At 38.2% G+C, this 144179-nt stretch overlaps 1 protein-coding gene across 1 annotated transcript; it reads left to right on the top strand.

Moving 5' to 3' along the window:
• Positions 1–47099: 47099 nt before the first annotated feature.
• galnt18b (UDP-N-acetyl-alpha-D-galactosamine:polypeptide N-acetylgalactosaminyltransferase 18b) lies at positions 47100–143845 on the top strand. Its single transcript, XM_062422943.1, has 11 exons — positions 47100–47340; positions 100365–100560; positions 103229–103395; positions 110393–110576; positions 111446–111643; positions 111892–112006; positions 129698–129883; positions 132290–132427; positions 137121–137216; positions 139868–140032; positions 143699–143845. The coding sequence occupies exons 1-11, from the start codon at positions 47103–47105 to the stop codon at positions 143843–143845; spliced, it is 1830 nt and encodes a 609-aa protein (XP_062278927.1). The 5' UTR covers positions 47100–47102.
• The last annotated feature ends 334 nt before the right edge of the window (positions 143846–144179 follow it).

The following is a 144179-nucleotide window of genomic DNA, read 5'->3' as shown; positions in this document are numbered from 1 at the left end:
CCTCCTCCTCCTTCTCCTCTTCCTGTTCCACCTTCTCCTCCTCCTCCTCCTCCTCTTCCTGTCCCTCCACATCTGTTTCTTTGTCCTGACACTGGTACTGACTTATACTGGCTTTGTTTGCTAATAATAACAATAACAGCAACAATGATAAATGTTAAAGCACTGTTGTAAAGAATTCACAGTGTTAGAGCACATAGATTCAACATACACACTCACTCTTTTGTTTTGATTTTGATAATCTGCTCATAGTTTTTTTTGTAAAATAATTACTCACTTTAATGTAATTCTCTTGAGCTGGTAAAATGGCAATACATTAATGTAGAAACAGAGCAGGAAAACATAATGCACAGCCTGAATTTAAATAGGCTTAAATCTTTTTAACTTTGAACACAGAGACTCTCCTGAAATATGTTTGTTGAGTAATTTAAAATATATACTTGCAATAAAGAAATGTATCTATGTTCTTTTAATTGATAAAGCAGATTAGTGATGCATATGGTGTAACATTGATAGCTACTACCTTTAAAGTTATCTTAACACATCCAAAAACACAAGCACGTTACATGCCAAGTCTGTGATGATAGGGTCATGTCGGCTGCACTTGCTAACCTACTGTGGCCGTGCTACTCGGACCCGTGTCGTCAGCGGCCTGGCTGACTGCAGCCCCTCCACGGAAAAGATCCGTTATTTTCGCACATTTGGCTGCATCCTGTACTAACAACTTTTTCTTTTTAGCCCTTACTTTCTCCGCCCCACCCATTTCTTTTTCTTGTCTCTTTCTTTTCGCCATGCTTGCTGAATGCTCATACCATCCGGACCTTCTCTCTCTTTTTTTCAAACAAAACAGGAAAATACTTTAATGACTGACTGAGCAGCCGAGCCAATCATATTTTGCCTCTGACAGAAACATGCATAGGTCTGGAAACATGGATCAGTTCAATTTAGGAGGGGCCGCTCGTTTCCCCCCCTTAATTTGCAAAACATTAGATTGATCCGGTCTGACGTCCTACCGACTTTGTGTTACCTGCGGCTGGGGCTGTGAGGGCAGGCTGCTGTGGCTCCGCTTTATTAACATCATTAATTTAAAAAACAAACAAACAAAAAAACGCTCCGACCACCGGCCGGTTAGGGCCTGGAATAGACCGGCCATTCGGGAAAAGTCCCGAATTTCCCGATGGCCAGTCCGCCCCTGGGACCACCAATCAGTCGTAGCTCATGGTTTGACAACCACACACCTACAAAATAAAATTTACTATGCACATCCTTGTTTTCTTTAAAGGTGTAAGTGAATAATTTCCTTTAGAGGGAACCCTGGCTTCTGAGATTAGGCTCCTGTAAAGCTCCAAAATCATTTTAAATTTGAGAAACCTGCATGCACAAAGTGACTGCAGTCTCTCCTACGCAATGTTAATATACCTTTGTTCTCACAGGTGTCAGAGATTATAGGCCACAGCTTTCCTCCAGGCCTGAATTCAACAAATACATGATTTAGAGTTGTGTTCAAAGCTGATGTGTGCAGAAGTCGTATACTTGAGAAAATGAGAAATAAAAAAAACTATACAGTATGTGCAGTGTTTACATATCATGATGCACTCCTTGATGCAGATGTATTTAATCATATATATATTTTGTGTGGCTTATGCAACATTTAATACAAACAATACAATTTACATTCAAACTATTAATCTCAAATCTCTGAGAGTGATCAACTTGGTGTTCAGTGTTGTGAATCATTGACACTTCTCTCACAGATTTCAGTCTCTTCTCATGAAAATCATTATTTCTACCTCAGAGCAGCAAAATAATGCACAGCATTGACATATATCGATCTGAGGGTATGGCACGCAGTTATACTGAAACTAAAAGGTGTATCAGAGCATAGCAATTCATTAAACTGACTTTAGTGTCTATCATGGTGGAAGTTTGACATTGACTTTTTTTGCATACAAGTAATGTTAAAAAGCAAGGTTTCATATACAAAACATTACAATTAGAAAATGTACAAAAAACATATATACAAAACATGTACCCACATATAGTTAGTAAAAGGACAAAACAGCTATAATATATAATACTACTTATTTAGAAGCACGTCTGTATAATCTAGTCTTATAAGGGACAAGTGTAACACAATATGCAATAAAGGAACAATCCATCAAATTAAGTATACAACATAAAATTGCATAGTTCTTATTAAGAGACATATCATAGTGCATATATATGTATATATATATATATAGTGTTACCTTATTTCTAATAGTACTTCAGTGTTCAACAATACAGGTTTTTAAAGGCCTTATGCTCTTACCAGTATATACAAGTCCACATGAGCATTTGAGCATGTATATGACATTTGATGTACAGCAGGAAATTCTACCTTTTATATAATATTGACACCGAATCCAAATTTGAAAAGATAATTGCATGTTCAAAAAGTAAGAGCTTTCTTTAAATGTCAGATTATGTTGACTGTTGAAATATAAGAACTTATTTCAAGTATCTCTACATGCAATTTCTTATCATAATCAGTGTTTTGAGGGCTAGACATTTTTATAGAGGACAGCTGCTTTGTGTCGTTCGGATGTGGCACACTGACCAGGCTACAACAGTAATTGTAGAATTTCTGCCTCCATACCTGTTTCCCATTTGGGACGAAGTAAATGTTATTAACATTTTGCTCTGCTGCAGAGGCAAATTGAACCACAACATTATTGTTCTCAGCTGTCGTGACCTAACTGCACCTCAACAAAAACGTTTTTCACTGCAGAAATAATGTAAGATGGAGAGACTTTCAAAACAACTACTGCATCACATTCAAATGGGGATTTTATTAGCCTGGTATCACATTTTCAATGCAAACATAAACACTTAAATCAGTTTGATCACTTAGATGTTGATTCATAATGATTAAAGTCCTAATAAATGTAATTATGTTAAATTGCAAGTCAAGAGTTGAGTCTCTTTACTGCAATAAATGAGGAACGTTTTGATTAAAAGAATCTCTGCCAACATCAGTTAAGCATGACTAGTAACATAATTGTGGAGGATATGGATGCAAGGCCCAGGAGGATATACATAATTATGCACACTAAGTGTGTCAAACAGTTGGATTGGCCTTTTCTTTATTACTGCATGTGCATTCGAATTTTCGCTGGAATATAATTGGGCTTAAGTCATGAAAAATATACAGATTTCAGCTATTTTTAGTGAAATGTACAGATATGAAGGCATCAATTATAATCTTTAGCATTTAGATTATAATCATCAGTAACTGAAAGTAGCAACTCTCTCATGAATAATGTTGTGTGCCACAATGAGTTATATTATTAGTATTAACACTCTTTAACACAACCTTCCCAGTTTTTTTCTGTTTATAGTAAAACTAAACAAGCCCTTCCAAGTGCTGTCTTTTTATTCATATAAATCTTTGTAATTATATAAGTCTGTGGTTCTGAATAAGACCAGTCATGTTCAACATAACTTTCAACTTTCATAACTAAAATCCCACACACACAAAAATCAAAATAAGAAAAACATTGCTTTGATTTTGTTTATTGAATGGGAATCTTTACTGAATAAAACCATAATTTACAGAACGTGTTATTTTCCAGGTTTTCTGTTCAGCAGTTTAACTGGACGAGCTTCTCACTCTTAAAAGGTTTTTTGTAATCTTTTTCACACCTTGTTAACATTTGGAAATCTATAGTAAAGTAATGTAACACTCCCAGTTCCTCATAGTCGGTGCTATTTTTCATCCTTGACTATCTCTAAATGAAAAATCACTAAAATTATAATAGCAAAGATTTGTGAAAATTGAAGGGGTCTTTTAAGAGCCTTGTTCACCTCTTCATTCATTTAATTAAAAAAATAAACTATATTGAAGGTTGAAAATTACTCTATTCAGTAGGAGCCCACAATTTTTTTGGCTTATTAGACACCCCTAGTAGAAAATCACATTTTAATTCTGTGGACCCACCGTTGCCAACAATAAATGCATGGAAAGATTTGCCTTACTGCAGAATTGTAATAATATAATTACAAGAATGGTCCTTTTATCCCTTCCAATCTCAAAAATTCACACGTGTCTATAATGTGTCTCTGATTAGCACCAGCGGGAGGGCAGAGAACAGGAAAGATTTGTAGCTTGGGGAAGTAAGGTGGACTTCTCTTATAATATGAGCTCTTACTGAACATCTAGTGGTCAACAAATGTTACATGATTTTGAAGACTACCATTACATTGCATCTGTTTTGAGCTTTGGAGCATTAAATAAAAAAGTGCTCCTTTGAAAAGAAGCATTCAGCACTGTAAAAGTCACGGCAGAGCAGCTATAAAAGCAGGGAATTTAAGACAGGATGGTTTCACTGATTTGGAACAAGAGGAACGAAGAGCAGAAAGGAACGGCTCAAGAGCTTAGAAAGGACGTCCTTATTAAAGAAAATTTAATGCATGGAGCAACATACCATAAAGGAAACGTTTTTAGTCACTGCCAGACAGAAATATGCTTGCAGGTAACCACTGCTTGACTCCATATAATGAGAGCTAAAGATGACAGCTGTATAATTGAGAAAAATTATGTACAAGCTTAAATCACTGCAGCCATAGTGACTGGGCTCTTCAACATGGATTTTCCCCCAGTAATTGTTCATCTGTGTATAGCTTTGTATAGTGTATAGCTGACAATCACATCTAAAGAGGGTGGACACAAAAACATGAACATGTGACAGTGATATACACACAATAGCTTTGTTATACAGGAAATGGTACTTTTGTTAAGCCTTTTCTGTTTCTTGCTGTCAGAGCTGCTGATTAATGTTTGAGCTGGTTGCTTTGTGTTGTTGTTGTTGTCATTGTATGCATGTGTTATTCTGTCCAACTCTGATGAGATGCGTCTGAGTGAAACCATGTCACAGTCTAACAAAAAAAAAAAAAGATTAAGCTCGTCTCAGAAAATTACAACTTCCTCTAGCGGTCCTCTAGCGGCTCTGGGTGAAATACACAGAGCCGCGGGCAGAAATACAAACACACAGAAGAAAAAAACACACACACACATGCTTTCATCTTTCTATGTGCCTTGCAGACATGACAACTGTGGTCAAAACAAGGAGGGGTTACAGGTTTTCATCTGTCCTCAGGCCTTCTGCTCCAGTTGAAAAAGAAGAGCTTCATCTTTGAATCAAACAGACTTGGTAGGTCAGACTGCACAGCCAGAAGATTTCTCTTGGTATCTACAAACTTAAATATAAAAATATAGCATACACTAAGAGACAAAATTACAGCTTTTTTTGTCATCGAATTTATCAATGTCATCTTCTCATGAAATGCTTAATCGAAGCAAAACCACAAACAACAGTTTATCTTGGACTTTGTGGCTGATCTTGAATGTATTTCAATGTTCCTGCATTAAAAAGTGTGTTTCATATAACATCAGACCTAATACTCTCATTATTGTGCCTATATTCAATGTGTGTGCTAACTTTTCAGACAGAACCATAGCTAATATACAAATCCATTCAGATCAAAGAGTACAGATTTTTGAACAACAGAACAAAATTTCCCACTTAAGTTTTCTTTTACCTTAAAACTGCATCTTACGGTCTTCATTGGCAAATTGTGTTTGCAAAGTTGTCATGAAATTGGTTTAATTGTCATCACATGACTTCAGTACGGATTGCCATGTCGGATGAATGGGATGGATTGTAAAGATTCCCACTCACATCATCTGAGTTGGTCGAATGATTGTTTAAAATATTGACACCGACAAAATTGCATTAAATCCAACTAATTAAAGTTGGGTTTAATTACACTGAATGATGGACTGTTGATGAAATGATGTTTGCTCGGTTTCAGGCACTTCTGTATTATTAAGTGCCACATTGGATATGATGGAGCTTTCCAAATAGTCCCACTTTCCCAGTTGTAATTACATCTTGGAAGTTGATGTGGACACTTTTTACATGTCAGAAATTCATAATCACGGTAACTCTGATGTGACGTGAATGTGGCATCAGTCACCTGATAACAGTTGGCGGCACAAAAGGGGAGACTGTAACTACTGTCTCTTGCTCTCAAGGACCATCTTTAATACCAGCTGAACCATCTCTATGACAACTTAACAAATTCAACTTGCAAATGAAGACTGTAAGATGGTTGAAGCCCCAGAAAAAGCTAGCAAGTGGACTTTGAGTTGGGATTATTTTGTGTGCTTCAAGTTCAAGAATTAAATTTCATGCTCAACAGCAACCAGTTATCATCACCCACAGAGATCCGGCACAGGTTAACGTTGAAAGGGCTCTGGGGAAGTTATTACGTTTCTGCTGGATCAGACTTAACCAGCATTTTAATTGAAAGGCATAGAAAGCTGATCTTGCACCTAATCCATAACAGATTCTGACAAGCTAAGCTTTTTACTTTTTGCACTCTTTCAGACTTCAGTAATGCACACAAAGGAGTGTTGTGTGTACATCTATTACTGTCTTTTTTGATACTGTTGGCAACACTTCTTATATTCAAATAGTGGCTTAAAAAGTAACACTGATCAATATTTTGTATTCTCAAAGAAAAAATGACTAATGACCCTGTGGTTCACGTCAGCTCTACCAAGTGTTTTAGCTCCTTTCAGCTAATTGTTTTCATTTCCTATAATTTCTACTTTTTTAATGAAAGCTCTGATAAAACCCCGCTGTATACTGCCTGCCCGGCACTCAACAGCTGACTGCAAACTTAGTGACCAGCTATTGGACATAGCAGAGCATTTAGTAACTAAGATATTACAAACATGCACATTTTCTCATGAGTTGGTGGAGAACATATCAGAACAAGAAGGAGAGTAAATAATGGAATTACATTTGCCAGGGGGTCAGAAGCACAACTTCAAATCAGTTCTTATGGTACCCCTTCTCTTCATGATGTGTAAATAAAGCAATGGTGTGTCAATATTAGGTATAGGCTACAGCTTGTTGTGCTGCCCCCAGGTGGCCAAGAAATCGAAATAATGCTGCTTAAATAACCTTAATGTTTTGTAAAGTTAGATATAGTATGCTGTGAAAGAGGCCCGCAAAAAGGCTCACCACAGATGGGATCACTCGGTTGGTGCAGACTGAGCCCTTTGTGTTCAGCGGCGTGCCTGAGGACATGAATACAACAACAAGGATGCAGTACAGACCAGCAAAACACCAGGGTGAATACAGGGAAGAGATAATGAGCATAACCCCAGATGAACAGTGTTATTGTGCTGCGTGGAAGACACCACAGAGTACATCCGATACTGACTACAGATAAGTGAGGCCTGCGGGAGGAGGAACTGCCTACAAACAAGTGGTACTCATTGGGGAGATGAACACTACAGAATGTGTGGAGGCAAAACTATCTAGATGACTGAAAGAGGGAATTAAAACAATGGTTGATGTTCTTATTTACTGGAGGTGGACCCAGAGGAACTCACCAGACACATCATTACAGCAGTGGCAGCAGAAAAGTAATTAGAAATTCCCCTGAGAGCATTTCCATTAATTGGAATTATTCAAGGGTGTCATTTAAGTCAGAGGTCAAAGGGAAGGCAAAAAATAACCAAACAAAAGACGTAACAGATGAAGTTCTTTTTTTCAAGTGTTTTTGGTAAACAAATCCCTGCATGATATAATAGACTATCTCATTTTTTATCTATTTAATGAAAATTGCCTCGTTTAGACACTCTCCTTCCTGTCATTTAGTATGACAGTTTTATGCTTGATGTGTTTTCACTATCAAATCTCATGCAATTACAGCTTTCCATTTCTATAAATGCAATAATACATAGTTGCTATTTAACCACAGAGCTAGCATACATTTTAAACAAAAGCTAATTTAAGCCAGTGTTAGCTAAAATAACAATCACTTCTCTAACTTAATACATCTTGTAATGAAACGCTTCTTTGACTCTCCTACCATATAAGACTGTCAGTATTGTTTTCCTCCTCAGTGTTTGTTGGCAGACAGCCTCAGTCATACAGCTGTCATTTTACCAGCCAAGGTCCCAGAATGCAATGTATTGTTTACTCCATGACGTCATAGCAAAACAGGGCAATTTCAGGTTAATCTTTATTTGATTTTGACAAAAACAAGTTAGCATGTGTCTGAAAGACAAACTTTACACAAAACCTCCAACTTTCTACTCAAGTCAAACTCTACGATGTCACGTTTTCTCAGCTTTCTGATGAGTAGTCTCCTTATTGAAATCTCAAATGAAGGCAGTGAAGTGCTCCTGTACATGAGGTGCTGAGCCTCTGAGCCACAATCATGCTCCTGTGTAAATGCCACTGATTCACACCGGGTATGAGACTAATCATTTCAAATAAGTTATGTGTTCCCTGTGCAGGTTCAAATGGCCTCATCACTCATTCTTAGTCCCAGTCCAGACCTTCCTCTCTTACATCACTTCCAAAGTATAAAACCTAATCAGAGACAGTCATTTATCCTGCTGAAGGAATATGACTGCCATTACTGGACTGGAAGTGCTGTGTGTGTAGGTACACCACACACTCATATATAAAGCCTATCAAACTGCTCATTAATATTGTGAAGCTATTTCCAGCTTCCCTCATGGGTTCTTATGCTAACGTGCACAGTGGAGCACCACATGCTTTATATGAACAAACTGGCATATGGAGTTGGAGATGGTGACCCAAGGCAGTAAATGCACCACGTATTTGAACAAAGTTTTGGATTTCCATGCCAGGTTATAAGAACAGGAAATAATGTGGAAGCCCACAGACAGTGGTGTGTGCCTCATCGAAGTGAATCGTGCAGTAATACATCACTATTACTCAACGATCACTTTCATTTTCTCACATGGTTTTCATGTAAAGGCCACTGATCAAGCTGTCAAGAAAAAGATCAATTACTTAATGAAGAAACTACATGTTGGCTATCCTGAATAACGAAAATCATCACTATTTCCTGCACACTCAGTTGTCGTTGGAGGTTAACGAGATGGAAAACAACTGCACTGAAAAAAGATCCAATTTCACATTTTGTATTTCTTGGCTCGATGCCCTATTACCCAACCACTGTGGCAGACGGTGTCTTCCTTATAATACAGGTACACAGGAGGATAAAACTGCAGACAAAAAGAAATAAGCACACTAGATGCACCCATCCAAGCAACATACAAATGCATTCCTGTGTTTAGCAAAGCAGCCAGAAAACATGATAACCCTGATTATAAGACAACCATCTCTTTGGCATCATCTGTTCTGTGCTTTAAGCCTGTTTGCAGATAAGAAAACACAGAATAAAGGATGTACCATATAATATGTTTTAAATGTATTGCTGCATTTACCTACAATAATTAAGTTAACATCCTGCTGTTTATATACTTTTCAAAGATGTGATGACAGAAAAGCATGTGTATTTTTGCTAGTGAAAAGATTCTTCATTAAAATTTCAGTGATAAATAGAAATGCTGCACTAATTATCATTTATCATTTCCAAGAGAATCAACACTAACCAGATTTCAACTGTTTGGCCATTATCAAAGCTTTCAGCATAATAGTCCTGTTTCTGAAATTTCCCAAAGATGCATTCACCTAATTCTTCACTTTGTCTTCATCCTTGAAAGATTCTCTCCGTTTGAAAATAATCTATAATCATCTATCTATGTTCCAAATCTCACAAGAGCAGAAGACTAAGCAAGGTAGCGCAGACATCGTCTTCCCCCGCCACCTGCTCCAGCATTTTTCTGGAGGATCCTGCAGCTTTCCAAGGCCAGATGGGATATATAATCCTTCCAGTGTGTTCAGGGTCTGCCTCAAAGTCTCTTCCCAGATAGACTCAGAAAATCTCTAATCATTAATCAGTAATCATTCCTCCATGTCAAGATCTCTTACAAATACCCTTGTGTGAATGTAGGTGATAGGGGACAAACTCCGTTATCTGAAGCTGATATGATGCTTCAATTGTCCAGAATAGTCAAATCAAGCACATATTTCCCAAAGTTGTTTGTGTGTGTCTGTCTGCTTTGTTTTTTTCTTCTCACCTGTGTCTCTCCCCAGGCAACGCCATGCTGCTCCTTAGCATTGTGTGAGTAATTGAGCACACCTGTGGTCTATTGCTCATTAGGACGTGGTGGATTAGGTCCCGGAGAGACAAACAGACTATGCCAGTGGGCCAGTCGGCCGCTTACTGGTTGTTTGTTGGTTGTAAATGTATCTATACTTGAGGTGTTGTGTAGTACTGGGGTCCATGACTTTGACTCCCTTTCGGAGTGTTAGTGTTGTGTTGTAGAGTTTGTTTGATTTAACAGTAATCTGGTTTATACTTAACTACTGTGACTTTTTTCTTTTTTAGAATGTAGTTGTTGTATTTCTCTTCTGTAAGCCTTTATTTAGATTGCAAATAAATTCTTGGTTTGTGCATATACTTCCATTTCATGACTTCTTTGTCCCCAGGTCAGATATTTTTTATTTGTTACTCTCCTCATCCTTTGGGTCAATTTTGGGGAAATAATCTTTTTTAGCACTAAATCGTATCTTTTTGTTATTGCACCTACTGCAGCCCAGTGGTGAAACACTGGACTGCTGAGAGAATGTTGTACTAAAAAGACTAGGCTACACTTTATTTGTCTATTTGTCAGACGACTGAATCCTCACATTAGCTTCAGATAAACTTCAAAATATATTTTTGGATTTTGTTCCCACTTATCACTTATATTGAAAGCACATCTGGAGGGGATCTTCTAATGGTCAGTATTAGCAGGCAGAATGATTACGGCAAGGAAAGCCCATTATAGTTTTATAGGGGCACCTAATTGTTGTTTTAAGACAAACTAGAAAAAAGTGTAAACATATCCTTTTAAGAAAGGCACTGAGAAGATATCCTTTCAGAATCATGTGGAGGGTTCATGAACAGAAAAGGTTCTTTCTCTTAACCTTAACTAAGGTCTAAAGTTGTTTAGATGCCTTACCTTAAAATACTTTACCCAGATGAGCCTCCAGCCTCTGACAGTTGCTATGACAAAAACAAAGTAGATACTGACAATGAGGGAAGAAAACAAATAAGACACTAATAAACAATGATTAGGTAGAAGGTAAGACTTGAGCCATCATGGGCTGCCACTGCGACATTAAATCTGTGGATGCAGCAGGTGTCTAAAAGGGAGGACAGGCAAACAGACAGCTGAGTAAACAAACTAGGATCCACAGACTCAAAGGAGACTTATGTAAGCAACACACTGTCATGCAGACAGCAGGCAGGAAGAGACTATAATGATGCGGCCGCCGACTCGGTTCCCAACAGTCACTTGCTATATTAATGCTGTTAGTAAAGGCAGGTAAAGAAAGACACTGTTATACTCAGTCTGAAACAGACAGGGATAGGGTTGGTTATATGACAGTAAAAATAGGATGCTTTCAGTCTTGATTTTTGAAGACTTTTAGTTTTGAAGAATTAGTTAGAGGGAGTTTGGCAGGAGAAAAGCTTTACTGCCTGCTTTTTTTCTCCTTGAGACAGCAAGAGAAATGAAATGAGGGGACAGACAGGTCAGGTTAATAAGATGGTGAGCCCTTGAAACAATGTAAACGTTCAAAGAAGCACTTAAAACTAGACACTTAAAAGAGGTTAATGTGGGAGCCAGTTGAGGAAGGTTAAAATGGATCGTCAAATTCTGTAGCTTTAATTAATATTCTAGTGGCAGTATTTTTACGTTGAAGTTTTTAATAATGGAGTTTGGTCGGTTAGATAAGAGGATATTACAGCAATCTAGACTGTATGAAATAAAGCCATGTTTCAGCATTGCTGACATGCAGCAAAGATTTATTTTTTTTGTCATCTTAGAAAGGTAGAAAAACATTTCTTTGAGAATCTTAATGTAGCAAATATCTGGATTTGCAACTGTGGGATTTTGGGTAATTAAACTGTACAATTTCAGTATAACTGTAATGTGACATCTGTGAATATAAATTTGGCAAGATTTACTTTTAAACTCTACTTTCTTTAAAACCCTTTTCAGTCTTTGAATCTTTGGATCTACATTTTAACTCCTCCACATCTCTGGGGTGAAGAGACTCAGCTGGCTGCCTGCTGACAGTATTTGGTTGTAACTAGGTATCACTGCGCTGGATAAAGAAAAGCAGGAGGAGGAACAATGCAGGAGAAAGAGACCATTTCTGACGTGGGAGGTAAAGCAATTTCCAAAGCAATTATCTGTACAACTTTTTATTCTTGTTTCTTTGAATACATTTTTTTATCTTAAAGAAAAGTTTTGCCTAAGACTTAGTATACACAGTACATCCATGGACTGAAAGAATTCAAGAGGAGATACATTATGTCACACAACCCATTCATGTGTGACAAGTAATATTGTGACTACACGGAATAAACCACTGTCAAAGCAAACTGAGACTTGATCTGTAAATAATATGTCAAATGCACTGATGGACCACAAAATTATATGAAACAGCATTCATCTTTATGAATCCATTATTATTCCCCATGAAAGAGAGTGCGTTTCCCTCCATAATAATTCATTTCCATCAAAAGAAGCTGCTGACTAACATTGCCTTTCTGTTTTGTATTTAGAAGGAGAAAATTACAGAGGAAATTACAATAAGAAGAGAGTGTACACAAAGGCAAAATACCTGCTGTAGCAAAATGGAAACATGCAAAGAAGATGTGTTTGGATTAGATGAATGAACATATGGGCTTTACTGGACCCACGAAGCAAAGGACGGATGGATATGACAAATGATACAAAAAGTCTGTATGAAGACAAAAACATGCTAATGCTGCTAACGCTAAAACTGTAATCTGTTGAAATGATACACAGTCGCTTTATGGAAGAGAACAGACAAACATACGGGTTCATTGTGTGAAAGCAAGTTCAACAAAGTCGGGGTATTTCTGTGATAGTAGGCAACTCAAAACTGTTAAGCAGGCAGTAAAAGTGGGTCACATGGGAGAGAAGTGGATCAGTGACACTGTGTTTGTCTGTAAAGGAGAGCAAATAATCACAATGAATAAATATGAATAATACAAAACTGCAACATTAAAAAGCAACAGCGGCTGCTGCCAAGCTCCGAAAAAGATAGCTGGAGGAAAACTGCATGTGTAAGTAAACAGGCTTATCTGCCAGGTCATTAAATCACTGTGGGGATTTTTTTCCATTACTACAGTATGATGTCTTCACACTAAGGCTGTGGAAGGATTTACAATTCACAAAGTTTGTTTTGTGTCCCTAAAGGCTGCGCTGATGTGAATATGAACACAATCTATTGCTTCAGTCACTCTTTGGTTTCCAATGGAAAATTTTATGCACACTTAATATGCAATAATACACTTCATTCAATAAATAAAGTAACTAGTATGACTATCTCTTTACTCTGAAAAAAAACATTTAGATGTGTGACAACAAATCATCAGGCTTCCTCCTCCATCCACAGGACTCTGGTGCTGTTGACGTTCCATTTTTCCACAGAGTTCATGACATTTATACATATTTTGATCCCTCCAGCCTGAGCAGGTTATCTTGACTTCAAACCGAGTCATTGTTGTGAGACAGAAAAGCCAAAGCTAAGCCCAACTTTAGCTTGGTAACCCACTAATCTTGCTTCGTGAGAGATGCCCTTAAAAACAAAATCTTAATGTCACATCTAATCCTAGACGCCTCCGTCCCACAAAGTTCTTTTCAGCTATGCCTCCACAAGTACGCACTTGCAGTACAAAGTTGAACTTGTGAATGGAAAACATGCTCTTTTCATCTTTCCTAGCTGTCACTTCTACTCATGTATGGTTTAGGTTCATGTTTGCAACCCCTGTTGTAACTAGAGGTTCAATTAATATTAAATAGCTTCTACTTTATATACTTATTATTTACAAGACAAAACACTAGTAGAAGGATATAAATAAATGGATATACTTGAAAAACAAACAAACCTTGGAATAGGATTCATATAGTACAACACTAAAATAAGAACAATGAATAGCAAAACAGCTCGGAAGCAACATCCTGCATTTACCTTTGATACAAGGAAAGACGTGGCACATAAGGATGAATAAAAATGAGAGAGAAGTTATTTGATCGACTTTCTGTCAAACTTGGAAAAATTGTCACACACAGGGTATTTTAGGTTTGGCTTTCGTATGTCAGATTCAATAATATTCCCCTCCAGTGATGGAGAAACCACCTGTGAAGCTGTCACAATAAACAATGGCTCCTAGTGGAATCACCTACCCACTGACCCCTAACTCAACTTTCTCTAAACTGCACACAAAGTCTTCTCTGTTTCTTTATCTACCCACACAGACTTGTACTCTCCCCTTATTAACATACCAAAACGCCTGAGACATGTGAGATACACCTGCTCTCCTCTAATCTTACTCAGTGCAGGTGTAGAAACATGATGCAGATCAGATTAGTCTTGTTTCCGTGTTGTGTGGGTTCCTTTCTAACACAGGTGTGTGGTTCATAGATGTAATGTCTTAATGGAAGTCATTTATAAACAATTAAGACAATAATTTTGTAAAGCTCCATACATTACCTACCCAATTTTGGGGGCTATTATGAACAGAAGGTGTCTGACACTCATTACTGGAAGGTTAAAAAGACTCAATCCCGAAGCTGCATGATTACTAAACACTGAAAATGACAATTGAATTCATACACTGATGAGTGTGACAATTTACTTCGGGCTGCAATCTCTACTTTTTTTTGTAAATCCCAGATGCAAGGTGACAATCGAAACATGGTAAAAGGTCTCAGTCATCGATCCACAGTTGTGGCACTATAATAGATCCACAGTGGGACAGACAAGGCAAACAGGGACAGCTAGTTTTAAAACAGTCAGTATTTGGGATGATAATGTGACCGCTGCTTCCACCCGTCCCCACAAACCAACAAATCTGAACACAGTTTGAAATGACACAGAATGTAGTGGACATAAAGGTGTAAGCATAGATTTGGCACTTTGACAGCATGTTGCCATGTAAATATCTAATGTAAGTAGTATTTTTAAATCAGGTTTTAATATAGCACTCTTGCTATGGCCAAAGCTTGTTTTTACTATTTTTTTGCTACAAACATGAAACCAGCACAGAGCGGGGATGCAGAGAGATCACGTGTCTCTTCAGAATGTTAGTGTTGATCGCTTTGCTCACCACTATGCTCCACACTGAAATGTCTGAACTCCTGGATGCAGGGCCATTAATCTTGTACTGACATTCATGGTCCCCAAAGGATGAAGCACCTTGATCATCTAACTTTTCCTCTAGAACCCTCATGACATGTGATTTTAGAGAAAGTGTACAACTAGATGTTCAAAGGATTGCTATACAACTTGTTACAGACATTCAAGATCACCAGCAAATAAGTCCTAATGATCCTCTGACTTTATGCAACCAGCAAGTCAGAATTTCAAAATCAGGTACTCGGGTACAATACATCAAACAGTTACAGTTATGTTCAAAGGATATGCGCTGCCAATATATTTCTTTATTATCAATGAATCTGGTGTGAAGAGGCAAATCAACAATGAATCAATCTTATATATTACGTTTTAAGTACTTTGTGTCTAGCCAAAGCATGATATATATTATTCCTCTGTGCTGTAAATACGCACACAGTACTTGTAAATAGGATGAGTTTATTGTTGGTTTGGCTCTGCACATTGTTGAATACAAGTATAGAAAATCGCCAGCCATTTTCTTTAACATAATAGATGGTCCCTGACAAAAAAGATCCAATCTTGTGGTTTATGACCGAATAACTGCAAAAAACCTTACAACATTCCTATCAACCTCAGCAATACTTTGTGTTTGGTGCTAATCAGCAAATTTTAGCATGCTAACATACTATATGGCGCTAAATACGTAAAACACATTAAAGTTTTTAATAGCAGTGTCAGTGTGAGCAGTTAAGATGTCAGCTCAATGCTTTACTGAGGCTCTAATATGGCTATACATTTTGTGGTTTGGTTTCTGGTTTTCATCATATTGCTGCTATTGACCAGGTACTCATCACAGAGTCTGTTATGCCTCAAAATGAATATCTTACAGTCTGATTGTGACCAAGATATTAATAGACTCATCTAGCATAGTATGACATGCTGTGAACCTGTGAGATTGCCCACACAGTGAATAAGGGCCTTGAGCGGGGAAAAGCTGAGACCCATGTACATTCAATCAGCATGCATATGCTTTTCATATTTTAAACCGACAGACAGGGTTTGAAAATGTACCAACTTTACATCAATAAGGTAATTCTACACTACCACTTCAAAGCAAGATGATGTTTTTTTCCTCGTCATCTTACTGGTGGGATTTGGGATTTTTTCTATTCAAGTGGTGCGTCTGTGAGAGTTTGCGCTCAAAGCCCCTCTCCACTTATCTCCATCCTGAGCCCGGGATAAGACAGGACAGGACTTGCTGTCTTAAGTTGGCCCTTTTTAGGCAGTTTGGCTCTTTGCCTATATCCTACGCTGACCTGGAAATAAAAAGCATGGAGTGAGGGCTCTGGAGAGATGACAGAGATGTGTCCCCTTCTTTCTGCAGAGCTGATCTTTAATGCCGTTTTGCCTCTCCTTAGCTGTCAATCTGCTCTCCCTCCAACCGATAACTGGCTGCTCTTGCCTCCTCCTAATTGTGTCTCTTAAGCTTAAGTTTGTCATAACATATTGGTGCATGGCATCGTGGCGGTTATGAGCATGGACAGTCTTGACTGCTCTGACAGCTCAGTGCTTGCCAAGCTTATGTCTCAGATGCCCTGTAGTGAAATAGAAGAGTTTTTTTTCTCTTGATCCTTGTCCATATTTCAGCAACATATTTTGCAGTGTAGAAGACAGAAGACTAAGACCACCTACTCCATCATCCTGGGGTGTCCAGCATGTACTGATTGCACAGCATGGCTGCACACTCCTGTGGTCACTGGCATTTAGAAATCAGTTTTCCCTGGGCCATTTTTACATTAGCAAGAATTTAATATCACATTATGCTACAAAGGAAATGGTTGTCATTAGTGTGCAGGGGATGATGGCAAAAACCTGCTGTCACTTTGCTTATTAGATATAGGTAGGTAAGAAAATAGATAGGCGACTAGGGTGTACCATATGAAAACTTTGTGTCAGTGGCACTTTTTTGTAGCTCATACACTCCTAAATTACTGTGAAAATACTGTAATATGGATACTGCTTCTCTCCACCTGCCAGAAATTAGAAATCCAGAGTAAAATAATTAATTAAGCCAGACAGAATCTGTTGCTCTGAATTGACAGTGTACCCAACAGATTGCATACAGATTACACTGTATGCATTTACCAAATAATGACTTGCTGAAATATGAGATTATTTTCCAGTGCCAGGAGAGATGAGGAAAAACTCAAATAATATCCCAAATAATAATGATACAATGACTCAGATCCACAAGGATATATTTTAAAGCTGTAGATACATTTTTTTTAAGAAAATCCACTCTTAATTTTAATGTTTAGGCAGGTTCATGCAACTTGCAACTTGCAGTACTGAACTTAAATCATAACTGTATTTTACCCAAGTAAGTAAGTTTAGTCTTTTAGGTCAGTTTCAGTCACCGGTATCAGGAGCACCAGCCAGGAGTGGTTCCATTTTCCACTCTTTGGCATTTAGTCTGAAGTGCTTGCCAAACTTCTCATGTGCCACTTCCTCCCCTCGGTGAACTTAACTTTCCCCAATGATTCAGATCTTTGACACCCTTTTGGTCACCTTCTGGTCCTCCTTCCTCTTATTGTTGGTGGACATGGTGTTTAGGTTTCTGGTGCCTCTTGAAGCCACTTTCATCTTAATCTGAGATATGACCTCGACCACAGTGCATGAAGACTCTTTAGACGTGTTTGGAAGCTCTGTGTCTCTCTTTTCACAGTGCATGGTCATCCTCCTCCTCTTGCTTTCTGAGGAGGAGATCTCTGCAATTCTGTGGCTGCTCTTTGACATTTCACCATATGGCCTTTGTACAACAGATATTTCTCTACAGATCTTCTTGCTACTCCTTTCAGTGGAGGTCCTATTTGAGCTCTGGTTGTTTATTTGTGAAATTTGAGCATATGCTCTTTTTCTTTTTTCCAGAGGATGATAATTCTTTATACATCTGGCGACAGCTGCAAATGCTCCTTTCCCAGTGATGTGCTGGACTATGTAGTCTGAGTTGGCTTCCTCTGAAGACTTGCAGGTCCATGTCAGAAGAGACAAAGAGAGGTTTTTAAAACTATTTCAGTTAAGATGGTAGACTCATTAACAAAGTTGAACTGACACACGGTCGCCAATAAAGTTGGAATAATTTTGTTGTCAGACACATTCCTCTTTTTATTTTCTATTTATACACATCAGTAATCACCTTTGACCAGGTGCAATGAGATTGATCAATACAATTTTGAGAATATATACACTTTATCTATCAAGAATAAATCCCATTTTTACAATCATTTCATGGAAAGAGGTCATAAATATTTTATTCCAACTTAATGGGCGACCGTGTAGTATAACATTTTTTAACATTTCCAAAGGCTTTCACAAAGAGAAAAGAAGATGAGATTTAAAAGAAGCTAGAGACTTAGTGTGTCTCTAATAGCAAACGCCTGATCACCCTTAGTCACAAACCGTGACCTGGGAATATCCAGAAGAGCTCCTTCCACGGATCTTAATGGTTGAGAGGGTACATAAATCAGAGATGTATTTAGGTGCAAGGTCATTTAAGGCCCCAAAAGTGAGCAATAAGATTTTAAAATCAATGTGAAATTTAACAGGGAGCAAGTGTACAGAGGCAAGTACAAGGGTATTGTGATCATACCGCTATGTTCCAGTTGAGCAGCAGTGTTACTCCCAATTGGAGATTGTGGAAGAAGTCCTGGTTGATATCCAAGTAAAGTGTGTTGAAATAATCAAGCTGAGAATAAAAAAATAATTATTTACACATTATTTATCTTTTTGTAAATCAGCAACTGATAAAACATTTCCTAACTTTAGACATCATCTTGAGTTGAAAGAAACAGATTTAACAGAATTTTTGACATGATCATCAAAATAGAGGTTAGTATCAAATCTTACCCGTAGATTCCTAGCAGCCTGCTTAATATCATTTGACAGATGGTCAAGATTAGCACCAAATGAGCTGATGGAATTTGGGGGACTGAACAGAATGACCTCATAATCATTAAATTTAAGAAAGTTTTGGTACATCCCAGATTTGATGTTAGAGAGGAAAGTTAATAGAATATAAACAGTTAATAAATTATTTATAACACAGTATAATAATGTAATGTAGTTTTAAACAGATATAAGTGTAAATTAATGTATTTATCAACAATATCTTCTGTTTGTACCAACATGTAGAAGCTGCTGTACAAACAGCATACTTTAGAAAGTAAACTTTCCCAAGCCCTATGGAACCACTGGACAAAACTAGCTATCTGTAATTTAACAATTCATTTAATTTAAACTAGAGGGCGTTTTATTCCCTATTGATATAAACTTACTATTGAATTTATTGGCCTTTTAAGTATGCCATCTTAAATTATTGAAGTAAAATAAAATCACAATTCAGTCAAATTATCAGTTCAGATGATTTTAAATATTTATGAACATTCTCTGTTTTTAGAGAAATACGTATCTGAGGTATTGAGGAATGAAAATACAACACAACCTACACGAACAACCAGATTCCTCACATTACAGTAAAGATCATACCAAATAAAATCTAAACCAGGATACTAATGTGCAAACTCATACATATGGAACTCTAAATTCCCCAAAGATCTGTGTTTGTGCCCTTATTGATTTGTTTAGGGTATTATTCTGCTCTCCACCTAGTTTGTACTGGTTGCCTGCCAATTTGTGTTTCAACCACATGTAATCCTAAATCAGAATCTGTTTATTCTTACTCCTTGCTTAGTTTCCTCACTGGGGCATATTAGTCATTAAAATGTGGGAAAACAATCTCTGCTTCAGTCTGTTTATTTATTTTATTTTACTTTTATCTACAGTGTGCTTGGTAATGCATGTAGTCATGTGATGAACCTCAAGAGTCCATACACAAATATTATTCTCAGTACCTCTCTGTATGTATGCTATGCCCTTGAGGCACAGTTACATACAGACATAATATTGGATGCCATTGCTGCAAGGATGACACACTTAGTTGTAGCTCCCTATTGACCTTAATATCAAAATCAATGTGACTCTCTCCACACGAAATAAATCTTGGCATAGAGTAACTGCTGCAGATGCCTGAACTACACAAATAAAAAAAATAGACCAAATTGCCATGCTATTTTGTGTGGCCATTCAGGGCCTCAGAAATATGATTTGTAATTTGTTGACCCCCATGACCTGGCACATAGTACCACTGTCAGGTCTAAATGTCCCCTTTACAAACATTTGATATTTTATTTCATAAAATACAGGCTGGATTTCCATGACATTTCTTTTGTATATTCATGTTCCGCTGACCTTTCCTGTAGTGCTTCTACTGTCAAATTTCCACATGCTCATGAAACCAAATGGGTGGATTGCCCTGAAATTTACGGAGCACATTTATACTTCCCAGAAGATTAACTATTTTCAATTTGAAGACTTACAAAAGCTTTCTTCTTGCAGCATCCTTGGGTTAAACCTACAACATTTGTTGTATGTTTGACACTCTCTGTGAGAATAAACAGGTTTGATTTTTATGAACCTGTGGCCTTTTTCAAGCTCTGCCCTCGGAGCAACATTTACATTCTCTGCCATTTGGGGTTGTTACAAGGAACAATGATTATTGCATCTTTGCAGGACAGTGGACTTTGATTCCTTTTTAATTTTTACTGTAATAGTGCTTTAACCACTGTGCTCTATTATATAAAAAGGATACATCTATTGTAAATGTCCTACATGTTGAAGTCCAATTGTTTATGTCTTTGTCTTACTCCACAGTACATTAAGCTAGGAGAAAGTGGGGGACATTTCTGGCAATATATCATACATAGAAATGCTGTTGTGCTTGCCTAACTGCCCAACTACCCACCTGTTTGTTTATCAAATATATGTTTCTATTTTTTTATGCTATCTATATATGTATTGGCTCAATTTAATGTAACAGACTGTTTGGTGGCATTACCCAATTTGACATGGTTGACATACATTTTCTGAGCCAAACTCTACAGAGCTCTGCAATGTCTTCATAATGTTGCTGTAAAACAAGTCAAAAATTGATAGTCTGCTAAGCAGCGAGTAGGTGTCTCTGGCTTTTGGTCAAGAGTGATTAAACTCAGTGTGAGATCTACCTGCAGATTTTGAGGAAAACGTACTGACGTAGACTCAATGGAAGTGACTCTCAGGAATATGTTCCTCCACAGTGGGGTGCACAGCTCAGATGAAAAAGTAAACACCAACACATCTTCCTGAATTATGAATACAGTAGGTCAGAAAAGGTGGAATTGGATGTTGTTGGTTCGTGCACAGAAAATTCAAGTTCTTCTGCACTAATCATAAGTAAGACATGAGCCAAGATTTGACAAAACCACTTTGTATTTTGCAAACCCTGCAGGTGGTGCATACATTTTTTCATACAGCATCCACAACAGTTTGTGCAACACTGTACTAGATGAGATCTAAGTTCAACCCTGTACCCTACAAATTATGTTTGTATACTCCTGTTTACCAAAATACATTTTGAGGAAAATGTAATTGGTGCCTGGATTGAGTTCAATGATGATATATTTTCAAATGTTGTTATACCGCACTGATTTCTCTATGGTGTGTGTACAAAGTGAAGGATTTTTATAACTGGAGATTTTGACAAACAAACAAAAGAGATTTAGTTAAGATTATGGAAAGATAATGATTTTGGTTAAATTATAGAACAGTAAAGAGTATCAATACTGTACTGTACTGTCTATATAGATGGAGACCTTGATTCCAAACAGCAAATCAGATCTGGAATAAAATGATAACACATCGATTGATCATAGACACAGCAGACATCCACACTGAGCCTGATAGCATCCTGCTACACAATGTAAGAGCCACAGACTCTGAACAACAAGTCGCATTAGCTTTCCTTCTGAAGTCTCCTCCTTCTCTAACTAACAAACATGAACATGAACCTTAGTTTGTTGAACAAACCGCAAACAAACATTCACCAGGTAAAAGTGTACTGCTTACGTATGTTTGCAGGCTGGATAGCTAATAAGTTGCTCTTATGCATACTCTTCAATACCACTACTACTACTACTACTACTAATAATAATAATAATAATAATAATAATACATAATAATATAACACTTTTCACAGAAATGAAATTCACAAAGTGCTTCACAGAATACAATTTTAAAAGACCATAAAAACTAGCAAACATTTTTTTTAAAGGCAACAAAAACATACAATCAATGAGGCAGAAGCAAGAAAAGCAATAAAAACTAAATTGAAACATAAAAGACCATAAAAATATAAAAGCAAAAACACAGGCAAACAGAGGACATACAAGAGAAACAAGCACTTACACAATTTAGGGTGAGTGAAAGGCCAATTCTAACAGGAGAGTCTTCAGTTGCTTTTTAAAAACCTCTACAGAGGCTGCAGATCGTAACCCTAAAGGTAGAGAGTTCCATAGTGTTGGAGCCACTACTTCAAAGGCACAATCACCATGGGTGCCTGATAATGCAGGGTTCTGTAAGTGATTACAAGAACCTTAAATAAATTCTAAACCTGGTGGGGAGGCAGTGTAAAGAATATAAAATGGGTGTAATGTGTGACCTACGGCTCGACCTTAACAGCTGAGCAGAAGTATTCTGGACCATTTGTAGGTGGTTCAGAGATGTTTGGCTGAGACAGGAGAAGAGGTCATTACAATAGTCAAGCCAGGATGACACAGAGGCATGGATGATCATGTCCAGCTCAGGTCGAGACACCACATATCTGAGCTTTGCAATGTTTCTTAATTGGAAGAAACATGCATGAGTCAGTTATATTATAGAATATATTATATTATAGTATCAAAAATAACACCAAGGGTTTTTTAAGTTGGAATGCATAGCATAAGAAAGAAAGAGATCTAATGCTATGAGCAACCTTGGAAGTTTAACTATGAGGGGCAGTAATGAGGACCTCTGTCCTGTCTGTGTTTAGTTGTAATAAGTTGTTGGACATCCAATCTTTAACGACCATCAGACAGTTGTGCAACATGGATACTATGTCAGTTTCAGGCTTAAGGAGATATATCATCAGTGTAACAGTGGTAGGAAATTCTCTTGAAATTGTTAATAATGTGACCTTATGGCAGCATATATTAAGCAAATAATAAAGGGCCAAAGACAGAACCCTGGGGCACACCACATGAAAGGGCAGCTGTTTCTGACATATGTCAACAATATATCTAAAACATGTTGTCATTGGGGTTTTTTTGTACTGCAAAACAGGATTTAAATGAAAATTGCTGTTGTAATGCATACTCATTTTCCTGCCCAAATCTAGGAAAATTACACAGTACTGTACATTAGTGAAGCTGCATCACTGAAACTGTACAGTCGTGTGGTAAAGTGAAATGGGTTTTTCCAGATGATTGCAAATATCACTAATTTTCACACTATTTCTTACCCGGCCATTTGTTTCCCCAAATTAATTAGCTTTATTGAGGTAGATTGCCCAGACTCAGACACTGTGTTGTCTGTTAGGGAACCATGGGTGAATAGGAAATGGTTTGGAAGGGAAAAGCTGGCAGATAAAAACTGAACAATAGAATCCCTGAATGCAATTAAGCAAAAGAATTAGAAGTCTCTGCTGTGAAAAAGAAATGTCCTGCCTCAGTAGATCCTCTCATTCATGCAGGGAAAAATAACTTTGGTGTACTACTGATAAAGTAAAGCCTTTCATTCCTGTGTGCTGCTCGTGGTGTCCAAGAATTGAAGAGAATTTCAGACATGCCAGAGCTGTGAATTCAGCGTGCAGGATATTAAGAACACCTTCTTTACTCAGTTACACTGTATTTTCCTTTCAAACCAGCAGGCACGCTCTGAAAAAAATGGACTTCACACCATGTTCCACATGAATGCTGGCAAATACTGACCTTTGTCCCTTTTTATGTTTCTGCTAAATTTGCAGATGGTGGGACTCCACCTCTACTCAATCTGATATAAATGTAAATCACTTTCATGTTTATTGAACCATTCCTGGAAATCCTTGAGGAAAGGGTAATGATCAGATATACACATACATACACACACATACACAACAGCTGTCAAGTTTGAATGTGCCTAATTAGTGATGATATTAAGATATGATGTGACATTTTAATATCTCTCCATTGTAATCAGACAGTCCTGTATGTGCAGTGAAGACAAGCTATCATTTTCAGTATATCTGACACATATCATGATTAATTTACATACAGCATTTAATATTCCTTCCGATTTCCTCTACAAACTAGGATTTACGATGATTGCATCTGGTTGTTTGTTTTTAGATAGATATGCTGAAAAAAAGGTGTAACAATCAGCTAAGACGCCAAAAGGGAAAGTTTTGTATGCACAAATTTCAAGGCAACATGTTCAACAGTCACATCAAAGTATCCCATGGTTTGGAGTTATAGCAGAATTGCTCCATGGGACCTAAACAGCATGTGTATGTGCTTTAGATGATATTTATACTGTTTTGAGGGTAACACATATCATGTATCAAATATTACGTTACGGTTTAGCTATTATCACAAAGACTGTAAAAACAGTCTTTTGAGTGTATATCTGGAAAAAAGTTGTGATTCCAAACTTAAATTCTGCTTTTCTCCTTGCACAGTTGTAGGTTATTGCATCCAAGACATTTATTTTCTATTTCATTTATGTTTCTTCACAATGACTATAAACAGTCGTCCAGAATGTCCTATGTGTGTGTGTGTGTGTGTGTATGTGTGTGGGTGTGCACGTGTGTGCATGTATGATTTTGTTTTATTTTTTGTTTTAAGGTAATGAAAACAAGAATACATCAAGCCAACACCATCAATACAGCAGCCAAATGACTGTATAGTGTTGTGTGGGTGATGGGGTATAAATGAGGTGCTTTAGGGGACACAGGTTTCCAAATAAAGAGCAGTCCAAAAATGTCCTGGGAGAGAAAATTACTTTAAATAAAAAGAAGCTCACACAGCAATCAAGATCTGCTGCTTACAGCATAAGCTTGCTGACAAGGCTGATTCATTTATAAATTATATAGTTGAAAGTAATTCTTAAGCTCTTCACAAAGCATTATTAATAATTCAGTGTCCCAAAAATATTGTTTTGTTCTAGGATGCTCATCAATATTCGCTGAAAATCGATTTGTATTTTATTCAGTAACAGCATAAATAAAAAGTTTAGGCACATCTTTTAAACCCTTTCACACTTTGTGAAGTTGTGAGTAAATCACAATGAGGAGCCCCTCATTTGGCTGTCACGGTTGTGCATCCTAATTCATTTATCTTACTTTCTTTCTCACTTAGCAGATGACACATTTCAAGCAGAGAAGCAGATGTAAATGGTGTAAGATAGATGTTGTCAGGAAGCAGATGATGACTTGACTTTTAATTTATCTGTTCTTGCTTCCCTTCCTGGTTCTACTTTGGAAATAATGTTGGTTTCATTTACAAAGTTTGATTCCTTCTTAGCATGAAAAAAGGTGATTCAGGTGAATTTTCGACTGCAGCACTGAACGCAAGCATTCTCAAGTCGCTGAACTTTATTATATTTTACCACTAAAAGGAAAGGGAGAACTCATTCAAACTAAAATCTAATGTACAGAATAACTTTTTGAAAAATGGTAACACTTGTGAGTAGAGATTAAGAATTCTTTTTAGTATTTTAAATTAAAATAATTACTAATTTTATGTGTTTCTATTATTCAGTAATCTTTGGTTCTGGTTGTTTTGAAGCAAGTAACACATGGTCAAACTGCAAAAATCCAAAAAAAAACAGCTTAGTTCTGCAGAAAGAAGTTTTTCTGAGATGATGGAAATTAAAAGCTACTCCAGTTCATGACAACAAAACATAATTATCAACCCTAAATTGATTGACAATCCTGATGAGAACATATGTTTGCACTTCACAGATCTATGAACACATTAACACCTTGAGGAAATGTTTTCTGTGTGTTTGTGTGTGTGTTTGTGTGTGTGTGTGTGTTTGTGTGTGTGTGTGTGTGTGTGTGTGTGTGTGTGTGTGTGTGCTCGCAACTCTGCTTTGTTAGAGACTTGATGTATAATCAGAGTTGCATAATAGAATAGCCAAGATATCATTCACTCACACTTTGTTTGCTTTTACACTTTGTTGTAAAAGAGCATGTTTACAGCAATAGAAGGCTGTGATGTAAATTAGTGTAGTTTTCATGAATAGTTATTAGAAAGCTTTCAGTATTTCTCTTTCTTTAGTTAGTGTAGGAATAAAGTACTCCATTTATTTTAGCCCTAATTTGTGAGAAAGATACACATGCAAAGACCTGTTTTAAAAGCCCTTTCCAATATGCTGTGATCAGTGCCGTTCATATTCAGAATAATATTGTTGAGAATAAAGCATATAAAGCAACATTTGACATCAGCAAATTCTCCAAATAAACCACCAATCGGCAGTAATCTGCAGGACAAAGTAATTTCTCTGTGCTTTCCAAAGTTGTTGAACTATAATGCTTTATGATGTGAAAACACTAGGGGTAAGGTCTAGTTAGGTTTGGGCAAAAAAAACATTTGGTTATGTTTATTGTTGGCAAGGACATTTTTGACATAGACTTTATATACATCATCTGAACAGCTTCACTGCTCTAGGTCATAATTACTAAGGCCATCAGATCTGTTACTCACACATAACTTAATGTCATTTTTGCGCAACACACTACTACCAATTCTGTCGTTTTTGTTGTTTTGAGGACAGTCTTTGCTGTAACCAGTCCATAAATCCAAAATAAAGGTGTACATGTATGAATTTGTTGATTTGGCAAGTGTAGCTGCAAACCAAATGAACTGCAAAGTGGTGCACACATTCTCTATCGCTCTCATGTCATAACAACAATTAATGGATGAAGAAGAAAGTTGGAGAATTTGTGTTTGTTGCATCTGTGGCTGACTGAGCACATTAAATTAAGAGTAGCCAGCTGGTACAGCTGTCATTACAAGTGTAGACTGATAACAACTGTGCTTCCTCTACTGTTGGATCCAGTGTTCTTGTCTGTACTCTTGTTTTTTTTTGTTCTTTTTAATCAAATACAAACAATTTGAGACTTCTGTGCTACTGATTTATAGTTAGAGTACATGCAGGAGGGAAGAGGGGATGTTTGAATATTTGAATTACAATATTTGAAAATGATATGAAAAGCCAAACCCTGAAGATAAACATGTTTAACTTATCATTCAATGTGAGAGCTATTCCAGGTGCCCGAAGGCAAGTATTTAACATGGATCCCACAGGTTTTTGTATCCCCGGTTTTCTAGGTGTGAGTTATTTGTTTGTCTGGGGTTTTCAGCACTGTATGACTTCTCCAATAACCGATATGTTTTAAAAATCACATCCTAAACACAGTCATCCGGCTCAAAGCTTAAAGGACATTCTTTGTTAAGGTGCTGAGCTTTAATACCCTACACTTAGGGGATTAATAGGGGTGTGTGTGGTGGGGAGCAGTCAGGTAAGTGAGACTGTGTGAGTTCAGAGAGGTCCACACCTGAACAAAACTCTGGTCGGTCAGACACAGGGTACTGGGTGGTAACATACTGCATGAAGGGCCCTTGAGGAGTATCGGAGCGCACTGGAACACTGGTAACATAAGATGCAATAAGATGTTGTTTGATAGTAAAGTCAGCCTGAGATGCAGCTAAAGAACAACTGTTTTGTTTTTTAAAAATTCAATATTCGTTCATAAGTCAAACCTTTTTATTTTGAGTTTGAATAGCCTGAAATTCAATGACATCCTTTCAAATTTTATTGGTGACGTAGGCACACAGTGTTTGCTTGAATCACATAGAAGATAAGGTCAAATATGTTCTGAGAAAGAAAAGACAAACAAGCAACAATCTTTACTTGACCTTGGGTTAGATGTGTGTGTGTGTGTGTGTGTGTGTGTGTGTGTGTGTGTGTGTGTGTGTGTGTGTGTGTGTGTGTGTGTGTGTGTGTGTGTGTGTGTGTGTGTGTGTGTGTGTGTGTGTGTGTGTGTGTGTGTGTGTGACTTCTCTCTATTTGCATATGTGAGATTTACCAAGGTTTGTTCTGTTACTGATAAGTTCTGCCACATTACTACCTTCAGATGTTTTTCTTACCTAAAATGTTTCTCGCATTAAGTAATGGCTGGATTAATGCATTTTTATTTTCCTGTCAAACCATTAAAAATGGTCCCCACATGTGATTACATGACACACAATAATACAACATATTTATCAATTCCAGTGATTGACATTCTACTTTCTACCATTCATGAATCAGATATTTTCTTCATTGCCTGTCATTACTTTGCTATTACTTATTACAATCATTACTTTGTTGTTACAGATAATTATTGTTTTTGAATAGCTTGAAAGATTAAATATATTTTATGATTTTAGTATTAAAAGACTGCGAAAAATGTTTCACTTGCATCTTTTTGCAAATAAAATACATTTTCAATACTATCTATATTCAGTTCATGTATATGCAATACATTGACTTCAGGGGAAGTGTGTGACTGACTGCCTGTACTTTGGAAATATATTGTGAGAATGCAGGTTTTCCCTAGAAGCAACTTTATGACATTGTGGATAGTGAAATTTAGATTTATTTTTTTTCATGTGTGTGGTAAAGTACAAAAGTATTTATCCTTTTTATAATAAGGTGAAAATTTGTTTTAGCAACTTCCTTAAGGGATAGTTTTTATAAGTTGATCTATTTTATATTAAATTTAAGAGACGGTATGAATCAATTTTTGATTATCTCTCAATAAATAATGTTGCTGAAAGTAACTGAAAATCCTTCTGCTTATTAGGCTCCTGTGTCCTTCCACCCACAGCAACATGACTGTGTTTTGTATCAACAGTTATACAGTACATGAACATAATAGAGTGTACTGTTCTCTACATCTGTTCCCAGTTGGAGACTGACAAGTTGATTTATGGGATTTGGAGGAAAAGTAATTAATTAATTAGGTTGATAAGATGCAGTGCTCAAGTTCACTGTCCAGTGATTCCGAAGCATCCCCTCGCTGACAGTAAATCTGATTAACACATGCAGAGTGAGAGATAACAATCAGCAAATAACCAATCAAAGATTATCAACATCATGTGTCATGTTTGTTTATAATTTATTTCTGGTCTTTAAAATCATCTGCCAGCAAACTAGGAACTTAAAAGGTTGTCTTAATACACATAGGAGATGATATTAAAAGTCATCATTTAAGAGAAACATCCACTTTATTGTACAATACCAGTCAAAAGTTTGTACAAGCTTGAGAAGGGGTGTCTGAAATTTTGACTGATACAATACATTAAATGTAAACGTTATCATTTTTAATGGTGCATTCACTTCGAATTCACATCACACATTAGCATTAGTTTCAACAAATGTGTATTCAAAGTTAATGGGTCTGAACCTGATGGAGGGTGATTATGATTATAAATGTTTGGGAACATAATCAAATAAAAGCATGAATGAAAATATGAAGTATTAACTGAAAGATTGTAGTGTCAGATTATATTAAAGTTCTGTGATTAATACACCTTCTTAATCACAGCTGGTACACAAAGTGTTTTTACACTGCTGAATGGTTTGGGTCTTGCAGTAGTTTCCCAGCAGACAAAACCACATTTCATTTTTCGCTTATAAAATGCAAATAACAGTGTTTGCATGCTTGACCTGTAAGAACTTGTTTTAGAGCCCTTACCGTCTGACTAGATATAATACAAAGATTTTCAGAAATTTGAACATGTGGACTGGAGCAACTGGGAATCGCTCCGCCAATCTTCCGATTAGTGGGCGACCAGCTCTAGCTCCTGAGCCACGGCCAAAAAACACCAACAAAACAAAAACATTCAAATAGAGTTATAATACCACAATGCTTGTGGGATACATGACATCTCATATGCGACATCCTGTTGCGTCACTCAACATCCTGTAGAGTTTAACTGGAGAACAGGAATGCAACACAGTCTTGAATTTGCCCTTCAAATTTGCGTATTATCTCAGTTGACAAAGCAGCCCTTTGTGTGTTTAGGAAGTCTCAAAATGAATCTGTCACATGTATTCACCACCTATTTCTTCAGTTTAACTGAGGCACCAGCGACTGTAGACATTCCATTTATTGGTCACAGGAAACTAAGAACTTCCACTTTGCTCAACAAAATGCCTCTGACTCCTTCCTGCAAGAAGCTATTACTGTAGCTCGCCGATTGGAGGGAGTAGGGACTGACAGTCTTAACTAAGGCTGAGGCTTTGAAGCAGACCTGGCCTGTGGGTTGTAGGTTTCATTGATGATGCTACTGAACATGCTGAAGCTGTGGAAAACACCCGCAGCGACCCTGCAGGGAGTTCAGGGGAGAAATTATTTAGCTAGCTCAGCGTGTATACCAAGCAGGCACCATTACATCCCATTTGCAAACATGGTCATTTGGGATTTGATGCTGTTGTTGGAAGGAGCCAATTTATTTTTACTGCCCAGTATGCCTCAAGGATGGTATCAGTTAGTTTGTCTACATTAATGCCTTTGTGGAAGTCCTGCATCCCTGTTTCTGTAATATCATGGGTTTTTTCCCCTTTATTTGATTGTCTTTAGCCATAACAAGCTAACAATATCTACAGCAATTGCTCCAAGCCCTAAAGAAAAAGTCTGTAATTCAGGAAAGTAGCAATCTGATGCTGCAGCATGTTGGCATGTGAATCATTTCAAAGCTTGTTTCTTCTCGTAAAGTCTTTCATACAGGAATGGCCAATTATGGATTATTCTTGACATTGTAAGGTGAAATATTAATAATAACCTTGATAGCGATACTGTAGATGGGTCATACATGCGACAATCAGATATAAATGCGTAACACCTCTTAGACGGAACAATTTGTTTTGCAAAAGCAAAACATACAAAATCAAAAAAACAGAAGAGCAAGAGGAAGTAAAACTGGTTAAAACACACCAGTAGTTTAAACAATAATCCCTCCTAATGCGTCATATAATTGTCTTATTATTTATCTAGTTCAATTACCCCAGCAGAATATCAGTTTGGTTGGTTTGTACTTGAAGTGCTGTAGGTATGTGACCACTGACAGATTTTCAGGTGAACAGATGTTTGCGCTTCACAGATCTATGAACACATTAACACCTTGAGGAAATGTTTTCTGTGTGTTTGTGTGTGTGTGTGTGTGTGTGTGTGTGTGTGTGTGTGTGTGTATGTGTGTGTGTGTCATTTGTGCTTTGTGGCTGTGACACAAAAGAAGGCTGTTTTGAAACTGCTGATGTTGTACCTACATAACAAAAAGCTGTGAATCATGTGAGCCCATAGGTTCAGGCAGCAACGTTAGATGTCCCTGAAAACATGTTTCTGAAGCTTGCAGCAGCCTCCTTTGTCAGGTCCTTGCACAAGAAAAAAACCCTCCTCAGTCAACATAGAATCTAAATATGATGCTTTTTCTCTTAAGGGTTGTACTAAACACCAGTAAAGTTATTCCCATTTCCTCCCACGATAGCTATAATGCAACTTCTCATTTGTCTGAATTATAAAGCAGTGACTCCTCAACAACAGTTTGCAACTGACCTCATTACAAAAAGATTCCATTGATGTTCCCATTGAGTTACATATGAGAGTTTTTGTGGCATGATGAAATCAAAATATACTGCAGTGGATATTTTACAGTGCATATTCACAACAGCCCATGTAAAATTTATTGATTATTGCCTCTGTTGGCATCTGCTACAAGTTGTTTGAAGAAAGTTTAAAGGTACCCTGAGTACATTCATTGTTTATTACCAGTATGTTTTGTGCGTATCCTTTAGGCCTGATAAACATGTTGAATGCATTTCCTTGAGCTGATTTTTGTAAGAACGTGAAACGTACAGTAAATTTTTTGCATCCACACGCTTTTCTGTCCTTAACTCTGCTGGTACTTTGTTAGATTTCTTGGCAGATTATTGGCACCAAATGTTGATCATTGGAATAGCATGAGGCAATTGATAAGGCTTTATTTTGCATCCTCATGCATGTGTATGAGATACAAACGAGACATGGACCAACTTTTGAAAACATTGCTCCATAGAGTTTCAAAACTCTACAGGGTAAATACATTTTTATTATGTAACATAAATGCTTATATTTTGAGTTGTTTGTAATGCTCAAGTATAAACTGATTTACACAGAAAACGCACCCAATGCAAGTTCCAATGACTTTCAATGCAATGAATTATGAACTATGAACTAAATGCATAGTTCTGACCTTTCTCTATGTGTAATAACATATACATTTATTACATTGTTGTCATAATATGTCTATATGTAGATAATCTGCCGAATGACCCTCAAGGCTCTTTGTCGTGGCAATAGTCATTGTTCATAAAATGCCATGCCATCAGGCAAAGATTGTATAATTCCTACTAGAGAACCAGTGGCTATGAAATGTATAAACCTGAATATTAAATTCATTTAATTCATGCTTCAGCACACCGTAACAACTCACCTTTGTTGGAAGACCCATCTTTTTTTCTTATTAGACCTCATAATTGTGATAAATGAAGAGCCAGGCTTGTTATTTAGTGTTCTCACTGAGTTACTATTACAACCTCTTGGGTCATGAATTCAAAACTGAACACTAATTGAAATTAATGGTTTGATTAATGGTTTGTTATTCCTATAAATAGCTCTCTGTTAGCATAATCCCTCTGATGGTAGTCTTTGGTCAGTAAAATGTTTCTTCCAAATCACACTTCGCAGAAATGAGCTCTTTTGTCTTCTCCATCTCATTTCTGTAGACTGCCCAAACATCTGCACGACTGTGCGCTCAAAGAATCAAGTAACATATCGTCCCATAATGTTTGTCAAGCATGAATGGTTTACCCAATGTTTGAGGCTGTTGCTGAATTAGCAATATAAAAGAGCAAAGTCTGTGTCTGACTATAAAGCCTCTTCCAAGGCCTTCTCAAGAGTCTGTCTTTGCGTCTGCTGTGATTTATGGAGTAATGCTGTATTCTGCTGCCTCTATGGCTTGCTGGGGAAACTTTTTTTGGTCAGATGTGAAATCAAAAAAATATAATAACTAGACTTTTTTCATCACACTGATCATCAATGTGTTGTTAAAAAAAACGAAAAAAATAATATGTAATTACATTATTTATGTAGATTTTACCCTGCAACCATGCAAAATCAGGATCTCCAGAGACAGTGGTGTATGTACATTGAAGGCTGTTCATGATCCACTTTAGTATAAAGAAAATGATGCCTGCTATTTTAATCTATCAGAATAAGGTCAGAGCTATTTTAAGTGTGCTAAGCAGCACCTTATCATCTCTGAACCAAGCTGTGTTTTATATCGACAAAACATGCAGCTCACAGTCCTGACTTCATAGATGTGCCTAATAAAAGGAAGCAGTGCATTCTCAGTTTACAGCACCAGCAGAGGCAAAGGTTAGCTGCTTGTGCCCCCCCTACCCCCAGCCCCCCACCCCTCAAGCAACAAAGGAAACGAAGGAAAGCAACAAAAGAAGCTGTGTGATCGGAGGCATGAGATCGGGATGCTAATCAAAGCTATGTCTGGATCTGTAACTCTACCAGCTGGGTGTGGAGAGCTCTTCCCTGCTCGTCCTGATGGCAGAGACTCACTAACCTGCAGTGACCAGAGGGGAACAAAGATTCACACTTTAATTGATTTTGCTTTTATGTTCTCTTGCTTAATGAAAATCAAATCAAAACTAAGCCAGGGGCCTCTCAGTCTCTGTTTCTTTCTTTCTTTCTTTCTTTCTTTCTTTCTTTCTTTCTTTCTTTCTTTCTCTCCCTCTTCCTTTCTCAGTCCCCATCACCACCACCTTCCCCCTCCGTCCCATGCTACATTGCTTTGAAGTGTAAATCAGATTCTACTGATGTATGAAAGTAAAGTGCAGACAGTACACTAGAGACTATTTTACAGCACTGAGGGCATGCAGGGTGTAACTAGATGTAAGTGTGTCTTTTTCACCAAATGTATAGGTCAATAATGCTTACAGTATATGCTGTGTGTTTATGTGTGTGTGTGTGTGTGTGTGTGTGTGTGTGTGTGTGTGTGTGTGTGTGTGTGTGTGTGTGTGTGTGTGTGTGTGTGTGTGTGTGTGTGTGTGTGTGTGTGTGTGTGTGTCTGTCTTGGATGTATCATCACTTAACAAAGGAACCACCTATAAAAATGTATACGGCTGCATAGACATTATTATAGACATGTTTACCCCACTAGAGAATTGCACTCCCAGAATGCAGGTTTACTTGTGGTTCCTAGAGTCTCCAAAAGTAGAATGGGAGGCAGAGCCTTCAACTATCAGGCCCCTCTCCTGTGGAGCCATCTACCAGTTTAAGTCTGGGAGGCAGACATCTTTTCTATGTTTCCATTTTGATAAAGCTTATAATTACGCAAGTTTGCCTTGGACCAGCCCCTTGTTATATTACTATAGGCTTAGACTGCCGAGGGATACACTGGGCTCCTCTCTCATCCTCCTCCTCTCCATCTGTACACATTCATGTATCATTAATGCATATTATTAACTTGGCTTCTTCCCCAGAGTTTTTGTGCTTTCTTGTGTCGCAGGTTTCTATGGATTATGGTCACGGACCACCTGATTACAGATTGCAGGCTTCTGTGGATCGTGGTTGCGGACCCCCTCCTACCATGGTCCTACTTGACGCCCACGCCTATTATTCTTAGTCATATTTCTATTATTATTATAGTTCTTATTTGTATTATTGTTGTTGCTGTGCTTCTCTTTCTCGACACCCAACAGGTCAACGCAGATGACCGCCCACTTAGAGGCTTAGAAGGTTTCTTCCTCTTAAAGGGTTTTTTTTCTGTCACTTAGAGCTTGCTCATGGGAATGTTGAGTCTCTGTAAATTAGATAATATGGTCTTCACCTTGTCAATATGAAAAGTGTCATGAGATAACTTTTGTTGTTGGTGCACAGTGTATATGTGTAACGCGTAACTTGCTACAGTGTCTACAGTCAGTAATCACATTACAGTTACTAAACAAATAAATTAGTTAATTGTGCGTTACTTGCGTTACATTCGTTTTTCAATTACTATGTATAAATTCAGCGTTTTCTTTTTTTTAAACACTTGCAACACAACTGCTTGACCTCTCATGCTAACACAAAGCTAATAGCGAAACACTGACGGACCCACAGTGAAGCCCAGGTTCGTTTCAGACCCCAACCAAGCAGCCAAAGCTAGTGCGTTGCTTTTAATCTCCGTCTTTCAGAAACAAACTCAGTAAAGTATGGATAATAGTGAACGGACGGCCGTCAATAGAGAGGAAAACTTTGGTGAGCTATCTGGACCGGTGTTATGTTGGGATGGAGTCTAGTGCTGACTCCGAGGAGAAACAGGTTGTCTCTATATTATTTTGAGGCCGTTATTATTTGTGCAACATAGTGTTATGAGTGGCAAGACCCATATTATTTAATCTGTTGATATATTATTTTTACATAACATCACCATTGTTGCTAAGGAAAAGTAATGTAACTAGTAGTGGAATTACTTTCCACAGGGAGTAATTAAGTAACGTAAAACATTACTTTTTAATAAAGTAACGAGTAATGTGTAATATATTACATTTTTTTAATAACTTCCCCAACACTGTTGGTGCAATATAAATAAAATTGACTTCACTTCACTGCATGCACCCCCTGTTTGTCCTCTTGTAACTCTGGATCAATTGTTGTGGGGAAAAAACACAAGAATGCTTATTTTTTCTGACTTTAACTGGTTTAACCTCCCGCCATGATGCATAAGTGTACTCTATTGCTGCAGGGTGTGAAACAGACCAGACATGGTTTTTCAGCCTGATAGTATGTTAATAGATAATAGTTATAGATAGATAGATGTTGTGCAATTTCAGATTTCTTGTAAAGCATCACATGAGTAGAGTTACATTGGCAAACTAAAGCATGTGGTATTGTTGCTATAATCATGTGTAGGGTATCAGTGAGAAGCAACACAAGGGCAGTATAAGACATTATTTGTGTTATTTTTGTCTTTATTTTTTCTCTATTGTTGTCTGTGGTTGTATTTGAGAAGTTTCCATTTCAAGAAGGAAAAAAAAGCTAAATCCGACTACTACCATGGATGTATTGAGAGAACTGTATACAGCATTGGAGGCAGGACCCTGCACATTCTGAAGAAAGTTGCTCAGTGGCACATGAAGCCAAAAAAGTTCAACGTCATGAATGATATAAAATTACCCAGACCTTCCGTATGGCTCACAGAGCAAGCACACTAGCCCCTCCTTTAACCCCACCTCCCAAACGCATCACAAACCTCCACCGGCTAAGCCAGCTAACTTTTGGTTTAGCCGTCCACTAACATGAAAACGATAAAATAATTAAATCTGTGTTTTTTTTAGACTTTCCAAATGCTATTGGACCAAATGGATCAAACTTTGTTTGTGAAATGAGTGACATACAAAAAATGTATCCACTATTTCACAGCCACTCCTTTTCCCATAATTGTGGGAAAAATACTTTTTGGGCATGTGTGCATCAAAATAGATCCCAAAGTTGTAATTACACAGTTTGGCCACTATTTCAAATTGACTTCAAAGCCTAGCACTCTTTCTGGGGACTTGAATACTCTTTGTTTATGTAGCCTGTGGTTCTGGGACAGTTTCCAGTAACTGACCAATCAGGGAAGAGTGGGCCTCTTGGGAGGGGGGCCTTGGAGACACAAGAGCTAAAATGGCCTGTTTAAGACAGAGGCTGAACTGAGGGGCTGCATAAGGTCAGTATAAGACAAAGAAGTTTTTTGGTACTGTAAATCATGGAACAATATTCCAGTAGAGCATCAGATTAATAATATTTACCTGAAGAGTAATATAAATATCAATATAAATATCAATATCAAGTAGAACATATATACATATATATATATATATATATATATATATATATATATATATATATATACATACATATATAAAACATATTATGTCCTCTTTTAACTATTAAGCAAGCTGTTTTACTGCACTTCATTACACCATACAACTATTACATGTTAATAAAAACTCACATTTGCACATGAATCTCATCATAAAGATGAAAAGTCAGAGTTTATAGATGACCAAGTTTTGTTTCTACAGTAACTGTTTAACATGGATCAGAAATAGTCAGACGCTTTTTTTATGAAAAACTTTTAAAGATGTGCAGTCAGCAGTACAGTATGTGCTGGAAGGTCAGCTCTGCATTTGATAATTCATTCATCACTCAGTCCATATATGAGTGCATTTTGTATCTTTGCTTTTTCTGTGATTCAAAAGACTTGAGAAACACTTAAGTGTTAAGTTGGTAAATAGTCACATTACAGTTTAATGCAATACAAGATCAATAGATGATAGAGGATCATGATGGATTCTTAATATGAAAAACACTATGGCCAAATTAATTATATTTGTTCAACATATTGTTTTACTGTTTGTGGCTTCGTCACTTCAGCTATGATAGATATTATTAAATCCTCTCCTCAAAGATATAATCTAATTTATTTTTTTTTCTTTTATGCAGTACTCACAGTCAATTAAAGCCCCACAAACACACATAACCACTTACATGTTGGGTCACAACTACTCCAAGAATCTTTCTTAACATACTGGCCACCAAAGTGTTGAACTCATTACCAAGTCAGTCACCCACAGCAAACAGATTCACTCAATCATTTTATTACCACTTACCCTCTAGACTCAAGAGGGTTGCGGGGGAGGTTGAGCCAATCTCAGCTGACGTTGGGCAAAAGGCTAAGTACACCCTGGACAGATCACCAGTCAATCACAGGGCTGATATATAGTTCACAGACAGACAACCATTCACAATGAAGTTCACACAGGGACTTTAGAGTCACCAGTATGTTTTCGGTCTGTGGGTGGAAACCAGAGAACCTGGAGAGAACCCACGCAGGCATGGGGAGAACATGCAAACTCCTCACAGAAAGGCCCCAGTTGGCTGGCAGATTCGAACCTAGAACCCTCCTACCATGAGGCAACAGTGCGCCACTGTGCCAGGAGATGGCAATTAGATGTCATCTTTAATATGGTTTAACTGTTTTTGCTGAATGGTTTTCTGCTCATTACACCTTATATTGTTGGGGGTTTTTTTTAGACAAATTGGAGCTCAGCATGAATGTTTAGTCTTGTTAGGAATAGTGATTTACTCCTGGCTTAAAGGCTTACAAAGAAAGGGATTTAAAACAGATTAATTTTTCTACGAAGCTCGTATTATCAGGATTAAACTTAAAGTGCCCAAGGGTGAATATAATAAAGTGAGGACACACACAATTTTAAGAAAAATAAGTGTTCAGGGATAAAGACAGTTAATTTACTGTATTAATGACAAAAGGCAACCATATTACATATTATATCATTGAAAGCAAATATCCAATGAACTTCAGAGGGTGACAGGATGTAAAACAAGATTAAAAGAAACACTGAGAGTGATCAGTTTAAAGATAGATCTCTACATGACTTTTATTAAAAACTTCTGCTATGCTATTAATGTAAATTCTTTGAATTTGAAATTGCATAGTCACAACTACAACACAGTTCTTCCCAATGATCAATTGTAAGTAGAAATGTAAAATTATTTCCTTTACCTCGAACTGAAATAAAAATTCATGTTTGCTAAGAAGTCTGTATATATACTCTTCTTTGTTATGTTTGCATTTAGTGATGTTCTTATTGGTCATAATTATGATTTCAAGAGAGAAGAAAGGGCCTGTGTGTAGGATTAATGGGATCTAATGGCAGAAATTGAATATAATGTTCATAAGTATATTTTAATTAGTGTACAGTCGCCTGAAACTAAGAATCATGCTTTTGTTACCAATAAATGAGCCCTTATATACACAAATTGAGTAGGTCCTATTCCACCATGTTGCACAGCCCTGTTTCTACAGGACGGAGAAACCAAATGCTCTAGAGACAACCTTTACCTTTTTCTGCAGCCGCCGCAGGTTGTCTTACACATTTGGAGGAGGTGATTTCAGCCCTCCTTACATTATCCCGCGAGTCTGGACGTCAGTCACCCCATCCTATAATTCAAGTCACGTGTTACCACATAGTATCCTGAGGTTACAGAACCACATGTTGCTGTGAGTAATGACCAGTGTTGGGCAGTAAGACTTTACTTTGTAATGCATTACAGTAATGTTATTACTATTGTCAGTAACGAGTGGTATAAATTCAGTAAATACATTAAAGTCACTTCTCCCAATAACACCCTGTTACTTTTAGACTTGGGGGGTCAGCGTGCTTGCCATCTTACCAGGACTAATGCACGGTTGATAACAGTATGGTCTCTGCAATCAGCTGACAGACTGCTCCGGAGGAGAAGAAATGTGACTCACCATAAGTAGTCTTATTCACATATTGTGTGTTTTTAGCTGGCTTGCTGACCTTAACCACCAGTACACCTACACCCAGGAGTCACCTGATTCAGCTGAGGTCAGGACTTCTGGTGTGCTGTGTGCAGTCACTGAGGCTTCTTATGCTAGTTGTTGGATGGTCAGTAAAAATTCATCCAACTGTATCCTGCCTGCTCTTTATACCACGATGTCTCATTTTCTATGAGTATGGACAGAAAAGATGCAGTATGTGGGTGTGGAGGATTTTGAGTTGTTTAAAGGCAACTTTGAGAAAGCTGATGATAGAGTAATGAAAGTAATGAGTAATTCAATGCATAACTTTTGCTGGGAAAGGTAATGTAATTACTTTCACAATGAGTGTTGTATAAACAGTAACAGATTAAAGGACTATTCTGGTTACTTTCTGTTACCACGACTGAACTTAAAACAAAGACTGTTAACGCTAGCTAGAGCCCCTTTTCTCTATAATGCAGGATGAACACAAAACTTAGCGTGCAGGAGTTGCTGACTCTCCTAATGTTGAAATAACATTAATGAAACGTAGAGTGGGAATTAATGCTAACATTAGCAAATTAGGCTAAATGGCCCCCACGTTCAGTAGCTTCCATGAGTGAATTACGATTAAGTCTTCCACAGTGTTATAAATTGTCATACATCTTAATAAGGGAGGAAAACATCTTGTATCAACATTCAGAGGCTATACAGGTCTATGTCGTGTTTGAGAACAACATGGAAGCTGATAGTGTGTCTCATAGCAACGGCAACCCTAAAATGTCAGTCAACAGTTACCATGGGAAAACGCCCACTCAGAGGCCTGAAGCCTAGATGCTTCAAATACATCCAAAACCTGTTTCATCCTCTTTTGAATAATGTAAAAATGCACTAAAATAGCTGCATTATCATTATAGTTTGTGTTTCTTTAGACACAAAGTGAGAAATTTCAGTTGCACTATAAACCTTCCACAGGCTTCCCAAGCAATTACTTCATCTTCACCTACATGCCACACTGTACAATGTAGAGCCTTTGAAACGCTCATTTGTGATATATCTATATGCACTCTGTCTAATACTGGATGCTGCTTCTACTGTGCTGAGTTTGGCCAATTCACTTCATCCCTGCATGAGGGATGAAAATAATATGAAGCTAAATGGAGAAAGTAGGGCAAAGAAAAGAGATTTTATGCTGGGCATTACTATTATAATGGTCAGTGATGATGAGTTCATTTCAGCTCCTTAGAGGCCACCAGGCTTTGAAAAGCTTATCTGAATGCAGGTTAGAAATATCTAAATTCTGCAGTGTGATCACAAATGCATCTAACTGCAATAGTACCCTGACTTCTTATGCATGAAATATGAATAGAAATCGAAATCACAAGCAGCATTGATCTCAATACCAAATTTATTGCGGAAGTTGTTCATTATGAATGCATACATGTATACAGTATGTGATGCTGATTTTGGTTTTGCCTATTTCCCATCTCCATTCACCTTGAAAAATTCCCTTTTCTAGTTTGACAGATGTATTATTTATAAGAATATAACAATTAGATCATTAATTCTATAAGGCTTCAATAATGCATTTTTTTAACTGAAGAAATAATTGTTAAAATGCATAGTTTTGTTTGCATGATACACATGATAGACTGTATGAAATGTTTTCTCTTCATTTTGATATTTGATATTTTTCATTTCTTGTAGAGGTATTTGTTGTCCAACATGCCAAATTAAGTGTCAGAAAGGTTTTTAAAAAATGTAAATAGCAGCAGATATCTGTACCTCATATTCTGTTCAGCTTGTCACAAAGGTGTCTTGATGTTTTTAAAGGTTCAGGATGAGATTCAGTCGTGTCAGCATAATTTGACATTTTTTCAATTTTGCTCAGCCAAAAGGTTAAATACCAAGGAGTGTAGCTGCAGTAACAGTGTATTTGTAAGCCAATATTTTTTACATTTGCCTGCCATCATGTCAGGGCCCCCAGTTTCTGGACCAATTTGGGATCTCTCCTTGTTCTCCTCTCTGTTTACTCCTTTTTTCATGTTTAAAATTTGATCAGCTTCAGCTCCACAAATCTCTCAACTTATGCTTCCTGCTTGCATAAACAAAGACCCTCTTCCTTTTGTTTCAGGGCACCAAACTGAGCTTGCAAACACTATTTCCTCACAAAACCCAAGTAAGCTCATCTAACACTCTCCTTCACTATTTTGCCAAACCTGACTGCTGATTGTCCTTAACCCCCCCTGTCGTCACTTTCTGATACATCTGTTAATTTTTCTACATCAAATCAAAAAACGCTTTCATGTCCCAGATTTGTTTCTTCCCTGCTGAGAGATTTAACACCAGTCCCCTCATTGGTTACCCTCTGGATTTGGCTTTCTGGTTTCAACCATTTTCTGAGCTAATTTACTCTGTAAATATGTTCCAAAATTAAAGAGACACATGTCCTCCTTTTTTGGTCTGTTATTGTTGTGTGCCCTAAGACTTGTGGCTTTTCATTTCTGTTGGTTTCAGTTGAAAAGATGGCAGCCTACAGAGCGCAACACTCAGAGTACTGACCTTAAAATGCACTGAGAGAAGAGGCTATTAAAATAATTTTTCGTGAAATGCTGTTTCAAATGATTTCACCAAGCACACAGGACTTCACAGCCTCAACTGACAGAGCAAAGCAGGATGTTTTTCCAGGCTGTCTCTGCAATTTCAAGGCAGGCTGTGTTGCTAGAGTACTGTATGTACAGACGCTGGACACAGTATCATGAATCACCTGTGCAACCCTAATGCAATCTTGTACAACAGCCCTGCAGCAATAACTGCCTGCCAATGTATTAAATTATAAGTTGTTCACTGTATTTTGTCCCCACCACCTCCACTCTCAGCATATAATTCAATATATAAACAACACAAAATATAAATTACTGCAGTCAGATCCTCTTTCACACTCTCAAACAAAGTGTCATTATAGTTTTGCAAAATTAGAATTTATTGCAGGATTATTAAAGTGGATTGTACTACATCTAACAGGTACCTGTGAAATCCCGTAGATTAAATAGATGTGTGAAGCTATTCTGTGTCTTGTGCTTTATTTGCTTCCTTGCATTTCACTTGTTTCATCATGTATTACAGCACTTCATTCTGTCATGTGATTGATTATGATTAGAGAGATGAAGGTTCTCACTTTCTCTCCGTGAAGTCCTCTGAGATGTACTTGTGATGAAGGGCTCTATAAATAAATGAGCTTGAACTTAATGTGATTCTGATCTCACCATCCCTAAGTCCACATCAGGAAATACAGTTTTGCAGCTTTTTCTTGTTTAAAAGTACAAATATTCCAAAACACTTCAGTGTAGTAGTAAAAAACCCTGACTGTTTTTCATTATAGGCAGATGTTTTTTAAACTTGCAGATGATAAAAAATGCATCATATTCTTGATCTTTAAATCTTGTCTGTATGTGTGTGTATTGTAAACTGTAATGAGAACACAGTACATGAACAGAAATGCTATTTTCTTTGATGTGAGGGTAAACATACAACTTTCTTATATTCAACCACGTTTTGAACTGCAGATAAGTTGTTAACACAGCAAGAAAAAGATTTCATTCATAATGCTTAAATGTAAAACGTGAAAGGATGTGTAAAAATATGCTTTAAATTTCAATTAATTTACTTTTTCAGGCCCCTTGTACAACAATCAACATGCAGCAGTTAAACATGAATTAATTGAAAGTGTCTCGGGGGAAATTTCCTTTTCCTTGTCGGCCCCCCCGCCCACAGAGAGTTCAGAGTAGAGGGTCAGATCACTGCACTGTATGAGGGGATGGATTTGTGCCAACCATTTCTACCATTTAATGGGGGATTGTAGGACAATCAGAGGGTCGGCCTCACAATAGCATCTTTTGAAAGCTAGAGGGGATTCAGAGCCTTTTCCAAACTCAATGTTTCATTGTGGACAAAATTGCTCTTTTTTAAAGTTTAAAAAAATATCTTCCCTATAATTTATATCTTTAAATGAAAGAGGGAGGGATTAAAAAAGACAATTATAGCCCTTTTGCATTGAGTGTGTATTTTGTTGATTAATGGTTGCTGTCTCCACAGCTGAAGAACTTACAGTGGTTGTGTCTTTGTCTCCCAGTCCTCACACTGATGATTATAGGATAACCTCTCGCACACAGTAATTTATCAGCCCAGAAGAAGACCATTCGCTCAGACTAAATGTGGCAGCTGCTTGGCCGCATGGATCACTCAGTGGGAGGATCATAAGTCCCTAATACCAACCTCAAAGTGTCCCTTTGGCTGGCTCCAGTTCAAAAGAAATCGATGGAAGTTGCCAGTCTGACACCTGCAGGTGTTTATGGCTTGTCAGTGAAATGTGTAGATGGCTTTGAGGTCATCTTCATGACAACACTTTGTATTAGTGAGACACCCTGTGATTGTACTCACAAGCTATGTTTTTCAGTGCCGCCCTTCACAGGAGACAACAGAGGTGAGGTTCAAAACAACAATGTGAAACCAGAGCTGGGACCACTCATACATCACTGTGTACCACCCTGTTAGTTAGAAAACAAGCTAATCTTTAAATAGGCCCTTCAATGTGACCGGCTGGTCTGGCGATATGATTTGCTCATTATAATTTCAATCCTCTTTAATTGTACCCATCTCCACACTGTGCACAGTTTGCAGTCTGATGAGCTTACTGTATCACACAGACTATTTGAAGTCAGAAGAAGGAATTACCCCAGGATTTGATTAGAACAGTTAAATGTTTCTCAGGTTTCAATGAAATATTTCTCTATCACACATTTCGAAAGAAGAAGTATGGTCCACAGAAACTCCCCTTTGAGATGAAAGCTTGAAAAGTTTGGCCGAATAAACATTTGATATATCATGGTACTAATATGCTAGAATGTAGATGTAAAATTATAAAATATGAATGATGAATCAGTAGAATGAAAACCATACAAACTTCAAGGCTGAAACCTTGAATTCACTTTACAATTACATAAAACAGAGATAAGCAGCAGAGAACAGCTGTAACTGGGGACTATTTGGCATTTTTATGAGTTAATTACTCAAATGAATGACCAATTATCAGACTGGTTGCCGTTTAATTTTCAGTCCATCAGCTAATCAATTCATTGTTAAATAATTTCAACTATATCAAAGTGTATCCAAAGTGTAACAAACTTTATCTAAGTGTAAATAACATCTTTCATGGTCAGCATCCTGAGCTTCTATAATAGAGCGTCAGTAGAGGACAGTTTATACCACTAACTCAAACTGGAGGCCACAAAACAGTTTATCGACTTTCAGCAGAATCTCATGAGTTAAGTAAGTGATTGAACGAGCAAGAAAATATACAAAACTGCTTTTTCATCACATCCATGTCACTAGCAAATAGAAAAACCCCTTCTCATATTGCAAACTAAAAAAAACACCTTTGTGGACCATGGCAGGTCTGTTAGCTGAGATGAATGGGCAGCATGCTCCTGCATTGATCTCGTGGCCATAAATGGCTGCTGCTGAGCAGAGAGGACAGAGGAGGTGGACTGTCATTAGATCTGGATCACAGAGGACAGGGTAAATCGGGTAACACTTGTGATCATTGACTAGCAAAATAAATTAGAGGCAATTATTGAAGTGATTGCATATGTTTAGTGTGAAGCGTTATGCATTGGAGTTGAAAATGATTAGGTTTTAAGCCCCTCTTTTCAAATGGCAGTGTATTCCTGCCTCGCTGTCAGTTTAGTTTACTGATTTTTTTTCTCTCTCTACTGTTCTCTATCATTGAGGTATGTGATAGCAGCAGACCACAAAGAAGCATTATGCTCTAAATTTGAAGAGATAGTGGGTATTACTGAAAAATTAGAAGTTTGTTTGTGTTGATTTCTTCTCTTATACTTCACATGCTACAATCACCCAGGAAAACTATGTCACAACAATGCTTTTTAATCCATTTAAAAAATAATTCATGTATTGCATTGAATGTGTATTTTTACATCCCCAAATGTAATGCTTTCACTCTGACAGCCTGCTGTGTTGTCGCTGTCTGGCTGATTGGATGACAAAGGCTGTTATTAGCAAATAATCATTTGGTAAAGATTATACTGGAACACACTGTCAAAACACAATCAAAAATGTTGGTAAAATTATAGTCAAGAATTGACGTTTGGCTGCAGTTTCCATTTTCATTTGAAGGAGCTTCAGTGAAATGTGGCTCCTTTAGCTACCAAGTCTAACCCTCAAAAATAAGAAAAACATTTGATGTTCTTAAAGAGTGGGATGATAAAAAAAGACAAGTTAACTAGCCTCAAAATTATAAATTAAAAAATAAATTAAACCCAAGATAAAAATCCAAGACACCCAAAAAAAAGGAGAAACAACTGGCAGACAAACAGAATTCTGCTGCACACAGCACATTACACTCCTGCAAAAATGAGAATTGCATGGCATTTGAGAGGGAACATGAGCAAAAGCCTCTACACAATGGCTACATTTTAAGCTTTTTCTTTTTTGCTGTGCCATTTAATGAGCTTCTATTCTCCTCCTTGGCTGCAGAAATAACAAGAACTGAGAAAACCATTCATAAAAAAGAGAGAAAAAAGCTTATAGTCTGGGTGGTGCCTAAACACCTCAAAACAAAAAATGCCACAATCTGAAATCCAACAAGCACCTCCTGCTTACAAAGAGTGAAATAACAAAAAAATTTGCACTTTTAAAATATTAAATTAATAATTAACTAAAAATGACAGTTTGGTAGAAAATTAGTACTGTCCCAGCAGGTAAAGTGCACCTGGTGCTTAGCTGTTCTGCAGTGTTGTCTTTGAACAGATCCGTGGTAATTAGACTGTATCACTGTTCTGGTTTCCAGCAGCCTCCTCTGCATCCTGTGCATCTCATGGTGAGCTGGACCAGAGCCAGACCTACAACATGACCCCACCTCACCTTGTTTCTCGTGGAGTCCCGTCATTTCTATCACGCGGCTAGATTAAGGATTGCAGCAGGAAACTGGCTGTATGCATTTTGCGTTCGTGCGTCACATCAAAGTAATTCAAACAGCGTTTTGCACAGTAATGAATGATAAATGACGTCCAATGAACCAAAAAAGTATCAGATTCTGTAGCTCAGGTGGAAACGAATCACACATCAATGTCCAGAGTTAAGGTCAAGGAGGCGCAAATGTCGCGCTGTTTGGACAGAAATGGGTTACCATAGTTTGTATCTTGGTACGTGGAAATAGTCCAGTCAGATCAGTGCGCAGCGCAGCGGGGACGCGTACAGCTAGGAGGCTGTCAGTCCTCCTATTGGCTGCGGCTGGATGCTCGGCGTCTCTCCTTTTTCCTGGATCCTCACATGCAACTGGAGCCGACGGAGGTTTGCGATGGGGCGGAGGAGGGATCCTTCACCTGTAGATATATAACATTCACCTGCTTTTCACCATCGCGCCCCCTCACACAAAATAAACACCGCACTTTTGAAGTTAGGGCTGAGCGCTTCGGATTTTGCATCGCTGGAGATAACTTCATTCATCTCGGTTTTTGCGGGCGGCTGTCGCCCTGTCGTCCGGTTTAACGGGAAACTGCAGGCTGTATGGAGGGATGTCGGCATGGCTTGCACCAGGAGAACAAAAACTTTGGTGTCCACATGCGTGATCCTGAGCGGCATGACCAACATTGTTTGCCTGCTCTATGTCGGATGGGTTACTAATTACATCGCCAATATTTACATCAAAGTCCCCATGCCTTTACCGGAGAGAAAGTTAGAGGGTGACAAAAGGGGAGACACACTCCGGATCATGGAGAGGCTGGATCGCCTGGAGAATGTGGTCAATCAGCATATTCAAGGTAAGTTCAAGCCTGCATCAGTTTGACTGTGCATGACTTTACCTGCACCTACATGTGCAGTGCTCCAGCATAAGAAAGTTTTAGTAGGTTAACAGCTTTACATTAAGATTGAGCACATATCAAGGTGTGTTTGCATTATCAGTGAGTGGAAATTGATACAACAGGAACTCTTTTTATCTATTACGGATCAGCTTGCTTGGAGGGTGTGATAGAGGACAAGGGACTGAGAGAAAAGCTGCATGTCCTGATGAAAAGGATTAGTACAGTGATGCTCTAACCTAACACATTTGAGTCATAGTCATAAGTAGGCTACAGTAGAAGAAAGAATATCTCATTATAGACTCAAAAATATCATTAAGCCTGATAATATCACTGTAAACTGACTCATATTTCTCCTCTTAGTGAAATGAAGAGCGAGAAAGAACCCTTGTCTCGTTCTTGACTCATGCTTGTGCCTTTATTAAAGTCAATGTGACTGATGTTTATACTGAAACAGCTGCTTCTTCTTTTATAAAAGTGCACAGTATGTTAAGCTACTCATATCTTGAACTGCACTCTCCTTGTGTGACACAACATTATGCATCCTTATTGAGAGCCAAAATCCAATAGAGTGTTTAGTGCTGGCTGTAGAAAAAGTCTGCATTAAAATACAGTTATATCACAGTATATTCTTTAGATGCCATACTGCAGTAAGTGGGATTATGTGTGCGGACATCCTGCAAAGAGATTTTTCTGATCCTTTCATCTGTTCTTCCTGAAATCACATGTTACCTCATCAAAGTATATTAGGTTCTTTAATGGAACTGTTCACATCTAATGCTCTGCTCCTTGATCATCAATTGGACTTAGACTTCCTTACTTTTAGGAATGTCTGGAATCCTTTGTTCTCAAATTCCTTCAAGCCTTTCCTCCATTACGGGTGTACAGTTACTTTACGCTTGATCACACACAGTTAATTTCTCTCCACTCTGTGTCTTTAAAAGAGCTATTCTTGTCATCGCAGGGGGGCTCGTTTTGGGCAGGTCTCAATTTGAAATGGCACAGAGGTAATGCAGAAGTGAAACGCAGACAGAAAAATCTACTCATGCTGGTTCGAGCAATAAGGCTCGGTGCTAAGCTTGGATAAACATTCCTCCTGGAGGCAGGTCTCCATTTCAGTTTGGCACCAATAAGCGTCTGCGGGGTGGAGCTTTCTTCAGGTGTCCCCAGTGACTTTCCCCCAAAGTACAAGTTTCAACTATTAATGTTGCTCTGACTGAAAAGATCAATTCATGCTGGGTTTGTGCTGAAAAAAAAATGCATGGTGATTTTCCACTTAAGGCAAGGCAAGGCAGTTTTATTTATATAGCGCATTTCATACACAATGGCAACTCAATGTGCTTTACATAAAACAAACATTCAACAGAAAAAATTGAAAAAAAACATGGAATTTGAGAAATCAAAATACAACCCAATCATAGTAAACACGTACATAATTTCAGAAAAGTGTCGCTGTCTAGCTTTGAGTAACTCATAGTTAAAATGACAAAGACTTTGTTTGTAGAGGTCAAGATGAATTTGAAGTTTACTTTTTCTCCACTTACGCTCTGCTTTTCTGCATTCTGTTTTCAAAGCCTTTACCATCATAGTGTTCCTCCACGGTGTTTTCTTTCTGATCAAGGTCATCTTAGTTTTAGTTTTAATAGGTGCAACAGCATCCATGACATTTGAGATTTTCCAGTTAAAATTATCCAGGAGTTCATCTACTGACTCTGCACTCACAGTTGATGACATAGCTATAGCCTCCATAAACTTTGCACTGGTATTCTCATTTATGTACCTTCTCCTAACAGACACAGAGGTTAACTGAACATTTGGAATGATCTGTAAGTCAAAGAACACACAGAAATGATCAGAAAGAGCCAAGTCCTTAACATCAACAGAAGAAATGTCAACACCTTTAGAGATAACCAGATCCAGAGTGTGGCCTCAAGTGTGTGTGGGCCCTTTCACATGTTGCAAGAGGCCAAAAGTGTCAAGTAGGTCAGAGAGTTCTTTGGCATTACTGTCCATGTTATTGTCTACGTGAACGTTAAAATCCCCTGTTATGATAAAAAAGTTGTAGTCAGTGCAGATAACTGACAGCAGTTCAGCAAACTCATCAATGAATTTTCCTGAGTATCTTGGAGGTCTATAACTGATTAAAAAAAGAACTTTTGGATCACCTTTTAATAAAAAACAGAGATATTCAAAAGAGCTAAAATCACCTAATGTAATTTCCCTGCATTGAAATACAGATTTAAAGATGGCAGCAACTCCCCCGCCTTTCTTACCAGTTCGGCACTTGTTCATAAAACTAAAATTTGTTGGTGCTGCCTCATTGAGAATAGCACAACAGCTAGATTCAGTCAGCCATGTTTCACTAAGAAGTAAAAAATCTAGATCATAGGTCATAATGACGTCATTAACTAACAGTGATTTGTTGACTAGTGATCTGATATTGAGTAGAGCTAATCTTGTGGAGATAGCAGGAGACACTGGTATATTTCGAGGTTGACATGCTTAAGCATTCCTTTACCTAAAATAAAAAAATAATTATAGATAGATTATAATAATTATTAAGATTATAAACATAACTCAGTAAGCTTAAGTAGAAAATCCCAAATATTGTTTTTTCCATGCTCTTATAACTTAACTGAATTTTATAACATATTTTTGACTGCTAATGTTTTAACAGTCCACAATATCAAAATCTCACGACTTGGACTATTTGGCACTTTAGTATGATTCATTGTTCTTGTATGCCATGTATATCAGTAAAACTAGGACAGCTGTCCTGCAATTTAATTTAAAAGTTCTCCCTGTATATCAAACATTTTCTCCTTTTTTGTACACATGCATGAGTCCTGCACACTCAGCGAGCCTCATTATTGGTTGCTTTGTGTATTTGCACTGATTTCACTTTGAGAACCTGTTTCCAGGCACCACACATAAACTGCAGGGACATGACAGAGGTCACATGAATACCAACAGTGAGTCTTCATGCTTGTCATTTTGTTGTTGACAACGGAATCTGTAGGGGCTAATACTGGAGACATATCGGTGCACATTTGCAACATAAAAAAAACTGGTAGCAAAATGACCTGTCACTTTAAGTGCGAGCCATATTGTCTGCATTTCCCCGATAATTGCTCTGAATGCATCCGCTGCAAATATAGACCCATAATCTGAGTCTGTAAGTGGCCGCCGGCATCAACAGTCAGTGAGCTGCGGGCAGAGCCTGAGTCATTAATGCACTTTCCACATCTCTAAAATTACATTTTCCTCCCATATTACATTGTGAGGCAAGTGCAGAAAGAGTATATTCCTGTTTTTATATATTCTGACTTTTGCTTTCTTTAGCTCAACACTTCGACTTACACACTTAAGGAGTCCTGCTGCTGTTTTCACACAGCCTCCAACTGTACATACATTTAGTTTTTGTGCACTGGAGGCCAACACGAGCTGTCTCACCACAGAGCCTCGCTGCATGAGAAAGTGGAACATTTACTGCAGCTGACTCACTGCAGACAGTGAAGAGAAATGTGTCTCTGGTGTCAACTGCACACTAAGGAATGAGACAGAAATATTCCACCACTGTAACTTTAATATGTGGTGAAGTTAGGAGGCCTGTTATCCAGGACAAATCAACGTGGCAACAGCACATAAACAGGCTGAACTCTTTCTTGTATTAAAGAGTCAGCCAAGGAGAATTTATTGGCTAGTTGGACAGAGCAGGTTCACACACGCCCATCATGAGGGCTGCTGCTGCACTCTTTGCCTCATGCTACCAAAACCAAAAATCACAGAAAAAATGTATCAGCTGCATGTTAGTGCATAGCTGGAGTTCTAGAAAAGACAGCGTCCTCTTAAAATGTTTTAGGAAACCATATAAAATGTTAGAAGACTTCATACTTGTTGCACTTAATTCATGCATATTGTTGCATTCATGTATGAAAGTTGATTTCCTCCAGTGTTTAAAGTATTAATACAAGTATTAATAATGATGATGGTAATGCAGAGTTTATATGTTCATGGGGGCTGCAACTAATGATTATTTTCATCATTGATTAATAAGTTGATTATTTTCCAGATTAATCGTTTGTGTCTGTAAACAATTGGTCAGAGCCTGTGGTGATGTCTTCAAATTGCTTGTTTTGCCTGACCAATAGTCTAGCACCTGTTTTAATATTCACTGTCACATATGACAAAGAATAGCAGCATTGCATTTGAGAAGCTGAAACAAGAGAATATTTGGCCGTTTTGTTTGAAAAATGACAGAAACAATTACTCGATTATCAAAACAGCTGAAGATTCATTTTCTGTTGAAATGAAATCTAAAATGTTAGCAAACAGTGAGATGCCTGCGTATGATAGTTTGACCTCTGAGGATGTGTATTGCTATTGTGTTGTCTGATTGAAAGGCCACAAGGCTTGCTAATCATTAACACAATGCTGATTTAGCTGCAAATGATAGTGACAGTTCCCAAGATGGCTTCAAGCAAATCCACCCGTCAAATCAGCTGAGAAGCTCAGTAAATCAGCGTTTCTGTTGATGCTCAGAGGACAGTTATATTTGGATATTTATCTGATATGATTTTCCGGAGTGACTGTGAATGCAGCAGTAGAATAAATGAGCAAGGAAGAGAAATCAGAGAAGAGGGGATGCGTGTTTCTGTGTGTGTGTGTGTGTGTGTGTGTGTGTGTGTGTGTGTGTGTGTGTGTGTGTGTGTGTGTGTGTGTGTGTGTGTGTGTGTGTGTGTGTGTGTGTGTGTGTGTGTGTGTGTGTGTGTGTGTGTGTGTGTGTGTGTGTGTGCATGTATTGTACAGTATATGTGTACATGCTTGTGCATGCAGTTATACAGGCTTTGGTATGCAGCTTGGAGAAAGTACAAGTTACACTCAAACATACTCCCGGCTCCTTTAAAGTGCTGAGTCCAACGGGAGGAAGAACAGTCAAAAGGCTCATTTGATACATTTTTAGAAGAAGGAACCCTTGTGTCTTACAAAATATTTAGTTTTTCATATATTCCTCTTTCACTTAACTAAAATATTGATTGACAACACTTAATTGGATATAAGATGGCTGAATGGGTATAGTAATGGCATTATATTAAAGACAATACAAGTTATCAAGACTAAATGGTTACTCGAATGTCTCCACTGCTGACAGAAAGAGATAGAAATTTCAGGGGCAAAGTCACAAAAGGATTGCATGGCTTTTTAGACTAAAGGAATCTTTGTAATACACAAAGCACCTGCAACGGGTGAAATCCACCCTGGACTGAACTGCTCCTTTGTTATTTGCATATATTTAAATTGGGTAATATACATACATTTTGTGCAAAATTGGGCTCTTTCCATGCAAATGAGCACTGCAAAATCTGTCCTATTCACAAAGACTAGTGCTAATAGCCGCACACAGTGAGTGAAATTATTAGCGTCTTCAGAGAGTTGGTGGTAAATGAAGCGCATTTATAAGGGGTGTCCCGGCCAGACTTTCCAGTGATCATTGCACCGCCTGTTTGAGAAGCTTGTGAGGCATTAAATATTTTTTCTTTTGTCCTCCTCTTCAAATCATGCCATCTTCTTTTGCAGTCTAAATGTGTGTTTGGACAGACTGGGATATTAAATCCCAAATACAGTTTCTCTCTGTCACATTTTAATTCCTTGCCTGAAGTTTAGAGGAATGCCTCTGCACCTTGTTGGTCAGGACTTGTAGCTCAAGGCCTGAAATTTAAATTTTTCACTTTCTCTCTGTTATTGTCCTGCCTGTAATATCATTAGCACAGTATCTTTTGTGAATTGGAGCTTGAGTTGGGGCAGATAGCAGTTGCAAGTGATGCACAATTCACAGTGTTATTAGTGGCCACAATCTTTTCTTAGTGAATTCACCCCTCAGTTTGTAAAATGGGCTTCCTCAGCAGAAAGCCACTTGAGTTCAGTGTTTGATAATGATTTTAATTATGCAGCCCATACATCAATGGAGAGAGTAGACAGGAGTCCAGGATGTCTTGCATTGAAAAGGTTTATTTACTTGTACAAGGAGAAATGAGCGAATGATCAGTACAAGTTATGTTCTGATGCTCCCTTCAATTCTGAAGTTTCTCTCCTCCGGGGATAGACTTTAAACAACACACGTAATGCCCAAGGTTGAGCCATGCCCAAATATGGGCAGACCAACACATCTACAATATACAGAATGTAGTCTACTGGTCTATAGCCAAAACATTGCTTAGACCTCACTCAGGACCTTTGTCCTACATCCAACACTATATCAAACCTCTGACTCCAGTTACCTTTACCCCATTCAGGGAAAACAGTCAAAGACATATCTGACCTCGGCTGCTATAGCAACACTATCAGAATGCCTCCTGTTTTCCCCAAAAGGAGCAGACTCACTGCTTACCACTATCTCAAGGGGAGACAGTGTCACCAATATTTGGTGTGGCCTTGCTATGACCGCAAAGCCTAGTTTGACCCAGTGCATATTAGTTATGGAAAATTCCCTAACAGTGTTGATACATCTATTTTGATATAACTTCTTCTGCAACAAACTTCCATTTGGCAACTCCAAGAGCTCATTAAATCAGCAGGTAGGATATTGGTGCAAGAAAGCACAGAAGTGTTGCTGCCATGGTGAAGGAATAAAATGCAGCATTTTTTCTTTTATAATTGGAGCATAATGGACTGGTCCATGATCATGTTATGCTTTTATCATACTTTTTTTCAAAAGTAAAAGGGGACCATTTTGTAAACCTGTTAATTTGCTCTGTTGATGGGGATATTAACCAAAACAAAAAATTAAATTAGGGTTGCCTCCTCTTAGCAGTTGATTTATTGGGTCTTACAACTATAGCGGCACAACAGATGATCTGGCAGAGTGTAAGTGTGTAATAATGAAAAAGAAAGACTAGGACAGCAGTCCAAATTGACTTTTTTTAATTGCCACATAGACGTTTCTGGCAAGACGCCCCTTTGGGTTACACCTGTTGTGCCAGGTGTGGACATCTATAATTAACTGCACCTGAGTCTGTTGATCGTGGAATTGCCTGTGCACACACAGAAGAAGGGTGCCTTGCCCGAAATGTCTGTGTATCAATTAAAAAAGTAAATTTGGAGTGCCGTCCTAGTTTTTCTTTTTCATTATTAACCACTTTAAGGATCCAGCACCCAGTTTTTATGTTATTATCGTTAGTTGAGCACGTTGCATATTATTTTCCACAGTTTTACTGGGCTCACATATAAACTGAGTGGCTGGTCTAGGTGAATAAGGGGCAGGTGTGTTGGCAAGTGACGATCAGGTGAGTGGGGACATGGTAGGAACAGCTGAGGGCTACTGCTGAGAGAATGGTCTGAAACGATAGGACAGGTCAAATCTGGAAGGCAGCAAAAATAGTTATAAAGTGTTTTAAGATGAGGAAGTCATTATAAGTAATGTAGTTAAGCTGTGGACAGTCGAAAAAAGACTTGTCTTGTATCAATTTCCAGGAAGAAAAAAAATTGCTTTGGACTCGACTTAGATTGCACTTTCTGACAAATACATTTTTTAAAAACTTAAGTCAAGAGTTGAGCTGTGGAGTCTAGTAAGAAGGTACGTTAACAACTACCTGAGAGCTATTTTTAATTTCAGCCACTAGAAGGATATGTAAGGTTTTGTAAACCACGTCCACCTTGTGTTGAAGTTGAACCTGTGAATTTTTATTCCAGCCCCCAGCTATTTTGACTCAGTTGTACGTTAGCCTGCTGCAGATGAAGCCGCACAAAAGTCCAACATGGAAAAACTAAGAAAGTAAAGGATAATCTTCTCAGATGTGGAATATGTGGAACAAACTGTAAATTGACTGTACTGAAAGAGTGCTTTTCTGTTCTTTTTGACCCCTCAAAGCACTTTTACACTACATGTCACATTCACTCATTCACACACATTCATACACTGATGGCAGGAGCTACCACTCAGGGTGCCAATGTGCTCATCAAGGGGGAGCTAACCATTCACACAAACAGAGTTGAGCTATAATGGTTTCACATCGATAATGCTGACCCATGCACATCACTTATGTGTATTTGTATATGTGAGGGTTATAAATCAGATAACAAAATGGCAGCCAAAGTTCTATTTTGTTTGTTTTGCTTTTAGAAAAATAAATAATGTAAATAAACATTTTGATAAGGATCCCTTAAATTTGGTCATGGGTGAATAGTGACTAGGAATGCAAGTTATGATTATTTTCATTATTGATTAATTGTTTCGTCTGCTTTCAGAAAATAGTGAAAAATTCCTGTTATAATCTCTTAGAGCTCACGGTGACATCTTCAAATGTCTTGTTTTATCTGGGGAACAGTCTAAAAAACTAAAGATATTCAGTTTACCATTTTGTATGACCCAGAAAAGCTTCAAATCTTCACGTTCAAGAACCAACCAACTTTTTTTTTTGTTGCAATTTTGCATAAAAAATGAGTAAAACCATTATTCAATTGCTGAAATAGTTGCAGACAGTGTTGTTTTCGTCAACGATGACGATGACGAAATCATTTCGTTGACGCCACTTTTTTTCATGACGATAACGAGACGGTGACAAGATAAACATAGCTTTCTGATGACGAAAACATGACGAGACGTGTGTTAATTTTCCTTGACGAGACGAGAATGGACGAAAATGTTAGTGGGTGATCTGTCAGACGTTTAAAATGCATGACATTTCTCCTTATTGTGTGTGTCAATTAAAACCTAAAAAGTATCTGCTGCTGCCTACAGTCTATCCTTGTTTGGTCACGCCCACCACCTGGCGTGCAGCGCACAACGTGCTCAACACGTCACACTGTTGTTACTCATCAGACAATGGACCATGATGGCGGCGGCAGTTTCAACACAGGGGCTCGGTGGTCGCAAACGTAGAGACGACATATGGGTGTATTTTAAATATAACCCAGCAGATAATAAAACAGAGTGTATTGTGAAGGAAGGCGGTGACAAATGTGGCCACAAAGTAGGCGGAAAAAATACGACCAACTTTAAGCGGCACCTTAAGGCTCGCCACAAGGATATTTTTTAATATATTTTTAATACACAATCCTTAGATCAGAAATTTGCCGTTGGGTGGAAACCTTATATGTCTAAAACCATTCCTTTATTATTGTTATTATTTGTGAAAATAGCAGATCTGCAAGCTTACAATGTGTTGAACTTATAGATCTGCTGCTATTTTCACAACTTATGTGTGACACTGCCCAACAGCAATCTCCAATACTTATTGACCTAAATTAATTTGTTAAAAGACTATACTTATTTTTTCTTTTTTTTTTTGACTAAAACTAGACTAAAACCCTTTTGAGTTTTCGTCGACTAAAACTGGACTAAAACTATCACATATAGAAGTGACTAAATGTGACTAAAACTAATAAGCATTTTAGTCCAAAAGACTAAGACTAAGACTAAATCTAAGATGCTTGTCAAAAACAACACTGGTTGCAGAATAATTTTATTCCACCAATTAATCACTGCAGCTCTATGTGACAAAGAGGTGCTGAACAAGGCATTTTACAGTTGAAAAATAAACTTGTCAGTGCTCATTAGTGGTCAAACTATTTATTAACATCACGGTGTCTAAATTGCTGCTAATATATCTTTGGCATTTGTTTGAGCCATTTTCACACAACATATTGACATGTGTCAATACTATATATCTGTGATAAGATAATAATAATAGTATTGCCTGGCTGATTTAGCAGTCAAGCTTAATACATCATATCATATGATAAAGAAGATATCTGTTGAGTGAAAATGTTGGTCTTGCTATGGTTGGCAAAATGTCATGACAGGACCCAGTCAGGTAGGACATTGGACACATTAGAGAGACAGAGCTGCATGCAAATCTGAGCACTTTTAATAGCCCCGTCTATGTAATTAATCACTGTATAGTGATGTTTCTCATGTTAATGAATGTAGCCAAAATTAATTTAAGCAACTGAAATAGATTGAAGAGAAGAAGTGTTACTGTTCTTTATAATTAATAAATATGAAATTAATGTAAGTTTCTATAAACATTCTGCTGTTAGATTTATCACAAGTCTGAATCATCTGTTAACACTTGCTGTTTGCTGTCAGGCACAGCTGAAGACAGCGTGAGAAGACCGCGTGTCTGGTGGTGAAGAGTGTAAAACAGCAGGAAATTCTGGGTGGTAATTTCATTCAATCGAGAAGTTATTGAAATATGAGGATATGAATGCGCTGGAGAATATTTGTTAATGAAAACAATTAATTATTCTAACTCCAGAGGGCAAAACCATCAAGAAGAGAATAAATTAGTCATGTAAAAGCCTCTTACAGCACTGTCGATTTTAAAGGTTGTCCCTTGACAATGTGTACTAAATAGATGAGTTCACCATTACTAATATTCTGTGTTGTTTATCCCCACTAATTTTTGTGCAACAAAAATATGAATACTGCCCTTGTAAGGCAGATGGAGATCTCATTTATCTACCACTGTATGATATTTACATTATAGCTTAAGATGACAACAAGCCATTTATCTGTATACAGCGATGTACACTGATGTATTGATAAGAACGTCATTGTTTGATACGATAACTATTCTCAGGAGAGACTTACAGCTGCATGAAATGATTTTTGACCAGTAGGGAACAGAAATCTCACAGGAACATTGCTGATAAAGTATCAGCTTATCAAATGCTCTTGGCTGACATCTTAAAGCAAATAACGGCGCTGTGTGTCTCAACAGACATAGACCTACACAAGCATCCCACTGCAGTTCTCTGTCTTGCCTTTTTTTGTTCAGCCCAACCCCCAGGAAAACATCTGAATCATTATTCATTCAAATTCACTTCATTTACGGTTAATTTTTATTATTAGGTGCAGGATGTTTTGAAGGAAATACTAATGCTAGGGTTGCAGGCAATGAGCAGACACTCCAGGAAGTTACTGCATCTGGCTATGAAATAGTAATTACCTACCCCACCTCCTAAAAAAGAAAATTATCACTTTTACACTTCGATTTTCGTGCAAATTAAACAAGGGAGATATAACATGTTAATTAGTAAGCTTTAGAGGTGCTGTGAGGTTTTTTTTGTCACCTTTGACAAAGACAGCCTAGCTGTTTTTGCCACGTTTTCAGGCTTAAAGCTAAGCTAACTGGCTGCTGGCGTTAGCTTCATATTCACAGTACAAACATGACAGGTAACGTTTGTTGCAGAAGAAGTTAGATCAAAATAGATGTATCAACACTGTTAGGGAATTTTCCATAACTAATATGCACTGGGTCAAGACAGGTAAACCATTTGTAAGAAAATAAACCAGCCAGTTTTCTTCATGAGACTTTACTGTATCTCCATGCTGCATAATCATGGAGCTTTAGTAAAGACAAACTGAAGTGCCTAGTTGTTACATCATTTCTAGATTCGTCAGCAGTTGTTTTAGTTCTCACGCCTCTTCTGCACTTTAATTGTTTTCATAATTAATGGCACTAAGTGAGGAAGTGTGCCCTGGTTCAAACACGTTCCATGCCATGATGTAAAAAGTGTTTTAAGCTACTGTATGAACAAGTGTAGACTGTTGTGACCTCATGCAGTAGGCTACAGCACTGAGACTTCTCGTTTAATCAGTGCATTTTTAAATCCATGAAATTGTTTGATAAAAGTTTTTCACCTCTTTTGTGGTGAAGATGCAAATAGACCATACTTCTTGAACTCCCAGAATATGTAACTTTAATGCCAAGAAACGAAGGAACAAACTTTAAATGATGATATTGTTTTGCCTCTCTCAGATTTGCGTTTGTTATTGTAGAAGAGCTATAAAACAACATTTAATTAATTGGACATTTCCATATATTAACAAAGCAGTTGAATTAATGAACAATTGACTTACAAAACAATTAAACTATATGATTTATATTTTAAAGTTATCCTAGGATAACCTGTTAAAGTGAAAACATTTATTTCCAATATGGTCTCAAGATGGTAAAAGACAAACACAATGAAAAAAGAAATGGCTGCACACTTACTCCGAGCCACAACACTGAATCAGTTATGATATTTTATCCTACTCATATCAGGATTAGGTCAAAATCTTTGTGAATATGGATAACAAACTCATATTTATACATATGCACAACAATATGCTGACAAGCTCTATGATGACAGGAATACAAAGTCCATACCTAAAAAACAATACATCAATAAACACAAGGCATAAAACATGAATCTAATCAATTAAGTTGTGAAGTGGGAGTGTTGGCCAGAAGTGTGGAAAAATAAATTTAAATTTAAAAGTGAATGAATTTTAGCTGCAGATTTTCTCAACATTGTCATCTTTAGTTTCCGCCTGCTGTTAGAGTTGCACATCACAGAATTTTAAGCTCAGTGATCAGGTGTTTCTTGCACCTTGAGGGTCATGGTTAGCTGCTTTGTCAATGTGTTTCTGTACACAGCCTTGTACCTTCTCCTTTTTTTATCAAACCAGATATTTTCTAACACAGTTGTTTATCTCTTCTACTGATGATTAAACCAAAAGAGTTTTATGCTGGTCCAAGCTGTGCTTAAACTGTGAGTCACGTAACATTGTCTACGTGATGCTGCCAGCTGCTTGAATTTGTCTTTGTGTACCCTGTGGGCCTACATGACAGGTTTATAATGTGCAGTTCATGTATAGTGAGTGTACAAAGCTAATCTATGCAGACCAACCAAAAATGTCAATAGATTCAACAGAGTTCTGTTTTCTAACCTCTTCAACTTGACTACATGTGTTGCCTTAACATTTTTCATGCTTCAGGAAACTGAAGCTGCATTTCTTCCACTCAGCAGATCATGCTATCTACAGTATAAGACAGTCAGGCTTTAGCTGTCATTTTCTATTTCCCTTCATTGACTCAGCCGTTACTGATGTGAGGTTATGATGGGGGAGGGTTGAGATGGATTAGAGGGTGAGACTACACGAGACAGAAGTGAATTACCGCAGCTTGCAAACGAGATTCATCAAAGCTAACTATAATTGAGATCTTATAACAAAATACATGATCCCGACCTTCACTCATTATTAATCAGTCACTCATATCGACCAAACTGGAACTGGAGTTATCTGCCACATAGCAATGCACTGATCAGCTGCAGTTCAAATCCAGTAACGGAAATGGGGATCAAAGTGATGGTTTGAATTTTATTTTTTTCTGTTAAAAAGGTTTCTGTTTACCAACTCTTAAACCTCAATGTCAGAGCATCCTTGATCACAGCACCAATGTAAATATTCCAACTCTACGGCTTATCACACTGTTCTCTCGGGACCAGTGTTACTTAGGGTCCTCTTGTGATTTGTTGTAATTGCAGAAGTTGTCTGTATTATCAAATCTGCCAGGGTTGTAATCTGTATGGACAGAATTTATTTCACTAGGGAAGGTTGGGTGACCTTAATATTACATACGCCAAACAGTAATTTAAAGTGCCTCCACAGTGCATATGTGTGATATTTCTCTCTCTACCACACTAATTATTATAGTCCTAATCACCCACTTTTTTCTTCCCATGGTCGACCAACAGCCATGGGAGGTCCAACCCTTCTGGAAAACCAAGCTGTTTGTGGACCTGAGATATACGTAGATTTCAGTTTTGTTTTCATCACAAGCATTTTCTTCATAGGCAGAGAAATGTTTCACACAAATTAAGAGAAAATCAGATTTATTGTACAGTATCTTGTCCCTTTGTTTGCAGGATCCTCTCTTCTATGTATATGACATTAATACAGAAGTAAACTTCACTGCCGACCAGTAAAGTGAACTTCCGAACACAGATAAAGGCTGCTGTGACTGTTGAATAAATTAACATGAAGGAGTCCAGGTGGAAATTTTTATCACAAAAAGGTGCAAAAGACTTCTTAAATCTGTTTGTTAATCACATGAGGCTCCCAGTTTATTGAAGTTATTTGAATTGGCAGATAATCATTATCAGTGTTTTATTTTCTTCATTTCATCTGTGCTGCTATGCACCATTAAAGTTGTGATATACAGTGATTTGTGAGTGCTGACATGTCTGTTTGTTTACTTTGATTTTTTTGGGGGTCGGCACCCAATACTCTGAAAAGACTGTAAGTCAAGCAACAAATATTGGTTTAGAAAAATAAGAGAAACACAAGAATTATTTCACATATGTTGTGATGATAATTTGTATTTGACATGGATTACAGACAGAATTAAAGAGGCAAAATAAGATCAATATTATGTCACTTTTATAAACAAAATGTCACTCTATCAAGTGGCTAAAGTATCATGTTAGTGAAAGAAAAGCCACCTGGGTCTTTTCCTGTTTCCTTTTACCTTCTTCAGGATGAGATTCACCTAACGGCTCCTTATGTCAACAGCCTGATGCAATCTGGAAGTAACCAACTGCCTCACCATTCAGTGAGGCTCTTATTTGTTTCCAAATCTCTGTATTTTCAGAATGAACTCTTGTGTATCACATAAATCACAGTGGCTACCCACGAGCATGTGCGCGTTTTGACCAACAGAACAACAATTACCTGGTTAAATATAGGAACACAGTTTGAGACAAATCCACACAGACAGTTTTCCAAAGGAAAGTGCCTGGATGAAACTCTGATCATCCACAAGACTGTTACACTGAAACACATCGTCAAGATTAATCAACAAGAGCGGTAATCTAACATCCTCAAATCTATAGCTGGTTTGGTCTGGTCTGAATCAGTAGATAAGTTAGTAAAATTGTTGTTGTTTCCCCCTTGGTTCATCAATGAGTCAGAGTGAATCAGCAATGCATCACCACAGGCCATGTGACAACGTTCACTCCACTTATTGGTTTATTGGGTTGCAACCCTCTTTCCCATGGATGTATTATAAGAACTGGACACCAGACTCAAAAATGGTACTTGTTCAATCACATGAGAAGAATTCCTCCATGCGTTTTTGCGGCCTACTGAGTATTTCTTCTGCCCACCCCCCCAAAGTTCCAACTCAGCCGCTAGACGTTAAATAGTGAACCATTTACTTTATTTGGAGTTCAAGGCGTCCTGTCAAATGTCCTCGAAAATGTTTTTTGGACTGCAGGGGATTTTTTTCCCCCTGCAATACCGCAAGTAGCTACAAGGAAAAAATGGGCAGTAAGGCTGAGCGGCAACGCTGTTTACAGTTCTCCTGTTTTCTTAATATATCCATGTTCTTCCCCCAGTGGCTAAATGTTTCCCCTTGTGACCAGTCTTTGTGCAAAGCTAACCAGCTACTGACAATCACTCCATATTGAACTGAGACACAGTGAAGTGGTAGCAATCGTTTCATCTAACTCTCAAGAAGTAAGAGCATGTGTTTGTACTATTTATTTTAGTTAGGCAGACTTTTTCTTCATCAAAGGACAAATTCATGCATTTTTTCCCCTGACACCACAAAAAGAATTACCTTGTCCTAATTAACCACCAACATCTTATGACATATTTAGGTGTGTTCAAAATCTCTGGGGTTTGAACCAATACAACTATTTGTGTTGTTTCTGAACCTCAGGTTGCTTTAAATGAACAATAATCTGAGCACATGACTGATTTTGCTCACATTATGGAAGCAGTTGATGCCTGAAGCACTGCACCAACATCCCCTGCCTGTCGGTACCTCCTCCTGGTGTAAGTGCAAGCCATCAAATATTCACAAATGCCTCTAGAATGCAAATGCTTTGCATAAAAATAGAATAAAAATCCAATCCATTTTTAAGAGGTGATATGGTACAAAAAATGAAGTCATTACACATTCTTCCCAAAAATAATACTCTGAATTTGTTTTTGTATTTGTTCGGAAATGTCTCAGCTGAGTTGTACAGAGAGGAAAACAGCAGTTGGTGAATCATGGCTCCAGAAGTATTTCTTTACAACTTTTTCACTTACCATCTGTAGCGCTCTGAAGGTTGTTGTACTGCATTTATTACTGACAGAAACACTGAACATAAGGTGTGTACTGTATGGTGTGTACTCTGTATGGTCCTGGTTGTCACAGGTTAAATTGCCTATACACATTTTTAAGTTTTAGTGCTTTCATTCACAAATCCATGACAATAGCAAAAGTTAAAAAACTTCATGAACACAAAATGCAAAAATATTGCCATAATTGTTTTCCTTCTTTTTTGGAAAACATACAGTTCTACCTCACAAAGCGCATTGATCTTGAATTGCATGTTCACAGGATGTTTACTATATCTCTGATGCTGATATCAAAACCATAACTATGCTCCTCTGTTTTCACAAGACTGCACTCTAAAAGCTTTTGGAAAGCTTTTGAATCTCCTGACAGAACATGATAGGGGGATACAACAGTCAGGCAGTGCTTTGTTAGCCCAGTACAGAGGGCAGTAGCTGCCATCAGCAACCAGCCAGCAGCCATGCAGTCGTCCTGGCCTGAGTTGCAAACCAACACTGCAAAAACTCCCCTGTCGCATGCTTTTGTGGGGCATCTGCTATGCAGTGATAAGGACTGGGCTACTTCACTTCTTTGCAACACAGCACAGAGTTTTTGAGCTAATTATGCATCTCATTGTATTGTTGTAGGAATTAATGTTGGATAAAATTCTCCCTCTGAACCTGTAAATTATTTAACAGGAGTCAAGACTCGTGATAGTGAGAGTGTCGAGCAGGATGTAAAACAAGACTTTTTTTTTCCAAAGTGATGTGTGAAACATAAGAGCAAATGTGCTTTGTTCTGATTACAGAGCTGAAAAACAGAGCAACTCATATTCCTGCGGTGTGAGATCTGCCAGTTCCTCAGGTTCAAAACATGGACTTGGTGACTCCTGGGAAGTACATGTACTGTTGGTTGGTGGGTTCATTTTGGGTGGTGCGCTAAAGCAACTCATCCACGCCTTGCCTGAGGCAAAACATTTAGCTACCTTGTCTTTTATGGTGAAGACAATACAAGTATTGGCTTGTTTGTGGTGTATTTGAGGAAGAAACAAATATATATGAATTTAACATGGTTGGCACACTTTTAATGCTGTAAGACAAAGTGTGTTGTAACAAACTCACAACCCATGTGATATTCCTAGTGTTTTACTTGTTTGTTTATTACTGGCAGGTGTTATTTCTTCACAAGAGGTTTGTTAAGCCTCATTAGTGCCCTTTAGCTTGCTTCTTCACTCTGGGTTTGTGCCAGTTGGTTTTGCAAAGGGAAAGCTTTAGGCTATTTTCCCCCCATTTACTCATGAATGAACACCTAATAACACATCAGATAAATGCAGTATGCAGTTTGTTACTATGTTTAGGCTCCAATGTTCTGTTTTGTTTTTCTACTATATATAATATGTGTTTTATGCCTTGTTTGCACTCTTCAGATTGTTTTTGCAGTGTTTAGTTATTGATGTTTTAAAGTCAAAAACATAATGACTAAATTATAGCTGGCCATCCCACTGTAAAACTATTTCAAAATGACTGCATTTCTCAGGTTTGTACATCTTGTAAACAATGTTGTATTTTTCAACCACACCTGCGTCAACATTTTTTCTTTTCTTTATCCCACAACAAATCAGCCATGCATTGTTATACAGCGGTTGGCATATCCATTGACAGTGTAGCATTTTTGTAAAGTTTGTTTTCAACCATGTGTCATCACGTCCAAACACATCTGAGATTTTCTTTTCAGCCAATAACTGCACCGTCTGATTTATTGATGTGTGCACCTTCAGTCAAAGAAAGAGAAAAAGTGAAAAGAGTAACAGACAATGAATAAAAACCTGCTTAATGTTGAGCCTTCAGAAAAGGAACACTGCATTACACCCATGTAGTATACAAACACTGGTGCCCTTAAATATTTCTTTTAAATATTGCAATTCCATGTCTAAACCTTATATCTGTGATGTTATCTTTGAATTCCACAGATTGAACTTACGGGATGTCATATTCATTTTTACATGGAGGTGATAACAGAGGGGAAGGAAAAATAAAGTCCTTAGTTGAAATAAAGAAACCTCAAGGGACTCATTAAAAAAATCTCTCCAATAAAAGCAAAAGCAAACAACAAATAAGGACACTGAAAACCGAGTATGACGGATGTCTATGTTTTGTCTTCACCAGCTGTAAAATAACACAAAGAGTAAATATAATGTAAGCAAAATATATAAAAACAGACTTGATGTCAGAACTGCATTAAAAGTTATTGGAAATGGACAAGAAAGAAGTTAAAGAACTCTGATAGATGTTATTGTATTCGTTTTTTTTAGTGTTTAGTTGTTGTTTTTGTTTGTTTGTTTGTCCTGGGGTAAAATATCGAGGGGCATCATGTGCCATGCAGGGCCATGAGCAGTCACAATAAGACAGCACTAGTTGATGTAGTGCATTGTTTCCCACGTAATTAGAAAATATCCGTGGCAGTAGCTGTTGCAATTGTAATTGTCCCGATTAATTGATTAATTTACCATTACATACATAATTACTTAATTAATTTAACATTAAATCCTCCCCTGGACGATGGGTGGTCAGCTCAAGCCCTGCAGGCCTGTAACTTATTTTAACAGTTAGGTCTTTGAGTTTGTGTTAAGAACTTAAACAGACTAACTTTTAAGAGTTAACTTAAATCCATACGTTCTGGACAAATTTGTGCGGAGGAGTTGCATGGTACTAACCATCTTGATCTCTGGATTGATTCAGACAGCTGTTTTCTCTGCAGAGAGAAGCTAACAACAATGGGTGCTTTTCAGTAAGCTAATTTATGCTTCATCGCATCCTCTCTCCTCTGCCCACCAGCGTTGACCCGGAAATTGTTCTCCCTCAGCCATCATTGAGGATCATTCAATCCTTTAAATGGGACTCATGGAGACAAGGAGAGAGGAGTGAGGAGGAGTGAGGAACTACAGAAAAAAAAACAACCCAAAACTCCTCTTGTGTTGTCATGCGGTACTGATTGGTCAGCTCATCTGATGGGTCAGTAAACAGTCATGCTGCTGTTGTAATACAGCAGATCAGAAAAAAGGAATGACCGTATCAACAGCAGCTTTTATTCATCAAATAAAAATCAATGAATCATGAATCAGTCATTAAAAAAAACACTCCTGTAACTTTATTTTCTTCATAAGCCAAAAGGCTTCTGCGTTCTTCTTTTCTGTTTCAGTAGATCTCAGCTCGTTCAGCAAAATATGACGTGCTTCAAGTCTCCTATAAAAATCAATTTTTAGACATATTCTTCAGGCTACAGCTGTTTTTATTACTGCTTTATGTAAGTTCTGTTCTTTCAGTAATTAACAGGTTTAAATTGTATTCTGTGACAGTGAGATGCTGCTGTTTATCTATAATCAAATAATGAAACATTGGAGCAGTTAGATGTTTTATTCCAGCTATCACTATTTAGCCTAGAAATGATATAAGTAACAGTTTGAAGTGTTAATTAATTGCATATTAATTTTAAGTAAATCTTTACAGTTTAAACTGTTACTTGATCATTTCTACATATTGATAGCTGACTTATATTTGACATATAAGGTGCTATGCATCATGAGTAGTTGTCATCTTCTAAAAAGTATACTGGAATGAGCAAGGACATCCCATTTGATGAATTAAATTCCTCTGTCCTCATGTCTCTCTCTCACATCCTCCGACGAGGGAAGCGAGGAAACACATTGACTTAATGAAAAGCACATAGACTATACCACTCCTATTCTTCTTTGGTTTTACTTCTTATTCTAGTTAGTTTAACCATTGTCCAAATGTGCATGTTGCAACCTCCTATACCAGAGTGCACCATCGTGCTATTCACAGATGGGTTTGTGAGCGAGAGCAGGGTGCGCACCTCAAAAAATAGAAAATCAATATGTGGTGGGCAATGTTGATATTGTGCTGGGCTGCTACACATAAATGAATGTAAGGGAAACCCTGTTTTGTTTGGTTGGACTATACATATTCATAAAATTGGTCCTGGCTATAAAACAAATGAAACGTCCAGGTGATTTCAATGATCTGCTCTTTCATAATCACAGCTGACACTTTCAATTTCAGTAATACATCAATGCTGTGATGTGGAAAATGAGGCATAATCTTAGTCAAATATACAATCAATTAAGTCAATGTGTGAGTAAATTAGAGCAGATTAACATTATTAAAATATGAGACTGACAATTTCAAATACGTATTTTTGATAGAATTTTGTAGCCCCGGGTTTGGCAACAACTTTATCACATTTCAGGCTGTGTTTTATCCCTCCTTCTCTTCAGGCAGCTCTCAATTTGACCCGCAGGACATTTCTTCTCTTTTGAACAGAAATGGAGGAATCTTGACAGATCAGTGTCCAGGCCTTCGGCTTACTTGCAGATGTTGAGAATGGATAGTCGGTTATCACACCTTAAGAGCTCAACTATTATTTTTCTGAGGCTATCAACTCCATGAGCTCATTTCTACTTCACAGCATTTGTCTCACTTGCTTTGACTTCACTTTCTTGTCAGTATTTCCAGCCACAATAAGGTTATGATTGTTTTTATTACGGAAGTGTCTTCCTTCATCTTTGACTTCCCAGAAATGCCCAATCACTCTGTCCACTCTGCTTTTTATACTTGATCAAAAACAAGCGGTTTCATGTGTATTGAGGTTTTTGAGGGTGTGTCAACTAAAGTCCTATACTTCTGCTGCAGGTGAGACAGTAAGCTAGGGTTTCATCCACTAGTAGACATTGTTTTGAGAGAAATTGGGCAATCCTACCTTTGTCACAGGCAACTAGCAAGCATGAAAATGCAGCAGATTCAGGACAAACAATACCCTGAACTTTCTTCCTAACCAAGATCAATAAAATGTCACCTTACTTTAGTCTAGACACTGATGTGAGTGGTGCACAGTTAAAGTTTTAGCTCCTGCATTCAATTTGAGGTAATTAACCACAGAAGTATGTGTCCATGGATTAATTTACCCAGATTTATGCTTTCATCTAATTGTTTCTCAAGAATATTTTACCCAAAACAATCAGCATGTTAGTAACCTGGTTACTCAGAATATCAAACAATGTGTTTCTATTCACTGGTTACTGTAAATCTGCTTTTACATGCAGCAGCTTTGTAATCACATTTTTTCCATACCCCCAGCCTCGTTTTAAAAGAATTGGTCAGATATATTAACTGTTATGTAAAACGCTTTCTTCTGATTTGTGTTGGTCTGAAACAATGTTGCAGACACATTTTTTCTACTATATCCTACTAATTTGTTTTCCCAATTTTCTGTGGCAGTGATTTTTCAAATGAAAAAGGTGCTGTGATTCTGGGGCTTGTTTCACCAAATTTAACTTTAACTAATGAAAACAAACACGTTGATTACCACTGATACATGAACATGTGAGAGGACTGCAGGACTCACAAATGTGTCTGCTATTTGTGACTGACAATCATTTATGAAACAGGACACTGGCATCATGTGCAATCTGCATGTAAGCAGTAGTCACAAATCTCCTTTGTGGTTTTTTGAGATGAGCCCCTGTACCAGACAACACGTTATAGGGAGGTGGTTGAGTTGTATTGCAGGTGAACAGAGTGCAGGACTTTCACATTGGATACCAGGATACACATTCTGTTGAGTCCCACACGTGGTTAGAGTAGTCATCAAAATCATTAAAGGAAAGATTGTGGTTTTGGGTAAATATTAATAGAGAAGCGTTTTGCTTCTTTTAAAATGTATTGCTGTTGCAGATTACTTCTAGTGCAGTGCCCATACAAAACATACCTGTTACCGTTGTCCAGAAAATCGAAGAACAGACATACATACAAAGATACAGACCGAGATTCTTTATATTTTAGTTAGATTTGTTTGATTTAAGTGAAATTATCCTTGAATAAGTGTGATTCTTATTTCTGTCATGTGTTTTCTGTATCGGTCACTGTGTTTCGCTTCAGACAGATTTGTGTTCTCTGTAGTTTCCAGTCCCTCTCTTTAGCCCTGATTTCCTACAGTACTACCTGCTGCTTACAGCTTCTTTCTCAAGATATGCTCAACCAAACAACTTCACACTAGACACTGCACTTCCTTGGGTCCTCAGCAATACACCTGCCAAGTGTGAAGTCGATCGGATGAACGGTTGTCGAGAAAATCGAAGGACGGACAGACAGAGACTCCTTCCATTTTAGTCGGATAAATGTGATTTCTAGGAGACAGGGTTGGGGTGTGTGTTGGTGCATGAAGAGGACAGACTCTGTAGTGAGAGCACACAGCTTTTCCTTACAGCATGAATGTGTCTGCATTATACAAACAGTAAACTGTTCAGCAGTGGAAACTGACTTGTTTACAGATGTGGCTGAAAATATTGGTACATTTCCACAATTAAAAAAAAAACGAAATGTTTTTTTGTATTAAGTTGGGTGCGGCACGGTGGTGAGGTGGTTAGTACTGTCGCCTCACAGGGTTCTGGGTTCGAACCCGCTGGCCGGCTGGGGCCCTTCTATGTAGAGTTTGCATGTTCTTCCTGGTCCTGCATGGGTTCTCTCCGGGTACTCTGACTTCCTCCCACAGACCAAAAACATGCAGGTTAGGTTAAGTGGTAACTCTAAATAGCCCATAGGTGTTAATATGAGTGTGACTGGTTGTCTGTCTACTCTATTAGCCCTGTGTTGGACTGGCGACCTGTCTAGGATGTACCCTACCTCTCGCCCAATGACAGCTGGGATTGGCTCCAGTCCCCCCACGACTGTCTGTAGGATAAACAGTATGGAAAATGAATGGATGTCTTAAGTTGACTCTGACATACAGATGAAGCCCCTTGAAAGTTCCCATTCAAGCTGAAAGCCAGCTGAATGGCAGCTGACTCCCAGCCGGCTGCCAGCCGACTCAGCAACCCCCTCCTTCTCCTGGGCGTGTCTATCTTTTCCTGTAAACCCACCTATTCATTGTAATACAGGGTATGACCAGGTGATGGCGCTTCTGTCACAGAATAGCCCACATATTCTATGAATTTTTACTGGTCATCCGAACCAGTAAACGTAACTTACTACCTAACATAACCTACTGACTTTGTATATGCACGCACCACAACTTAGAAAAAATATTTAAAATTTCAAGGAAGACCATGACTGAGCAAACAATTTGCAGACACAGATACATGACTATCTTGAATAAAAAATGCGGAGTGTCTATTTGCACCCTAGACGTAGCCTATAACAACGTGAAAACATGGCGGATATTCATCTTCCACGCCAACAGAAAAGGGCGAATTTAGAAAGGTTTCATATCCTATGTTTGTTCTAAAGACATTTCTGGCGGGAAAGTTGTATTATATTTTCATAATCTTTCCTCAGTGAATGCATACAAGCGTAAGTTTTTCAGTTAGACACTTTACAACGTAGGACCGGAGCGGTGGCGTAACGGGCAGCGTGTCCGTCATTAGTGCGGGAGACTTGGGTTCGAGTCTTTGCAGTAGCAGTTACTTATTGATAATGTTTTCCGCGGAAAAACTCTGCTGCATTTTCATAACTTTGTTAAGTAAATGCATACAACCCGAAAATAACTGAATTTAAAACCTTCAGGTTGTTATATGATGGAAATCAAATCTTGACCGATAATTCTATGGTTCTCTGCTATGTGCCATGAGTTTAATATGTTCCCTTGTTCTCTTGGTTAATAGGAAGTGTGTTTACCTGTAGAGTATGTGTTTTTTATTGTTTAGCAGTGAAGAAAGGAAAATGAATGGGATGTTTGTGCTAGAAAGAGAAACAAAGTGTGCATGACAGGATTTGGCAAGAGTTCATACTGCAAAAAATCGGAACACATTTTCAAATCAAAAAATTAAATAGCCTACTGACTGATTATTTTGTTATTTGTTTTGAATCTAACACAAAAAGAAAGAAAAAATGCTTTTCATATTTCAATTTTAGGCTCAGATCAATTATACGAAATGGAAAAACGTAAACGACTGTATTTGATTTTAGGCAAGGCAAGACAAGGCAACGCAGCTTTATTTCTATTAAAATAAACATTTGACAGTGAGAAATTAGAAACAAACGTAAAAACAAGGAATTTAAAGGATGATTAAACTTTCATTTGATGCTGGTTTGAATATTCTCACACACATTATGCCAGAGTGCTAAAGCTGAGAATGAGTAGTGGGTAGTTCAGCGTCTGCTAACTTGTGAATTGTAGAATTGTTGAAAAATGTGCAAGCCAACCCCGGTCTATTCAGTGCATGCTGTAAGTCAGGTAAGCCCATCCACTTTATTAGCATTATCATTGCTTAACTTTTTGTTTGGGCTTAATGGGCTATTTGGTTCCATTGTCACACAAATCACGCAAGAGTGTTCATGGCCGTTGCAACTACAGTACTTTCTGAGAAGGGGTGCAGATTTTGCGGGGTGATGATGGGTTTTGGGGGGATGGTTGGGAGCCTGTTCCATTGTCTTTCAAAGCGAATGCCCCCCAACCCCCACACCTGTGCATGTCTCATGGCAAACTGTGAATCCTTTGAATTTTTCCTCCCACGGCTCTATTACGCCTGCTCTCATTAGGATCAAATTATTTTAACATATTGCCAATAAAATAAAAGTAAATGAATCCCATATTCCTGCATTGAACAGACTCACTGGAGCTGAGGTTAATGTTAGCTGCACGGACAGAGACAGCGTGTTTTCTCAAGCGAGTTCAAAGTTTTATCTATTTTACTTTCTTTTGACAATGACACGCTGGATGATGACTTTGGAGGTAATCCGACAGGAGAAGGATTGTGTAAACCAGTCGGTCTCAACAGGGCTTACGATTGGCTACGAGAAAGTGACGTTTCAGGGGGTGCCCCGAGAGGAAGATCCCCCTCCATTCATAACCCGTTGTGCTCCACCGTCATTCATTTCATTTCATTTCATTTTGACTTTTGACTTTGTAATTACCGGATAAAGGAAACCCAGTATCAGTGTATCAGAATATAATAGCAGCAATAAGAAAAGAATAAAGAACAATAAATAATAAATACAAAAAACAAACGAACAAACAAAAAACTATAAGAACAATAATAGTAAGAAATATGTAGTAAAATAGTCGTGACATTATTTACATTATTTACACCGTCCATTGAAATAATATGTATTACAGTAAATAGCGCGTCCTGTTTTGAATCACTAGACGGGGTATGTCACATGGGCTATTTCTTGGTTTGACAGTGACAATGATTAGTCAGAGGTCCTGTAAAATGTACGGTATCTTCAATTGCATCCTTCTAATGAATTAACTCAATTTATGTCCATGGACATTATAATGAAAAGGCTAAAGGCTTAATATTAGTTTGCATCCAGCATGCTGCGTGGACTTCATTACATCTGCTGCACCGCTGCTACCACAATTATGAAATGCTAAGTTTATTGTCTGTGACCCTCATAAAAGTAATATTTTACAAATCTGCATTATATAAACTAACGAAATTCGTTAAAGTAAGTCATTTGGCGACTTCTAAATCATTAAACTAAGTCTTCCTTTTCTGGCGTAAAGAGTTGAATCAGTACGTCTGCTTTTACTGCATTTTTTACACAAGTATCTAGTACTGCATACTACACAGGCATGACACAGAATAACAAGCTTGCACTTTTTAATCATAGTGCGTTTTGTTAATTGATCGGCTGTGTTGTGTTTTACCGGCGCACAGCAGCTTCAATTGCATCCTTCTAATGGATTAAACTATATTGCACCCTTCATTAGATAGATAGATAGATAGATAGATAGATAGATAGATAGATAGATAGATAGATAGATAGATAGATAGATAGATAGATAGATAGATATACTTTATTGATCCCAAGCTGGGAAATTACAGTGTAGCAGCAGCATTACACAGACACTAGTGACGATACAGTGACAATAACAACAACATATAGTATAAGGCTACTTTATGAAGAAGAATAGAAGTAAATACAAGTAATATTAAAGCCGCAAGCGGCGATGGCGGGCCCTCGCTCACCCATGCCACCGCGGGGCCTGAGGCATGGCGGGGCTGTGGCGTGAAGCAGAAAGTGAGAAAAAACCTGGAAGGAGGCCAAAAATGCAATGTTTTGTTCATCCAGTAGGGGGAAGTCACAGGTAGTTACACATGTGGTCTGGTGTGTTCAGGGCGGCCACTCATCAGTCATGTGAAGTTTGGAGTGAATTGGACAAAGCATGAAGGAGTTATGAGAGGTTGATGGTTCATCCACCAGGGGGCAGTAGAGTGTAACAAAACACAAGCGGTTGCGTTCAGGGTGGGACAGTGATTACACATGTGAAGTTTTGTGGAAATCGTACAATGATGATGTAAAATATGGCACTTCCTGTTTCCACTAGGGGGCGACACGAGTGAGATCGCCTATGAGCGAATGGAGACGTTGAGGTCGGCACCCTGGACCTGTGTACCAATTTTCATGATGATACGAGATCAATAAAGCCATCAAAAAACCAAACGTATTTTCATGGCGAGGAATTGATGGTCGCCGCGTCGCCACACGGACACCATTACTCGTAGCTTCACAGTCTTCATAATGTAGCTTCACCAACTGGTTCTGAATGAAGTTGATGGGGCAAAGTATGTAATTTTAATGAATCTTAGTTAACTTCCTGTTACCACCGGGGGGCGCTATGAGTTACGTGGGAAGTTAATATATCGGGACGTTCAGGGCGGAGCCATCATCATGTCCAGCAAGTTTGAAGCTGATTGGATGAAGTATGTGGGCGTGAGAGCCACTCGTATGTACATGGCGAGCACGCCAAAGTTAGTTGAGCCCTGGCAGACACGCCCTTTGACCTACGGATGCGCAGAACACAACTTAAGCTCAGCTAGGTCTGGAGATGTTGCGTACCTAATTTGAACTTGATCGGGCGAACGCTGTGGGAGGAGTTAATTTTAGGCGGGAAAAATCAAAACCAAAATGGCCGACTTCCTGTTGGGTTGAGGTCATGAGGTCAAGAGGCTTTTTGCATATGTGGGTATAATACATATGTGTACCGAATTTTGTGAGCATAGGACAAAGTTAGCAAAATTCCCTATGGGCATTTTTGGACTTTGTAGGGGGCGCTATTCCGCCATTCTGCGTCGACCATGTGCGACCACCCAAAAATATCGAATTTTGGATGAGGCCGGACGTCCGTGCAAAAGTATGAGCATTTTCGCATTTGGGAAAGGGGCGAAATTGGGGCACGAAATGTCGGAATAATAATAATAATAATAATAATAATAATAATAAACATTACAATTTCAATAGGGCTTTCGCCAGGCGACTTGCAGTCGCCGCTCGGGCCCTAATTAGTGTATAAAACTAACTCGGGTCTCCTGCACTAATACTTGCGCCTCCCCGTGGACAAATGAAGCATTGCAACTGGTTTTCACTCAGGCAGTTTAGGGGCGTTTTTCCAGTCGGGGCCTCATTGACACGTCATCGCATTTCCCCCCTGCTTCCATTATCGGCCAGTCAAGGACCTATCAAGGGGCGGCCAAGGAGCCATCACGGAAACAGGGGAAATTTTTAGTGGCTTCATCTGTAAGTATATGGTATCTATCATTATTTATTTCACATTGAATATAACTGAAACTTTGCCTTTGATTTACAATTTAACATATTATTCATTACAATAAAACAAACAAAATTGCTATGGCCAAAAATATTGGTACCCTTACCATAATATTTTTTAGCACAGCCTTTGCAGGTAATAACTTCAGTCAGTGCTTTCTGTAACTCTGAATAAGGTTTTTACACTTCTTCTTGAGCAAACTGTTCAAGTTCTCTCAGGTTTGATAGGTGCTGTCTTCCAGCTGCAAGTTTCAACCACAGATCCACCAATGTTCAATGGGAATCAGATCAGGACTATTTCAGAATGGTCCACCGTTTTCCTGTCATCCACTCTTGAGTGCTTTTTGATGTACAGTTGAAACCAGAAGTTTACATACACTGTATAAAAAGACATAACCTTTTTTTTCTCACTGTCTGACATTATATCAGACACAACTTTTCCTGTTTTAGGTCAGTTAGGATTACAAAAAATATTTATATTTGTTAAATGCCAGAATAATGAGAGGGATAATTTTTTAGACAATTTTTTATTACTTTCTTCAAAGTCAGAAGTTTACATACACTAAGATTACTATGCCTTTAAACAATTTGGGAAAGCCCAGATGATGATGTGATGGGTTTGGAAGCTTCTGATTGATCTTAATTGACAACATTTGAGTTAATTAGAGGCACACCTGTGGATGCATTTTAATGCACACCTCAAACACACTGCTTCCTGTGCGTGTGACATCCTGGGGAAATCAAAAGAAATCAGCCAAGATATCAGGAAGAGAATTGTGGAATTCCACAAGTATGGTTCATCCTTGGGTACAATTTCCAGATGCCTGAAGGAGCCACGTTCATCTGTTCAAACAATTATACGCAAGTATAAACACCATGGGAATGTCCAGCCATCATACCGCTCAGGAAGGAGACAGGTTCTGTGTCCCAGAGACGAACGTGCAACCCCAGAACAAAAGCAAAAGACCTTGTGAAGATGCTGGCTGAAACTGGTAAGAGAGTGTCATCATCCACTCAGTGAGGAAGAAGCCATAATGACCATTGTTACATTTGGAGGAAAAAGGGGGAAGCTTGAAAAGCCTGAGAACACCATCCCAACTGTGAAGTACGGGGGTGGCAGCATCATGTTGTGGGTGTGTTTTGCTGCAGGAGGGACTGGTGCACTTCACAAAATAGATGGCATCATGAGGAAAGAACATTATCTAGAAATATTGAAGTAACATCTCAAGACATCAGCCAGGAAGTTAAAGCTTGGGTGCAAATGGGTCTTCGAAATGGACAATGACCCTAAGCATACCGCCAAATTAGTTACAAAGTGGCTTAATGACAACAGAGCCAATGTTTTGGAGTGGCCATCACAAAGCCCTGATCTCAATCCTATAGAAAATTTGTGGGCAGAGCTGAAAAGGGTGAGCAAGGCGGCTTACAAACCTGACTCAGTTACACCAGTTCTGTCAGGAGGGATGGGCCACAATTCCAGCAAACTATTGTGAGAAGCTTGTGTAAGGATACCCAAAACGTTTGACCCAAGTCATACAGTTTAAAGGCAATGCTAACAAATACTAATGAAATGTACGTAAACTTCTTACTTTGAAGAAAGTAATAAAAAATAGTCTAAAAAATTATCTTTCCTATTATTCTGGCATTTAGCAAATATAAATAATTTTGGTAATCCTAACTGACTCAAAACAGGAAAAGTTTCGTCTGATATAAAAGTCAGACAGTGAGAAAAAAAGTTTATGTGTCTTTTTATACAGTGTATGTAAACTTCTGGTTTCAACTGTATGTTTTGGGTCATTATCCTGCTACAAGAACCTTGACCTGTGTTGCGGTTTGAGTGTCACATTAACCTGTCACCTTCAGTACCCTGGACAGTGCCGCGGAGAGGCCGCACGCTGAGTGCGTCTGCGCTCAGAGCTTATTAGGACCTGATGTGCGTCACCTGGGAGACGCCACTGAGAGAAAGCCACTCTCGCCACACAGAACTTTTCCCCCTACCCTTTCCCCTGATTTTATAGTTGTTAAAGTATAGAAAATAAAGTAACGAATTTTTTACCTGCAACTTCGACTCCTCCTATATCCGCACCTTACATTTTGGTGCCGAAAACCCGGGAGAAGAAACAAAAAGAACGCATGACAGCTGAAGACGCGGACAATAGGACAAAGCAACAATTTCGAACCTGCTAAGACAAAAGAAACTAAGGGGAGCAGTACGGGCCGCTACGACACGACTCTTGGACAAGATTGATCGGGAGGTTGGAAAAGAAGATCCCAGCATAGATTTGCTGGATGAATACTTGGAACATCTGACGGCGAGAGAAAGAGCTTTGTTGGATAGTGACCATGACATTGAAGCGGAGACAGCAGTGGATGATTTGGAAGATGAGGTCAATTCAACCTTTGAATACATGGATCGAATCATATCAAGAAAGACCAGGATAAAACTCATCCTGAGAAATACGGACGACAATCAGAGCGCAGCTTCAGTGGCTTCCCAATATTCAAACAATGAGGTGAGAAGATTTCCAGCAGTCAAGTTGCCAAAATTGGTCATGGAGAAGTTTTCCGGAGATGTCAGTAAGTGGCAAAGTTTTTGGAGCCAGTTTGAGACAGCAGTTGACAATAATGCAAGTCTAACCAAGTCTGATAAATTTACCTATTTGAAAACGTTTTTATATGGCACAGCAGCTAATGTAGTTATGGGACTTTCTTTATCAGACGAAAATTATGACAATGCAAAGAAAATGCTTATCAGCCGATTTGGGCGTAAAGATCTCATCATAAATGCACATATGAATAAGCTATTAAATCTGGCACCAGTAAAAAAGGCCTGGGATGTCGCAGCTTTACGCAGGCTATATGATGACATCGAGATACAAGTGCGCAGTTTAGGCTCAATGGGAGTAGTCTCTGACAGTTATGGCAACTTGCTCTGCCCTATTCTCATGAAGATGATACCAGAAGAAATGGCTTTGCAGTTCACCCGTCAAAACGGTAGTGAAAGAGATGATGCAAATAATGACAACACGTTCAGTGTCCAAAGCCTGATGACGTTCTTCCAAAAAGAGGTTGAAAGTCGTGAAAGAACAGCTAATCTCACCCAGAATGTGCAACAACCAGATAAAGAGAAACAATGGGAAAGGCCCTATGCGGAGAAGAGAATACCGGAAAAAAGGAGATCTTACACAGCCTCTACAGCCTCGTTCCACGCTGTCAGCGTCAGAGATGAGCCAAGGTGCGTATTCTGTGGAGGAAGCAATCATAGATCTAAGAACTGTACAGAACTGACTCTTGAACTGAGGAGAGAAAAATTGAGAAAAGAAGGAAAGTGTTTTGTGTGTTTAGGTAGCAGACATATAGCGCATAATTGTAAGATGCAGGGAATTACCTGTGAAGAATGTGGACGAAGACACCACAAAGTAGTCTGCCCTCAATTATCCAATCAACAAGAAAAACACACAGAAGAGAGACAAGAAAACACACAGCAACTTGCCCGAAATCTTACAACAGATGCAGTGATAGCAAGTGCAGCTCCCAGTAGTTCTATGAGTAGTACAGTTTTACTCCAAACAGCTACCGTTTGGATAGACGCACCCACTCAAAGTCAGGTGGCTAGATGTCTTTTGGATGGAGGTGGCTCACGTAGTTTTATTCGAGAAGACATATCCAGAGCACTTAACCTGCCAGTAATAGGTAAAGAAACACTGAATGTTTTTGTATTTGGCTCCAAAACACCTCAAAGACTGATGTGCAAGAAGGTGAAGGTGCGTTTAAGGAACATCAGAAATAATCAGAATATCGAAGTTCAGCTCCTGGAGACGCCCAAGGTGAGCTCTTCAATTATTAAAATGGCAAGTGAAACGATAAGAAATGATTTGGAGTCAAAAGGAATGCCTATGGCGGATGTTCCCGTGAGAGGAATGGAATCAGAAGAACTGGGAGTCCTAATTGGAGGAGACCAGTACTGGAGAATTGTCACTGGCAAAATGGAAAAGCTGGAAGACGGACTTGTTGCGCTGGAGAGTGTGTTTGGATGGCTTGTGCAAGGAGAAGTCACCACACTGAATGTTGTCACCGAAGCTGTTGACGTTGAACTGCTGCATGTCTGTGTGGAGCAAGACCAAGCGCTCTCCAACCAGTTGCGCAGTTTTTGGGAACTGGAGTCACTCGGAATAGGTAAGGAAAAGTTACATTCCGAGACAGATGAAACAGTTCTGAAAAGATTTGAAGAAACTGTAAAGTTTGTTGACGGCAGATACGAAGTCCGACTGCCCTGGAAAAATGAGCATGTAACTATGTCCTCAAATTATGTTACAGCTAAAAGCAGATTTGATAATCTAATGAGAAGGCTTAAAATTAATCCAACTCTTTTTGAAAGATATGACGCTGTTATTCAAAACTATTTAAAAGAAGATATAATGGAAATAATCAATGATAATGTGACAAATGACCCAGTGTACTATTTACCACATCATCCAGTCATAAAAGAAGACAGAGCTACGACAAAATTAAGAGTTGTATTCGATGCCTCCTCTCATGAGAAATTTAGCTGCTCATTAAACGAAGGTCTGCTTATAGGTCCAAATTTAAATCCTGACCTTTTGAACATTCTGATCAAATTCAGACAATATCCAGTAGCTGTAATGGCAGATATTAAGTCAGCCTTTCTGCAAATCTCCCTCGACAAAAGAGACAGAGACACACTGCGATTTCTCTGGACAGATGACAAGCTGATGTCGCAAAGGGAGATAAAGGTGAAAACACTCAGGATGACCAGAGTCCCGTTTGGAGTGTCATCGAGTCCTTTTCTGTTGGCAGCTACTGTACGACACCATCTGAAACAACATGAAGAAGAAAATCCTGAAGTGGCAGGCACAATAAAAGAATGTCTTTATGTGGATGATTTCATAAGTGGAACCGACAACAGTGACGCAGCGGAAGAGCTGTGTGTAAACGCCAGAGAAATCATGGCAAGTGCGGGGATGGATCTTTGTAAGTGGAAAACAAACAGTCCTGAACTTCAACAAAAATGGTCACAGGAACAACAGGAACAAGGGAACGATTCCACTCCATTAAAGGTCCTGGGCCTCGTCTGGAAAAGTGAAACGGATGAATTCGTCTTTGAAATGGCGGAGCCTGTCCAGGTCACAGACAACAGGAAGGTGGATGGAGAACAGCTGACGAAGCGCTGGAGTTACCGCCGCAAACTGGTGGGTGAGTTTTGGAACAGATGGAAAACAGAATATCTGATGGAGTTGCGTTCCGCTCACTGTACCAGAAGTGTGAAATCAACTTTATTCAAGGTTGGAGATTTTGTTCTTGTTCATGATGAAAGGCTGCCACGTCACATGTGGAGGAATGGTCGAGTGGAGGAAGTGTTTCAAGGCCGTGATGGAAAAGTAAGATCATGTTCTATTCGTTTACCTTTCAACATTATTCTAAGAAGACCTATTCAACTGCTTTATCATCTGGAAGTGGAGGGATGAACGTGTTAAACGTCCATCGGCCCGGAGTTTGTTGCGGTTTGAGTGTCACATTAACCTGTCACCTTCAGTACCCTGGACAGTGCCGCGGAGAGGCCGCACGCTGAGTGCGTCTGCGCTCAGAGCTTATTAGGACCTGATGTGCGTCACCTGGGAGACGCCACTGAGAGAAAGCCACTCTCGCCACACAGAACTTTTCCCCCTACCCTTTCCCCTGATTTTATAGTTGTTAAAGTATAGAAAATAAAGTAACGAATTTTTTACCTGCAACTGCGACTAAGACACAGCTTTCTGACACTGTCTCCTCCAAAATGCCTTGATAGTCTTCTTATTTCAGAAGTCCTGTCTGGCATTTTTGTGTTTCCCTCTCAGAAGTGAGTTCTTCCTTGGTCTTCTACCATGGATCCCATTTTCATATAGACAATACAGGTGTTGTGACTTGAGACAATTGTACTTGAAGATCAGCTGGAATCTGTATTGAAGTTTTATTTCTCAACCATTCAAACAATCCATCTATTCAATCAATCAGTTTCAATCCATTTTCCTCTTGCGACCACATCCAGAGATGTTGGCTACAGTTCCATGGTCCTTCAACTTCTTAATAATATTTGCAACAGTGGTCACAGGAGATGGTCTTGTAACCCTCACATTGATCATGCTTGGCTATTACCTTTTTTCTAATGTCTTCAAACCACTGTCTAGTTATCCTTCTGTTTTCCATGTTCAATGTGATGCACACAGTGGCACAAAACAGCAGAGTGAGTTGAGTGAGTATTTTCTGCTTTTAAACTGGCTGCATGAGTGATTATGAGATTGAAAACAACCGTGATACTAAATAAAACACGATATTCTGCTTAAAGTATCACTACAAATCAATTATTTCTTACAACTTCTAAAGGGTACCAATAAATTTGCCGAGGCTATTTTAGAATGTGTTTGTAGAATAAGCATGAATTCAGTTTTTTGTTTGGGCAGGTTTTCATCCTGCCACACTGACGCAAGTAACACTCAATGTAAATATAACCATTGTTTGTTTACAAGAAATCTCCACACTCACCTTTTTAAGTACTGAGTGAGAGTTGTTCAGTAGTTGGAGACTAACATAGCAAATATGTAACAACAAAAAGCTCAATCAAATGCTTTCTTGTTCAGTTTTTATTCATGCTGGTGTGCAGAGTGTGAATGATACATTTTTGTATGCTGTGCTGTTTGTCAGCTCAAACATCAGGGGAGACTCAAAACCACAAACCACAGGAGACAAGAAGGTTTTCGAAGAGAGACTCACAATAGCTCTGCTTGTTAAGTGACCTGTGCCTTATTTCCCTCAAAACTCCTCGAACAAAAAATCAAGAAGCTCTCCACCTGAATAATTGATATATACCCCATACCAGCGATCATCAGAGGCCACGATCAAAAATAAAACAAAACTAAAATAAAATACTGGATGTCTATGTCTGCCATCCAAATCCATGTAGACTTCATTAATATAAGCAAAGATCTCTGTTTCTACAAGCAGTGCGTAAGGAAAAGACAAGCTCAACAGTGTTTTAAAGACTTTGTCACTACTTGTCAGTGAAATATTAGACACAATATTTTAGAAACCTTCACACATCTTAAGATCTTTTCCTATTCATTAAAACAATCTCTGTGTGGAGTGGTGCCATTGTACGTGAACATTTTTGTATAGCTCAACTGGAATGATTTTCATTGTTAGAATTGCATCAGATGATGAAGCAAAGAAATTCTTTGAAAACTCAGTGGGTTCTCTGTTGAATATAACCCTAGTGTAATACCAAAGGTGAAATGTGAAACGTGGTAATATGAAAGTCCTTGAGGACTTAGTGCTCTGTGAAGACAGTGATAAAAATTGAGATACTTTGAGGAAAATCTTTTTTCTAATTAGATAAATAGACTTTCATGCCTGTTTTGATTTAGTTTCATATACTGCCCCTCAGTTAAGTGTGGTGTTATCTGATTAATTAAAATCTTATCACCCTTCTTAGGAAAAATTCAAAAGAAGCAGAGACACAAAATATGCTAGTTTGATTGTTTTCATTTTCTCTTTGCCTCACACAAATTTACGGTCGGGACTAATTTCTTGTATAAGTTTATCTGCAGACAGTTTTTCAGTATATTGAATCATCTATAAATTGTCAGAAAATTATGAAAAAATGCCCAATTTCCTATAGCCCAAATTGAGTTTGTGCCCAAAGGTATTCAGTCTACTATCACATGAAACAAACTAAAAAATCGACTGAATTTTTTTTTTAAATCAAACTTCTTTGCAGTCAAAAATAATAGCAACATGTTTGTTAATGTATTGTTAGTTATGTATTGTGACAATTGAGAAAAAGATCTTTGGAAAATATCACAAATGCTCCTTTTTGTCTCACCCATTGTCTGAGGTTTGTTTGATTGACAGCAACTTGCAGGCTATCAGTGTAAAAGAATAGAGACAAAGTAAGCAAACTGCTGTAGCCACAAGTCATGGACAGACAGTGTGTTGCTAACAGGGATTTCAAAGAGCAAGCAAGCATCTAACAAGACCAAAGTGACATTTTCAGGTGTGTCAAAGAATATTTATTTGTTGGTCTGTTCAACAAGCTGAGTTGAAAGACAAGATGTGTGTTAATGTTTGTAAGTAAGATAAGAAGGAGACTGTTATTCAGATGTTGTTCAGAGATGTTGTGTTGAGTAACAGGATGCTATGTGGCTCAGTGTGACCATCTGCTCTGCCTAGGATTCTTTATTCAAGGTTTTCCTCATTGAAATATACAGTATGAATGTATTCATGGAAAGAGCATGAGAGTGATTTAACAGAAAGTTTTGAATAGACTTACAGCAGATCTTAGACACACTGAAACACTAGAGTACATGCTCACAATAAACCTACCTCTATGCACACAAGAACTTTTTTTTTTTTTTTTTAAATATCACCTGATTTAGTTTAAAATCTTGTAGTCATTTTTGGCCACTGGGTTTTTTTTTCTCATAAGCTGCAGCCTGAGTTTGAAGATGCTTGATTCATGGAGGATGCTGAAATATTTGAACGCCTCTGTTTTCATTCTCCTTCATGCATTCTTCTGAAGGTTCTTGTTTTGTGACTTTTTTGAACTATTTAAAAAAACTCAAAAGGGATCACAAGTCAAACATTGCTATTAGAGCTGCTATCTGGTATTGAGTACGTATTTATTCTGTATTTAATATCTTTTTGCATTGTATTTATTATGTACTATCTTTTGTATTGCTTAATGAGTATTATGGCCTTCATGGTTGTTTTTATTTATTTATTTTTTCAATGAAAGCAGGGTGGTTAGCCCAAGACAAATTTTCCACCTGGTGGGACAATAAAGTTTATCTTGACCTTGATCTGGATTTTTGAGTAGAATCAAATCAATCTATCCACATCCACAATGAAACATTTTTTTAATGTAGTCGTAAAGCTCCAAAAATCAGTCCCAAAAGTATGATGAGATTGATGGATTATACGAAAAATAGGTCTAGATTGAAAAATTCCTGCGGCCATATTTTCAAATATCATTGCCAATGAATAATTGGTATTGGCTCAGAAAGATGGATATCCTAAGTGATAGACTAATGGCATTCCTTCAATGCCTTAGGCCACATCAGTTTATTTTTCTGCTCTCAGGCAAACACTGAAATAATTTTGATTCACATCCAATGTTGATGAGTGCTCTTCTGAGAGATGGCAATGCCCCAGACTCTGGTTTATAAAGAAAATGAACCCCCTATAAAGGACAAATGATGTTTATCGAAGGGCACAGATATTATTTTCAAAATAAAAAGTGAAAAGATACAGCAAGACATGGTCCTGAAAAAGTCAGATCTCATACCAGGCTATAGAAAAAGCATCCTAGATGACTGAAACTAATGGGATGACAAATCCGGTTTTTCAAGTTGAACAGTTAAAATCAGAAATATGGCACAGGAGCAAAATGTCCAGAACTTGATATCAAATAATGCTGGCACTGTCTCATAACATCTCTTGTTCTTCAAAAGAAGGAAAATGTTGCAGCTAGTTACTCAGGAATTGTTGGTGTTAATGACATTGAATTTCTAGAGGAGAGTCTTTCTCCTGAAGGATGAAAAAGCACAAAGAAAGCTTTGTACCCTTCTGAAGGGCACAAGTGATTTTGGGCTTTAATGAGGAGAAATGAACAAAAGGGGTAGAGATGACAAAGGCTGCTGCAAGTAAACATGACCCTCCAACAAGACAAAGCGGTGCACCCTCCTTCTCTTTCAAGAGGGAAATGTCAGTGTGACGTGCCAGCTCCTGATGCATCCTAATGAGAGAATTTCCCCCTCCTCCAGTGCCACAGAGGCCCATACTGCACCTATACAGTGGTGGACTCAAACCCAGTAAACATGCTAATTGCTGATTAGCTGCATTTACTGTCAGGAATGAAACGATGTTTAGTAAGGGAGGAGTAATAATAAGTAATGTAACTTTGCTGTATGAGCATGCACAACAGTCAGTGTGTGAGAGCTGCTGTGTTCACACACAAGTATCTTCTTTGTGATACACTTTTACATAAATGCATAGCAAGCTGCAAGCTGTAAATACAACATATTATCTTCCCATAGAGTTACAAAGTGGGAGGGGCCACTGGCTTTCCCCCTGTATTCCATTTTCAAAATTTTCTTTAAATGATGCACTCAATATTACTTAACATAGAAACACAGGATTCTTCCAGATAATGATCCTATAAGATTATATTATGATAATGGGACAATACCCATAAGCATCAGCTGCTGTTGCTATGGAGAAGAAACCATGGGTGCACATCATATCGTAATGAATTCAAAGCGCTTTGTTGCTAAAATTGTAAATAATAGACATAGTCACTGAATTTACCCAAAAGTGACCCAGAAAGAAAAAACTGAACCGACTCATGCTGAACAAGTTTTTTCACCATTGTAATCATTAGCTTCCACCCATTAGACAGGCCCTCCAGGATTTTGCGGGCCTTTTTTGTGATTTTTACAGCCTAAAATGCCTGCAGCTTTTCAAAAAAATTGCGATGAAAGTTGCAGTGATTTTAGGCATTTGTTGCAATTAAATTGCGGAAGTGGACATTTTTAAAAGAGAGTAAGTTAACAACCTCTAGAAAGTAGTGCAGTTGGATAAATCTGTCACAGTAGCACAATTCAACCACTAGGTGGAGACAAAGACTGTTCACGGCAGGCTAACTGCAATTCATCCCCCATGCCATATAAATAAATGGAAAATGGCTTGAATCGACTCAAAATAATCCAATATTATGTGACCAGACACAACTTTTAACCACAAGGTAAGACATCCTTTGTAGTTGCAAATTTACAATGGGAAGTTTGTTTCGATTTATTTTTGACAGTTTATTCAGTGAGTTTTGGTCGGACAGTAATGGGAGTTACACTGCTGGAATCTGTGAAATCTCATGATTTATTTAACGTGTAGTTGTGTGGATATCATGAAATCAAAGATACGAGGACCTCTGTGACTGTGGGCATGCACCATACTGAGATGGAGGGCGCTTGTTGCTACTAGACACTGTAAATGGTTGTGCTAGCTTACTACCTGAGCTTCTTCTCAACAAAATGGTGTGTCTTATGACTATGTTCTTGTGTATTTAACTGCCCTGAGACCAGTTACTTACGCAGGGGCGGTCTTGCCCCCGTCGGCGGGGGCTGTCGCGACTAAGACATATGCACACGCACACACACACACACACAGATCAGATTGGCATGCAAACCGCACACCTGTCATTTCCTCTTATGTTCAATGACAATATTATATTATAAGGAAGGAATATTATATTTTAAGGAAGCTAGTTTATGGCTTCACACCTTGCAGGGAAACGACGACGATTGGTCAAATAAAAGTAGAAAAGTTGCAGAGATTGGTTAACATTGCAAGATAGCACAGAGATTCCTTGAATTTGCGTTAATAGTTGCGATCGCAACATCACGAAATCCTGGAGGGTTTGATTAGAGACAGACGCGACAGGTGATTGGGTGTTTCTTGTCAAAATACAACTTCAGAGCTGCAGTTAACTTATACCCGGAAATTTTTATGTATCTTCATCTTATTTATCAAAAAACTAGATATTTTCTAACGCAGTTGTTAGTCTTTTGTGCTGATAATGTAAATTAATGAGAATTTTGAACCAGGGGTGCCTGAAATACTTTCACTTCCCAACTATGTAAAGCTGTTGAGGCGAAAGTGTAGCAAACAGTGCAATTACACTTCCAGCAGACATGGAGCAACGTAAGAATCCTCAAGTTGGGTTTTATCTGACCACCTAATGAATAAGTGTTCTCCCCCATTAGTTCTGTTTTGGTCTAGTGTGGCATATATCCGGCCCTTAAGCTGCTAAATGCTTCAGTATGTTCAATACCTAGTCACTAACTCTCTTTACTGTTTGGTGTTGGGCATGTATAGGGAACAGTCAGTTTATCAGAACTCGTTTGTTAAAACAGCTGCCCGCTGCAAGGTTGATGAGAACAGTGAGCGTGAACTATGCAGAAGATGCAGAACTGAAAGGAACTAAAATGCTCCACAGAGTCAGATAATAATTCAATGTGGGTTTATTCACTACAAGCAACAGCTTATGCACTACACATACTGTTTCAATTGTTAATAGAAAATATAGATAAATGCAGCTTGAAACTTAATATAATATGCTTACCAATTAAAGAAGATGGGTCAGGAAGACTGGTATCATTTCATTAAATATTATGGCACTTGGTTCACTCTGTAATACCTTTTAAAAGCACTACTAGTATATTTAACAAAAAACCTATCTTTATGTGGAAATTAAAACCAATTGTGTTTGTTGAATACTGTTGACATTGTGTTATCATTTCAAATATATATAAACTGACCTTAAACTCTACACTACAGGAGAAAACAACTGTAGTAAATACTCTCAACACCAGTACAGCAGTGTTGATTTTATAACTGACTGACTCACTGATTGATTGAATCACTGAGGTAGGCTGCATCATTTTGTGATTTTTTTTTTCTGGTTTGTTGAAGGAATCACCAATCAGTACAATGTGTCATTGTCCATCTGCAATAACAAAAAAATAGTTACATCATAAACACAAAAAAGTTGTTATATAAATGTCTGTTTATGAAAAACAGTTTTCAATGAAGGCCCAGTTCCCCTTAGTTTCTAGACTATACTCGACCAGCCGGGAGGTTTTTTCCCAAAGATAAGATCTTTATGGGTGTGACTCTAAGGGGGCCTAATTAGATTGTGATCAATCAAATCTTTAAATTGATTCCAAACATGAGAGGCAGCCAGTGCAAGGTGATACAAGTAGATTAATATGATTGTATCTAATATTGCTTTAATACTATTGCACAAGATGGTGCCAACCGTTGGAGATGTGCTACAAAGCCTCTCTCTTCCTTGTAATAGTTTTGGCGTTAATTGTTAGCTTTCTTGCACCTACTATGTCTACAATAATCATCTATAACAGACCTTATTGGGCAAAGGACATTTTTTACAATCCTTCGGTATTTTGGAGGACCAGCCATTGACGCAAATGCAGGTGAAAGTGTGGAGGAGAAGTTAAGGTCCTGGCTAGGACTCCCATCCATAGCATTTTGCCAGCCAATGTACACTCAGTTGGCAACAAGCTAGAATAAATCCATAAGCCATATTAGCTCCCAACGGGAGGAGGGATTGATGTGTGTTGTGTTTTTCTGAGACTTCGCTGACTAGAAACATCCTAGACAGGCGGCAAGTGTGAGACCACCAGCAAAGTGTAAGGTGGGGGAGTATGTTTTCTGGTTAACAACTCGTTTTGCACCAATGTGGAAGTAATCTCTCAGTCCTGTCCCCCATTGGAACACCTTACAATCAAGTGTCCCTTTTCCCTGCTACTGCTGTTTCAACCACAAACCAACTCTACAGTAGCTATGAAAGAGCTCTACAGCCTAATAATCACTGCTACTCCACTACCATGAGAGTGTACAGGGCTATTCCACAGCCTCATTTTTTGGGAAATAAAACCAATCATTGTTATCTGTTTATAAGCAAAAAGTTAAGAATGAGAAGCCTACCTTGAGGACAGTATAGTGCTGGTCAGCAGAAAACAAGCTCAAACTCCAGGGTTGTTTGATTCAACGGACTGGTCAGTTTTTGGGAACCATCTGAACATGAACAAGTACATGGTAACAGTTACTATTTTAAATTCTGTGAAATTCTGTGACCACTCGCACCATCCAAACCAGACACCTTGGATGAATAGTGACTTTTGGCTGAGATTGAAAGAAAGTACTACCACTTTTAAAGCAGGGAATAAATAAAATAAAATATATAAGTAAAATAGAATAGTATTACCATTGAGGGGGACTCTGGGCGCATGTGGCAAGGACTACAGGCAAAGACAGCCTTCAAACCCAAGCCAGGCAGCTTTACCAACACCCCTGCTTCACTCCAAAATGACCTGAACAGGTTCTATGCCCGCTTTGAGTGTGACTCAGGACCACCTGACAATGCACAGGTCCTTGTTGAGCACTAAGACAAAGGGACAGCACATCAAGTGACAGTAGCTGATATGAGCAGAATTTTTAAATCTGTCAAAGCACACACAACTGCTGGCCCAGACGATATCCCATTGTGTGTCCTTAAGGACTGCCCTTGTCAGCTTGCATGTTTTTATGGACATTTTTACTCAGTCATTGTGATAGTGTGGTTCCTGCATGCTTTAAGAAAACCCTTATTGTGCCTGTACCCAAAAAACACCTGTATCCTGTCTTAATGACTACAGACCTGTTGCTTTAACCTTAATAATAATGAAATGCGTTGAAAAATAAGTTAGGACGTACATACATCTTAAATTCAGTCTTGATCCCATACAGTCTGCTTTTTGGTCAAATAGATCTGTGTATGATGCTGTTTCACTTGTTCTGCCGTAAGAACGGCTTTAAAAATCATAGGAACATCACTGCCACAGATTCAGGACATTTACACCTCTCACTGCAGAAGGAAGGCCCTCAGTATTTTGAGGACAACTGCCACCTAGCACATGGTCTGTTCTCATTCATTCCTTCAGGAAAACGCCTACAGAGCATCAGAGCTCGGACCAGCCACCTCAAAGACAGTTTTACCCCCAGGCAGTCAGATTACTGAACAGTAAGCACTTACATAACTGACAGTGATTTATTATTTGTGGTATTTCTGACTTATTGTTTTATTTTTTTATGCATGTCTTATTTATATATAGTTTTAAAGGCTGAGAGAGCCAGGGGAGATGCATTTCATTGTGTTTGAATGCACAACTGGCCATTTTAAATGTATATGACAATATACTTGAACTTAATTGTGTCATTTAGCTTCTGTTAGGAGCCGACTAGCAATATTATCTACTACATGCACAGGGTCTCCCCCAGGTTGAGAATTTACTTGGTGGTGGGTGGAGTGATGTGTGACTAATGTGCATGCAGATACTCATGCAGTTTAGTGGGAGAGTGTAACCCAGGTTATTTTTTGTAGTTACAATTTACAGATGTCCCCTAAACGCCTCACATGCAGAAAATTTATAGATGCTACAATCTACTGATGTTCTCTAGGTGCCTCACATGCAGGCTGTAGGCAAACGTTACTGAAGCACACAACTCAGAGAGACAGATTGTATGTACCTTGATGGCTGTTAATCTATGTGGGCAGTCTGCAATCTGGCTGTGCAGTGTTTTGGTGTGGGCTCCCTTTAAAGAGAACATATCACTATGTTTGTGTTATTCTTATACTGTTATAATGTCATGTCTATGTTAAATATTGTCTAAGTTCCAAAGTTTGAGGTGAACATATGTAAAAATGCTCCTTTCAAGTCAGAAGCCAGGGTTTAGGCTTGCTCTGACCGCTTCATTTGCTATTTAACCTCAGGGGCTAACCAATCAGAAGAGAGTGTGCTCATCATGAGGGACTGGACTCCCTGAATTATATTTTATCTATACTTAAAACAACATCAATACAGCCTTTTTCTAAACACAGGGCTCTTTTTCCATAGCACTTTTGCAATATTAAGACTTTTTTCCTTGCTTACTTTAATATCCATTCAGGTCTCAAAGTATACATGGAACCAGTTTGATGAAAATTCTCTCAATGATACTATTTATGTCCACTGTATTGCAGCCATTCACACCTCTGTTCACTGGAGGTTCAGGTGTTAAATGAATGAAATCAAGACCTTTCTATCCTGTGTTTAAGCCTCCTCAAGTGTGGTTTGGAGTGACAGTTATCTCTATTAGGAGTTGTTCAGCCTTTGTGTCAGAAATATTGTTTTTCCTCCACTCAGTAATTCTTGTGTATTTTGAGTAAGAGGTGAAATACCCTCAAAACATAGCAGGAAAACCTGTTGCCCTTGATTTACTTAACTAGATATCCCATGACCAGACAACACCTCTCAAATTTCAGTTAGTTTTCATATTTGCAGACATATTATATATTAATCAATCAATCAATCAATCAAATTGTATTTATAAAGCGCATTTCATACACAAGGTAAACTCAATGTGCTTCACAACAGCACAGTGCAACACAGTGCAAATGTAAAACAAGATAAACAAGTCCAATCAAACACACACAAACACACATGTGCACACACCTATACACACACACACACACACACACACACCCCTAACCAAACACTGTCATAAAAAGAAAAGTTTTTAACCTGCTTTTAAAAATGGCCACTGATGTGGCGCCTCTGACTGTTTCAGGCAGGGTATTCCACCTGCGTGGGGCATAAACACAAAAATCTGCCTCCCCTTCCTTAGTTTTTGTGCGTGGTATAACTTGATTTCTGATGCTGGTGGATCTGAGGGTTCTTGCTGGTGTGTAACTGATGAGCATGTCTGTTATGTACTGAGGTGCGAGGCCATTTAAAGCTTTGTAAACCAGGAAGAGGACTTTGAAATCAATTCTGGCCCTGACGGGCAACCAGTGCAAAGATTTAAGAACGGGAGTGATGTGTTGATTTGTTCCAGTGAGAATACGTGCTGCTGCATTTTGAATTAGTTGTAACCTGTGAATACTGGATTTTGGAAGGCCGGTGAAAAGGCCATTACAGTAATCTAATCTGCTTGTTATGAATGCATGGATAATTTTTTCAGAATCGGATTTTGACAGGAAACTTTTTAATTTGGAAATATTTTTGAGATGATAGAATGCTGTTTTTGTAATGTGGTTGATATGAGTTTTGAAATCTAAATTACTGTCCATTATTATTCCCAGATTTCTTGCTGTAGATTTGCTCTCTAGAGACAGACAATGGATATGTGCTGCAATTGTCAAAACTTTCAATAGTATTGTTATTGATTATGCGTTTTTTGATTGTCAGAGAGCCATTTTGTTGTACAGAAAAAACAGACACATCAAAATAAATGCAACAGTGGTCAGAGAAAGCCACGTCCATGACACAGGGTTCAGTAATATCAAGTCCTTTTGAGATTACAAGGTCTAGAGTATGACCTTTATTGTGGGTGGGTCCATGGACATGTTTGGAGAGGTCAAATGCTTCCAATAAACTCATAAAGTTAATGGCATCAGAATCTGTCTCAATGTCAATATGAATATTAAAGTCACCAGATATAATAAAACAGTCATAGTCAATAGTGACCTTGGATAATAGCTGAGAGAATTCTTCCAGAAAGCCACATTTGGATTTTGGTGGACGATAGACTGTGATTATTAGGATTGTGGTTTTGCAATGTACAGATATAGGAAGGTATTCGAAGGACATGTATTCACCAAGGGAGATTTTCTTACAACCATATATGTCAGAGAATACCGTAGCAATTTCCCCACCTCTCCTACCAGTTCTAGTAGTATGGATGAATTTAAAATTGGGAGGTGCAGTTTCAATAAGTGCAGCTGCACCATTTTCATCCAGCCAAGTTTCAGTTAGTAGGGTGAAATCTAGACTATTGGTGCAACTAAGATCATTTATTAAAAATGATTTATTTGTAAGTGACCTGACCTTTAAAAGGGCCATTTTTATTTTTTGAGGTGCATAGTAGTGTGGCTGGGTGATAACTGGAGTGATGAAGAGAATATTGTGATGAAGAAGGTAGAAGGTTACTGAGGCGAGCTGAATTTATGTCAGAAATGCATTTCTTAGGCCTAAAGTTTGTTATGACAGGGATTGATGAATCTGGGCTACTATAATGTATAGAGTGTGGATTTACTGATAGTCAACCAGAAAAAGCCTTGCAGGAGCGCAGGGTGAGTTCAATGTTCAAGGATAAAAGGCGAGATCCGAGGAGGTTTGGGTGGAGGCCGATATATATGTGTATAGTAAACTGATGGCATTAAGTTGACCAAAAAAGCCAGTTGAGCTTTGACACATTTCTTCTTCTTGCTTCAACACTAAACTACATTTGTAAATACTATTTCTGGATTATGTGAGGGACAGTATCCAAAATTGAAAGAACTGAACTGATGACAGAACCTTATTATGTAAAATTTGCTGTAGAGCATGTTTCATGCTTATAGGTGCAGTGTTAGCCATGTACTGTGTATCTACTCAAGCATGGAGATATTTCAACAAGGGAGGTTCGAGCTGGGCGATATGGTTGAAATCAATATGACAATGTTAATGTGTTTTAGTCTATGTATTGTAATATGACAAATGTATGCAAAATAACAGACAAATCTAATTGATGTTCAATGCAATGAACTCTGTTCCACTTTTAGGATTAGGAAAGATTAGGATTATATCTTCACATGTAAAACAGGAATTTAAATGATTCTTTTCTTTATAGTTTATCATAAAAGTTTGCTTAGAATCATTCATTTCATCATCATTATAATTGTTCAGTAAATAGAAAGTGACTTAAAAAAAATAAATCTTTCTCTAATATCGGAAGACAGGAAAGGCAGCTGAAGTTGTTGTTATGATGTGTGTCATCTTCGTCTGGAGCTGCTCAGCCAGAGAAGCATTTGGAAAGAAAAGTGACTGTAGTAAGCGTGCAGGGGATTTACTGTGCTATTGTCAAATCCACCTTCACGTGAAAAGTTTTTAAAACACTTGGATCTCTTTCAGCTGACAGCTGCTTTGATATCAAGTTGCAGAAACACCGGGTGTCCTGAAATTTTCATGTCGATGATGAGACCTGTTCTTAACAGACATTAGTCTACGTCAAGGTCTTCTCCTCCCTCTCAGTTGGTGTCAAAATGAATATACAATGAATGTGTTGACTGCGCCACAGTGTTTGATGTTTCGGCTTCACACTTTGCTCTCACAATGACTGAGGAAACAAAACTGTCTGATTTAATTGGAAGGTGTTTACAACAGAGTGAAGTCAGTGGAACAGATGCAGTACAGATTCATCTTTTAATGGTTGTCTGTTCTCAAGGTCAAACAAGATTAAAACAATATTCTCTTGTCATTTTTAATTTGTATTTAAATACTTGTGATTTCTACAGAGGATGCCTACAGGAATGTCTTTGTATCTCTCCATGTAATTGTGATGATCTTGTTGGTTTGTATTTTATAAGAGTTGAGTCAGGATCCATGTATTTCTCTAAATTATTGAATCAAAATACAGAAGTAAAGTGTAATTTGGTTTATCCATCAAAAGTAATGATAACAATCGAGCCTAATGCTGGATGTCTACTTGATGCAGCTACATTGCACTTTGGTTAAGCCACTTCACAGCAGTTATACTGTCTATAAAGTGTTTCAGAAATGGAACATCTGCTCTTTAGTAGCCACATTTCCTATATTGTTTATATGCTGTATATTTGTTATGACAAAGCTAGTCAAAAATGAAAAGTGCCATATACATTTTATTTTAAACCAACTGTTAATAAACATAGGAATGTATATATAAAAGTGAATTTCACACTTCAAAGATGCACACTGCTCTGGCAAAAATAGTTCCAGTATGTAAAGATAGCAGTTCGTCAGACTAAAGGACTGCCTCTCTGACACTGTGGTATGCAGCACCGGAGCACCACAGGGAATAGTGCTCTCTCCTGTCCTGTTCACTCTGTACACGTCTGACTTCGGCTACAACAAAGATTCATGCCACATGCAAGTTTTCGGACGATACTGCAATTGTGGGGTGTATCAGAGAGGGGCAGGAGGGGGAGTACAGGAGCCTGGTGGAGGACTTTGTGCAATGGTGCAAACTCAACCACCTACAACTTAACACTGTTAAGACCAAGGAGATGGTGGTGGATTTCCGTAGGTCTAAGCCCGCGCTGCTACCAGTCTCCATTGAGGGAGTCAATTGGAGGTGGTAAGCACTTATAAGTATCTGGGGGTACATCTGGACAATAAACTTGACTGGTCAGCCAATACTGACGCCATCTACAAAAAAGGACAGAGCCGGCTGTACTTCCTGAGGAGGCTACGGTCCTTCAACGTCTGCAGCAAACTCCTCTGGATGTTTTACCATTCTGTGGTCGCCAGCGTCCTCTTCTATGCGGTGGTGTGCTGGGGAGGAAGCACTAAGAAGAGGGATGCCGGGCGACTGGATAGGCTGGTAAAGAAAGCTGGCTCTGTTGTGGGAGCTGAACTGGAGAGCATCACTTCAGTAACAGACAAAAGGACCCTGAGCAAACTGCTCACCATCATGGACAATGAAGGTCATCCACTTCACAACACCATCATCCAGCAGAAGAGCATGATCAGCTGGAGACTACGCTCACTGTCATGCAAAACTGACAGACATCATTCATTTGTCCCGAGAGCCATACAACTGTACAATCTGGCAATAAAAGGGAAAGAGATAGACTTCTCTGCTTAATCTCTACCCTCTGTACCACTGTTCTGTACCTCACTGTTTTACCTCACTTGTTTACCTGGACTAAATTCACTTTAAACTGTATATTGCACTATATTTTTATTTTTGCACGTTATCACACAGCCTCAGCCTCAGCCTCAGACCTTGGTTTTATTTATGTGTATTAAGCTGCTGGACCCTAAATTTCCCCTAGGGGATCAATAAAATGTACATCTACAGTATCTATCTATCTATCTATCTATCTATCTATCTATCTATCTATCTATCTATCTATCTATCTATCTATCTATCTATCTATCTATCTATCTATCTATCTATCTATCTATCTATCTATCTATCTATCTATCTATCTATCTATCTATCTATCTATCTATCTATCTATCTATCTATCTATCTATCTATCTATCTATCTATCTATCTATCTATCTATCTATCTATCTAGAGTAAAAAAAAGAGGTGTGAATGAGCCACAGGGGCGCTCCGGTCATGGGGGTGGTGAACATTAACACACAAGCCAATTTGGATATTGGGGGTCATATAAAACTGCTCTGAAAATGTGTGACACTAATAAGGACGTTCCTCCTCCACAGTACTTGAAATCTAATTTGTTTGTTTGACCTATATTTATTGTGTTTAAATGCTCATAGCAGTTAGAAAAAAATGAATGTACAAATGTAGTTGCAGGGATAAAACAAAAACAAGTAATAAGTAAAACAATGATTCTGGCTACCATTTAACAGTTAACAGTGCCTGAAATGGATCACAGAACTTGGGACAGTGATTTACACCTTTTCTTGAGTTGAGTTGTTGAAACAGCCAGATGCTTCCATATCTCCTCCCCCTGTACAATAGAGCTCAGAATATGAAGAAGCAGGTAAAAATTCAGGCCTACAGCATTTTTATCAAAATTCTATGTCCGCACCACCATGAGTTAGCATTTCACAGAAGAGAGTTTCATCTTCGAGTTGTCAAAAATGATAATGATTTGCGTTTGACATTAAAAACATTTTCTTCTCCACAGGCAGGAATGGGATGAATAAATATAATTTGATAAAATATCTGCGCGTTGTGCTTCAGTTTCATCACGATAAACTACCTTTTATGGGATCAAATAAACATCTAAGTCTTAGTTCATGTACGACCTGGAGGTTTATTGTTACTTTTCAGTGACTTCTTATTAGGGTTTGTTCATCAGCTTATGTGTTAATAATAAGGAATGTGTATGAATTCACAGTGTGTATATGTCGTGTTTGCATATCTTTTCCTCTGCCTCTCTCCTCCTCCTCCTGAGAGCTCTCAGTTGCCTTGCTGTGCACGCAGTGGAAGCAGACTAAGTGCTGCACTCCACACCCGCCTGGAGTGCTGCTGGGAAGCTTTGGGAATAATTCCCCTATCTACACACATACACACACACATGCACATGCCCTAATATTTGCCTCAGGTATTTGGGTGTGCTTTACTTGAGTTAGCACCAAGGTTAGTCGACTGAATGTGTACTCAGGAGGAAACCACTCTCCACACACCAAAGTTACAGTATGTCACATGACCAGCCTGATGGAAAACAAGCCGTGATATAATCATACATTTTTTTGTTCATTTGATTTATTTAGTGATTTATTCAAACCAAAAGGTAAGGTTGTCCAATTATGCTTATCATCATGACGCACATCTATTGTATGTGCGTCAGTGCAATAACACATTACACAGAATAAGTTACCAAGGTTAGCCTGTCCAAACACAACCAACCTGCCCCAACCACCACTTTAGGGATTCATCACTGCGGAAACTGTCTCTGTAGACTTAATTAATCACCACCCCAAGCAGTCAAATGAATGGGCCTTCAGGCATACTCACTGGGATTGAAAGACACAGAACTTTCATCCAGTTCTTAGTCTAATCACTGTGTTGTTTTATCAAGGAGCTGAGGAGCCTTCTCTCTGCTTCACATCAGTGAAACTTCAGCAACTGTGTGTTGAATTTAAGAAGTTGAAGTCACTGCGCCTCAGGCTCACACCGATCACTGAGCACTGTTCTCTCAACTTGGATGTTGGTTGACTTTTTGATTTGTTAATGTTAACTGAATATTTTTAAATTGCAAGTATGTCATTGTGTAAAAGAGGGATAACTCCCGAGTTTTCACATTTGATGATGCAGCTATTTCTTAAGCAGCCTTATGTGCGACTATAGCTTTAAAAAGTTAAAATACATACATTATCATTGGAATAAAAGCATCTTGTTTTGTGGCAAGGAATCCGTCTTTTTTCCATTATTCAGCCTCTGAATAATTGTAACATTTCAAATTTAGAACGGACAAAATACACCAACATCTACTGTATGATGTTCCCAACGGTATCAATGGAAAGTAATATTTGCTTTATATTTGTTGAACACTGAACTGCTTGTTTTATCAAAAGCTTGCTGTTTTGGGAAACATACTTATTCACATTCTGATATAGACTTAAACCACTGTCATATCTGTATATCTTTAAAAATGATACGACAACCAACCGCTAGCTCAAGCCATGAAAAAAACAACACAACTTATTGTTTTTACTGTTGCATTTTTGCACAGATTTAACAAACAAGGTACCATGTGTTAATCAGTGAGCTTTAAAGGTCCTGGTATGCGCACTTTAAAAAAAAAAAAAAAAAAATTGCACGTGGGGGCAGCGAAAACAACTTGTGAAAACAACACTCATATATCTTAACCATTTATGTTGACATAGTGAAATTGTTAGCACACAGTTGTCTATTTATACATACAGCTCTTACAGAGCAACATTATCATTCATATGGAGTTGTGTTTGTGTACCTGATAAACATAACTCCAATATTTATTCTTGTTTAGGTCTATTTTTAGTCTCTACCAGCTCCTGAGGGAAATTTCAGCTGCTAAATACTTCACCTTGTTCATCAGCTAGTTGATAACTGTTTGTGCTTGCTGTTTGGTGTTGAGCAGGTAGTGTACAGTGGGTTTTTAGAAATTTTCTATGAAAACAGCTCCCTGCTGCGGCCAAAAATGATGATGAGACTGGTGAGCGACGCAAAACTGTAAAATTGCTTTCAGCCACCTGAACAATGAGCTGAAACTTGACCTTGCAAAGCTGAGAGAAGCTTCAAAGTCAGATGATTTTTCTGTATGTTCATTCTTTACTTAGCATTCAGGTAAATATAAGTACCATATGTTTTCACTTTACAGCATTCAAACTCTGTAACTAATGGTACAATCATTTTGTTCACCTTCCAAAGACATTTACTGTAAGCTCCTGCCTTCTCAGGAACAGTTCTGGTTTTGTTTTTATCATGTAATCCCTTCACACCTGCCTCCATAGTGTTGTCTTAGTTCTAACGTGGCTGACACGGTTTGTCACTCGTATGTTCAACAATCTGCTCATGAATATTAACCTTTCCCAATCTGCTTAAAACACACACACACACACACACACACACACACACACACACACACACACACACACACACATACATGCTTAACCTTGTCCATTGCTCAGTCTCACCAGGGGCTCAAAGCCTTTTCCCTTCTTATTTCACTTAATTAAAAAAATAATCATCTCAGTCTTGTTTTATTTGCCTAAACTCATTATTTTTCTGTAGTCCTATAGTGCTTTTCTGAAGCTTGAAAGACACAAATTAATTCAACTGCTTCAACAAAAACAACAGAAAAACACAATGCTAAATAATAATTAAAGGTAGAAATCACTTGTATCAATTTACTTCTAGCTTGCATTTCCATTTACTCTGAACAAGAAAGCAAAACAGTTTAATGTCTGGTCGGTTGTGAATTATTCTTGATAAACTCAGTTTGTTCGAAGTAACCAATAATGTAATAAGTATTTTATTATTGTTGTAAGGCCTCAACATGCTGCAGGGGACTGATGCCTCTTTTAATGAAATTAGTAACAGATGACACCATTTTCATTGGATTTCATTTCCTGCTGATTACGACATTTAATTAACAATATGCCATTATTATCCATGACATGGAATTCAGTTTCATGGGAGTCATTTTCACTTTCAAGTATATTATTATGAGGTTAATCATTTTCTGAGACACTTTGTTTGCAGTAGTATAGGGTTTTACTAAAGCAGCTCAACAATAAAGCTTTTAGTTTTTTATCACCAGTCCCCCTTCTCAGCTGAAATGCACATGAAATCAATATTTTCTCAACTTCATCAGGTTACCACCAACCTCCCACCTGCACCCCCATGTTTTAACAGATCATAAATATCTCTGTGCTGTTCAATAATACGAAAGCACTGCAATATTCAGACCTGATTGTGGAACACCATTGAATTTCTGCATAATGTCCCAACAGGTACTATCATAGAATATTAAATGAAAACTGGGATTTTTAACATGTTTTTATTCATAGTGCAAACATATGGCTATAGATGATGCTAGGACTTAGATTTCAAAGATACACACTGTAACCATGCATGTGCAGCTGGAAAACCTTCATTCTGTATTCTTCAAGATGATATCCCTTCATTTTTATCTCCTTTATATACTGTATGTATTGAATTGAATACCCTTGCCGGTGGGAAAGCTCCCTGACTGTGCAACTCCTCTAAAGTGCATTAAAACCTCTTGGAAGCAGCACAGAATTTTGAGCAGATGCCACAGATGTTTTATGGAGTCTGGGCATGAACTGAGTCCATCAACAAGGGCCATACGCTGTGGTATACTGTTTGTCACAGTAAACGTGTGATTGTTAAATGTCCCTCCGCTTTCAGTGCTGTCAGTGCTGCTCTGCTATAAAATGAGTCAGAACTGTGCTCATTTTCAACCCTTCAGTGTTCATTTCAAGAAACACAAGGACAGTCTTCTCAAAGTGTTATTACCCAAACAAAAATTCATCAAACCATGTCTCTTGATTGATTATTAAAGGAAGTCTGTGTGGGGGGGGGGGGGGGGGGGGGGGGGGGGGGGGATTAGTTTTCTTCTCTCCTCTCTGTAGAGGTGAAAGAGCAAGGTCAGCTGCAAAACAGCCCACTGGCTGCTAGAAGGGACTGAATCTTTTGTTCAAGGATACTTAAGCTTGCTGTCATGGGTCTGTCTGTTGAAGGTTAGCCAGTCAGTCTCTTTTAAATAACTGTGCACCCTTCACCTGCTAGCATACATTTTATCATAAGGAAAACAGCATTCGTCACAGTGATTGTATTAGCACTATAATTTTTCCTTGTTCTTTAAATGTCATCTTACGCACAACCTCACCCGCAGTTTGCAAAGCTAGACAAATATTCATGCTATTTGTCTTCCTGTGCCTTCTAGAGACTCCAGGGAAGGTAGAGGACAGTCAGGCGGACACGTCCTTCTCCGATTCGTCGCTGTTTGCTCACTGGGGTCAGGAGCTTGCCCCGGACAACCGGCGGGTGGCGCTGAAGTTGTTTCAGTACTACGGCTATAACAGCTACCTCAGTGATCGTCTCTCCTTAGACAGGCCAATACCAGATCTCAGGCCTGATGGGTAAGAATACAGAAGGAATGGTGCTGAAACACTATAAAGTCATCTTTATAGACCATCAACTCAATAAACTGTCTTCTAGCAGTTGATATAAATGAATGTTTGAATTACAGATATTAAGTCAGGATGTTGTGCTGCTGCAAATCAAGTCTACTGACATGGCACTAGTGATATACCAACTTCATGTGTGTGTGACCAGATTTTGTTTCTCACTTCCACTTCTTGGGGGAAGTGAGAAAATAAGGTAGAATACAATATAACAATGTCAAACCAAGCTGGGAGTGCTGTTTAATAGTGTAAGCAATTACAGTAATATTTATCTGTTTCCATGTAGAAATTGTGGATTCTTGTTAGGGCTGCAGCTAACGACTATTTTCATTTTTGATTAATCTGCCGATTATTTTCTCAATTCATAGTTTTTTACTGGTCTATAAAATGCCATACATTTGTGAAAGATGTTGATCACTGTTTCACAGTGAGTCTGAGTCTCCCTCAAATATTTTATGTCCTGATCAATATTCACAACCCAAAGGTATTCACCAATAGAATTTCAGCGTTTTTGTCTTAAAAATGATTCAAAACAATGTATCTATTATCAAAATATTTTCCAATAAATTTTTTTGTCAATCAATTCATTGGCTAGTCTTTGCAACTGTAATTCCTGTATCACCATCCATCAAATCTATTGAGAAACTGTTCATGGATAAAATAACCAGACAGCAAATTAAACACCTGATCAATCAAGGAGAAAAAAAAAACTGAAATCATTTAAAAATATAATATTGCCACATTGCTCTCACTGTCTCATACACCCAGAGATATTTAAGTTGACACTATGGTATAAATAGTCTAACTTAGTGCTACAACTGACAACTTCTTTTATTATAATTTCCCGGAGTCCAAGATGTCATATTCAAATTTCTTGTTTCCTCTGACCTCCAGTCAAAAAACAGAAGATGGGGTTTACTATTGCAGGTTTGGTCGATATGACTGAGAAAAGCATCAAATTCTAACATTTTATAAGCTGGAACCAGCAAAAGATTAGCATGTTTGCCTGAAATTTGACTGAAACAATTAACCACTTATCAAAATGGGTGGTGATTAAATGTCAAAATATGAATTGACTTATCATTTCAGCTTTAGTCTCACTGTTCATGGTACATATCCTCCTATCACTAAACCTTTTCTGCACTGGTGTTCTGGGCTGCTTTTTTGGCTTACATTTCAGTAATAAAAGAACTCACGAGGCACTTGCCAAGCTGAAAAACACATTATTGTTCCCTCTCAAACACTGAGTGCCTCTAATTGATAACCTATGAAGAGTTTACTTTTGCCTACAGCATCTAATACAACTTCCTGCTGCTGAGTTAACAATATCATGGCGACAAACACGGTTTGTACAGGGCTTGATAAGAGGTTGTTCTTACTGTACAAGTATCCGTCATAAGTCCCTGAGGCTACCTGAAGGTGGCAGGTAGATGCTTTCTATCTGCATCCTATAAATTAAAGTGTACTTGCTTTTTTTTTTAAGGCCTTGTACATTTGCTTGTTTAGTGTCGACACTTTGATTACGTCTCAGACCTCAGTCCTGCAAAGTGAATACACCAACATCTTAACAAAGAGTTGTTCACACCACACTGGTTGGGTGTGTCTTTTATATGCAGCTTTAATTTTCACATCACCAAGGTTACGGGCAGAACAGAAGGTGACGCCCTGGTGCGAAAGTTTACACAGCTCTTTCGGGCATTTTCTCAGCTGCACGTCACTAAACACCCTTCAGACCATCCATTCGCACTAAGACTGGCTCTGTACACTCATCCAAAACGGTTCTGGGGGATACATTAATCATGCATTTTGCATTCGTGTTTTCCCAGCACATTTCCCATAAGAAGTGCCTGAGCCATGGCATTCTGTAAAGTCTCTTGGCTGGGATGAACAACATGATGTGGTAACAGTGATGGGATTTTGTTCAAATATGATTCTGGCATTAAGAAAGATCACAATCCCAACACAATCCAGTGTGTAATAATTAAATTAGTCATGACTTTGGTGTTATGGGCAGTATTTATACATTTTTTAAACCCCAGGTCACATACGGTTATTGTAGGAATAATTGTCTTCCAACACATTGATGTCATTATACATAGAAACAATAATTTCCACAATTAATTCAACCTAAAAGGGGCATTGCTTGCAGCTTATTGTTCAAACATTTACAGCTTGCTCCCTCTGCATTTCCTGGAAACCGACACTTTCCTCGTGGGAGGGGAGGCTGGACGCGCCTCATCCACTATGAAAATGTCAGCGTGTGATGGCAGGAAACAGTGTTTTAAAAGCGACAGAGAGGAACGTGATTGATGTCAGACCTTACCACACTACCTATAATTTATTCCTCCTAAAGAGATCTCTTTTATAACTGCATTGCAGGTGCACCACCGTTGCAGCAGCACTCTACTGTTTAATTTCCAAAGAAATCTGCAGGCCATGAAATGGTGGCTCTGCCAATGTTTACACCTTGATTCACAAAAACATGGTCCTGATATAGTCTGTCAAGTGGCTGCATTGACATAAAATCTGACATTGATCTGTTCTTGAAAAGACATTGTCAAATGTATCTGTTAATCCTTCATACAAAGCATTGCCTCACCAACAATTTATTTGTTCTCCACAGGTGCAGAAACATCACTTATCATTTAAACCTCCCTCAAGTGAGCATTGTGTTCATTTTTGTGAATGAAGCCTTGTCCGTCATCCTACGGTCCATTCACTCTGCCATCAAAAGGACGCCCTCCCACCTTCTCAAAGAGATAATCCTCGTGGACGACAACAGCAATAACAGTAAGCAGCAGCATTTAATACTATAGCAGTGTGAATTGTTGCTAAATCCCTCCCCCCAAAAGTGATTGTCCAGTCATAGCAACAATAAATAAATAGACATGGCAGACCTATTAACATTAGCTTTACAAAAAGCAAAAACACAAGTGAAAAAGTGTAAGAAATTGATTCAACTTTTTTTTAGGCTACAATCATTTGCATGTCCAGCTATCTAACCTACAGTAGTAACCAAGCATTATTTGGAAGGCCATGGAGCCTATCATTACTACATTAGTATAGGTTCACATTTAAAAAAAGCTTTGTTCAAAATAAGCACATCCACTGTGCTATATATCCCACTGTGTGGAAGCTAGATGCTGTCAGAGTAACACTGCAGCCCTCATTACCCAGTTATGTTTGCCATGTCTTTTTCTCTCATAACGAGAAAGCTGTTTACATATGTTTGTATACCACTACACATACTGAAAATACAAACTACAAACTAAGTATGTAAACTGAGGAGCCAAACATTGTTATGTTAGATTAACTATAGTTAATACTTGGGCTATTTTATTTCAATGTCCTCTACATGGATCATCAGCTGGTGAGGATGCTGACTTTTTATCTGGGACATGCAGCTTTAGCTTTTTTAACACAATATTATGTATATATTCAATCAACTGCACATCTGAGAACCCTTTCACAAGATTTTCATTTTAAAACGTGTCAGCAGGAAACATTGAAAAGTCACCTGAAGACCGCCTTTACAATTAAAGCATGAAGCTATCGTTAGTTTAATTTGGTAGCTAACTACATCTGACAGTGTCCATCATAGGCAAGAAATGAAAAGCTGTTCTTGTCTATCTTTGCATGAGATCAAGGACCCATGATTTGAAATAAGTGCCAAATCTGCCACCATTATGATTGTAGCCATGGGAGGCAGGGCTTAGAAAGTAGTTTACAGCAGTTCTGTCTTAGTTTACATATTATTGCCTCATCTGTGGAGAAATCTGTATCTGTGAAACGTATTGCTCCTCTGATGGCCTCCAGTCTCCTTTAGTGTTTTAATTTGGGGTTGTGTCGACGAGATTGAACAGATAGATGAATAACACTAATTAGCTGCAAAGCTAGGATATTTGCCTTGAGGCGGATAGCTATCCAGCAAGGTGATGAATGTTTGCACATATCTTGTCATCATTTGCAACCCTAATTCGTGCATCTGCATGCATTGGATGTGGTGTCGACATTGCCAGGTTGAAAAGATACCCAGTATATGCTGACAATGTGTAACTGCTGTTCACTTATCACAGATATGAGTGACGTGTGAGATTAATGATGATGAGGTAACTTTAACCAGCCATGCAGAAGAGATAGAATTGAAGTCACCTGTGAAAAGTAGACTTGGTAATTTACAGTGCAAGACTTAACTACATTACAAAGGCAGAAGTGGGCTATAAAACTAATGATACTGTGCCAAGGTCATTTATAGGCAATATACTTTTAAATGAGCTGTGTTGCTTGTAGGGGCAATCACCATGGGGAATACTGGCATTGGGAGGAATATGTTTACCGAAGTCAATAATGCAAAACATATAGCGTGGCCTGTAGCCGGCTGGAACTGAATAAAGATCACTGTGGTATGTCTTCATAACTCACTATCTCAACATGCAGGGATAAAAATGATCACTCTTCCTCAGGCTGTTATCGACCAAAAAGTTGAATATCCAAAGTTATCTTTCCGTTCTATTTAAAAAGTGAAAACCCAAACACTTGCTCTCACACCTCAAAGCACAGGAGAATTAACACATCGCACAAACATTCATATGGCATCACTTAATTGAGAGCTAGGAAGCAGGCCTCTTTAGCTCCTTCAGGCACCCAAGTCACGCATTGACATTTTGCTGATGGCATTTCACCCTGTTTGCTTGAGCACTCTGTCACACTGCCACCGATGGGCCAACTGTTGTCATTATCACAATGACTGAGAATCTTATCTGTGCTAAATGTCGTTAGCCTGCTGACCCGTGATGTCGCCAAGATTGTTGAGGGGGGTCATCATCCACCAGTGTCACAGCTCACCTCCAAGAGGCATTAGTATGCAGGGGAACATGTAGCCATCAAGGGAGAGAAGGGCAAAATGACCTAGCTGATTCCTCCTTAATTGGATAATGTCCCAAGCTGTAGCCCAAGAAAAGGCTTGTCTGTGTAAGAGTGGGTTTTGAGAAGGGCTTACTTATTAGACAGGCTATCAGAAGACTTATGATTCCATACTTTAACTTAGATTATAATACCAAGCTGCAGCTTGTATGTATGCGAGGGTGAAGGATTTTGAGATGAGCAGCAAAATGTAGACAGCCAAAAGAATGTAATCTGTTTCTTGTGGTGTCTCTGCCTGTTCTATGTCTGTCAAGACCTTTGTGAGTCAAGTTAATCTCATTGAGAAAACCCCATTTAGGTGCTCATCAATCAGAGTCAATTAATTACTAATTTCTTTAAAGAGTTAATGTCATTGAGATTAGGGATTCAACTAATGATTATTTTCATTATCGATTAGTCTGACAATTATTTCCTCAATTAATACATTAATTATTTGACCTGTAATGTCAGAAAATAGAGTAAAGTGTTCATGAAAATCTCCCAGAGTCCAAGGTGAAATGGCGGATTTTTCACTTCACAACCCAGAGATAATTAGGTCACTGAAATTTTTCTGTTGATGGACTAATCAATTCATTTAGCTCAAGACCCTTTTTTGAAGGAGACATTTGTACTGTAAGACTAAGCATTTAAAGCAGCTGACAACTAGTTTTCTGATTCGAAGCCAGTCGCACCAACTGTTCATAATTTTAAACTTAACACAGATATTACTTAAAGTCTGTGTAAAGTCAATTAATTGATTTACTTCTAAACATATTATACATGTTGGAAAATGGTTACAGAAAACATGTGAAAAGGCTGATATCTATGCAGTACTGAATTGTGGAAATAGAGCCTTAAACTGTTTCTCACCCTCTCATTTTTCCTGATTTTCTGAGCCTGCAAAAAAGGGCTACCCCGTGACGCAGTGGCATACTGTGTGACCATGGTCCTTCCCCTACTATATAAGACCGAGAGTCCGCTCTCCTCAGTGGTTAACCTGCCTAGTGGCGAGTTATTGTTAATATCTAACACTACTACTACTACTACAGTCTACAGTTAGCCAGTTAGCTGAGTTAGCCGCCGAGCTAGCGGCAGAAAGCTCTCAGAGCGTCCATTTTTCTGGTAGAGGTGGTGACTTTGATTGACAGGTGACACTTGGTAGGGGGCGGGGTTTCAGCAAACTCGGCAGGCACGCCCACAGCGTTTGGGAGCAGAGAAAGAGGCTGATTTTTACACAACTTTGAAGCCTAATTTCATATATTTGGCGATTTTTTTAATCATTCAAATTTGGCAGGGTGGTTAACATCACACTTTTCTGTGGTATGTCAAACTCAGAACACATATTTATTCTTACTTTACACAGACTTTAAGTGTTTACTAAGCGGAGATTAAGTCCCAAAAAAAGTCACTAAAGGTGAGAAAGTCAGGTGAGATTGACAACACTGCTACTGCCAGGTTGTGTAACCTTATATTGCTAATATCTGACTTGATCAGATTAAATTTTAACAGAATAAAAAAAATCCCTACATCCCAAACTACATCTTTATGCCAATAACAGCAGACTAAATGACCAACTAACAACGGTTAGCTCGGTATGGTCTGACATTTCCCTCTCACTGTAAACACCATGAACACTACTAATCCTAAGGCAAATATTTCTCCAGTTATACAGATAGAAAGAAAACACCTTCATTCACAAACAAGTGAAAGTTACGTTTATTTTATGTTTTGGCCCTAAAGAAGCTTGTGATGCTACATTGATTGTTGGTTGCTTCTTATTGGACCGTACTACACATGTGTCCTAGCAACTGATTTACACATAACTTAAGTTTTTAGTAGCTAAGACATTTCTCAGGTTTCACTGGTGCAACCTGATTTAGTAAATCCCTAGTTTGAAAGTAGCTCTTATTTACTATGAACTTAGTGATGTTTTTATGAACAGCTGGTGCAACCTGGTCTACGTCCTGTGGCTTGCTTCCACTCTGTTTGTGAGTAATGTGACAAAATATGGATTCATTAAGTGGTGTCAGGTGTCCAGAGAAGTCCACACAACCGTTAAAAAACAGTTTGATTTCCAACAACCACTCCCTGCAGGTCTAGCCAATAAAAGCTGGAGGGCACACAAAAGCTGTGACAACATCAGCAAAAACCAACAAAGCTGAGTTTACAGTATTTACCGCCAAGTATAAAACACAAGCAGTGCACAATTGTTCTGGAACTTAACTAACGAGTTTGAAGTTTTTTTTAACAAACTGTCAGTGGACCCGAAGTGGGTGTGGATACGAAATTGGTGGAATTGTGGAGGAAGACAGAAAGTAGCAGTTGGGTATTTTAGACACAGATTTTCACAACCGCAGAGTTGTGTAGTGAGAAATTACCAAGTGGTGTGGTGAAACCCGCACGGCAACTGTGAGACCAGTATCCATGCTGATTTGCCATCTGTTGTGCAAGCAGTTGTGCCTGCATAGTGATAAATGTTGCCTAATTTGAGCATGCATTAGAAATTAGAACGTTTTGAGTCTCAGACACACAAGCTCATTTCAGAAACAAATGACAAAATGGTCATTCAACAACAGATCATACAAAGGAAACAATCATTAAAATCCCATCTTTCAATCAAATATCCTTTGCATGATTATGTGTAGAACTACATTTCTGAAACTAACAACAACATCATTTTTAATCAATGTTGGACTTAAAAGACAAGTTTTAAAGAAGGAACAGTTTCATAGTGTGTTATTGTGAAAATATAAATGTAGTATCCATATGTTATACAGAGTTTCAATCAGTATTATTTTGTCATATCTCACTGAGGGTAGAATAAAAATGAGCTAAATGGGGTGTTCACTATACTGCCATTCACCATTAGCTTTGCTTTTTATCTTCTGAGGAAAAACCTTGAGTGTTTGCTTTATACATTTCAAATGTGTGACTGGATTTACTGCATGACTGCACCATGCTGTTAGAAACCTATTTGCTTGTTGTTTCATCCATGGCTCCATCCCAAAGCCCATTGCTTTCCAACAGAGCTTCATCAGAATATCACTCCCTAAAAGATTGATGACCAATGGCCATCAGCCATTCCTCGTGTCATGAACTGCCATTTATTATGATTTGTTATGAGGCTTAACACATCATCATTCTTATTTTTAGTTCACGCACACATCAGAATGCCTTAATTATTGATGGGTTAGGAATGATTACAGATGCAGTAATCTGTTGGCACGTCAACTGCAACTGCACAAATGAGTAGCTACAATAGCTTTCCTGTAGTTAGAAATAAAAGTCAGAAGTGAAGGGATTACAAAGAAAATTGTTCTACTGAATACACATAAACTTGAATAAGACTGTTTCACAGCTCTGGCCTTTTTGAGCCAGAGTCCCTTTAAATTCTGGATATCTAATCAAGGAGAGCTGCAGACTGTTCTGAGCAGGATACAATCTTATATACCATGGAGTTATATGTTGCATGTAGTGCATACAGTGATTCTTTTGCGCCAGGCCTGTTTATTGTCTGGTGTGAAATATCAGCGCTTCTCTGTGTCTCAAGGACCAACATCCACTGAAAAAAAATAAAAAATGTTTTATGAAATGTTTGTACTTATGTCCCCAGCTTCCTCGACCTTGCCGCAGGAAAGGTTTGAACAAATTAAAGTAATCAAACAGTTTTGAAAGTTTTTGTGTCTGTTGTGTTTATGTGAGAATATACTAACTTAACATTTTCCTTGACATGAACAGTCATAACAGTAAGCATTCAGTAATATATTGATTCATTTCAAATGGGCACATGCTTTCTTGAATTTAATTGTGTTACGTTGTGTTTTGTGTACCAGGAAAAAAAAAATCCTCAAACAAATAAATATCCTTTGTTGGTTAATTTTTATAAAATTGCGAGACCATAGATAGTTTTTTTTCTACAGTGCACTTGTCAATATTGTGTCTGAAGAAAAACTGATGTACTATATATATATGTATATATATATATATATATATATATATATATATGAATGATATATATGATATGTAGATCTCACACTCACTCTCTCTCTCACACTGCTTATGCAGTTTAGGCACAGCTTGATTTCCTGGCTGCCGCTTTTTGTGTGCTCATAAGGCTCCAGCAGTTAAAAGTGAAATGGTGAGAACACAGCCTAAGGTGATTTATACACAGGATGATGAAACACCAAGATGATGAAAGTTTTGTTTTTTCCAGCTTTTTAGTCTTTACAGTACAGAATTGTGAAATATATGGCCTTTACCATTTTTAATGATATAGTGACCATCCCACGTTTGATTTAGGTGACTTAAAATTGATTTTAGTTGAACCACAAGGGGAACGTATACATCCTAATAATTTACTATATTTTCAAGAATATTAGAAGCTGAATTGCAACCATTTATAATTTGTGGAGAGTACTTTTATATACTTTTCTACGAGTCATTCATCCTGCGGGGTATGACTCATACTGTGTATAGCTCAGGTAATAATGGAGGTCAACTTTAAAACGACTGGACTTCCTCCATTTCATCCCCCCTTTGTTTTAAAAACATTGCAAACTGAGTCCTCAATATTGCAATATCCCGTTATGACTGGTAAAGCCCCATTGAGGTCTCCAGTGCTGGCTCAAGCAGCTACCTCTTTGGTCCAGTGATCAAAGCACTGAAGCGTTTGTACGTTTGGCTTCCTACCAAAGACACACTGCCCACCGGAGGAGGACATGATGGCGTCTTGTGGGTGGAATGTTGGAAGTTTGGTCACAAGCAGCTCTTTTTACTCACCTACCTCTTACGGGATCTTCAAAAACTCTTCAGATATTGCAATCTGTGTGTGTGCGTGTGTGTGTGTGTGTGTGTGTGTGCGTGTGTGTGTCTGTGTGTGTTGTAGATGAGCTAAAGGAGAAGCTGCAGGATTTTGTGTCTGAGACTAACAGTCAACGTCCAGGATTCATCAAGATGGTGAGGCATGCAAAGCAGGAGGGTCTTATCCGGTCTAGAGTGAGTGGGTGGAGAGCTGCCACTGCACCAGTTGTTGCCCTGTTTGATGCCCACGTCGAGTTCAACGTTGGCTGGTGAGTCACTCATACACAGCTCAACACGCGAGCACAGGTTCTGGAGTCCTATCAGTCTGTGTGGGTTTACTCACAACTATTTCATTTGAAGAGACCCCAGACTCCAAATTGTTTCTTTTTCCTAATGGCTGTATTCTCATTTTTAGCGGTAATGCCTGCAAATATCTTGTTTTGTGCGACCAACAGTCCAAAACCACAAATTTTGCTTACAATTATGTACAACAACAAAAAAGCATCAAATTGTGTGAAATTGTCATTGTGGAAGTATCATCACAAGAAATACTTGTACTTAACTGGATCTGTTGTCTTGGTCCAAACGTGAAGTTTTTTAATTTATATCATTATTACACATTGCATTATCTTGTCATGTCATGTCATATATATTTGTTTAAACTTTAGTGTAACATATTCACACGCACACATACACACAGACCAATGTCACTTGTGTGGACATTACATAGAATTACATTCATTCTGACCAAAATGTCCTCACAACGCTGACTTTCAACTGAAATTGGTTCTCTCAAAGATAGAAACACACACACTCAAACTTACACACACACACACACACATACACACAGTAAATGTATTGTTTGTTTTTTCAATTAACAAGAGTTTGTAGATGAATAAACATTTTATTTGGCATTTTATTTCCCCACAATCCTCCTGAAGTCATTTCCACCTATTTATCAGAAGACAATAACACTTTCTTAGTCATAAAAAATGTAAGTGAATTCATCTCTTGAATATGTTTTTTTTTTTTTTTACAAAAGGCCCCTTACATGACAACCATGATCGCAAAGGTAATGGAGGAAGCTTGTCAAAACAAATACTCACAGCAGAATTACTTTCTCTCTGCATATTTAAAGGGCTGAACCCATTCTCCAGAGAATTAAAGAAGACAGAACCCGCATAATTTCCCCTTCATTTGATAACATCAAGTACGACACGTTCGAGATTGAAGAGTATCCGCTGTCTGCCCAGGGCTTTGACTGGGAGCTTTGGTGTCGCTACCTCAACCCACCCAAGACCTGGTGGCACAAGGGCAACAAGAGCGCTCCCATCCAGTAAGTGAAGAGTGCATCCTGATAGCTAAAATCAAATGATTAAATAGTATTTATTTATTCAACATATTTTTTTAACCTACATTACGTAAACATCTCCATAAAAGGGAGATGACATTTGATATGGTCCGAGGTCACATTTCTCCTCTAGTCAATGCTGTCACTATGGCAACTGAGCTAAGCTTACATTACCTGTCCAGTAGACAGCAACAGATAAACAAATATGATCTTCATCTTCTTTAATTCCTCAGGAGTCCTGCCCTGATTGGTTGCTTTGTGGTGGATAGGCTGTACTTTGAGGAGATTGGTTTGCTGGATGAAGGGATGGAGGTGTACGGGGGAGAAAATGTGGAACTGGGCATAAGGGTGAGTAATGATATGAATCCCTTTGGCCATGGGCCATTGTTCAACCAAGTAATGTGCAGAAAATTAACTATGATAATGACACTTTATGGTTGTTGGGAGGAAGGTCACAGAAAGCCTCACTCTCCTCCTTTATGTAGAGTACTAAACTCAGTGTAAAAGTGTCATTTGGCTTTTAGCAATGTTGTTTGTGAATGTATAAACTGTGCAGAGGTTGGGGTATCAGCTAGTAAATGGAGCTGAGACACTGACATTTGCAAAGCGACTCTTACCTTTCTTGCATTTCACACAGCACTTTGAAAAAACTTGAACAGCAACCACCCCTCCTCACTCCTATGTCCCACCCCCCGCACTCCCTTCCCCTCCACTATATGATTGGTCAAAGTTTTCGCAGAATATTATGAGAATGGAATAATGATTAGATTCTATGCCTGGTGGATCTCTCTAACATTTTAGAGTGCCATTACCTTATTAATAGCATTTTAACCTAAACAAAAAAATGTGTAAAAATGTAACAACGGTAAGGGTAGCTTTAAATTGAAGAGAACAGACAAGAAAAGTGTAATGTCTCTCAATATTTTTCTGTGGGACTAGCTTGTTTGTTTCTTTTAAAGACCTAACCCTTTAAAAATGGGTAATGAATACTTTAAACAGGACATATCATTATTTATTCTATTTTCATATTGTTATGATGTTGGATATCTATGTTAAACATGGCAAAAATTTCCAAAACTTGAGGTGAATGTATGTAATAATGCTGCCTTCGACTCAAAAGCCCAGGCTTCAGACTGCTCTGAGCTCTTTGTTTGTGATGTCATCTTTACCTCCTCCTTAAACTGATGTCAGTTCACTCATTCCACAATCTAGGTTGCAAAAAATGTTCACCTTGTCCACTCTTATATTTTGGATGAGATTCAGGCTTGAACATGTACGGATATATTTAGAAGTTTAGATTTCCAGTAGAGAGCAGGAAAAAGATGCAAAATAGGACTACTACTTGTTTATTGAGCCTTCAGAGCCAACAGTCTGTTAAAGAGCAGTGTCCAGAAGCTAACCAATCAGAACAGAGTGGGCTCAATGGGTGGGGGCCTTAAAGAGACAGGAGCTAAAACTGTCTGTTTAAGATAAATAAGGAGGTTTTTGAATTGTAAATCATTAAAAGATATCCTAGAGCCCCAGAATATAAATACAGACCTTGAAATTTGCATATGCCCCCCTCTTAAGAAAACAAAACAAAAGATAAACAATATTCTGAAAGAGCTGGGCACTGTAGACTGTTTTCAGCTGTGGATTACTACACATTTTGTCCGCTAGCAAGTATTCACAGGAGCAGGAATGTGATTGACTCAAAATAAACTACAGCGCCCATGTTAATGGTAATGCAGGTTGAGGTTAATAATAGGATCAATTCAATGTTGGGTTTGGCCTTTTCATGAGATTTGTTAATACTAACTAACATGTAGAATATTACCAGCCTTTGCTTTCAAAAACATTAAACAGAGATAACAAAAAAGGAACAACTGAACACAACGACGGAAATTATCCCTCAGCAAGTGTAACCAGAACACACTATGGCACGCTCTCTCTTGTGCAGGTACAGAATTAATAATCAATAATTCATTCTGAAGTTTGAATGATCACCTTCATCCCCTGATGATCCCACTGAAGCACATGTAAGAGTTTCAGGACTCAAAGTCATTGTTACTGTTCGCACTGATGTGTGAAGTGAATGCTGACACCATTCAAAGCAGACAGACAGCTTTTGTCATTTCTCTCAGTGCTATTCTTAATTCATGCACCATCATTGGTTCTGACTGGGAGTCGGGAATTCGTTTGTGTGCGTTCAGCTCAGTGGTACCATAAGCAGATGGGCCAGTGAAAGAACAGCCCTCCGTAGGGATAGCTAATGATAGCACACATCTACTGTACAAAGATCATTAATGCAGCTATCAGCCTGTTCACTAACAGCGAGAAGCGAGGGACAACTCCTCTTCAGCTGCACTCTGACTGGATTGCACTGTGAGAAAGAAAGTGGAGACAAGCTTATGACAGGAAGCCCAATGTGAAAAAACCCATCCTCACTAATGGCAGAGATGCAATCATCAGTAAAGAAGGGAGATTAGTCCCGTAAGTCATTTTCCCCCAGAAATTACATGCTTTTAGAATTCCTGGGCCTGATAATAGCCCCACTGATTGCTTTATAGCTTGACACAGTGATGATTTTATCACATATATTATAGACCAGAGTCCCAGCACTGTGTAGAAATAGTTTGATGAATCATTTTGGTTCTTGTCAGGATTGAATTCAGAGCCCAGATTTACACTCCATGTTGTTTACTTGCTTTGGTTTGTTGGACTGCAGGAACTTGCCCTTGCTTGGAGGTTAATGTAGTTTAGAGTTCAATAATAGTTTAGAAACACAGTGGTGACACAGTGAAAGAGAGAATGACAACACTGGAGGACCCTGACTTGGCCCCAGATTAGCAGTCCCATAGAGCCCCAGTAGGGCCTTTCTGTCTTTCTGCCTGTCTGCAGCGTATTGGTCATGCCTCCAGACCACCTGCCAGCATGCAGACTGGCTGCTGACAGATCCTCAGAGACACAATCAAACCAGGCCAACAGCTACAGGCTTTGGCTGAGGCTTGAAAGAGATGGGTCCTGGGTAGTGTTAGGGTGAAAGGAACCGCTGATCTCTGTTTACATTTGGTCACAACACTGAAGCTGCGTATTTCTATCATGATATACAAGAATCATTCTAATGAGGCACAATAAAACAAATGTATATTTTATTTTTTAGTATATGTTGGTTTCATAAAACACTCTTCTGTACAAATTAAGTTGTGTATCAGCTCCTTTGTTGAATTAACCAAGACTTCGATTACAAAGGGCATAAGTTAATCTTTTTCCTATGCTTCTTGTATTTCTAGGAGTACATTTGTATGAATTTTCTCCTAAACAGGGGTTCTGTGATTTTAGAGGAAATTATCAGCTTTTTTTGCACTCTCTGTAGCTTTACTTTTTACCTCTTTTCAAATGTTTTAAACTTTTACATATGACCATGCAGAGACCTTCTGAATCATTTTCTTCTCTACAGTTGCAGGGAGGTTATGCTGATTAGATCTGTGGTGTCCTGCAATGAATCACTGATAGATAATCTTGAGACAGTGGTGACGCAGGCCCATCACCACTGTCTCAAACACTGGGTGGCTGTTTAGACTTCAAGTCACAATGTGTTGATTTGTTCTTTTGAGACACAGAGATGTATGTGCGGGAAATCTTAACTATAGTTTTTGCAAGGTGATCCGTCAAGTGCTTTCAAGTGAGACTGTGCTGTAGAACACAGTAAATTGGGCAGGACCTTGAAGCAGAATTACAATACAAATGATTTCCTAAAACACCTGTGAATGCTTGGTACTGTGCCAGTGAAGCCAGCCGGGAACAATGCATCACAAGAAGACCTGAACAGACATCATATCTCTCAACCACTGCCAGAAAGGTTGGGTTGAGAAATGAGGATCATTGAGGACTATAATGTAAATAGCAGTGAGAAAAGTACAGATGGCACCCAAAAGGACTGTGCAGTATGATGATATTGTGTGACGACAGAAAAAAGTCTGCCGTTTCATATTATGCTCTATCAGTTATTGAATGAGGTACTTCTGAGCAGGAGAGGGACTCTGCCAAGACAAGGACCTTGCATGTAAAAGAGGAGCTACTTTTGATGCATGGATGTAGTTTGAATATGAAAAATCTGACATAGACAAGAAAACCATCCTTTGCAAATGATGCTGCAGACTAGTCCCCACAACAGACTCAAACACCAGTAACTTCTTTTAACACCTATGCACATCTCTAGCACACTGTATGAATAATAGTGAGACACGTGCAAATGAGGTAGATTTCCGCTATTTACAGTGATACATTAGTCTCAATAATATATTTACAAAACAATTTCTCCACACTTTAAAAACACTGAATCTTTATCTGTTGCTCTGAACAAATGAAATGTATTATATATAGGTGTAAGGTAGCGCTATTGAGGGCAAAACATTCATTACTTCAAGTCATTCAGAAAATAGAGCAGTATAAAATGCTTAAAGGTATGCATTAAGGAGTACATGCAGAGATGCTATGCAGGGACCACAAGGACTGTTTGTGCTTTCTCTACACACTACTGGAATATTCTCCCCAAGGACCTGCACAACCCTTTTACTGTTCAAAAAAAAAAATCAAAAAACACTGGCTCAAAGAACACCAGAGCTATTAATGTGTTCTGTCCCTGCCAAATACATTTTAGATAAATAAATAAAGTTTCTGATGCAGGTAGAAATTGCTGATATTAACGACAAAATGCTGCAGACTATTCCCCAAGATGAATGAATCAAGTTACGTGCATCTTCTCCTTTTCAGGTACACATACAGTATCTAACAATCTGCTCACATCTGCTCACTGCAACTGCTGCTCTCTAATAAACAACATAAATACTGCAACTACATGGAATAGTCCCATATTAAGTAATGAAATAGGACAGACTTTCCCACCATTGCTCATATCATGTGAATGAAGGACTGTAAACACAGTTATTGTGGGGATTATAATTAAATCTTGATATGGAAGACATCTGCCTAGTGTTGCAGTGATATTAATGGGAGAAATCTGGCATTAAACAGTGAATACAACCTGCATTTTAGGCATCTACTATCAGCTATAAATCCAGCTAAGCCTCAGCAATTCCCTTCCCTGTGTCTAATTCACAGCATTCTCTTTAGTAATAATATGAAAACTTTATTTGTGAAGCACATTTCACATGTATGAAGCCAAAGCAAACCCAGTGATAATGAATAAATTAAGAACTTGGCTGTTTCTCATTATCCTGATCAATACTGCAGCATAAAAAATGTGTGTCAGTTATTCACACCCTACACTGTAATTTCAACTTTTTCCATCACAGGAATGGTACAAAAGGTTTAGAGTTCTGTCTAATCATAGAGTATAGAGTAAAATGTTGTCCTGTAATGTTCTGTAATGACTCAGTCTGCAACTGCAGAACAGCACTGACTGAGTTTCATGACCCATGTGCTGATGAAAATCTATTGAACCCCACTGCGTAATCTCTAACCAACAGGACAATCAATGAGAAAGTATTTTGTCTGACAGAGTCATGTGAATAGCAATGTAGCCCTGAAGTACAACCAGAAAAACTCATACTCAAATCAAGTCCAACAATGAATACAGTTACTAGAAATTACTACAGAAAGTCTTTATTTTACTATACAGTTATATAATTTAGCATTATAAATTAATAATCTTGACTCAAGGTGTACTTACTTCTTTCAGCAGCTTTCAATCTCACAGTCTTTAACAGCAGATGGAGTTTGCACAGGTTCCCATCTGTTGAAGCTCTTGAAAAAGTGGTTCAGGAAAAAACATATCAGACACAAATTATTATTTAATATTGTCATAAAACATATCTGGAGGGGTCTTTAATAATTAGTCACAAAGTGGGTCTTGAGTTTACTTTAATACATGGAAATGGTGATGCTTACTGTAGCTGCGTTAATTAACGTGTGTGGGGAGATGATTGAGAGTAAGCGCAAAGAGCCCTTTACAGTCTCATTGCCAGGAAAAGGAAGGGAGTGATATAGGAGAACTGGGGGATGTTGAAGGAAGCATGGCTGCAGCAGTGTGCAGTAGTAGCTCGAGTATTAAGACACCCTATGGATGGATTCAGTAGCAGAGAGTGAATACTAAAGCTTATGGCTCCCCATGGAGAGGAGGGATCAGATTTGACAGATACTGTAGATGGCAAACCTGCTGCATTGGGTTTTGGTTGCTTTTTCAGGCTTCTTTTTCTTAATGGAGCGCTTTGTTATCATGATAGGAAACAAGTTAATTCTTATTCTAGTTGATTTTTGCTTTGATTGGCTTAATAAAAGCCTATTGTGTAGATTGAGAACTTGCTTCAACACACTAGAATATGGTTGTGTGACTTTTTCATCCCAGAAGGTGTGCAGAAAAGAAAGTTCAGATTTTTGTGCTGATAACAATTGTGAGGAGGAAGGAAAGTATTTAGATTAACAACATATATCATGTTTGTGGTCAAAAAGGCATTTTTGTTCTCAGTGGGTTCAATTTCATTTCCACACAACAAAACTGTGTTTGTCTATGTTCAGACTGCAGGCTTTTATTTGGTAATAAGCACCTCTCAAGTGGTTGCAACTGGTGGGATTTCCCCACCACATCAGCACATGACGGATTTCTTTATATGGTCATCTGCTCCTTGCACAGCACACAAGCTCTGCTAACATTATGACAATTTTCTATTGTTTTAGGGGTAGTCTTGCCGAGTGTTTTTCCATTACACAGCAGGGCAAAGAAAAGTACGTTGTTTAGTTGTTTTGCTCTCAAACATCATCATCACTATGGCTGTTTCTGCTTGTACTATTCCTCCCTGTATTGTTTCTAACTGATCAGCGGTGCAAAGAGCTCCAAATATCTCCACATCTTGTTTTGTCAACTGCTTTTTAGCTCTGTTATTTTAGTGAGGAACATGTTTCATTTCCTGTAAATTCTTCATCTTAAAAAGACAGAAACCTCTGTCTCTTAATTGCCTGTTAAGAGACAGAGGCAGAACTGGGGGGCTGCATAAAGAGCCAGTAATAAGTAAATAAAGAGGGGGGTTTTTTAACAGTCAGTCATGCAAAGCTACTCTAGTGGAGTCCCAGAATAAAAATATCGAGGTAGAAATGAGCATAATAGGTCCCCTTGAAAGTTATTTAGTGTTGCTTGTGTAAGTAGTCAGTCTAGCAATCACAGCAACATTTTTGAAGAAAACATAAAAGTTCACATAAAGTCTGGTGTAGCTTTACACTACAAGTGGGTGGCAGATGATCTTAGCTTGTTAAATTCCCAAAAATTTGGTTTTATTTTCCTGATGTCAGAAAGACTAATATTTCTGCCAATAAAAAATCTAACACATTGACACATTTGTGGTGGCCTTTGAGAATATAAAGTATTAAACAGAAGAAGAAGAAAGCTAGTAAACAGTTCCTGATAAACAACCAATAAAACAGCCATTAGTATAGCCACTCTTCTAAGTCCATGTTTTTAGACAGGATGTGATGGTAAGTGTGACGTTAATAATTCAAGACTATGAATCTTCACATGGCTGCTGTATGGATTACTGCAGCCCTGTCTCCTACAAATTACATTGATATGCATTTATTCTTCACTAGCAATTTATGTTCAAGGGCAACGTTCAGAGCCAAGTGAGGGCCAGTGAAAATGAAAAGGGTGGAGGATGTGGGGGTAGATGGGCATGTAAAATGTTTACCCTCACTACTGGCAGCCTGGCATCATTTCAAACATCACACTAATGGGGCTTTTCCATTATACAGTTCTAGCACTACTCTGCTTGATAGTACCTGGTACCTGGTGCTTTTTTGGTACTCGCTCTGGCGAGGTTCCAAGCAAGCTGAGCTGATACTAAAATGTGACGTCAACAGACTGCCGTCCACTGATTGGTCACTGGACGAGTCATGAGCACAACGTCCGACACAAAAATCAAACCCACCATTTTCAAATACAGCGTTACAGCGATTTGGCTCTCTTCTCTTGCTTTGTGTGTAACAAAAAGCCACAGACTGAGCAGCAAGTACACCATCGCCTCCATGTCCTCCATCGTTTATGTGTCGCGTATAAAACGAAGTCACAGCAGTGTTACGCAGCCTGCTATGACGACCCCGCCCACGTTGAGGAGGTACTATGAAGTAATGAAAAACGACGTGCCTGGTACCGAAACCGAGTAGAGTCGAGTAGTGCTAAAATTGTATAATGGAAAAGTCCCATAATAGTGAGTTTAAATTACTATGCAATTACTATAACTATTACAAATTAGTGTTAAATTACAAAAACATAATACTGTGTAGGTGAATGGAATTTAGTTTGTGGCACTCACAGCATTAAAATAAATAAATAAATCTAAAGACAGAAAGAATAGCCCCATTAATCAGTTTACAGATCTAGTTGTAAACATTGTTCAGGACAAATAATAATCAATGACTGAGGTTCCCAGAATACAAGCAGAAGTTTACTGATGTTCAGTTTACTATCATACATACAAAGAAAAGCAGCAAATCTTCACCTATTAGAAGAAAGAAACAGTTTGTTTTCTGTTGATAATTTCTGTTGACAATAAATAAACTAGTCATTTCAGCTCTAGTTTAGGAAGGGGTTATTCTTAGTATCAGTATAGCCCTTTTCAGAGATGAATCTGTAACACTGCTCCTTCATCGATCTGTTAAAGTGATGTATTTTTGACTCGGACTCTATTATGTAACCGTCCCATGATAACTATTTAAACATGGCAGGACTTTTATTGATAGGTTCATAATGCCTTTACTGTTTGGCACCTTGTGTAAGAAGGGAAGGGGTTGCATCATAAATTATGATTTCAAGAAAGATGAGCCATTTCTAAACAAACTAATGTGCCAATACTCTGAGTGAAGGAACCTATCACCCATTGCAATGGCATGACTCACTGACCTAATTTTCATAGTTTCTGGACAACAATGGAGGTCTACAGAAAAGAGTAATAAGATATATCCAACTCTGTATACACAGTGGAGCCCAATTGATATCGATCAGCCAATATTATTGGCTGATATTGGGCTATCATAAACATACAAGTATTGGCATATATGTTGACCGATATTTTTTCTTTATTTTTATAAACGTGCAGCATTTTATTTATATTTGATCCTTTTTCTTTCCTTTTCCTTTCTCATATATAGGTACATGTATTTTTGCTGTTTTTTATTTATATTTATTAAATAAAGTTTATTGATAAATTGTAAAATAACATACCTCCATTACATATTTTTGTCACATGTTTTTGAGTGGATGCTTTATGTATATATTCTGTATATAAGATGATTCCAATATCCATATATTTGAATTTTTTTACTCCTTAATATCAGTATCCGCATCGGCCCCAAAAGCCCAGTATCAGTCAAACAATTTCACTATATAGAACAGAATGTTTTGTCATGTAGCCGACAATTTCAGAAAAGGGTCCACTCACAGAACTTTTTGGTCCAGCTAGGGATGCACTACAAAACATGTTCCAGCTGTAATGACTGCCAATAGGTACGGCAACACATTGTGTCAAACATTATGTCCCAAATAATTTGATAACCCCAGCAAAAATAACAAGAAGAGAGACAGGCAATACATAGACAGGAAAGCTATGGGAAACGTGTGTGATGGGGTTTTTTAAGAGGTTGATAGGCTTGGCTCTACCTTATTTGAATAGAAACTTACATCAACAACCTTTCTGGGACACAAACAGGTTAATTATCATGTCATTGAAGTTTGGTGATTTTCGGATAAAGTCCGGCTCACTTGTCAGCGTAGCCATTGCCTTCAGAGAGAAAAATTTAGATAAATAATTTGATCTTCTTAGTAGTAGCCTAAGTAACATTTCAGACTTCGGGCATCTCTGTCTTTATTTCTCAGCAGTGTGTGGCTACTAACACATTACCAGGCTGCCACATCCAGCTGCAGCTACAGCTGTGTCTGCATCTGGATGTGGCTGGGTATCATCTGTGGTCAGGTTGTCCTCCAGTTCAGCTGTGGAGCAGGAAGAAGTCTCCAGGGTCTGTCTAGTTTTGAGAGAATCCATGAGTCGCTTTTGAAGAATGCTGTATAGAATATCAACATGCATTAAGGGCAGATTGGAAAAAAGATAAAAAAGAAAAGAAAGTTCACATCCCCCAGCAATGCCAACAGGCCATGAGCTTGTTGGATTGACATGCTGTCCAAAGACTGATCCTCCCGGATTTTGTCAGAACACTGTTTCAAAGTGTCTGGATGTTCAAACACGGTGTGGACAGTGCGGCTTTTAAAGTTCCCCTTCTTTGTCCTGACACTGGAATCCTTCTGCCACATTATCCACATCATCAAGGACTGCAGTTCTCTTGGGGGACTTTAAGAAAAATGCTGCAAAAGCTGAGATGTTGGCAAAAAATATTTTGACAGGTGCGAGAGATGAGCAGGTCTGCTGCATGATAAGGTTTAACTGATGGGCCTAGCAGTGCACAAAGTGTGTGAGGGAACGTTTTTTTTAACCTCATCTGCAAGCCTGATGATGGGCCGCTCATTATAACTGTCCCATTGTCTGTGCAATCAGTTTCTTATCAATTCTTCAAATCAATTCTTATGCTGCGAGCTTCTCCTCAGAAGTTTTTCGAACTGCAGTTCTGTCCTCTAAAGGGTAGAAACAGAAAAATCTCTCCATAACAGAACCTTCAGTCACGTACCTGAGCTTACACCCACTGCATCGTTGTTTCATCAGCTTGCACAGTCACAAATGATGCTAACCCTAACCCTGCAATTCATCAGCCAGTTTTTGTCCATAAACAGTAAGCTAACAATGAAGCATTTTGGCTAATTTGAGATGTGTGCATTGCAAACTGTCTGTTTGCCAGATGATCAGCTAACAGGCTAAAAATCTATAAAACAGAAAACTTGTCATCAAGTCGGAAATTTATCGGTCCCCCACTGCCCTCATGTACCCCACAAAAATGAATACAGTCTCACAATCTGTGATTTTGAACGCCTGTTTTTCTTTACCACCTTGTTGTATATAGCGATGCGGTGGCCCTCATCAAGTTGACAGGCAATGTTAACTTTACCCAACATTAATAACTTTATGCTGTTTCCATTCCATGTGACTGCATTCATGTTTCCTAATTTTGTTGGATAAATATTTCAAATCCATAATTCCTTTTTGTGTCCAAACCATGTCTCCTTCAAAAAGCAAGCATGGGAAACCTTCTTTTTGTGTCATTCGAACGCTGTTTGGACGATGTGTCCTCAGTCTCTTCACTTCCAGTTTTTCCTCCAAAGACTGACATAGAATGAATGATAAAGTAAATAATACACCTCATTCACACGCTATCACCTGCCATTGCCTCATTTGCTCACTTCCCCCTACCCACTCTCAGACAAGTAGCACCTCACTGTATGTACCGTTATTCTGTACATCCGCTGTCATTGGTCAAAAATTCAGTGACCTGTGGCCTGAATGAATTTAGCCCCAATTATCAGTAAATCAAGGGGGCGTGTCACAACGCCTGTCACTCCTATAACACTACAAAGATGAATGGTAGCTGATGCTACTATGTTTGAGCTGTAATAAATAAGCCCATTTAGATATATACTATGTTTTCTTGTGACTATTCGTGCTGTTTCTGTTCTAGGATCTACCAAAATTTAAAACAATCTGTTCTAAGGTTTTTTAACAATAATTTTCTCATCTTCATCCCATCCCATCAATTCCACTAGTCTAATCAACCATGTAGATCGCCTAATAAAGCTTCTCATCATTGTCATAAATTCTTAGACAGAAAATACTATTCTGGTATTGTATTGCCTTCAGTCCAACAACGCCTGAGCACGATTTAAAATGACAAGACATAAGGTTGTGACTCTCGTTTAATTCCCATTAGCTCACATATTGTATGTAAAGCATTATGCAAGATATTCAAACTGTAGGCAGTTTTATGGATGAAACTTGAGCTTAGAGACTAATGGTGTGATTATTATTGTTGTAGGTTTAACACAGATTGCTGTTGTGACCTTTATTCAAAGCAGCATGAAAAATTGCAAACACATTTACGTAACAAGGTGCACGTCTGGAAGAGGCTAAAACTGACTTTACCAGTTTTCTGTTGTGAAACACAATCAAAAATTCAATCACTCTTGTTTGTTTGGAGGCTGAAAGATAGTGGCAATGATGTTTCCTGCTTCTCTTTCTCTACAAGTTGGTTTAGGATTGTCTGAAAATGGTATAGCACTTCTGTGGAAAGGACAGGAAATGTGCTTCCCTTTTCAGGCAGCATACAATGTGAGATGATACGCATACAATGGAAGCTCTATACCAATTGTCTGCACTGCTTCAACTCTCTGCTCTGGGCAGCAAAAGAGGAAACTCAGCTTTACCTAAAAGTAAGTCTGTTCTTTGATGTGAAGGGTTTTATTATCGCAAAATACTGAGGAAATGTGAAATGAATGCAGTGGGAAATATTAGGGTGTTGTCTTTTTTGGGGGGGGGTTTTAAAGCCAGTCAGGGTTTCTGGGGGGACAGGAGAGGTGGTGCAGGAAGATGAAAGCAGATAGCTTCACATATACGGAATAGTAGTGAAGCCATAACACTGAGTATGAAATGAAAAAAAGAAATTCCTAAAGCAGCATAGTAAATCACAGGAATATGGTGCAAAAAGTTCCTGAGGTTCTGCTCATCTTGTCGCGAGGCTGTAGAAGTGTACATTTCCTTTGCTATTACATTTCTTTTCAAGTTTGGCATTTATCATTGACAAGGTGTCACCACATTTTCTCATCATGAACTACAAGGACACCACTGCTCACTACAGGGTCATTACTAATTTAACAAAAGAGGTTATTTTGAGTGCAGATGAAGAAATAATCTCCAGGAGTATCCTTCATTTCTAAGATGTTTATTTTAAATGTCTCATCCTGAAGACACTGAACCAGTTTTAACTTGTATGAGCCTTTCCGCTGTCTTTTTCCATGCCGTCTCCTGCTGAAAAATATGTATTCAGATAGATGCTCTGCTCCCATGATATCCAGACATCTAGTGATATTCAAATGTGTGTCAGCTTTTATTAAGGAGCATGATGTTTATCATGAAAATGCTCCCTACTTCATCATATTCCCACCTTCAGCTTGCAGTGATAACTCATGGTTCTTCAGATCTCAGTCCACGCAGCTTGAAACGAGACCATATCTTTCTTCTTTTTCTTTTTTTTAATCCCACAGTGTTTTGAGTGTGTTTGGTATTTTCATTGAGTCAAAACATCCCATTATGGTGTTATTGAAAAAGTATGGTAACCAGTATCTACCCCTCTTATTCGTCATGGTTCAGTAGATATGAATTGTCAAATGCCTTTCAAGAATACATCGTTAACTTTATTCTATGATTTCTTGATTTTAAACTACAATAGTAAACTACTTTTACTATTGTAATCATGATGACAAAGTTCCATGAGCTAACTTTATTCAAACCAAATTGCAATATTTCCCAATCTTTACAAAGCTGTTATTTTAACCTAAACCCTGATATCTCTCTGAAGCTAACAACACCTTAACCATAGCGGTGTCACATCAGAAAACTCAGATCAGAAAAAATATTTTGGAGGGAATGGACTGACAATATATTCTGTTGTTTAATTTGGAGGACTTGGTGGTATTTATGAATGATGATAGTTCTGGTTTTATTTGTCTTTGACATTTCTTCCTCCACACCAACACAATGGGGGTGAATAGAATAAAAATCACACTGCTGACAGTATTGAAAAAGCATTTTAAAAGATGCAATGCATACAAAGTCAATGCCCAGTACAGAAGGTGAATGGATAATCCACAGACACACAACAATGACTACACTATTTCCATGGTTACAATTACCCACTGAAGAAAAATCCATATGAAAACTGAGGTCTGAAAATCCGTTCACCTCCGTTGTTTTGGTATGATGGCCAAGATCTCAGAGACGGTTATCTCATAACCTGGACAAATAACCTGCAGCATTTAATAGTGTAGACACAGACACCCCATACAGCTGGTTAATATTTTATTAGAAAGTCTTCTACTTGATAAATACACTGGTTTTGTTGGAAATACTGAGCTTCATGAAGGGCGAAAGCATAACAGAACAACACTGAGCATATGGATGGACAGTAGAGAAATGTTTAATGCTGCAGGAATAGTTTTAGACATGTTATGGATGTTTGATCTTTTTTTCTGGCTGTGAAAGCTTTGGAATCCGTTGTAACTGACACAGCTTCAAGCTGCTGCTGTTGTTAGCGAAGAAAAAAAACACAAACATGTTAGAGCCGCCTTTGATGCCTGCAAGGGAGCACTTGAAACTCTAAAGATAGATTTTGGGTGGAGTACTTTAAGGCAAAGAGCCATATACAGACTAGAGGTTGCAAAAAGTTCATGAAAGAATTCAGTAGAATCCAAAAACCTAATTGTTAAGCTTCAGCTTGTACCGTATAACTGCACTGAGCATAAAACTGCATCATTATTATACTTCATATCCTCAAAGAGTTTAGGAAATAACCTTGTGAGTACTCCCATCAAAATCCACTTTAATCCATTAAATGCTCTGCTTGGTAACTGGCACTGCTCTACACAAATATTACCAAAGCATACTATTACACTTACAAAACTACAAAACTATTACATTTACATTACAGGTATTTAAAACCTGCTCTTATCCAAAGTAAATTATGATGAGGGCAGCAGTGAAATTAGCTCAGATCCAGGCTGATAATGCCCTAATAATAGATCTAACCAAACGCTGTTTCACTACTTCTCTGCCTTAAAAATTCTACAAAAAGAAATTACAGGAAGAACAGCTTGACAGTGAGGAAGAAAAGATTTAGACAGGAGCAGAAGGATGTGGCAGAAAGGTGGGTGTGATATAAGTGGGAGCATTGGGACATGAGGTATTTCTTGTGGAGATGAGTTTTAAGTTTACAAGGGCAGGGAGTGGTTGTGCTGTCCTGACTGAGATTGCTCCATCGCTGTGGAGTGAGGACCTGACTTCTAATAACACAAAGTAGACTCAAACATGGACTGTAAGCTGCAGAGATGGTATTTGTGTGTGCTGCAGTGTAGGGGAAGATTGACACCAGCAACCCTATGTTACACAGACCAAATATCACTCCTGGATGTTTTTGTAAACCTAATTGCTGTTCGACATTTTTTTGACAGCATAGATATGAAGGAAAGTCACTTCAAGCCAAGATAATGCCACCTTCTTGGAATAAAGTTAGTGTAAATTTTTGCTGCAGTGTTGTTGAGGTGTGCTTTCCACTCCAGCGGCACACTGGAAACAGATTGTGTGAAGCACCCTGCAGATGATCGTGGGTTTAAACACTCAAGGAGTGTGCACTATTATGAATATGCATCATTGAAAAATAGTTGTATTTTGAGCCAAATAGCCATGCACTGTCTACAGCTTTTCACAGCAGGATTTTGACTTCCTTGACAGTAATGACTGGTTTCTTTTCATTTATTTGTAAAAAAAAAAAAAAAAAAAAAAAAAGGTGGCAGACAATTGGTGGATAACAGCAGGGGCTACACACAGGTGAAACCTGAAGAGATGTTTTTATTGTCAGTTAAGACACTTAACAATGAGGAAATGGAGGAAGAATGTTTTTTTTTGGGAAGAGGTTGCATAGATGCTAACATTGAGTGTGTTTTAGAAAGTGCTGGCACAATCGTTCTATTAGTGTGTGTAACTGCACATGTTTTCAAATCCTCAGACATCCGTTCAGTTGGGTTTGGAGAAATATAATGAAGCATCCTAAAATGTCTCGTTGTGTCCTGAACAACAGTCCACAACCCAAAGACTATCATAGAGAACTAAAACAGAAAGAAAATATTCACATTTAGTAGCTGAAAGCAGATAGTTTTATTAATGTCTTTAACTATGACTCAAAACAATTAATCAATTATCAAGATGGGTGTAATTATAGCAATAATATTCAATCGTAAAAATGGGTTAGGGTTTTGTTGTTAACCATCTAACTGATTACTCAACTAATCATTGCTCTAATGGCAAATTTCCACTTGGTTGGACTTTTGGCTTCCTTGGTGTTATTGCTGTAAAATATTGTTCCAGGCTAAAGTTAGATTTGATAGATTTGCTTTTGGAAACTGCACACGAATAAGAATATCAGTTGGTAATCTGCAGTTTCAGTCCAAAGCCAAGACACTATCGTGCTGTGACTGACGAGTTTCTTTTGAGGCTTTTGAATTTAAATACCACACAAGTCTTTAATTCAGATTTATTTAGAATATCAGTTCACACAGCAATGATACACTGGATGCTCCATTTTGGAGCAGATAGTTCCAAATCTTATCATCAATAGATATTTTAATCATCTGCCTCCCAGTGAAATCTCACCAAAACTGACAGCATAAAAAAAGAAGATCATAATGCAAAAACTATCTAAATAAAATTTGATACTGAGATTGTCATTTTTTAATGCCCTGGTTTTAGTTATCAGTGGAAATTGTTTCAGTGACAATACAACTTTTTCCATTGTTTCAATGCTGTTGTTTCCTTTTTATGCTCAGGTTTTGTTTTCAAAGCCAAATTTTATTCTCAATGCCAAAATTGTATCATCGTAAATGTCCCAATCACATCTACAGTTTTATGTTTGTAATTCAACCTTGATGACATTCATCTCCAAATGCTGCATATGTTCTTTGGCAACAGTGTTTTGATGGAAATGCCATAAGAGGGATGTCTGCTATGCTGCTGGGTACTGATATAACAGCTCAGTATGACATTTAAACCGTATTCATACTGAAAGACTGGGTGTCCTCGACTAATGCTAAGCACAGCACATTTAAGTGATATCTGAGCATCCTCCACAGTCTCTGGTAGTGACATCTCTTTTGATGACCCCACAAAAATGTAAGCATGTAAACAGAAGAGTATGACTTAATTTCTTCTGTGCAGTCAGTTAATTGCTTTGTGATACCATTCAAATTCTTAGATGCTAATCAGTAACATTGTACAGCCTAATTCATTTCCCTCCGAGCTTTGATTCTCATATCGTCATAAGTTTTTTGTGAAAATCAGATCCTTTTTGATTTATTAATGCATTTTTAATGACCAAATTAATTCAAATGTTAATCACTTATATGGGGAAATTAAGCTGTAAAAGGATGCAGGAACACATTACATCAATAACCACCGGCATCCATTTAAATGCTTCACATATTGATTAGAAGTCTGTGGAGGCAAGTATGACAAAGGCATATATTTATGTGATTAAAGATGTAAAACCACAGTGAAAGTGCCTGTAGAGTTCAATGGAACAAATTTAAAAATGGAAAAAATAAAAACTATAAAAATCTTTGTACCGACATTTGAATAATAATTACACTGATATTTGATATTTGCACCGTCACTTATAGCTGGATAGAAGTGTCACAATCAGAATAAGATGCAAAGATCCACACACCAGGGAACTAAGCCTCCCAGAGGTCTTCATTATGTGAGGAGTTAGTGCCACTGGCTTTTAGTCATCAACAGTCAAGGATTCAGTAGGATTCAGAAGGGTGCAGAGGTGATGAAGAGCTCTGCTTGTTGGCCAGCATATGCTTTAAGCAGCCTAGAAATGATGGCATCATGGCCCACTGCACTTGCTGTGTGGAGACTCCTCAGCTGCTCTCTCACCTCACTGAACGTTAGTTTAAATTTGGGGTTTGCATCAGAATAGAACTCATCATAATAGCTCCTGCAGTGGAAAAGACTGAAGGGTCACAGCTCTGTGCACAGAAACTAACATTTTTCAACAAGTTAATGAAACGTCTCTGCAAAAATGTGTTTGGGAGTCAGGCTTAACCAAAACCAGTCACATTTAGGGGCTTCAATGCAGCACAGAAGGCACATCTCAAAGCTAACATGAACATCAACATCAGTTCAGCCTTCAGTGCAGATTCAACTGAGCATCTTCAAGGCTACAGTATATGTGTGTGTTGTGACTTTTAACATTAACATTTGTAACTGAACACTGAGGCAAAGCAGGTTCACTGTTGATGAATACATTTTTTTCTTGCTCTCTATTTTTGATGTGTTAAACCAGGTGTGGCAGTGCGGCGGCAGTGTTGAGGTCCTGCCTTGTGCTCGCATCGCCCACATCGAGCGTGCTCATAAACCCTACACAGAGGATTTAACGTCTCATGTGCGGCGGAACGCCCTCAGAGTGGCAGAAGTTTGGATGGATGAGTTTAAAAGCCACGTCTACATGGCCTGGAACATTCCTGTGGAGGTGAGTGATCATCGCCATGATGATTTTGAACAGTTGGTGAACTGCGATTCACAGTGTAGATGATTCTATGTGATTAACTAGCAAAATATTGTATTGATGATAACAGTGGTATATACAGGGACAGAGTAAAGAACTGTGTGAAAATTAGATTAGAAAAATACCACTTACACTAAGCACTCATTTTATTACTCTGAGTGACAGTGTTGCACAATCAGCAGCTCATTTGCATTCACCATTTTTTGAAGATTATATTTATGAATTTTTGCCTTTTTTAGATAGATTACAGTGGAAAATGCAGAGAGGAAACCAAGAGCAGATTTGTGGTTATGTAGCACTGTTATTTTTATGTACTCTGTATTAATGAGAGTATTCTGAGGTCATTTACTGGTCTGGACGAGGGGGACAAAAAATCGGAATACAAATCAGTTTATTAAATTGATCTGTTCATTTTAGGGATTTTATGTGATGAAAAGATGTAAAAACTTTAACCAAAGGGAAAATTATAGCCCTGGATTGACAAAGCAGCAATCCATCATATGATTTCTTCCATTTTGAAGTGTTTTCTGTGTCACAGTTTTATAGACAGATGAGATTAAACAGTATATGCGAAGCTGCACAGATTTTGAGCCTTTTTGATGTAAGTACATTTGTCCCATTTTTCAACGTAGGATGTCAACTATAAACTAGCAAAAGGCTGAACTGACAGAAATCATAACAGTTCAGACTTCAATGTGTGCTGAAAAAGAAGGAAAAACCTCAATATCATAAATGAGAATATTACAGTATACTGAAGGTTGCGTTGTATTAATAACATGTCACAAATTATAGTATATTGCAATATTGATTATCTGTAACATCCCTAAAACAAGTACCATGGCAACCATTCACAATATGCCAAAGCTTGACTTCCAGCCGGGCCAGGGTTGTTTTTTTATTTTTTAGTACTTTTAAACCCATACACAGGCTTTGATATTGCAGCCCTGCAAAGGGAGCATTCATACAGAAGTCCAAGTCGGATGTGACCAAATGATGCAGAAATATGAATACAGAAGATACCAAACTATGCCGTTATAAATCTACTAGACCAGTAAGCAGCTCTACTCAACTGGTGTCTAATCTATGTGTGAGAGGGTTGAGTGTGATCTGTAATATGCTGTACTCCTCCCATCACAGATGTTCAGTTGAATCAGGCCCCTGACACCTCCAGCAGGCTCAAGAATGATTTCTTGTCACTTACAGAATGGCCTAAATTAAATATGTGCCACACTATGAATAAATGTTTCATATGATTTAATATAACGGTCTAAACAGTGACATCAGCGGTTAGAAATCTCAATATAAAGGACAGCAATGGAATTTTAATGATGAAATAAAGAGAATAATGTGATTACAGCTGTGACATTGAAGCCACATCAATAATAAAACAGAAAGAAGATGTACATAATTCATTTTTTAGCACAAATGCAATCAATGTATTCCTTTGAATCTCTTTATTTGAGTCTGTATTGTATCATTTTAGATGTTGAATAAAGACATACAGATGCCGACTCTTACTCACACGATGTCTCATAGTTCGCAGTGTCTCAGTACATCTACTTGACACAAAACGTGTAGTCACACTGAGTTATGTCTTCACCGTTGTTCAGCACATACAGGTTTTTATTTAATATTTAACTGGATTTGATATAAAATAGAATACATATTTGTACTATGTTGCCTTATATTAAATGCAGCATCCCTTAAAGGCTAACTCAAATGTTTGTTCACTGATTTTTTTTTCTTCTCCTGCATAATTTGTTTGAATATGTAAATCCACGTTATGAATAGATGAACATCTGCAGGCAATTCATTCAGTCAATAATGAGCCGTTTAACAGAGTCTGTACTCAAGAAGCATGAAATTTAGCCCCAGATTTAGCCCCATGAATTAACCACACAGCAAAAATGTCAGTGTTAATTTACCTCTGAGAATGTAAAAATCAACACTGTGCCCGTCTTCATGGGAGTCTGCGCTCATCTGAGTTCACTTTTAGATGTTTTTGGGCAGAGAGCCACGTCAGCAACATTTACACCCCTTGCAGTTTTCACTCCAGCTTTTGAGTTATTATATAAAGTCAGGCATCGGTGATGTTATGCAAGATACAGTGGACAACTCTGGGCAGATTGTCACAGGAGACTGGCCCTGATGTGAATGTCTGGAAAATAGATGGTTTTCAAGTCAGAACAGTAAAAATCAAAAACCCCACAGAGGCTATTCAAATACATGACAAATGGTTGCACAATGCCGCTCAATGGCTGATATCTGATTTGCTTCTCCACAAACCACAGTTAATCAATTTTATGCTTTGTGTGCTTCTGTGTGTTTTTTTCTGCCTGTGTGTATGTGTGGTCGTTTGCTTGAACCCAGGACTCAGGGATTGATATTGGTGATATCTCTGAAAGGAAGGCTCTGAGGAAAAGGCTGCAGTGTAAAACTTTCCGGTGGTACCTGGTCAACATCTACCCTGAGATGAGGATGTACAGCGACACCATCGCATACGGAGTAGTAAGCCCTCTCCTTATCCCAAATTAAATTTGGTGTTTGCAAAAGCCAAAACAAGGCTGAAGCATGCCTGAGCAAATCGTTGTAATCCCTTGTGCTGAGATCCGGATGGCTGCAGTCAGTAGCACAAACATTTCACAAAGTTTGCTACTGCAACTTTGACTTTTCCTTCAAATTCACTGAAAAAGAATATGCACATATATAAATGTATATAAATGAAGCTTACTTTAAATATAGATTCTGCATATCCTGCTAGAGGGCTTTCCAGTTGAATTGTATTAGTGAGAGAAGCCAGAAAAAACTGACAGCCAACAGTGCATGCTGGCAGTGTTTGTATTTGCCCATTTCTAGCTTCATTTCCACGGTCCTCCCACTTCGCATCACTGTGATGCACCCTAATACACAGTGACACAAAGACTGCAGTGTTGTGGCTCGGCTTTCAGTGTTGTGTACAAACTGACAGATGGTGGATGGATGTAGTGAGAAAATAGTCCAACGTAGTTACATTCATTTCTTTGATTTAGTCGACCTCATTATTCCGTATTTGTCATATTTGCTATATGCATTTGATGGGCCACGCAGGCGTGGTGGTTTGAGAAGTCATCAAATGAGAGAAAATCATCACAAAGGCAAAAAAAAAAGAAAAGGCCAGGCTAAATTATTTAAGCCAATGAGGTCCCCAACAGGTGTCACTAAGTGTGGCACATGAGTAGTTTTCACTCTACTGCACTTGAAATCTAGTAGACTTAAATTGGTGCAGAGGAGCACATTGAGTGCTGCCCGTGGATTTACTGATTATCAGATAGAAGTAGACATCTCCTGAGCCAATGGGGAGCTGATTCATTCCTAACTGTGTTCTTCTGATCTCAGATCTTTACCTAACTTGCTCCTGACACAAAACCACCATCCCCATGGTGACGTTTGTATCTCGCAATCAGGCAGACCTTTTTTCATGACGCGCATGAATAACCCACTGAGTCTGAGTCATGTTCATCAAGCGTAAGGCATTGAATTAGCATTTTTATAAACCAAAAATGAATTTAAGGAGGTCTGGTGTTTGATTCACATTTTAGATGATTCAACCTGTTTAAATCTATTTCCTCCTGTAATTTCTGTGAATATTATCTATATTTATATTCTCTTTATGGGAATCCCTGTGAGGACACCTGACTGATGTCAGTATTAGATGATTACCGCAGCACATAAACATCTTTCTCTTTTCACCTTTGCTCAAGCTCACACTGTCTTGTGGATACATTTTCATATTAACAGCAAGCAAAGCAGCAAGCTGGGCTTAATGTTTGGTTAATAGTTTCTTTCCCCCGTAGTAGAAATAATGCAATCCTGAGTTGAAGAGAGTAGGAGGCAAATGCAGTATCCCTACTGTGTTTTGGCAGTAGCTTATTTTATCTGTGGGTACCACACATGATCAGGAATTATCTGTTACCAGTATTCATAGTCCATCAAACTTCAAATATGCTGCACAACTCTTCTCCAGTACACCATGCTTTATTCATTTTATCAAACGTACATGTGGAAATATATTGTGGCAACTGGCTGATCTGTGTGTGTGTGTGTGTGTGTGTGTGTGTGTGTGTGTGTGTGTGTGTGTGTGTGTGTGTGTGTGTGTGTGTGTGTGTGTGTGTGTGTGTGTGTGTGTGTGTGTGTGTGTGTGTGTGTGTGTGTGTGTGTGTGTGTGTGTGTGTGTGTGTGTGTGTGTGTGTGTGTGTGTGTGTTGAAAGGTGCATGAAAGTAAGGTAAAGAACTAAACCAACATAGTCAAATAAAATAGGAGAGGAGCAAAGCTGCAGCAGAGTACACTGTCAGCCAGAGAGTGAGAACTGTGGTACAGCCAGGATTAATGCTGCGCTCCATGTACCACAGAAGTTGGAGCTGGTAATGACATCACAGCCAAGTTGACCACGTTCCAGTAGGCTATAACAAGTCAGAAAACCATCAACAACAAAAAAACTACCATAGTGAGTGTTGCCAGTGTTAGCAATACCAGTTGATAACAATGCATTACGCAGTGTTTTGTGCATACAAACAGTGTAGCAACATGTCCACAGATGAAAATTGGTCAGTACTGTTTGTACGACTGATTTAATGAGACACAAATAACACAGAAGTGCTCATAAACAGTATATTACTACACCTTTCACACTGTTGATGTGTGGAGTAGCCATCATGGATTTGGAGGTCAAGTTGTTTTCCAAGTCAGATATCCAACTTCAGCTGAAATTCCAACTTCCCAATTCAGATGGAAGGCACCGTTAAATAACCTGGGAGCACACCGTGGTCCTCAGATTTTCCAGGTTAGCTGGTGAGCATCAGACAGGTGACACAGCAACTGCAAGATGACAAGGTCTATGTGTCTTCATGAAACACACATTTTGGTGGAGGGTTAAATAAGAAGGTTGATACCACTCTGATATCTGTCTGATAAAAATGTAGCTTAGCTTATTTAGCTCAGATTTTGTTACGTTTGTCCGAAGGTAACAAAATCTGTCAGAGAGGGTTATGTGTCTTGAATGGTTGCAACTGCTCAGTGCCAAGAAACAGCACCTAACTGCCCGTAATACCATGAATTGACATTTTTACACTGATTTGTATGGATGACTTGTTAAATAGTGAGCTTTAGAGGTGTTAGTAGTGGATTTTCTTAAGGAAAATATACTCAAGTGGCATCAATCTTCTCCTCTAACTCTGTTAGAAATAAGTGTATTTCCCAAAATGTCAAACTACTAACATCCCATCACAGATTTTTTCTTTTTAAAAAATCTGCTCTGTGGCTTTGTGAGAATAAATGTGATCCAGTATACATTTTTCTTTATGTCTTCATCATTACATTTGGTTAGATGCATAAAATATGGTGTACTGGAGAAGAGCTGTGCATCATGTTTTAATTTTAATGAATTTGCTTTGAAGTTCACATTGATCTGCATCTCGCTGTGTGTGCGTTCTGAAAGTTAAAAAACATTCTTCATAGTAAGATAAATACTGACAGACTCCCAGTGTATCAAAAGTTCATGTTAACAACTTTAGTCTGACTCCCACTTTCACCAATATCTTGGTTAGTCTGTGCCTGTAAACACTGTCATATTATCGACTTTACTCCCACACAATCCTAGCAATAACACTATACTTGAAATTAATATTACTCACTCGTAAAGTTAATAGGGGAACTACCTCATTTAATTAATTAATTAGGATACAGGAATCACCAAACCTCTGATATAAAGGAATATAAATACAATAACTGGGCAATAAATCAAGGTATTTATTAAACTACTACGGAATAGGAATGAATTAGGAAACACTAAGCATATGTACATATATACAATTTGACTGAATTAATGAATGGATGCATAAATGAATGAGTAAATTAAATTAACAAGTTATTGCCAACAAAGAATTAATTAATAAATTAATGTTATCAAAAATGAGTCAAAATGCAAAAAGGGCAGATTAACTCTAAGTACATCCAATAAAAATGTTATTTTGGATAGCTCCTTGCATCACCTCTGAGACAAAAGCATGGTGGATGGTTTTCCTACTGTTTCCGTGGCGATGAAGGGCTGATGATGAGGTGAACTTTTCAGAAAGTGCCGAGCTAGGCGAAATAGAAGATGTCAGAGTAACACCCAGATGGGCAGGCTGCAGCAGGTTCAGTGAAGCACTTCGGTTCACTGCTTCTCAGGAGGATGAATCCAGTCTCAGACTAGCTGAGGCCACGTAGTGGACACACACAGCAGGGAGGTGTCCCAGTCTCTTTGCAGATGCTTGGGGCTTTAAACTAATCAGAAGAGTCTTTAATTTTAACTACATGACAAATACAGGAGATTAAAAAAATAATATAACTACATAAATAAATAAAATAATATATAATGGTGTGGGCTTGGCTTGTGACTGAGGCATCTTTGCAGCCTTTAATGTTTTAACACCTAGAAATTGTAATAATTATTAACCAAATACAATTCTGAATCAATCTTAATTTCCTAATCTGTATATAATTAAATGGATTATCCTAACAGTCTAACTATAGCTAAATGATACACCTACACATAATACACTTATATCAAATAGTATCAAATGCAATATGTTTGAATCTTCATAATAAACTAAACTGTTCTAAACATATCAGAATTTAACACTGGTTAGATAAGTCCAGACACAAATCTTTACACATTTTTAGTGGCATTTATGACCAATTCAGACAGTCATTGTGTTTTAAAAGAAAAAGAGAGGAGGAAAGGGACACGTGGGCTTCTCTCAAATTTACGACTTAACAGAAGGAGTAAGTGGAGAATAGTTTATCCACTTTGATGCAATCTGTATCTGAGAAGAAAAAAAAGTTGTTCATTTCTACTGTCCATTTTCTCTCATAGCTGACGGTAAGAAGACTACGTTAATAGTCCTGTCAAATGTTTCCTTGACATCCGTATACCTGTGTGTGTGTGTGTGTGTGTGTGTGTGTGTGTGTGTGTGTGTGTGTGTGTGTGTGTGTGTGTGTGTGTGTGTGTGTGTGTGTGTGTGTGTGTGTGTGTGTGTGTGTGTGTGTGTGTGTGTTCTCCTGTACCTACACAGACAGGCCCAAAAGAAACTTTTCTTCTGTTCCTGGGATTGTTATCATACACAATACATATATTGTATGTCTTTGTGTTTGTTTGTGACCATGTATGTTTTTCTTTATCAGTTTAAAAATTCTCTGAAGAATGATCTGTGTCTGGACCAGGGGCCTGACAATGACAATGTCCCCATCCTGTACCTTTGTCATGGGATGACACCTCAGGTTAGAGCACCCTTGAGCTCTCTCTCTCTCTCTTCCATCTTGGATTTTTCTTATTCAATAAAACCTGTTTGATTGTGAAGAAAAATAACTAATCTTTCCTGAGCTTTCAGATTGGATAAAATTAAGTAACTTAAACTCATAAAACAGGATCAGGTTTTCTGTTTTTCCCTTTACAGCAGCAGTCCTCTGTGTTTTTAAATACATCACCATTTTTCATACGCCTCCATTTAGAGGTGACTTGTCCTCACTGAATCCAGCTCAGAATAAAATTATTGATGAAACATAATGTAAGATAGATAGATAGATAGATAGATAGATAGATAGATAGATAGATAGATAGATAGATAGATAGATAGATAGATAGATAGATAGATAGATAGATAGATAGATAGATAGATAGATAGATAGATAGATAGATAGATAGATAGATAGATAGATAGATAGATAGATAGATAGATAGATAGATCTTTATTGTCATTGTCACCAGTACAACGAAATTTAAAAGTGCTCACCAGTCAGTGCATCATTCATAAAATAAATTAAATAAAACAAGAAAATAAAAGTTAAATAAATACTATATTAAAACATATACATTTCATACTGTTTCTGTCTCCAGCTTTCTTTGGTTTGATGTCATACTTAGAAAAAGGCTTTACTTTTATTTTTCAGTTATCTCATTCACACAGACATTTAAAAGAAAAAAAAAACTAAATTTTTTTGTGTCACTTTAATCAGTAATTTCAGTAATGCTTTTAAAAGTGTATGTTTGGACTGCTTATTCAGAATATATCTCAGCCTAAATAACAGGAAGTTTAAATATCCTCAAATGTTACCACAGCTTGATTATAATTTGGCTTCTCCAGCCTCCCCAGCTCCTATCGATCCTGTCATCCTATTATGTCTGTGCAGATTGTTTTCAGAGATTGCTTAACCTTGCTGTGACAGTTGTAAACGTGTCTTATAGAGTAGAGCTTGATCTCACATTATCCTTCACAATGCAAGTGAATCTATTGGACCTATTTCACACTCATTACCCCAGTATTGATATTTATACCACTGTGCAAATTAAAAGTTGTTGAGGAAAATGTTTTAGTTAGATATCTTGTGTTTTCTTTGGGTTAGGGTAACAAACTCATTTGTCAATGTGTACAGCCTTTTCTGAGGCCCAGATAACTTAAAAACTTGCTAATTATAAATTGCTATATGCTCTAAATCTTTGATAAATCAAGGCTACAAATAAAGGATTGGGAGTAGCACCTCATTTCTAATGAGATTAGGGATTTCCTCTGAAAGACGAATTTAGCCTGCTCTATTTTGGTTTTAGTGTTATATCATCAAGTCAAATTAGTCCCTGCTTTGCCTGTATGATTGTACATACACATAAATAATTACAAATACTTGCTGTAATCAGTTGAAAAGTGTGGCAGTGTAAGTGGCAGATTCTTTTCACTGATGTTAACTTTTGGAGAGCTAGTCACATCAACGTACTGAAAGAAAATTGCACAGGCGCACATGAAAGGACAAAGCTTACACATGGCTGACTTTACAAGAGCGTGTTGTCAGCAAACATGCAGTAAAGCACTTCAGCACAAGCAGGAATAAAACATATTGACATAAGCACTGCAACAATGAAAACCACAGCCACGTACGTCCTGGCAGCCTGTGCCTCTTCAAAAAATGAGCAGCACCAACAAAAAAAATCACACTTGTCAGAGTATTTAACATTGGGTGTGAAGCAGGCAGGTTGGGCGTCATCACACAAGTAAGATTAGAGGAAGGAAGGATAAGAGTAAAAGTAAGATAGGCAGCAGAATAACCAAACATGGACCTGACTTTTGTTCAATAAAAGAAAATGTCTAGTGTGCTTTAACAGCTGATGGGGTTTGTCAGAAACAATCCTTCTCCAGCTCTCTTTCTGAAATGAATGGAGTCCCTGTTAATCTTCTCCTTTCTACCCAATTTTACTCTGATATAAATCAAACTCCCCTGTCCCCTTCTTGTATCTCTGTCAGTTCTGGAAACCAATTAATGTAATCCTCCCTTACGTTTTTATTGTTAATTTTGTTTGTTTAAAACGGCACTTTCCAGCAGTTTCCCATCCTATTTCTATTTTTAACATCGTGTACATCACTGGATTTATCACTCTGTATGATATGCATCAAATTAAACCCACTGTTATACCAAGAAACTGAGCAGCACTGTAGATATAATTGACAAACTCTTGCTCTCATCCTCAAGCTGCTTAGCCTTTTCCTTTTTGCATACAAAAGATATTAAAAAAAAAATATGGGCAAACAACTGCCCTTGAAAAAAATAATTAGTAAGGATTCAATCAGAGACAGCACAGTTTTTCAGGTTTTCTCCCCATTCCTGAATTAATAATTAGCTTATTCGGAGTACACTGTCATGTCTTTCTTTGTCGTCCATTCAGTCACGAAAACTGTATAAATAAGCATATTTATTGTATGTAAATTAACCTCATAGATGTCTCTTTTCCACCTTAAGACAACCCAAGAGCAAGCTGCATAGATTTATAACCCGTATGATTGTATGCAGCGCTGGAAGGGCCGTTATCTAAATGTCAACGACTGCAGTCTGAACATACAGCACAGCCGCCACCGTGTTCACAGCAGGATGTGTTGTTCTTGCAGAATGTGTACTACACCAGTACTCAGCAGCTCCACATCGGGCTGCTCAGTCCCACCGTTGACGACGATGACAACAAGTGCCTGGTGGATGTGAACAGCAGACCACGCCTCATCGAGTGCAGCTATGCCACAGACAAACGCATGAAGCTCCACTGGCTCTTCACTCAGGTGACAGCACAGGACACGGCCCACAACAATACACAACACAGGGTCAGAGGGAGCTGTAGGTCAAAAAAATGCAAAGTCAATATCGGGCTCTTAGTTTATATTCAGCCTCAGTTCCAGTAATTTATTTAATGTGACAGGAAAGCCAGCTGTGGAGGTGGCTGTTAATCATGCAAGTGGTTTAATTTACTGTTCGACTGGAGTTCCCCACAATTCTGCATCTCATTTGAACAAGAAGAGTCATTGAAACTTAATGATTGTCTCTCTTCATTAGCATCTCTGTGCCTGGAAACTGTTTTTTACCAGGACACGCAGCCACCTCACAAAATGTCCCATGACAGCGGGTGGATTGGATTTACTGCATGCTTGATTTGGGTTTAAAAGATCTCATATTGTTGTCTGCTATGCTGTAATTTCAGAGTTAATTATAGATTTTTGTTCTTCTTCCATCTGAATATGTGTAACATCTCAAATGTGATTTATGTTAGAGGCTTGTTATAACAAGTGCAATATTCTTTCAGACATGTTAAGCAGGTGACTCCATCTATAGTGTGTCAATGTGGCTTTTAGAGCATAAAGGGCACTGACTGTGAAAAGGTTTCATATGCGTGAACTCATATGTCACATATCCTCACTCTGAAGTGTAAGTGGTTATTTTAGTTAACTTTGTATAATTTAGTAAGTAGGATAGGGACAGATCAACAAGGCTAGAGCATATCATGTCTCTGAAATATGGCATCAATTATTTACACAGTTTTGACTGCACATGTGCAAAGTGTCAAGCTCAAACAGAAATAGATTAATGTTGTGCTCTCAGTAACAACTTTGGTGAACACAACGCTGTACAAATTAGAGATATGAATCTTTTTTATCTTAATTCAAATGTTGCACCTTTCCACACAAAGCCTGATTAACTGAAGATATGTTTAATCTCTACCCAGCGATTAGTAAAACATTTGCTTGACTTACTTGAGATACTGAAACGGCCTCTCATTAACCACAACATAGTGATTCTGATAAGACTTGATTTGTGGAAGAAATGAAATATGTGTGTACATGTACAGATTAGTCACATGTCTTGGCAGGTGTTATAAAGGCTGTGAAAAGATTCAAACACATGCTTAGTGGGTGAGACTGTGTATTTTGGTTTGCCTATGTGGTTTGTGGGTATGTGTTGGGGATTTTTGTATAACAAATACCTATTGTTCAGTACTGTATGCTCACATATACATGTATCAGCCATTAGGATCATCCTAGAGGACCAAGACATTATCAGAATTTTTAAAACCCAGAGCAGTTCTTTCTCCAGCCTGGTTACAACCTTCATCTCAGATTTGTTCAGCAGTTCATAAAGGTCTGTTTTGATTGACAGCTGTTTCTCCAGGTTGAAGAGACAATTGACCAATCAGAGCTTTGTTGGCAGGATAAGATTGGTGATGTTGTCGTCCTATACCACAGCCAGAAATTAGCTATATCCATGAGAAATAGAACTGTTTTTGATCGAGCTGCTCTTCCTAATGCTAATAATTGTCCTTCAAGCTCAAATGTTATTACTTCTGCTCTTAATGTTGTTGTGTCAAAAAAACTCAATTTAAAAATCAGGAACCCGACAAACAACATTTTTTTTTTTTTGTTTCACCAGGATATTCTTTCATTGATAGTGTAACTGCAACAGCAACCTAAGAAAAAATATTTTACATTGACACAACAATATTAACGAGTAGTTATAGTTGAGCTTGAAGGACAATTATAAGCCTTGGAAACAGCAGCTTGATCGAAAACAGTTCTCAACAGAAGGTCCGACTTACTTGTTTCTGAGGCTTTCAACCACATCGTGTGGCCTTCTTCAGCAGATGGAGTTGCTCAGTTGTGAAATCTTATCATTTCTGTAGGTCACTTGTTCACAGTTCAGATGACAGGTGGTGCACCCAGAGTGTGGATCTATAAAAACAACCACAGTATTTTACACAGGTCTGGCTTTAAAATACCTTTTAATTTTTAGCGCCTTAATTGCTCTGCACATAGGACTTATGAATTGGCTCAGGACATCCCTACATCATGGTCCATAAATGCCCACTTCCATATCAATCTGTTATCTATAAAATATGTCCCCACTAACAGGCAAGACTATTCTGGAAATACAAAAAGAACAATTTGGTCCACAGTCTGTACAATCTATCCAAAGTCTTTTCCTCCCACTTTTCGCTGTATGACTCTCAGAGTATTGGAAAGAGCTCTCTCCTAACAGCTATTCTCACTGTTGAAGGCTTCGTCTTCAGTCACTTTCCCTTTGTCAGTTCTGACACTATAATGAGAAAAACCTGCCTCATTTCATCAGAGCAGCCTGAAATATTTCCTCTGAGCTGATGGGCGCTTTCTTTTCAGATTTTGGCTACAGCTGTCATTAGAGTTTGTTAATGGTTGGACCTTACCTCCTTTTGCGCTAAAAGGTTATGAGTTTCCTCAAGGCTCCATATTTCTCATCCTCTCATAATTCAATTATTTCTTGTCTTCTAATTTACTTTAAACAGAATTGAAATGGCTCTGAAATGTGATTTGAGGTCTTTGTGTCCTTCATGCCTTTGTTTCAAGCTCTTTACCACCTCTGTCCATCATGTTTCTGTGTCTTGTTTTCCTGTTTTGAGCAGTGAGTCGGGATTCTTCCCCATAAAAAAACTTCTAAATAGATGGTTTCCATGAATTTTATTCTTGCATGTGAGGGCTACATATTGCTTAAAAATTTGAAAATTTGAGAAGGAAGGGTTTGGATTTGATTTACCATATAATCTACACACGAATATTATACAGATATATACCTATTGTACAGTCACTCAAATGTCTAAAACCAAAGTGGGCATCATATCAGACACCTACTACCATTATTACTAGGGATGGAAAATCCTCAAAACCCATTTCACAAATGAGAGTTGAAAACATCCAACTACTCACAGTGGCTTGTGTAATTTTTTATTATTTGGTTGCTTGCTTGAGGTGTTATAACCATTTGTAGGAATACCAGACTGATATATATAAAACCTTTTGACATTTACACACTTTTTTTTTTCTTGGCTCCACATGAGAGGATGTTTGTGCCACTGCTTAAGCTTTAACCCTTTTATCAGTAAGACATCTTCATATATCCACTTTTTCCTCACACTGACTGACTGTGTGAGCTAGTGTTTGGCATAGTAACCCTATCAATTGAAGAATTCACAGAGACCTGTCAGCCAACAAGCATGAATATTTTCCTGTAAACCCTTTCTTATTGTTCTTCCCTCTGTGTCATTTGCTGAAGATACAAAATTACAACACTGCCATCTTCTTTAGTGACTCAAAGTGGTGAATTAATCAGTGCTAAAGCCCTAAATACCCAGGACAGGCGACTCCCTTGCTTTTGCGTCAATTTTTTCACCCAGTGTATTCTCTCAAAATTATTTCACTGGCAATTGTATTGTTGTTTTTGCCTTGAAACCATGTTGATGTTATCTGGTGGGCGCAATGAAGATGATAGCGTGAATCAGCCAAAACACCCAAAGCTCAGGGCGCAACAGCTCACATCCATATCCATTCACAGCAGTGTGGGTTTAAAGGAGACAAGTTATATTGTGCACATAAATTGTTCTTCTGGAGCACAGCACAATTTTAACCAGCTTGCTTTTATCTTTTCAGGGAGGATCCATTCAGAACAGGAAATCAAAGAGATGCCTAGAGCTTGTAGCAAGCAGTGACAATGAGTTTGGCTACCAACTGGCTCTGCAGAAATGTACCGGACAGAAATGGTTCATCACAAACGTGCTGTTTAGCAATTTCTTATGATCGTCTGCTGAAAGGAGCACTGGAGCGAATAGAGCACCGGACTGGATGGAGTTGCTTCTATTGTGTGCACATGCGTATGCGCGTGTGCTTGCAGTGTGTGTAAGAATACGATACAGGAGTCAGAGAAGATGAGCGATGCATGGTTGAACATGTTCATTTTGAGCACCACTGTGTCCTCTGATGAGCAGTCAACATCACATCGTAAATGTTAAACATTTTATTTTGCCTACAGGATCAGCCATAGTTGGCGGATATTTTGCATTGCCAGATTTGCCAAGGTAGTATATTTAGTATATTTTGTGGTAAATACAGTACAGTCAGATTTTCGTTGACT

The sequence above is a fragment of the Scomber scombrus genome, chromosome 1 (assembly GCF_963691925.1).
Source record: "Scomber scombrus chromosome 1, fScoSco1.1, whole genome shotgun sequence".
Lineage (NCBI taxonomy): Eukaryota > Metazoa > Chordata > Actinopteri > Scombriformes > Scombridae > Scomber > Scomber scombrus.
Note: the sequence above shows the minus strand (reverse complement) of the source record. Positions and strands in the feature narration are given on the sequence as shown.

Excerpts from the sequence above, each read along its gene's own strand:
- galnt18b (XM_062422943.1), top strand. The coding sequence starts at position 47,103 with ATGGCTTGCACCAGGAGAACAAAAACTTTGGTGTCCACATGCGTGATC. Across the intron at positions 137,217-139,867 it reads GTCATGGGATGACACCTCAG|AATGTGTACTACACCAGTAC; the intron begins GTTAGAGCACCC and ends TTGTTCTTGCAG. Across the intron at positions 140,033-143,698 it reads TCCACTGGCTCTTCACTCAG|GGAGGATCCATTCAGAACAG; the intron begins GTGACAGCACAG and ends TTATCTTTTCAG.